General features: G+C 37.9%; 2 protein-coding genes, 1 long non-coding RNA gene and 1 pseudogene across 4 annotated transcripts; 3 read left to right on the top strand and 1 right to left on the bottom strand.

Annotated features, from left to right (window-relative positions):
- Positions 1–56,732: 56,732 nt before the first annotated feature.
- Positions 56,733–66,954, bottom strand: LOC132515723 (uncharacterized). Its single transcript, XR_009539174.1, has 2 exons — positions 66,816–66,954; positions 56,733–57,002 (listed from the first exon to the last, which is right to left on the bottom strand). It is a non-coding gene; the product is annotated as an uncharacterized LOC132515723 (long non-coding RNA).
- A 170-nt stretch (positions 66,955–67,124) lies between these two features.
- EXO1 (exonuclease 1) lies at positions 67,125–106,797 on the top strand. Of its 2 annotated transcripts, XM_060142076.1 has the most exons (14): positions 67,125–67,294; positions 67,607–67,815; positions 69,012–69,185; positions 74,289–74,408; positions 77,152–77,275; positions 78,246–78,383; positions 79,334–79,546; positions 81,414–81,601; positions 82,279–82,375; positions 88,969–89,194; positions 92,181–92,427; positions 96,355–96,913; positions 104,642–104,835; positions 106,544–106,797. In XM_060142076.1, exons 3-14 carry the CDS (start codon positions 69,025–69,027, stop codon positions 106,680–106,682), a joined length of 2,406 nt encoding a protein of 801 aa, XP_059998059.1. In that variant the 5' UTR covers positions 67,125–67,294; positions 67,607–67,815; positions 69,012–69,024; the 3' UTR covers positions 106,683–106,797. The 2 variants fall into 2 exon arrangements, with proteins under 2 accessions (XP_059998059.1, XP_059998060.1); XM_060142077.1 differs by lacking the exon at positions 79,334–79,546.
- Positions 106,798–117,016: 10,219 nt separating this feature from the next.
- On the top strand, positions 117,017–128,620 carry MAP1LC3C (microtubule associated protein 1 light chain 3 gamma). Its single transcript, XM_060142075.1, has 5 exons — positions 117,017–117,151; positions 117,969–118,044; positions 118,151–118,206; positions 127,526–127,632; positions 128,401–128,620. Exons 1-5 carry the CDS (start codon positions 117,119–117,121, stop codon positions 128,618–128,620), a joined length of 492 nt encoding a protein of 163 aa, XP_059998058.1. The 5' UTR covers positions 117,017–117,118.
- A 654-nt stretch (positions 128,621–129,274) lies between these two features.
- LOC132515720 (signal recognition particle 14 kDa protein-like) lies at positions 129,275–129,616 on the top strand (annotated as a pseudogene).
- The last annotated feature ends 14,563 nt before the right edge of the window (positions 129,617–144,179 follow it).

Here is a 144,179-nt window from a genome sequence, read left to right as displayed (position 1 = left end):
CATATGTGACAAAGCAACAATTAACATCATACTCAATGGTGAAAAGCTGAAAGCTTTTTCTGTAAAATCAGGAACAAGACAAGGATGCCCACTCTCACCATTTTTATTCAACATAGTATTGGAAATCATATCCACAACAGTTAAGCAAAGAAAAAATAAAAGGCTAAATTTTTCTAAATTGGATAGGAAGAAGTAAAACTCACTGTTTGCACATGACATGATACTAGATTAAAGAAAAAAATACTCCAAAGACTCCACCAAAAACTGGTTAGAACTAATAAATAAATTTGGTAAATATGCAATATACATATTCCATATACAGATCTGTGGCATTTCTCTTAAGAATAAATTTAACTAAAGAGGTAAAAGATCTGTACTCTAAAAACTATCAGACACTAATGAAAGAAATTGAAAATGACACAAACAAATGCATAGATATACCATGCTCATGGATTGGAAAAATCAATACTGCTAAAATGTCCATGGGAGTTCCCTAGTGGTCCAGTAGTTAGGACTCAGTGCTTTCACTGCCATGGCCTGGTTCAATCCCTGGTCCTGCAAGCCATGTAGCATGGCAAAAAAATAAAAATAAAAGTAAAAATAAAATGGAATAAATGTCCATACTCCCCAAAGCAATTAACAGATTCACTGTAATCCCTATCAAAATACCAATAGATTTTCTCACAGAAGTTGAATCCTAAATTTGTATGGATCCACAAAAGACCCCAAATAGCTAAAACAATCTTAAGGAAGAAGAACAATTTATTCATCCATAAAAAAGAATGAAATTTTCCTCTTTGCAGCAACATGGATGGACTGTGAAGGTATTATGCTAAGTGAAATATGTCAGACAGAGAAAAACAAATTCTGTATTATTTCATTCATATGTTGAACGTAAAACACAAGACAAATGAAAAAATATAACAAAACAAAAAGAGACTCATAGATACAGAGAACAGCAGGTTATTGCCAGAAGGGAGAGTGGTTAGAGTGGGGGTGAATTAGGTGAAGGGGATTAAGAAGTACAAACTTCTAGTTATAAAAAAATAAGTCATTGGTATGTAATGTACACATAGGAATATAGTCAACAATATTGTAATAACTTTGTATGGTGACAGATGGTAACTACATGTGTGGTGATCATTTCATAATGTATAAAAATTTTGAATCACTATGTTGTATATCTGAAACTAACATAATATTGTATGTTAATTATAATTCAGATTTAAAAAGAGACCTTTCCTACCAAATTATCAAACTGTATTCACTCTTTTTTTTAAGGGTTTTCTTTTTTATATAAACTTAAATGTAGTATATCTGTAATTTATTTCATTGTGTAGTGTTGGGTAAAGATATAACCAATAGTTGTCTTAACTTTGTAAATTGACTGTAATTTCCTTACTGATTTAAAATGCAATATTTATCACATTATAAATTCTGACATATGGAAAAATAAAGGGTTTTATGATAGTTTATCCTGGTATGTAGATGAACACAAAGAAATCACAAAGGTCCTTATAAGAAGGAGGCAAGAGAATCAAAGTTGATAAAAAGAGATTTGACAAGAGAAGCAGACGTTGGTGTAATATGCTTTGAAGATGGAAGAAGGTGTCACAAGTCAAAGAATGCAGGCTGCTTCTGAAACTAGAAAAGGCAAGAAAACAGATTTTCCCTGGAGCTTCTAGAAGGAGCACAGACCTGTAATATTCGTTTCAGATATTTGGCCTCCAGAACTGTAAGATAATAAATTTGTGTTATTTTAAACCATTAAGATTGTCATAATTTGTTACAGCAGCAGAAAAAAACTAATAAGAAGAGAGGGGTTACAGTTAATTCCAATCTCCTGAGTGAGGCCCAGGCATCATTTTTGTTGTTGTTGTTAATCTCCCTAGGTGATCACTCCTCACTTGCAACCAGAGTTTAAAAGTAGTAAACTAGGATGGTGAAGGAGATGGTAAAATGTTTTGAGACCAGAGGAATTGCCTGTCATGACTAAGTGGCTCTACCTAATAGAGAAAATACAAGATTATGGAATAAGGGATATAATACATTGATACAGGACAAAATGAGAAAGAAATATTAACGAGAGCAGTTTCAGACTATGAATGTTTCAGGAAAGTGTCCAAAGAGTCTACTAATTCCCAATGAAGCCAAGCTTGGATATATGACATTTGTTATTATTATTCATTTATACATCATGTGTTTTGTTTGTTCTGTTCTTTTGTTGGTTTGTTTTTAGTCAAATTAGATTGTAAAGTTTTTAAATGTAGGAAAATTTTATACTATTCATAATCTAATTGAAATGGATTCTTGGATTCATTTATTGTGGAAGATATAATCTTGGCCATAAAATTCTGGCTATCTTATCATATAATATCCTGAAATCCCATCTGCTCTTGAGCCCAGTTTTGAAGCCAAGTCCACCCAACCTTCTGTGTGTGGCTAGGATATTTTGGGCAATATCTTAGCACATTTTAAATTAGATTTATTCCAGGCTAGCAGATTTTACTCTCACCAAGCTGGGAACATCTGACAAAAATTACCAATGTGATAATAATCACCAATGGGAAATTTTACATAGACAAATATAAGTCTAAAATATACAGGCCAAAGCATATCCTTTCAATATAAGCAAAGTGTCAAAAAAGATTATATACCTCAGCCAGCATATCTGATGTAAAATGAGGATATTTTCCCCAGGGCACTTTTTTTTTCAGATATCTGATCAAATGTCACCTTATAAGAGTTATTTTCTGATCATCCCCATTTGAAATAGCACCTCCCCTACCTGTCTCCCCAGTTCTATGTCTTGTTTCTCTACCCTCCTTACCTGTTTTGTATAGTACTTAATACCAGTTCATAATATTAATTTGCTTTTTTTGTTGTTGTTATCTGTTACTCTTCCCTAGAAGGTAAGCTTTCTGAGAGTAAGGACTGTGAGTAGATATCTTGCTGTGTCCCCAAGTTCTAGAATAAGAATTTGTTGCAACTTTATATACATGATGAGTAGGGAAAGCACTGGGTTTGGAAATGAGGAGATCACTGTTAAGAGCCCAGTCTGTTCCGGCTCACAAGCTGTATGACATTGTTACCAAGTCCAAGCTCATACTGAGAAATGAGTTGTTGGGGCAAGGAATAGCAACTTTATTCAGAAAGCCAGCAGACTGAGAAGATGGTGGACTAGTGTCCCAAAGAACCATCTTACCCAAGTTAGAATTCAGGCTTCTTTTATACTAAAAGGGGAGGGGGTGTGGCTGGTTGTTGCAAACCTCTTGGTGCCAGGATCCTTTGTTCTTGCAGCTGTCCATGTAGGTCTGGTCACAATGTTCCAATAAACCTCCAACACGACAAATGTTATTCTCTGTTCTGTATCTTTTAATCTCTATATGAATGGAGAAGTGCTATACCTTTAAAGGTCAGAGCCTTGAGAATGGGCTATCCTGTATATTTCAGGCTATGGGCAATATTGTTTTACAAAAGGTGCAGAGCCAGCATGACTAAGCACAGGCAACAGAGCACAATGGTTAGAGCACATTGAATAGATTCAATATGAAGTCGTTTGTTCTCTGTTATAATTCCCTACTGTCAATGTCCATTCCACAATCCATTCCCATGGGAAAAGGGATGATGACTGCTCTGCTTAATGTTAAGTGGCCATAACACTTTGCAATGCGTTATGGCCACTTATGAGGGCTTTATGAACTCCATCTAACAGTGACGAGATTTCAGAAGCATGTTTTATGTCCTTATTATTTGAAGTAAGGAGTCCTCTTTCTTTCCAGATTGCCCAAAGTGCATGTACCATGGAGAATGAATACCAGGAGTCTGTATGTATATTTACTCACTTTCCTTCAGCAAGAAAGAGAGCTCTTGTCAGAACAACGGTTTCTGCCTTTTGAGCTGAGCTCCTTGGAGGCAAAACTGTCACCTCAATAATGCTTTCTAGGGTTATTACCACGTACCCAGCACATTGCCTATCTTGGTCCATGAAACTGCTCCTACCAGTGAACAGTTCCAAATCCAACTCAGCCAAGGGTTAGTCAGTTAGGTCTGGTCTGCTAGAGTACACTAGCTCATGATGTGTAGGGAACTGTGCTCTGGGAATTGTGCAGATTCGGGTGGGGGCAACAGAGTACAGTGGTTAGAGCATATTGAATAGTTTCAATATGGAGTCAGGTTTGTTCTTCTCTCTTACAACATCAGATAACTTAATCTTCCTGATCCTTGATCTTCTTATCTGGAAAATAGAACTTTTGCCTGTCCTGCATGCCTCAGTGTGTTAAAAAACAATTGAGTGATGTGCTGATATCATGTATTGTTTTACTGTGCATGGCATGGTGTAGCTGCCCTGTAAGATCTGACCTGTCTCATGGCTTTTGTCCTATAACCATCTCATTCCAATTGATGAAAATGAAAAAGAAATAATTTGTCCCTCACTGACATTTACACCACGTTGGTAGTGGGCAAAGACTGGATATTCATAAACACAGAGACAATGTGAGTTACTAATGACAATCTTTTAATTCAACCACATAGCCACCACCAGTAAGGAGGTCTCCAGAACTCCCAGCCCCTTCAGTTCCTCTTGTTTAGGCTAAACAAAAACTGAATATGCCTACCAGTCACTGCTTCAATGTTCCATATTATTAGCAGCCAAATAGATTAGCAAATATTAGTAACACATAAAAAATGTAAAATATTAGAATTTGATACTTATGGCTAGCTCCATATTATATAGAACATCCTTACAAATTACCTCCTCAAAGCTGCTTTCTTTTAGGAAAGTATAAATTATTCTAGTACCAGGAGGACTAAAACAAAGCTATCATTTTGTACATGGGCTCAATACCATCCACACTAGAACTTATCTCACCAAAGGGCTAAATTAATTTACAAAAATACATAGAATGTAAAAAGTTAAAATAAATTACTTGAACAATCTAGGCCAGAGCACTACTTGTACAAGAATATAATATGTGTTGATGCTCTAAGACCATTGCTAAGGGAAGAATACAAATTTGGTTCTAAACTATCTAAGCCATCAGAGAAAAGAGAAAACAACATCCTGTATAGGAATTATGGTATTAACAAGATCAAAGCAGATCAGTTCTCTGATAGAACAGCCTTTCCTAACCCTGAGGCCTGACAGTTTTCCCTTGAGTCTTTGTAAAATGCCCTGTGTGATCTAGAGATGATGCTACTATCTCTGTATCCCTGTAATAAGTATAACAGTCATTTCTGTTTGGCTGTTTATTACAGTGTCTCTTGATTTAGGTCCAACAAAGCCAAAGTACAATTCTGTAAAAGCAATTCAATGAGTTACCAAAATAAACTAGTTGAAAAATGTAGTTTTCAAACAGAATGATGTGATACAAGGGACAAAACCTGTATTGAATTGCCCTTCACATAATGGAATTGTTCTGTTAAGGAATGAAATGAGAAATATCAAGTATAATAGTAAATAACAGAGAAGAACAAACCTGACTCAATATTCTGTTAGCTCTAATCTTTGTGCTCTGTTGCCTGTGCTTAGTCCTGCTGGCTCTGCACCTTTCATAGCCCACTCGCAAGGCTCTGCCTCCCATTCTCAGGGTTATTTGAGATGCTGTCTTTTGGTCTCGAAGTCCTAAGTGTCTGCTGAATAAAACAGACACCATTTTGGTCAGTCACCCCGTTTTCCTGGGTCTCTCCCATACACACGTATTACTAAATTTTTGTTTGATTTTTCTCCCCTTAATCTATCTCATGTCACTTAAATCTTTATACAAGCAAGGAAACCTGGAAGTGTTGAGGAAAATTTCTTCCTCCCTGACAAGTGTATCAACTGAAAAAAAAAGCACAACCTAAAAGTTGAGAATTATGTTTTATTCAGCAGACTTTCTGAGGATTTCAAGCCTGGGAGGCAGCCTCTCAGATAGCTCTGAGGGACTACTCCAAGAGGTAAGGGTGGAGCCAGAATATATAGGGGGTTTTGCAACAGAACAGGGAGTTGAAACATCAAAAATATTTCTGTTAATTAAGGAAAACCAGACATCTCAAGTTAATGAATTTAGTGCTTTTCTATATGTGGGAAGATGCAAGAGTCTGGGCTCACTGAAATCATTCCTTTGATATGCACCTTAGCTATCTAGGGCCAGTATCGTATTCTTCCCATCCTGAGTGCTCTCAGGGTGCAACTTTGGGGGTGGCAGCAGTGGATGAGGGCTTGGCAGTGGACAGCCCCTTTGTCTCCATCCTGAGTTCCCTCAGGGCTCAACGTCTGGGCTGGCTGTAGTGGCTTGGTTGCTACAACATCCTTCGTTTACTGATATGGCAGGCAACATTTTTCATTCACAAGTGCTTCCTTCCAAAATGGGACTCCTGGAAACTCTACAGTGTAGAGAATAACCTTAGATCCTTTAACATAAATAGGCATCCAGGATAAATAGAAAAGGAGTAAGAATTCAAAACCTTTTCTTTTTTTATTACCAAAATTATGGTAAGTTCAGGGAGTGGGAAATTTGTCTCCAAACTTCTTGATTCCTTGTGACTGGACTAATAATAAAATTGACACAAGACAGATTAGTAGAAAAAAATAAACAAATTTTCAATGTGTGCACCTAGGTCTCATAGAAATAGAATCTAAAAAGTGGCCAAAGCAAGCAGCTTTTATACTTTTTACACAAAGAAACAATACATTTCTGAGGAATGGACAGGACAAATAAACTTGGGCTTTGGGTGTCCAATTAGTAAAGAATCTAAACAGTTTGGGCTTGGGGTGGTAAATTAAAGGAGCACAAGTTTTGTTTATATAGGCTTCTCAGCCCCCAATTCCCTATCTCTGGAAATAAAGGTGTCATACCTGTATAAACCACCCTTGCTACTTTAAAATTTACTACCCCAAGCCCAGACTCTCTTTAGATTCTTCACTAACTGAGCATCCAAACCTAAGTTTCTTTGTCCTGCCAATTCCTCACAAATGTATTGTTTCTTTGTCTAAAAAGTATAAAAGCTATCTGCTTTGGGCACTTCTTAGGTTCCGTTTCTATGAGACCTCCGTGACATGATTAAAACTTGTTTCTTTTACTTGTGTCAATCTGTCTTGTGTCAATTTTATCATTAGTCCAGCCACAAGGACTCAAGATGGGTAGAGGGGGGAGTTTTCTCTTCCCCAACAGTAGGAAGTGTTATCTAACTTCTGAGTTGTTCTCAATTGAAATTTCAAAACTGTATTTTGTTTGGTACTGAAGAGAGAATAAGTCAAACTTGCCTTCAAACACTCATAATACCAGATATTGATCTGACCCTTTTCCAATCCCTCTTCCCCTCCCTCACTTTGCCCTTCTATCTTCTTAAAGGATTACCATATCTTTCTAGAGTATCCTTCTAGAGTCTAGAACCATGCAATTGCGGATTTCAAATATCATTTTCTTCTACCTTCCTTTAAAGGCTTTCCTCATTTCCCCACACCTAACTTCTACTAAAACCAACCTCCTTTATTACTCTTCTTTCTCTTCTCCTCTCCCACACCTCATACTCTGCCAAATGAGTAATTTAATTTTTCTTCTGGACCCAGAAAAAATACCTTTACTATTCCACCCTTTATATTCTTTCAGCTGCCTTAAAAATTAGTAAATTCACCTTCCTGAGCATTGAAAATTAATAAATACCCTGCTGAATGTATACAACATGAGAAAATCTGAGTCCATTTTGATAAATATTAGAAATATGAAATTAATAACAACATCAACGGCATTAACTCTAACACTACAGAATTTAATTCAATTTGCCCTTGACTTGGAGGGATTATTATGATAATCCCCCTGATATTATGCTACTACTTACAAATCAGTATTTTCCCATAGTCTGACTTTACTTAGTAGTTAATTTCCTCAATGTTTAAAATGTTTTCATGATTTGCATATTATTCCAGCACATAGGAAGCAGTTGATAATATTTGTTATTTAATTTGAATTTCTGATTGCCATAACTATTTCTATTCCAACACGCCATATGCTCTTCCTATTCATACTCATTAGCAAAGCTGAATCATGAACCATTCCAGCATGACAAATCAATCATATATAAAGCATCATTTAAACTGGATAATATAAACATTTCATTTTGGGTAAAACAAACATTTACTTTTTTTTTCTCTGAGCTTTCAATTTACACAACTATAAAACTGAAAATTTGCCTGAATTTCTAAAAATTTGCCACTAAAAATGGAAAGTTAAATTAACATGGTTCTTTTAGTTAGTTCCAAATCTAGATATCGCTATGGGTTTTACTCAGGTGAAATATAGACCAGTGATTTCCAAAAGCTAGCCCATTAGCTACATTAAAATCAGCTGAGAATGGTTTATTTTTAATATAATGCAGATTCGCAGGCTCACCCACCCAACAGTGCTGACTCAGCTATATCTAGGGTGAGGTCAAGGCATCCTTATCATTTTCACTCTAAGAGCTTAATCAATGTTTATCAACTGACTCAGAAATACCTGTTCAATCATATCCAATTCAGTCTTATTCTGTATGTGACTAAGAAAATATCTCTATGGTAGTTTTATACTTTTAAGAAACAAGGTTGTAAAGAAATATTTCATCTATGTAATTTCTTAGTGCTACCCTTAAAGCCTTAAGAGCTTTCAAACTTACTAAAGTGGTGCCATACAGACTGAGTCAAATCTGCAGGGAATAATTCCAACCATGTGCAAAGGGTTGAGAAGGAGAGAGAATGGAGTGGGTGCTTGCCGCCTGCAAGCCTTATAGTTGCCCAGCTTCAAGACCAAAGAAAGAGCCTGGAGATAGTACCAGAGACTTCAGTGGTTTATTGGACAGGGGGAAGCTTACATAAAGTGTCCTGGAGTGACACCCCACTGTGTGTGGCAGATGAGACATGGCAGCAGTCTTCACTACTCAGGGGAGAAGGAAGCTACCATCTATAGGGGGAATTGACATCAGGTGGGCTCATCAGTACCGGGGAATAGCTAAGCCTTATAATTAACAGGATTGGATAGTCATGTGAGTGAAGCAGGGGCTGGTCAAGCAGGGGATGTACAGAGAGCAAGAAAAGAGCCATCTTGTGTGGCCTGACCATACAGTGGCAAAGCAGGAGTAGATGCTTCTGCAATGCAGCCATATGATCAGTACATTTGAGCACTGGGACTGAACTGATAGGGATCTGAGTTAGAATGTTCTACTGTGTTCTGAAGGGCTTTGGTATTACGTCATCTGAGTCAAAGCTAAGATTATATAACTCTTTACACTGGCATGAGATACTAAGACTAACTCTTGCCAAGAACTGGGGAGTGTTCCTTAGTGACATGCTTAGAATATTCAACAAAATAGCCCATATTTTTATCTCAGGAATTTGGGTTATCTGTATGGATCACAGAAAATTGAGCCATAAAGGTGGATTTTATTATTGTGCTTCCAGAGTTGTTGCTAAATGATTCAATTGAATCTTTAAAGGCATATCTGCAGTCCTAGTCATTTATTCAACAAGAATTTACTAAGTCTCTACTTTTGGACAGAAACTATGCTAAAAATGGAAGAAATTATTATAAGCATTTCGGATAAGCTCTTTGATAGCTAATCAGTCACAGAAGGAACACAAATAATAATGCATAAATAATTATAATAAATCAAGTGACTAAGTACAAAGCAACTGACTGAGAGCTGGGGAGGGTACTGAGCAAGGCGATGGGGAGAGAGGGGAGAGAAGTTAATGAGTTGAAATTTTAGTGACTTGATACACACACTGGGAGATACCCAATACATACTTTAAAATGAAGGTCTGGAACAGGGGACACATATTTAGGGAGTTGAGGCTATAGCAACAAATAAGACTTCACACAGAAAATAAATTGAATATAAAGAGAAAAGAGAAGTAGGAAAAAGAAAAAGAGTGAAAACTCTATGGAATCTCTTCCATTGAAGGCACAGGTGAAACAAGAAGAGGTAGTGAAAGAACCTGGGATGAGTACGGGCAGGAGGGGAGGGTCAGCAGGAGGAGAACCAGGAAAGAAGACAGCTTACAGGGAAAAGGAAGGAGAGGGTTTCAAGAAGGAAGGACTGATCAATACTGCACATTTCCAAAGGTCAAATAATTTAAGAGCAGAAAGGTATACTGTAAGTTCTGAGAACTAAGAAGAGTTTGGAGACCTTAAAAGGTGGAGTCGGTGGGGATAGAAGGAAGCTCCAGTGATTCAGGAGTGAGCTGGAGGTAGGGAAACAGAGACAGGAAGTAAGGGCAACTACTTCAGGCTGTTTTACCATAAAGAGAAAGACAGAAATGGAATTGTGAGTGAGGGGCAGACAAGGTGGAGAGAGTGGGTTCTCTTTTTATTCTTCCTTTTGTTTTGGAATGGGATAGAGATGGTAGCCATCATTCACCTTATCAAAGGAATTGTTGAACAGAGATTCCCAGAAATGGCACAGTGGGGAGACTAAATTCAAATACAGCTTTGGGAGAGGAAGCAGCAGACAGAATAGAGATCACGGAGTCAGAGAGACCTGGTTTCAAATCCTGACTGGCTCTTTTACTATCTGTATGACTGAGCAAATTATTCAAGCTTTGCAAGAGTTGCTCTATATCCTCAGACAAGAATCTTCCTCTTGACAAGCTTGTGTGGAAGGATAAAAGAATTAAAGTACATAGAGTGCCTAGCATAGTACCAACAACTTACAGATGTTTACCTCCCTTTTCCTTTGTCCTATGCAAAAATCAAAAAGGATTTATGTGATCATTCATTGACTAACCTTGAAATAAATATGTATATGGCAATTGAAATTTAAATAAGTACCTACCCCAAACCAATAAATTTATTCAAACCAATAATTTTAGATTTGAAAACATAATAATGGAAGACATCAATGTTACATTTATGGAAAACATACACAAAATAAACATAACAGGTATCTGTAAATATGATGAACAAATGAAATAAGGCAACCATAACTTCTACATGGCATGTTAGTTAGTATGCAGAGAAAGCCAGTAAAAAACACTTTGTTAATGCTTATCCTGGCCAAGGAAGCAGACTGCTGACAGCCACAAATCATATCCAATAGAGAAGAGGTTATTCATTAGGCCCTATTTTACCTGGGATGAAATATTCCTTACTGATATATCCCAGTCTCTGCTTGACAGATTATTGTCCAACAAGTGGTGCTGTAGAGGTAGTCCTGCACAGACTATGGATTCGATTATATGATCTGTAAAGAAATCTCTAAGCCTAAGGCTCTACAACATGGAAGGCTTTGGGGTCTGATTTTATACCTCAGTCAGTCTCCCTTACCCAAAAAGGAAGGATGCTGACAGACATCTTGTGACAATTGAGAATGTTCTTTTTGTCAAAAAATCACCTGTTGAAATGATTATTCAGATTCCCTGCCAGATTATGCAGGCCAAGACAAGAGGGTCTCAGTCAGGTTACATGTGAGTGGTGATTGCAGTGAGCATGTTCTCATCAAACAAATCATTCCCACTTATAAAGCTGTGGAGTATTATTCCAGGTTGTTAGCCTTCTAGTATCTAATCAATCAATCATTTCTGAATCCAGATATAGGTTGAGAAAGCAACCTTCTATTTAGTGGCATTTGAGGGATACTCTCCTGGATCTTCCAATGAAAACATTGTTCCTGGATGCCTAAATGTTGAAACTGACATGTACCCTTAACCTCGGACTTTCATCCCTTTTCTGTGAAAACATCTTGGAGATGAGTTTGTCAGATTATCTTATACTTCAAAAGGCTGAAAAGAAAGGAGAAAACACAGTAAAGTTAAGTAAGAGAGGAAAGTGTGAATGTGTGTCAAGGAAAGAGCTGGACAAAACACAGAATGATCTGAACAGAACAATTACACGCCATCAGGAGTGAGCTTAAGGAAAAACAAGACTAAAATATTCAGATCAGATTGAAATTAGCCAAGCTGTTGTGATAAGTAGTGGTAGAGAAAATCTGAAAACCCACACATGATTTTTATTTGGCTTTGAAATATGTATTATGATACTTTTGTAGCAGAAATATCTTCCAAATTATGTTATAGGTTAATATTGAAGAGGTTTTTTATCCACCAAACATATAACAGCCAGATAGTTGAGGGAAAATAGCTAGAAGTATGCCAGACAACAGTGGAAATTTTAGCAAGGATTCAAAATATCTCAGGGATAATGTATGACACAAATATTGCATACTCAAGCTACAGTTAAGTGGACTGTATTTGTGTGGCTTGTATTTGCATGTGAGCAGGATGACTGCATCATTTTTGTAATAGATGCTTGTAATATTTTTTGTATGTGTTTTTGTACTCTCTCCTTCCATTAATCTAAAAATGTTTTAAAGGAAGAGACCATGTCCAGTATTTTCTTTCTATGTCCTTTAAATACCTAGTGTAAATATTATTATATTATGGGTGCCCCAAAATGTTAATCTAACTATTTATGGGCTGCTTACATTCATATTTTTCTTAGAGACACCAGTTTGTTTGTTTGTTTTAAACTGAAGTATAGTTGATTTACAATGCTGTGAGACACCAGTTTTTTAATTGATGTATAAGTATTTAGGTAAGGGAGAGAATGACATTAATTTGCTTAACAAATATGTAAAAATCGAGAGATATTGAGGAAAATAAGACATGATCTCTGTCCTTGAGATCATCACCTAGGAGAAGAAACACAGATGGACTCAGATATGGGTGCCAAAGTGCTAGAAGTGCTAAGATGGAAGTCAGTACAGGTACTTCCAGGACACAGGAAAATTTCCAAGTCTGACAAATTAACACCTCTTTTTGTCAGTTACATGCATCATATTAGTTGGGCACAGAAAGGAAGACTTTTTTTAAGGTAAATGAAAGCCATTTTCCAACTTTTATAGTTAATGCACATCACATTAAAAGACAACAACCATATAAGTTTTGGGAAGATTTAGAAATATAGATAGATAGAGTTGAAAGAGACCAAAAAAAAGGATTCCTACATATACAATCAGTTCCCACTTTTACATTATTAAATAAGAGATGATTGTATGTGGCATCTAAGTCAAAATAAGTTTTGATTTAGTTATACACCATCTGTACTATTTACAATTTTTATTATGGCAACATATTTTAAGAAGACATTTAATATTAAAAGAAAATTATATCCTACTTAATTTTTTTTTCCTACAAAAAAGTCCAAACACTGAAAGAAAGGACAGAGGAAAAGTGGCTAAATAAAATTTTTTAATGAATAGAATTAAGCTAAAAACTCCCTACCATTTCCTTAAAATGTCTTACGATGTTGGAACAAATTGGACAAGTTAAATGTATTGCTCATTTGTAAGCAGCTTTTGGCAGGAGAGAGCACTTTGCAGTAAAGAAAAAGCTCTCTGCAGGAGGCCCCTTTTGTCTTGTCACTTTAGCAAGGCTATATTGTAACTTACCTTAAACCAGGAACCTCCATGCTCTACTCATCTCCGGTGAAGCACACTTTTAAATCTTTTGATAACACAATACCTTGCCTAACCTGTTGGTTCTTTTCTTAGATCAAAGAAGTAGAAGTGAAGAATAAGTAATTAACAGATGACCAGATCACTTCCCTAGCTTCTCCTTCAATAATGTCACGAACAAACTGTGTGAACAGATAGCATCGAAAGAAAGATCACAAGAAGTTGACAAGCCTGAGTGCAGTGGGAGATGGCTACAAGTTTGATCCCCATCTCAATGATTAACTGAAGTTACTTCCCTTTTTTCCTTGAAAAACTTTCTTAGCTGAGCAGAATCTGGGGAGTTGGTTTTGGGAGACATGAGTCCACCTTCTTCCAAGACTGTCAGCTTTTCTGGTTAAAGCAACTTTCCCTTCTACCAGTATTTCCCTCTTGAGTGTTGGCTTTTGAGCAGCAAGCGGCTGAACCTGAGTTAGGTAGCACATACATACACATAATTTATTCGTGGTGTAGTGACTCAGATGTGGTGTTTGGCTAGTAAATTTAACTTCTGCATTTCTGTTCACTGTCTGGAAACATTATTTTTCTGCCATACTGACTAAGTCAGTCTTGGAAAGAAAGAGATGAACATATTGGGAAGAAAACAAAAATAAAAGGTTTCTGCTACATAGAACAAAGAACTTTTTATTAGAACAGTGTTATAGATAGGTGGCCATGTATGGAGAAAAGTATATGCTAAAACAGTAGTTAAGACAAGGGATTTCATTAATTTTACTATTTATGCACTTCTGAAGATGATAGCAGATTGGTAAGAAATACTGCATGCAGGTTTTTGCAAAACTGGATCAGAAGTCAAACCAATAAAAAATATATATGCTTCAAATTTGCCTGTACCACGTGACAATCACATAATGTCCATAAAATATTCTAATAAATAGAATCTTTTTTCTTCTCTTCAAATTTCCAGGCCAATACCAAAAATATGTTCTAGATCTGGGGTTTCAGGACTGTCTCTGGTTTGTTGGGATAGAGAAAAATTTCCTCTGTCCTTCTAGGTTTTTCTAGATGGCTTAAGAATTAAATTGACATGAGACAGATTAACAGGAGAAAATAAAACAAAAGTTTAATAACATGCATACATGGGAGAGATAGATCCAGGAGAACTGAGTAACTTGCCAAAATGGCTAAAGCCCTCACCTTAAATACCATCTCCAGCGGAAGAAAAAAGAGGATTTTGAGAGTGGAAGAGTCAGTTATAGGAGGGTATCAGGAAAATCACAGTAAACAAAGGTGGTTGTGATGCAAATTTAAGTTATTCCCTTCTCCACGGATAAGAGGTTCTAGAGATTTAGTCATCTTCCTCTCCCAGGTACAGAGAGGTAGACGTCCTTACAAATGGAGATTTCCCTTACAAATGAAAATGTTTCTTACAAAAGGGTAAATCCTACTTGGTTTTCAGAGCCCTTCCATGTTTTCTGCTTCTCAGAAAATATCCAGCTTAAAACAACTAAAATGCCAGAGACCTATTTTAGGGTGACAAATTCTGCTCTGCTGCAGGTTCTTTTAGAGGAGACTAACCATCTGGATTTACTCCAGTCTGAATATCCCACCAGCCACCCCCAGTCATCTTGAGTGGCACTGAGTCTCCAAAGAAACTCCTTGAACTCTCACTCTTCACAATTCAGAGCTAAATCAGATTTATCTTTGAAGTAAAGAACACAGGTTCTAAAAACAATCTCCCCTAGTTCAAATCTTGGCTCCACACAAATATGGTTTAGGGCAAGTTCTTTAAGTTTTCTGTGTGCAAGTCCACTCATATACAAAATAAAAATTACAACAGTACTGTAGGGGGGCAGAATTTTTCATCCTAAAATATGTCTTTTTGGTATATTAATTATTGCAAACTGGTTATTTTCTAAGAAACAGCAGACATGGGAAAAACTCTGAAAACCAAGTAAGAGTTACACTTTTGTAAGAAACATTTACATTTGTAAGGATGTCTCCCTGGATGTACCAAGAAGAGGATGGCCAAACCTCTAGGAACTCTTATCAATGGAGAAGGCAATGACTTAAATATGCATAACAACCATACTCTTGTTTACTGTGATTTTCCTGGTAGCCTCCTATAACTGACTCTCCCCACCCTCAATATCCTCTTTTGTCTTCAGCTGGGGATGGTAGTTAAGTTGAGGGCTTCAGCCGTTTTGGGGAATTACTCAATTCTCCTGGGTCTCTCCCGTGTATATGTGTTATTAAACTTTTGTTTGATTTTCTCCTGTTAATCTATCTCATGACTATTCCTTATACCAGCCAGAAGAACCTAGAAGCATAGAGAAAAATTTCTGCCTCTCCAATAGTACCCACTTCATAGTGATGTTAAAAAAAGAAACAATGAACCCAAAATGGAGTCACTTGTGCTAAAACCAGGACTTACTACCTAACTTAACAGCATTTACAACATCCCCCAGGAATATTATCCTAATCAGTCAATGTGGAATTTTTGGTTAGCACCAATGAGGTAATCCTTTACATCCCCCAAAGAAAGGTAAGATAATCTGCCACATAGTCCCCTTTCATACCCTATAGGTAGGTTACCTAAGCATGAAATAATTTTTTTTAAATGACTTTCTTGCTTGCCTTTAAAAATTTCTCCCTTTCTCATTTTGGATCTCTCCTCTATTTGCTAGAAAGGATACTATCCAATTCACGAATCATTCTGTTACTGAACAGAGCCTGGGTCTGCTCACCCGATGCATAGCAAAGCCTATCTACTCACTCTGGACTGTGGTGAAGGAAAGTACAGCATTGTTACTGAACTCAGCTTCAGCTGGTCACTGCTCGAAAGCCAATACTTGAGACAGGTGTTGATTGGAAAGGAAAGGCTGCTTTATTCAGGAGGCTAGCAACCTGGGGAGAAGGTGGACTTGTGTCCAAGAACCAACTCTGAAGATTCTGCTGGACCATGAAAGTTTTTAAAGGGAGAAAGGGGAAGCTAATTACAGTTAATTGGTTGGAGTGGGGATCAGAGTCTTATTTTCCACTGTGTGCAGACTTTCTTCTGATTGGTTGGTGGTGAGGTAACAGGGCGTTGTTCCAGGACTCTTTTGCTCAGCCTGAAGTTACCATGGTCCACCTAGGTGGGAGCCTTAGTTCCCTCAGAAAAATTCAAAGGTATTGTTATGTATATTCCTTGAGGAGGAACCAGGACCCTGCTTTATCACTGCACTATTGTTTCATGATTGCTCCTCCTTTGTTTCGGCATTCCCTCACTTTTCTGATTAGTATTTTTTGAATCTGCCCTTTGGAACTCAGGGAAGGTCTAGGATGATGAAGTCTTTTTCCTACAAACAAGAAATGGGGGACACAGAAAGGGTTTGTACCTAGGAGGGCCCCACAAGGTCCTGCTTATATTCAGCATATAATGCAGGGTGCCAAACGAGAAGACTAAGCAGCTCATGCTCAAAAGTCCCGATTCTCTGTTGGTTTCAGGCAAGTGTTTTCACAGACAGTGTTAGGGGAGAGGGTTGTTGCATGCATGATCAGCTTGTGGACAATTTTCTGATTGGCAGGGTGGTGTTTCAGGAATCTCAATTGTCAATATTCTGACTCCAACCAGTCAATGTCTACATGTTTGGGGTCAGTAGTTTTTGCCTGGTGATGGAACTTAGCAGGACCTTGCAGGGTACTACCAGGTACAAAAGCCTTGCTGGGTCTTCTGTTCCTTGATTGTAGGAGAAAGGCTTCAGCCTCCTAGTCTTCCTTGAGTTCCAAAGGGTGGACTCAGGCAGTTACTAATTATGTTACCGAGTCCAAGCTCGCTCTGCTCACCACACGACAGGCCAATAAGTTGGAGACGCGGTGTTGAGGCAAGTAATATGACTTTATTCAGAAAGCTGGCAGACCAAGAAGATGGCAGACTAATGTCTCCAAAAACCCTCTTATAGGGGTTTGGATGCCAGTTTCTTTTATAGAACAGAGAGGGGGAGGAGATAAGGAAGTAAAGTACAAGGCCATAAGTTTTGCAAATGTCCCCTGAAATGGCCACCGTCAGGGAGGGGATGTGTTAATTTTGCCTTTCTGGCAGCCATCCACAGGTGGTCAGGGTCAGGATGCTTCCATGAACAAAGGCACTTTGGTTTCACATTCAGGCAGAGGGGCAGGTTTCCCTGAGGCAGGCCATTATGTATGGACAGTATCCTTTTAGTGAACAAAAGCAGCAGAAAGCAAAGGTTAAAGTAAAAGAAACAGATCCAACAGATTTGGCTCTTCCCTGTTACAATTCCCCACTGTCAATGTCCATTCCACAATCTTGTGGAAAAAGGGGTGATGACCATTTTAACTGCTTTGTCAGATGGATCTTTCTGGGAGTGTCCGCCATCAGTGTCAGTCTTCCAAATGTTGTTATTTTTGTTCCTCTCTGGAAAGTGTCTCCTTTATACCTGTAGACTTTAAAAATATTCACAACCTAAAAATTGAGAGTTATGATTTATTCGGTGGGAATTTTGAGGGCTTCAAGCCTGGGAGGCAGCATCTCAAGTTAAGGAATTTAGCGTTCTATATAAGGGAAGATGCAAGAGTCTGGGCTCACTGAAATCTTTCCTTTAATATACACCTCAGCTATCTGGGGCCTATATCCCATATTTTCATATCCTGAGATTTCTCAGGGCTTACCATAAGGAGTGACTGTAGTCTGATGGCTGCTAGATGGCAGGTATTCTTCTCCTTCCCGAGTTTCCTCAGGGTTCACCACCTCACGTTTGAGGGCTGCAATTGCTGATGCCTGATATGGCAGGAAATATTCCATTTCCCAGAACCTCTCCTCTTGGTCAGGAATTTGACCAATATTTGGGAGACATTTCATGATCAAATTTTGTCCCATGGCTCTGGGAGGCTCATCCCAGATCAGGCTAAAATTCTTGATATGCCACTCCAGATGCTAATTTTTGGAGTAAGCCCTACTTATAGTTAAAGATTCTCTGGATCCTCTATCTAATTATGATCCAGGAGACATTTCCCCTTGTTGCTTCTTCCCATACCTAGAATCACAATATTACAATTATTTTATGTTATAAATGTGATCTATTTTCTCAAGATGTTTAGCCATAGAAGTTTTGTTGGAGGCCTGGTTACACATTGGGTATTGTAAGGGACAACAATATTACAAAATAGGATATAAGTAATGTAGCTGGTAACATTGACAAAGATATAGCGCAGCAGGGAGACACAAAGCACAAGCAATTTGGAAACAAAGAACAAATTAAAACAATGATTAGTATAACTAGTTATAATCCAGTTGCAATAATGATTGAACAAAGGTACCATAATTGATTTAATGAGCCATCTGCAGTCTCACTGTACTAGCCATGAATACTTAGACATGCATGGCTTAATCTCTGAGACAAGCATATGCTATTGGCAGGATCAACCAGGAAGAGAGAAAAAGATAAATGTTTTAATTCTGTTTACAAAGGTATAATTTACCAAATTACTGTAAGTTGTAATTAGTTTAATGGGATAGTTTTCCTCACTCCTGGAAAACACAGATTTAAACCAGTACTTTTTCAGATAGAAACCATAAAAATTATATAACCATATTCACCAGTTCACTCAGTCTAACTTTCTCTTTGTTAATAACTTTATGAAGCTGACAGGTTTTCCCATTAGAATTTTTCAATTTCTTACCCAGTTCAGCATTATGGTCTGAAAGCCAGAATCTTGTTTCTCCAAAGGTCTTTTCTATAAATCTTCTTGAAGAGGAAGCATTTTTGCAAAGGCATCAGAGTGAAGCCGTAACTGTCTATAATGATGAAAGACTTAAGAAGGCACGTTTAGATCTGATTACAATGCAATTGACAAAGTAACTCGGTTACTGCTGTGACATGCAACACTTTCAGATAATAACTAGAATTATGACTGATAACATTTTACCAGGACATATCAAATTTTAGGAACTCCATATAATCTCTAGAATACCTGTATCATTTGCCATACAATATAGCCTAAGAAGATTTATTATTTATTTGACAAAACTTCCCATGTAATTCAACATACCAAGTAAACATAATTAGTTAATATCTCTCTTTGGGGTGTTTCAGGGGCCCTTTGAAGCATCCCAAATTTAGCTAGAGGTCAAAGGAACTTCATTATAATTTGATTTGGGAAGTTTTGTCAAAAAAATATCAAAAAGGGTTTAAAATAGTCAGATTGGATCACAGGTCACTGTGAAACAATAGTTATTCACTTAGCCAAAGTAACAATAAAAGATTTCAAAGGCAAATACAGAACAGATCACTTAAGATGTAAAGAAACTTAAAATCTATTATCAAAGCCAGTTCAACATCTTAAGAAACATTGTCTTCTTAACAGAGAGAAAAGCCAAATCCAAGTTTTGCACCAGTTTACTTTTAAAATTCATTTACTCAATTAAACTTATTTTAAACTTAGTCAGTCCTGACCATGCACAAAACTCTTTTCTCACGGTCCACTTTCCACAAAGCTTCCATCACTTAACTTATTTTAGCACAAAAATTCTAATTTTCGAGTTGTTGAGTAACTAATGTTTCCCCAAAACCATATTATTGGGGTTTGGATGCCAGTTTCTTTTATAGAACAGAGAAGGGGAGGAGAAGAGGAAGTAAAGTAAAAAGGCCATAAGTTTTCCAAATGTTCTCTGGAATGGCCAGCCTCAGGGAGGGGATGTGTTAATTTCTTCTTTCTTGCAGCCATCCACAGGTGGTCAGGGTCAGGATCCTTCCTTGAACAAAGGCATTTTGGTTTAACATTCAGGCAGAGGGGCATGTTTCCCTGAGGCAGGCCATTATGAATAGACAGTATCCTTTTAGTGAACAAAAGCAGCAGAAAGCAAAATTTAAAGTAAAAGAAACAGATTCAACATGTCATCAGATTTGGCTCTTCTCTGTTACAATTAGGGAAGTGAGGAAATACAGAAGCAAAGGAAAAGCAGTTATGATATAGAGATAAAGTTATGATAATGTAGAGATAAAACAAAGTCCTAGTTCCTCCTCAAGTGATATACATAACAATCTGATGCATATCTTTGAGTTGTTCTGCAGGAACTAAGGCCCCTACCCAGGTGGAAGATGGTAACTATGTGCTGAGACCCCAGACTGGTCAGAACCAGAAAGTTGATGATTGAGATTCCTGGAACACCACCCTGATATCTCACCACCAACCAATCAGAAGAAAGTCATAAACTGTGTAGCCATGACCCTAAATGTTGCCTTTAAAAACTGTTCCCTGAAAACCATCAGGGAGTTTTGAGCATGAGCCACTTTTTCTCCTTGCTAGGCCCTTCCAATAAACTTTTCTCCCTCCAAACTCCAATGTTTCAGTTTCTTTGGCCTCACTGTTTATCAGACACACAAATTTTGGTTCAGTAACAGTGGGGATCTGATTTCTGTAACAACAACCTAAGAATGTATGTCAGACATTGTTATCTGTTTTCCTCAAGGAAAACTAGGGTCTTATAACCCCATCCCAGTTTGACTTATTGCTAAAAGTAATCATCTCCTTCTTTGCTTGACTGATTCTTTGTTTTCTTTTCTGCCCCTTCTTAAATGATTAACTGCTTGAGCCTATTCTTTGGAACTCAGGGAGAACTAGGAGACTAAAGGTTTTTTCACAAACAAAAGGTGGGGCACACAGATGGGCTTGTGCCTGGGAGGCCCCACAGTGTCTTGCTTTGTTTCAATTCAATAAAGCCAATTAGACATTTAAAACTTACTCAGTTAAAATTTTGTTATTTAAAGTAATCATGAAAATTAAATAGGTCATGTAAAACTACTTAGCAAAATATTTATTATCCATATATATTTATTATACACATAATTTATTTAATGTATACTTTGTGTATATAGATAGATGTATAAGTAAATACATAAATATATGTATTATTAACCGAAATTTTAGAAATGGAGATCTGATTGAATAAAAAGGTGTTTATTTGAGTTTTGTTAGGATTGCAGGAGACACAGATTCAAGAAACACAGGAGACACAGATTTAAGAAACACTTGAATTGTGTTCCGCCATACTACAAAATGGAGGAGACATAAAGGCAATAAAACTGCAAGGTTACATGAGTTATTATCAAGATTTATAATTGGAGCTGGCAAGAAGTAAGGGTACTTGTTAAGTAAGGATTTTGGGGGCTCTGAATTGTTGCATATTTACAAGGTAAGACCTTGAGACTAACCATTAAGTTGCAGCTGGCAGGTGTTGTTTTGAATATGGCTGGTGGTATCTTTGGGTCCAGTACAGTTCAAAGAATGTTCACGTTCTCAATGCAGGGATGTGCCTGAGACTAGATCCTCAATGGCTGCCTGACTCCATTTTGTATGCCTGAAGTGTGATTACTCCATTATAATTTTAATTTGTCATCAGTATGTATGTATGCATTTATATTTTTTTAGCTTCCTTTCACCTAAGCATTCACCCCACTTTTTTCTTATCTTGCAAATGTTATATTCAAAACATTTTCTGACATTCCCCCCATACTTGTATTACTGATCTTGTTTGTGTGTCCAATGTTTAGTGAGGTAAAACAAACAAAAACATCAGTTTGGAGCAGAGAAAATTTACTGCAGGGCCAAGCAAGGAGAATGGGTAGTTCATGCTCTAAAAAAACTTCAAATTGCCCAATCATTTTCAGGGATAATTTTTAATAGGCAAAATTTGGGGTGACGGCTGCAGGGTGTATGACTTTCTTCTGATTGGTTGGTGGTAATAGGGCCAATGCTCCAGGAATCTTGTGCTCAGCCTGAAATTACCATTCTCCACCTGGGTGGGGGCCTTAGTTCCTGCAGAAGAATTCAAAGATATTGTTATGTATATCCCTTGAGGAGGAACCAGGATCCTGCTTTAATCACTTCACTATCTTTTCTTGATTGCTCCTCCTTTGTTTCTGCATTCCCTTACTTCCCTGATTAGCAACTGTTTGAATCTTCTCTTTGGTATTCAGGAAGGAACAAGAAATGGGGGACCCAGAAAGGATTTGTACCTGGGAGCCCCACAGGGTCTTGCTTGGTTTTACTTGCTCTCCATTCTACTATGCTGTTTGCCAAATAAACACAAGTAACCTAACCAGGAGAGAGGAAAACCAAACTTCACATTTTACAACTGTCAATTTTTTATCCATGTCAGTTCTTACATTTTCCCTATTGCTTACAATAATAAAAAGAAAAAGGAAAATAGCTTGGGCAACTGATAACGTGCTTTTTCCATCACCAATTAGGATTCTGAGACTCTAGATCCTCTGGTAGGAGCAGCTTCACATGTGTTTTCAGAAAATAGAAACAAACCCACACAACTTTCTGCCTGGAGAGAAAATCCTTTCTCCAATGAATACTGATTTAGTCCAAAGGCAAATGTAACTCAAATCCAAAATAGTATAGAATGGAAAGTTCCTTAGAAAAGTATCTAAACATGGTATTAAGGAAAGGGGGAATAGTTACACACAGAAAGCTTATTCTTAAGTGTATTCTAACACCTTCCTAGGAAATAATCACTACTTCTGTGTCAGAGATGAAGAAATAAGAATAATCACCACTAACATAAATGAGATAGGTAGAAATGGAACTGAACCTCATTCATCCTAATTTTGTGTTCAATCCATCTAATCTCCACTGCAAACTTTTGCTATGTCATCAAAGACCACAGTAGGGCTGGAGATCCCTAGCAGAGCAGGATCTACAACGTGATGTTTTAAGTAGGGGGTAGGCCTGTTGGCCATTTTGTCTGCCTATAGGCCTAGCCTCAAGGATAGGGGGGGTGAAACAGAAGGGAAGAGGGCAGGGCACAACATTTAAAAGAATGACATAGACCAAGGACACAACATAAACTAATTAGAACAAAATAGGTTCAAGATGGTGGATGAGTCGACTTCCACCAGACCTTAAGTCTCATACGCTCACTGTAACACATCAGCAAGCTAAATGACACACCCACAGGTGCCATGACAGTTCCAAGGCTGACCATAAAGATCAAAAAGTGGGTGGTGACCCAATTCCTGGAAATCTCCACCCTTTCCCCAAAATAGCTGGAATACTCCTCCTACTCATTAGCCTATGGAATTACCCACCACTATAAAAACTGACAACCCCATACCCTGGTGCTGCTCTCACCTTCTGAGATGGCCCAAAATCTGTCTGTGGAGTGTGTTTCTCTCTAAATAAATCCACTTCTTACATATCACTTTGTCTCTCACTGAATTTTTTCTGCGATGAGACATCAAGAACCTGAGCTTCATTAATTCCTGAGACCAATTGTGTGATCAGTTAAAAGACCGTGGGTTCATGTCCAATCTGGGTTACAGGGTTTCAGGAGGACTGAATGTCTTGGAGCTAATTGTTGGCTCCAGGGCACTTGGGAAATAAGAACCCTTCCACCTCCCCAGCATCATGTGCTACATCTGGAAGCCACTCACCCAGATGGAAGAGGATACAGGGCATTCCAGAAATAGTCTGGGGGGTCTGTGTGGAATGGTTTTGGATGCTGCAGACCCAGTGTTACTCAAATGTCTTCCAGCTTAGCTCCAGGAAGTTGTGTTCCCTGAGTTCTTCCTTAGGGTTGTTGGGTAAAGGAGGCTGCATGGATCCTAGAAAGCAAGTTGTGATATTGTGATAAATAATAAGAAATACGTATTTGGTCTTCATCCCCATTCCTGGCAGAGCTTCTAAAACCCAAGAATTTCCTAAGTTAAGTAGAGCTATTAAAGTGTCTTTTGTTATGTTAATGAGGCAACTTCTGAAATGTCCTTAGGTCATCTGAGGGAACAACCATGTGATTAGAGTGTTAGAACTGTTAGGGCACCATTGGCTGAAACCAACTGCCCTGGCCAGGAAGGATAATAGCTGCTTGTGTGAGTTATCTCACAATAGGAGGTCTCAATAAGAAACACAGAAGTGACAAGCTACCACCAGCCAGAAGAAATCGGGAGGGGCCAAAAGTAGGAAAGAGATGCCAGTCCATAATAGGTCCTGCCAACTTCCCAGAAACCCTCATGGTGGAAACCATCTTGACTGAGAGATGCACACACCACCAGGAAGGGCCTTGAATCAGATGAAATACGACCACAAGCAGCATGATTGGACAGTGACAACTTGGAAAGCCAACCCCATTATCATGAAACCTGAGACTGCAAGCCATGTGGCAGAGCAGTTCTCCTAGGTTCCCTTACCCAGCTGCTCTCCACCTGGGCACTCCTTCCCAATAAAGTATTTTGCTTTGTCAGCACATGTGTCTCCTTGGACAATTCATTTCCAAGTGTTAGACAAGAGCCCACGCTTGGGTCCTGGTAAGGGTTGCCCTTCCAGTAACAGAGCTTTTAGTCCCAACCCCAACCTTCAGGGAGGAGAGAGGGGCTGGAGATTTAGTTTAATTGCCAATGATCAATGATTTCACCAACCATACTTATGTAATGAAGCCTCCAAAAAGACCCAAAAGGCTGAGTTTCAGAGAGCTTCTGGGTTGGTGAACATATGGAGATTTGGGGATAGTGGTATGCTTGGAGATGACTTGGAAGCTCCATATCCCTTCCCCATACCTTGCCCTATACATCTCTTCTACCGGGCTGTTCCTGAATTATATTCTTTTATAATAAACTAGTAATCTAGTAAGTAAAATGTTTCTGAGTTCTGTGAGCCATTCTAGTGAATTTATGGAGCAAAAGGAGGGGGTCATGGGAAACTCTTATGTATAGCCAGTTGACAGAAGCATATGTAACAACCTGAATTTGTGACTGGCATCTGACCTGGGGGCAGTCTTATAGGACTGAGCCCTTAACCTGAGGGATCTGATGCTATTTCCAGGTAGAGAGTGTCACAACTGAGTTCAATTGTAGGACACCCAGCCGGTTTTGAAGAATTGCTTGGCGTTGTTGGAAAATCCACACACTAGAATTGGAATCAGAATCAGAATTGTACAAGTCAAGAGAATAAGTTGCTGACCTAAAAGTGCTGTAGAAAACTGGGATAATAACCCCTCCCACAAAAAAAAATAATAGTGGCCCAATGGCAGAGTTTAACACAAATGAGAAGAGGATACTTAGTATCTTCTTCCCATCAATTATTATGACTGCAACATGAAAATGTGGACTTGCTAATTCTGCCTGGAAGAGTGCCATCAAAGGATACTTTAAGGAACCAGGTGAATTAGAAGCAATGCCACAACATGAGAGAAAGCAGCCACATATTTGCATGTCTTTTTCTCCTCCTTAATGGGGCTGGCAGTGAACTAGTGCTGCCGGGGTGGGATTTGAAGGGTTAGAACTAGGTTGTGGCCTGCCTGAGGAAGCAAAAGTCAGGAAAGCTTAGAAGGGCAAGTTCAAGCTAGGGTCTCTTCCCTTAGAGTGAGAACCCAGCTCAGTGGAGACAAACACCAGCAAGAAGCTTGAACTTCGAACTTCCAGTAGAGCCAGAGTTCAAAGATGAGGTGAGAGAGCAGGAGCAAGGTAGGACCAAGCAAGGAGAGTGCAGGATAATTGCCAGGAAGTAGCCAAGCTTCCTTTCCAAGCAAACAAGCCACCCAAGGCTCCCATGCCCAGTGAAGTTTCAAGACTAGCTCAGCCACAGGGTATAGAGCCAACAGATATCCAGGAATCAAAGATAGTTCAAATTAAACATCAAATTCACAAAGCCTGTTAATATGATATCTGGGGTTTGCTTCAAAATAATAGGAGGGGGATCCATAGTGTATATATTTTTTTAAAAAACTGGCCCTTTAACTCCCAACAGTACAGTATAAAAAAAAATTTTTTTTTCATTCAGGATACTTCATTCTGAATAAAGATGACAGTGACCAAAAATTGAATGTGATATTCATGAGAAGTACCAGCCCATATTGTTTGTGGGGAAGGAAACTTCTCATCCTATAATTCAAAATTTCCTTGCAATTTACATCTAAATAAGAGTGGGGGATCATTCAAGAAAGAGGAATGTATTAGAGGAGCTGCCTTTATGTAGAGTTTGAGAGCAAAATCAAATGACATTTTTTGTCTCCTAATATTAAAATTTTTAAGTAAAGGATAATTCTATCCTTAGAGCCTAAGGTCTTACTTTTACAGCTTTTGTTACCACTATTTTATTTAATATTATATAAATGTTTATATGTAGCAGCCGTCTGGAAGAGACAGAGCAGTGTTTCTATGCTTATTGTATTGATGAAGAAACTAAGGCCCCACAGGGTGGAAGAACTTGTCCAAGACCTAACAGCAAGTCTTCTGATTCGAAATTCAGGCCTTTTCACTATGACAGGCTACTCAGCCCCAGTTTATGGGTTTCTTCATATGTCAGCGTGGTTTTACACACTCGTACATTGCCCTGTCTAGTGTTTCCAGCCTTGACCCAATAAATGATTGAAATATAGTTTTGCAAAATTCTGATATGCCAGAATATCATGCTATTTTTAAAGAACCAAGTATTTCCTAGTATTTGTCTTGATTTGGTACCATTATTTTAGTATTTCAAAAGTCTAAACTCTGAATTATGTACCTTGTGAGATATATCCAGAGTTATATATTGCGTTTAAATTTCATATTAAATAGAGGTTACCTGACAAGAAAGCATTCTGACTACATCACTTCCCTTTTTTTTTTTTTTTTTTTTTTTTTTTTTTTGCTGTACGCGGGCCTCTCACTGTTGTGGCCTCTCCCGTTGCGGAGCACAGGCTCCGGATGCGCAGGCTCAGCAGCCATGACTCACGGGCCCAGCCGCTACGCAGCATGTGGGATCTTCCCGGACCGGGGCACGACCCCGTGTCCCCTGCCTTGGCAGGTGGACTCTCAACCACTGCACCACCAGGGAAGCCCTCACTTCCCTTTTAAAACCTGTTCAGAGTGTCCTTTAGTTGTATTAATTCCTATTTTCTAAATTACTGGTGAGGCAGCACAGTTCTTTCCTTTTAACACAGCTTTTTATTTTCCCCAGAGGCAGTTTGGGTCCCATCAATTTCCAGAAGTTCCTGATGGAATTTGAATGGGAGTGAGAGTTGGGATGAAAGTCAGGAAGAGACCCTAAGGAAAATGAGGTAGGATAGCAGGAAAAGGGAGGAGAGGGGATGAGATGACCTTTCTAAAAAGAGGACCAAATTCATTTTCTTAGAAACAGACAGTTCTCCCATGGATAATTTATTCTAACATTTTCCCCGGCTTACCCTTTCTAAAGTGATTTAGGCTGTAAGGGCACAAGAACAACAGTTCTTGGCTCAGCTCTCTCTTGGGTTCAATATTTTCTCAGGACAAAGTGCAGAATATGATGGCACCATACAATACTTTTTCATGAAATGCTGTTAGTAATACCACTAATATTAGTGCCAGTATTTCAGGATTATGAAAAATAAATAAGACCAGTATTGCCATTTTCCTCCAATGTTGCAGTTTACTAAATCTGAGTGCTTGAATTTACCAAGCCAACTACTGTGATTCCACTCATGGCTTACTCTTGTGCCCGGCCACTCACCTATGCTGTCAAATCCAAACACTGATTGGTCTAACCTTAGCTCCCAATTCTTCACAGCTCTCTGCTGATTCCAACTGCCACAGAGCGGACATTTCTAAACTAGAAAATACTCCTACTCTGGGTGAAACTTGGATTCTGGTATTACTATACTCATTCTCAATTCTGGCTACTGTAACTTAAAGGGAGGTAAGAATAATGCAATGAATTGAAGATGGAAGACTGGGAGGACATGGGAGTTCGCATCTCCACACAACTAGGGCACTTACCGGGCACTTACCAGGCACTGGTGGGAGACCACAGACACACAAGGGGATGGGAGGAACCTCCAGCAGCAAGACAGGATGTGGTGGGGAGTGAGGGGGAAGGAGAAGTGGAGGCAGGACAGGAGTGGTACCCCTGAGGGGCAGCTGGAGGAGGGGAAGGGATCCCATGCTGGGAGGGGCAAAAGGGGAGACCGTTGGGAGGGCAGAGGATCAGAAGGGAGAATGGCCAGCATTTCCCCTGCCCACTTGGGCCTCGGGGAGCCTGCTGAGATCCCAGGCCTGATCCTCCACTCACTGAGGCCCCCTCCAGCTATGTGGATCCTGAGGCAGTGGGAGGGAGGGAAAGGGGAGGAAAAGTAAAGGCTGGACTGATGGGACTGGCACCCCTGAGGGGTGGCTGGGGAAGGGGAGGAGTTCTTTCACCTGGTGGGGCCCACCACGCTTAGCGGTCCAGCAACAATGGGGGAGACCCTTGGGGGAGCAGAGGAACAGAAGCAAGCATGACCAGGACTTTCCCTTCCCCTGCCCTCAGAGGCCCCCTCTGGCAGGCAGTGCAGACCCTAAGCCCCACCTCTAGAGCCCCACCCAGGGCCCTACCTCTACACACCACACTCCGAGACCCACTTTGAGACCCTCTCTAACTGTGCTAGGCCTAAACCCTGCCCACACACCCTCACCAAGGGCCATACCTCCAAACTCTGGAACACCATGCTCTGAGGCTCCCCTCAGGCCATGCTGCCATTCCCCCACCTGCTGCACAGGTCCTAAGTTTAGGCCCCGCCCCCACCCTAAACCACGTCCCCACCTAAGCCCCACTCCCCACAGCCAAGGACTTTTCTGGCTTTTTACTTTTTTTTTCCCTTCTTTTGGGGTGTGGTTTAATTTTACCTTGTTGTTGCTGATTCATTTATATTTTTATTTTTTCTGATAAATCATTTATTTTTCTAATTTTATATTATTCTTTATACCTTGTTATTGCTCTGCCCCTTTTGTCTTTTTTTTCTTTCTTTTTTCTGTTGTGGTTCTGTTTTACCTTGTTGTAGTTGTTTCAATTATATTTTTATTTTCCTTAATATATTTTGTATCTTTCTAATTTTACATTATTTTGCATTCTTTGTTATTGTAGTGTTCCTTTTTTTTTCATTTGCCGTGTTGCTTGGCTTGCAGGATCTTGGTTCCCAGGCCAGGGCTCAGGCCTGAGCTCCTGTGGTGGGAGCACAGAGTCCAAACTGCTGGACTAATGGAGAAACTCAGACCCCAGTGAATATTAATCAGAGTAAGGCCTCCTGGAGGTCCTCATCTTGGCACCAAGACCTGGCTCTACCCAACTGCCTTCAACCAGTGCTGGACGCCTCAGGCCAAACAAACAGTAGGAAAGGAATACAGCCCGTCCATCAAAAAAAAAAAAAGTAAGACAACAAAAAAATATGTTACAGGCTAAGGAGCAATGTAAAACCTACAAGACCAAATAAATGAAGAGGAAATAGGCAAGCTACATGAAAAAGAATTCAGAGTAATGATAGTAAAGATGATCCAAAATCTCAGAAACAGAAAGGAGAAAATACAAGAAATGTTTAACAAGTACCTTAGAAGAACTAAAGAGTAAACAAACAGAGATGAACAACAAAATAACTGAAATTAAAAATTCTCCAGAAGGAATCAATAGCAGAATAACTGAGGCAGAAGAATGGATAAGTGAGCAGGAAGATAAAATGGTGGAGATAACTGTCATGGAGCAGAATAAAGAAAAAAGAATGAAAAGAATTGAGGACAGTCTCAGAGACTTCTGGGACAACATTTAACACACTAACATTCGAAGTATAGGGGTCCCAGAAGAAGAAAAAGAGAAAGGGTCTAGAAATATTTGAAGAGATTATAGTCAAAAACTTCTCTAAAATGGGAAAGGAAATAGGCACCCAAGTCCAGGAAGTGCAGAGAGTCCCATACAGGATGAACTCTAGGAGAAACACACCAAGACATATATTAATCAAATGAACAAATAATAAATTCAAAGAAAAAATATTAAAAGCAGCAAGGGAAAAGCAATAAATAACATACCAGGGAATCCCCATAAGGTTAACAGCTGACTTCTCAGCAGAAACTCTGCAAGCCAGAAGGGAGTGGCAGGACATATTTAAAGTGATGAAGGAGAAAAACCTACAGCCAAGATTACTCTACCCAGCAAGGATCTCATTCAGATTTGACCAAGAAATCAAAAGTTTTACAGATAAGCAAAAGCTACGAGAATTTAGCACCACCAAACCAGCTTTACAACAAATGCTAAAGGAACTTCTCTAAGTGGGAAACATAAAAGAAGAAAAAGACCCACAAAAACAAACCCAAATCAATTATGAAAATGGTAATAGGAACATACATATTGATAAATGGATTGTAAACGGATTGAATGCTCCAACCAAAAGACACAGACTGGCTGAATGGAAACAAAAACAAGACCCGTATATAAGCTATGTATGAGAAATGCACTTCAGACCTAGGGACACATACAGACTGAAAGTGAGGGGATGGAAAAAGATATCCCATGCACATGGAAATCACAAGAAAGCTGGAGTAGCAATACTGATATCACATAAAAAAGACTTTAAAATAAAGACTGTTACAAGAGATAAGGAAGGACACTACATAATGATTAAGGGATCAATCCAAGAAAAAAACATAAAAATTATAAATATTTATGCATCCAACATAGGAGCACCTCAACACATAAGGCAAATGCTAATAGCCATAAAAGAGGAAACAGACAGTAACACAATAATAGTAGGGGACTTTTAACACCCTATTTACACCAATAGACAGATCATCCAGACAGAAAATAAATAAGGAAACACAAGCTTTAAATGACACAATAGACCAGATAGTCTTAGTTGATATTTATAGGACATTCCACCCCAAAGCAGAATATACTTTCTTCTGAAGTGCACACAGAACATTCTCCAGAACAGATCACATCTTGGGTCACAAATCATGGAAAATTTAAGAAAAATGAAATCGTATCAACCATCTTTTCTGACCACAATGCTATGAGATTAGAAATCAATTACAGGAAAAACACTGTAAAAAACACAAACACATGGAGGCTAAACAGTGTGCTGCTAAATAACCAAGAAATCACTGAAGAAATCAAAGACAAAATAAAAAAATACCTAGAAACAAATGACAATGAAAAAACAATGATCCAAAACCTATGGGACAGAGCAAAAGCAGTTCTAAGAGGGAAGTTTATACCAATTCAAGCTCACCTCAAGAAATAAGAAAAATCTCAAATAAACAGTCTAACCTTACACCTAAAGCAACTAGAAAAAGAAGAACAAAGAAAACCCAAAGTTAGTAGAAGGAAAGTAATCATAAGGATCAGTGCAGAAATAAATGAAATGTAAATGAAGAAAACCATAGCAAAGATCAATAAAACTAAAAGTTGGTTCTTTGAGAAGATAAACAAAATTGATAAACCTTTAGCCAGACTCATCAAGAAAAAAAGGGAGAGGATGCCAATCAATAAAATTAGAAATGAAAAATGAGAGATTACAATGAACACCACAGAAATACAAAGGATCGTAAGAGACTACTACAAGCAACTATACACCAATAAAATGGACAACCTTGAAGAATTGGACAAATTCTTGGAGAGGTACAAGTTTCCAAGATTGAACCAGGAAGAATTAGAAAATATAAGCAGACCAATCACAAGTAATGAAATTGAAACTGTAATGAAAAATCTTCTAACAAACAAAACTCCAGGACCAGATGGCTTCACAGGTGAATTCTATAAAACATTTAGAGAAGAGTTAATACCTATCCTTCTCAAACAGTTCCAAAAAATTGCAGAGGAAGGAAACACCCAAACTCATTCTATGAGGCCACCATCACCCTGATACCAAAACCAGACAAAGATACTACAAAAAAAGAAAATCACAGACCAATATCATTGACGAACATAGACACAAAAATCCTCAACAAAATACTAGCAAACTGAATCCAACAACACATTAAAAAGATCATACACCATAATCAAGTGGGATTTATCCCAGGAATGCAAGGATTCTTCAATATATGCCAATCAATCAATGTGATATACCAGAATAACAAATTAAAGAATAAAAACCATATGATCATCTCAATAGATACAGAAAAAACTTTTGACAAAATTCAACACCTATTTATGATAAATACTCTCCAGAAAGTGGGCATAGAGGGACTCTATCTCAACATAATAAAGGCCATATATGACAAACCCACAGTAAACCTAATTCCCAATCGTGAAAAACTGAAAGCATTTCCTCTAAGATCAGGAAAAAGACAAGGATGTCCACTCTCGCCACTAGTATTCAACATAGTATTGGAAGTCCTAGCCACAGCAATCAGAGAAGAAGAAGAAATAAAAGGAATACAAATTGGAAAAGAAGTAAAACTGTCACTGTTTGCAGATGACATGATACTATACATAGAAAATCCTAAAGATGCCACCAGAAAACTACTAGAACTAATCAATGAATTTGGTAAGGTCGCAGGATATAAAATTAATGTACAGAAATCTCTTGCATTCCTATACACTAACAACGAAAGATCAGAAAGAGAAATTAAGGAAGCAATACCATTTACCATCACAATTAAAAGAATAAAATACCTAGGAATAAACCTACCTAAGGAGGCAAAAGATCTATACTCAGAAAACTATAAAACACTGATGAGAGAAATCAAAAATGACACAAACAGATGGAGAGATATACCATGTTCCTGGATTGGAAGAATCAATATTATGAAAATGACTATACTACCCAAAGGTATCTACAGATTCCATGCAATAACTATCAAATCACCAATGACATTTTTCACAGAATTAGAACAAAAAATTACACAATTTGTATGGAAACACAGAAGACCCTGAATAGCCAAATCTTAAGAAAGAAAAATGGAAGTGAAAGAATCAGGCTCTCTGACTTCAGATTACTCTACAAAGCCACAGGAATCAAAGCAGTATGGTACTGGCACAAAAACAAAAATACAGATCAATGGTACAGGATAGAAAGCCCAGAGATAAACCCATGCACCTATGGTCACCTAATCTATGACAAAGGAGGCAAGAATATACAATGGAGACGAGACAGACTCTTTGATAAATGGTGCTGGGAAAACTGGACAACTACATGTAAAAGAATAAAATTAGAACACTACCTAACACCATATACAAAAATAAACTCAAAATGGATTAAAGTTCTAAATGTAAGAGTGGACACTATAAAATTCTTAGAGGGAAGCATAGAGAAAACACTCTTTGACATAAATCACAGCAAGATCTTTTATGAGGCAACTCTTAGAGTAATAAAACTAAAAACAAAAATGAAACTTAAATGGGACCTAATGAAACTTAAAAGCTTTTGCACAGCAAAGGACACCATAAACAAGATGAAAAGACAACCCACAGAATGGGAGAAAATATTTGCAAAGGAAGCAACAAAGGATTAATCTGCAAAATATACAAACAGCTCATGCAGCTCAATATCAAAAAAATAAACAACCCAATCAAAAAACGGGCAGAAGACCTAAATAGACATTTTAGCAAAGATGTACAGATGGCCAAATGGCACATGAAAAGATGCTCAACACCGCTAATTATTAGAGAAATGCAAACCAAAACTACAATGATGTATCACCTCACATTGGACAGAATGGCCATCATCAGAAAATCTACAAACAATAAATGCTGGAGAGGGTGCGGAGAAAAGGGAATTCTCTTGCCTTGTTGGTGGGAATGTAAATTGATACAGCCACTGTGGAGAACAGTATGGAGGTTCCTTAAAAAACTAACAATAGAACTACAGTATGACCCACTACTGGACATATACCCTGAGAAAATCGTAATTCAAAAAGTCACATGTACCCCCATGTTTAGTGCAGCACTACTTACAATAGCCAGAACATGGAAACAAACTAAATGTCCATCAACAGATGAATGGATAAAGAAGATGTGGTATATATATATATATATATATATATATATATATATATATATATATATATATATAATGGAAGATTATTCAGCCATAAAAAAAATGAAATTGGGTCATTTGTAGAGATGTGGATGGACCAAGAATCTGTCATACAGACTGGAGTAAGTCAGAAAGAGAAAAACAAATATAGTATATTAACACATATATGTGGAATCTAGAAAAATGGTACAGATGAACTTTTTTGCAGGGCAGGAACAGAAAGGCGGACGTAGAGAACGGACATGTCGACACGGGGGGGGAAGGGGAAGGTGGGATGAATTGGGAGATTAGGTTTGACATAAATACACTACCATATGTAAAATAGATAGCTAGTGGGAACCTGCTGTATAGCAAAGGGAGCTCAGCCTGGTGCTCTGTGATGGCCTAGTTGGGTGGGATGGGAGGGGGAAGTCCAAGAGGGAGGGGATGTGTGTATGCATATGGCTGATTCACTTCGCTGTGTGGCAGAGTCTAACACAACATTGTAAAGCAATTATACTCCTATATATATATAATGCAATGAATTTCTGCTAGAACCACCCAAATCTCCATCAATAAGGGATTGGTTAATTAAATTATAGTACATCCACACTGTAATTTTAAGTCATTAAACGAGTGAGTTACATTTACATGCACCAACATCAAAGGTCAAGATGGATTGTTAAAATGAAAGGGGCAAGTCTGAACATAAAAGCTGTTCACATAACTAAATATATAAGCCCGTTTATGTAACTAAAACTCCATAAGCAGTATCTGCCTGCATTTCTTCTATCTAGTTGGTGATCTCTGTCTATATAAAAAGAGATCATCTGGAGAATTTATTGGACTGCCTAGAAGAAATGCTTAAATGCACATAAAATTTACTTAGCACACAAACAGATTTAGTATCCAATTTTTAAAAGTGTAAAAATAAATTTGGAAGCAAAATATGAATTGAATCCAAAATAATTTTTTGGTAGGGAAGAAGTGGGCCATCTGCCAATGCAGCAATGCCAATCTAAAGTAAGCCAGCTATGCTAGGAAGTGCCTCTACCGAGCAAAGCAAATCAGTCCATAAGAAGGTGACTCATCTCTTGAGTGATGATATGATCAATGATTCCCATCCTGATAATAGCAGAAGGGGTGTCATCTTTTGCTAACAGTCAGTCCCTTACTGTGTCATGTTCAGTTGAATCCAGTGGTACTCTAATACCCTTTTCCTCCCGCTTCTTTTATTGACTCAGTGAGAATTCTTTCATCTCTGGCTTAGGAAAAATAAGAAGCAGGTCAGTTGGATCACTATCCACCAGTTGCAAGTTTTGCTGGCAGAAAAGGGACAGAGGTCCTCTCTTTTCATTAGCTGCTGCTGCAGTGGACTCAAAGAACTTGCCACATAATTTGACCATGTCAGTTGCAATTTTAAGAAGAATTTACCTTAAAGTTCAATGTAGGTGGCCTAATATAAAAGACTGAACAAATGTTATGTTCATCATGTTCCTGTTCATTATATATATTTAGCTATTAACTAGATTTTCTAATTTTCATAATGATTGCCAAGAGGCTCATTTTTATTTTTTCTGGCAAAATCTCTATCTCTCTCACTTTCTCTGTCATCTTCCCTCATTATTTTAAAATATGCCTAAACTTTATTCTGTATCCCAGATGTTTATTATAAGTTATGCAACTTTACTTTTTTAGTATATTCTTATTTTGCTTCTTAAAAATGAAGACAAAAAGTTTTGAATGGTGTTACTCTCACATAATATGTCTGTATACTTGAAACACCCTAAGAGAATTGACTCAAAAGCCATTATAAACAAGAAGAAAATTCAGTAAGTTGTCTAGGTACAAAATAAATGCAAAAAATCTATAGCTTTCCAATATACAAACTACAATTAAGTAACAGATACAATGGAAGAAAAAATATATACAACAGAAATTACAATATTAATTGCTTAGGAATACATGTAATAACAAACATTCAAGATGTGTATTAAACAATTTAAGCCCTCTATTAAAATTTTTAATTAAAAAAATTAAATCAAGGGATAAAAATAAAACACTTAAATAGAATAGTATTTATTTTTGGCTGAGAAGCCAAAGTATTATAATGATGAAAATCCCCCCTAAGATAATATATAAACTTTGATGAATAAAAATAACAAATGTTTTAAAGCAAACTTCTAATGTTAACAGGGAGAAAATAAAGATCTTTATATATTTCAGCGACTTCCAGATATATTTCTTAGCTTTACAGTGGTATAACTGATATATTAAAAATTCCACACATTTAATGTATATATCTTGATGTATACAACTGTGATACCAACACCACAACCAACGTACTAAACATATCCATCACTTCCAAAATTTTCTTTTTGTTCTTTTGTAGGATGTTGGCTTGTTGAGTTCTTTTTTGGGGGTAAGAACACTTAACATGAGATCTATCTCAACATATTTTAAAGTGCACAATACTATATTGTTTTTTCAGATATAAGGCTATTACACACTTAATAGACTACAGTATTGTGTAAACATAACTTTTGAACGCACTGGGAAACCAAAAAATTCATGTGACTTGCTTTATTGTGATATCAATTTTACTGAGATCATCTGAAACAAACCTGCATTATCTCTGAGGTACACCGGTATTTGTGTCTTCTTTAATTTTTTATCAGTGTTTTATAGTTTTCAGTATACAAATCTTTCACCTCCTTTGTTTAAGTTTATTCCTAAATATTTTGTTATTTTTGATGCTATTTTAAATGAAATTGTCCTCTTAATTTCCTTTCAGTTTGTTCTTAGTGTATTAAATGCAACTGATTTTTTAAAATTAATTAATTAATTAATTAATTTTTGGCTGCATTAGGTCTTCATTGCTGCCCGTGGGCTTTTCTCTACTTGTGGTGGGCGGGGCCTACTCTTTGTTGTGGTGCATGGGCTTCTTTTTTTGATTTTTTTTTTTTAACATCTTTATTGGAGTATAATTGCTTTACAATGGTATGTTAGCTTCAGCTTCACAACAAAATGAATCAGTTATATACATACATATATTCCCATATCTCTTCCCGCTTGCGTCTCCCTCCCTCCCACCCTCCCTATCCCACCCCTCCAGGCGGTCACAAAGCACCGAGCTGATCTCCCTGTGCTATGCGGCTGCTTCCCACTAGCTATTTACCTTACGTTTGGTAGTGTATATATGTCCATGCCTCTTTATCGCTTTGTCACCGTTTACCCTTCCCCCTCCCCATAACCTCAAGTCCATTCTCTAGTAAGTCTGTGTCTTTATTCCTGTTTCACCCCTAGGTTTTTCATGACATTTTTTTTTAAATTCCATATATATGTGTTAGCATACGGTATTTGTCTCTCTCTTTCTGACTTACTTCACTCTGTATGACAGACTCTAGGTCTATCCACCTCATTACAAATAGCTCAATTTCGTCTCTTTTTATGGCTGAGTAATATTCCATTGTATATATGTGCCACATCTTCTTTATCCATTCATCCGATGATGGACACTTAGGTTGTTTCCATCTCCGGGCTATTGTAAATAGAGCTGCAATGAACATTTTGGTACATGACTCTTTTTGAATTATGGTTTTCTCAGGGTATATGGCCAGTAGTGGGATTGCTGGGTCATATGGTAGTTCTATTTGTAGCTTTTTAAGGAATCTCCATACTGTTCTCCACAGTGGCTGTATCAATTTACATTCCCACCAACAGTGTAAGAGGGTTCCCTTTTCTCCACACCCTCTCCAGCATTTATTGTTTCTAGATTTTTTGATGATGGCCATTCTGACTGGTGTGAGATGATATCTCCTTGTAGTTTTGATTTGCATTTCTCTCATGATTAGTGATGTTGAGCATTCTTTCATGTGTTTGTTGGCACTCTGTATATCTTCTTTGGAGAAATGTCTATTTAGGTCTTCTGCCCATTTTAGGATTGGGTTGTTTGTTTTTTTGTTATTAACCTGCATGAGCTGCTTATAAATTTCGGAGATCAATCCTTTGTCAGTTGCTTCATTTGCAAATATTTTCTCCCATTCTGAGGGTTGTCTTTTGGTCTTGTTTATGGTTTCCTTTGCTGCGCAAAAGCTTTTAAGTTTCATTAGGTCCCATTTGTTTACTCTTGTTTTTATTTCCATTACTCTAGGAGGTGGGTCAAAAAGGACCTTGCTGTGATTTATGTCATAGAGTGTTCTACCTATGGTTTCCTCTAAGAGTGCATGGGCTTCTTATTGAGGTGGCTTCTCTTGCTGTGGAGCATAGGCTCTAGGTATGCAGGCTTCAACAGTTGTGGTGCATGGGCTCAGTGGCTGTGGCTCGTGGGATGAGTAGTGGTGGTTCATGGGCTCTAGAGTGCAAGCTCAGTAGTTGTGGAACACGGGCTTATTTGCTCAGCGGCATGTGGGATCTTCCTGGGCCAGGGCTTGAACCTGTGTCTCCTACACTGGCAGGCAAATTCTTAACCACTGTGACACTAGGGAAGCCCCAATGCAACTGATTTTTGTATGTTGATTTTATATTCTGTAACCTTGTTGAATTTATTTTATTAGTTCTAAAACGTTTTTTCTTGTGTGTGGAGTCTTTGGGTTATCTATGTATAAGATGATGTCATCTGCAAATAGAGACAATTTTACTTCTTTCATTCAGATTTGGGATGTCTTTTCTTTTTCTTGACTAATTGCTTTGACTAGGACTTCCAGTATTATGTTGAATAGAAGTGGTGACTGTGGGCATCCTTAATTTTAAAACATGTTATAAGGCAGCAGTAATCAAAATAGACTGCTACATGCACATAAAGAGATATAAATATCAATCAGTAGAAGAGTCTAGAAATAGGTATATATCTGGGGAATAGTTTTAAGAAACAGACTCTTCAAATCAATGGGGAAAGATGAATTGTCAATAAATAGGTCAGAAACTATTGGGGAGCCATCTGGGAGAAAATATTCTAGGTATCAGCCTCATTTCCTACATCAAAATGAATTTTAACTGCGTTGAAGATTTAAGAGTTAAGAAGTATAATAAAAGTACTGGAAAAAAAATACAGAAGAATTTAAAAATAGTCTGACTGGAGAAGACATTTTAAAGCCCAAAAGCCATATGGAGAAGATTGATAGTTTTGGTACTTAAAAATTTTAAATTTCTGCTAATAAACTCAGGATAATAATTATCAACACATAAAACAAGGGGCTAATTTCCATATTACATAAAGATCTACAAATCATTTTAAAAAGGTCTTACAACCAACATAGGAAAATGGGAAAATGGGCAAGAAAAGCCATAATCAGTTCACTGAAAATATTACAAATGGTTTTAAAATAGCAAGATTTTGAAATTTTTACCCATAATAGGAGAAATGCAATAAGATTTCTTTTTTCACCCAACAGATCGGAAAAGAATAAAAAATTTGATAAAAAGCAATCTTAGAGACAGTAAGGTGGGCAAGGCAATCCTGTAGTGGGAATATAAATTGATACTCTCCATCTAAAGCACAATTTTGGCAGTATCTGTAGACATTAAGATATTCACATCTTTTATCAATTCCTCTTCTAGATTTCTATGTCTAAATTATATTCCTACAGAAAAAAAGACTATATGTATTCAGAAAATCACTGAATTATCATTTTTGATAGCCAATGACTGAAAACAACCTAAATATCTTTCAATAGAAGACAGAAGACTTAGACAAATCAACTCTGGTACATTCATCCAGTGGAATACTTTCTAATGTGAAAAAGAATAAGGCATATTCCATTCTGTTCTAAATGACCTGAAATGAAGTCCAAATAATGTTATCTTAAGTAGTTATTGTTATTGTTGGTAGTAGTGGTGGTGGTGGTGTTTTAAAGCAAGGTGTGGAACAATTCACATGGCATAATACCATTTCTGCAAAAAAAGAAATATCCATACGTATTGATGACAAGAAACTGGCAATAACAGTTACCTCTGGATGGTGAAACTGGGAGACATGGGGATGGGGACAGGAGAATAGTATGCTTTTAAAAGTAAATCCGAGACTTCCGGGAAGATGGCAGAAGAGTAAGACGCGGAGATCACCTTCCTCCCCACAGATACACCAGAAATACATCTACGCGTGGAACAACTCCTATGGAGCACCTACTGAATGCTGGCAGAAGACCTCAGACCTCCCAAAAGGCAAGGAACCCCCCACGTACCTGGTTAGGGCAAAAGAAAAAACTAAACAGAGACAAAAGGATAGGGACGGGTCCTGCACCAGCGGGAGAGAGCTGTGAAGGAGGAAAAGTGTCCACACACTAGGAAGCCCCTTCGCGGGTGGAGACTTCGGGAGGCGGAGTGGGGGAGCTTGGGAGCCGCGGAGGAGAGCGCAGCAACAGGGCTGCGGAGGGCAAAGCGGACAGATTCCAGCGCAGAGGATCGGGCCGACCGGCACTCACCAGCCGAGAGGCTTGTCTGCTCGCCCGCCGGGGCGGGCGGGACTGGGAGCTGAGGCTCCGGCTTTTGTCGGAGCGCCGGGAGAGGACTGAGGTTGGCGGCGTGAACACAGCCTGCAGGGCGTTAGTGCACCGCGGCTAGCCGGGAGAGAGTCCGGGGAAGGGTCTGGACCTGCCGAAGAGGCAAGAGACTTTTACGTCCCTCTTTGTTTCCTGGTGCACGAGGAGAGGGGATTAAGAATGCTGCTTGAGAGAGCTCCAGGGACGGGCGCGAGCCGCGGCTAAAAGTGCGGAGCCCAGAGACAGACATGAGACGCTAAGGCCGCTGCTGCCGCCACCAGGAGGCCTGCGTGCGAACACAGGTCACTAGCCACACGCCCTTCCGGGGAGCCTGTGCAGCCCGCCACTGCCAGGGTCCCGGGATCCAGGGACAACTCCCCCGGGAGAACGCATGGCGCGCCTCAGGCTGCAACGTCATGCCGGCCTCTGCTGCCACAGGCCCGCCCCACACTCCGTGACCCTCCCTACCCCCCCGGCCTGAGTGAGCCAGAGCCTCCGAATCAGCGGCTCCTTTAACCCCGTCCTGTCTGAGCAAAGAACAGACCTACACGCACAGGCGGGGCCAAATCCAAAGCTGAGCCCCTGGGAACTGTGAGAACAAAGAAGAGAAAGGGAAATCTCTCCCAGCAGCCTCAGGAGCAGCGGATTAAAGCTCCACAATCAACTTGATATACCCTGCATCTGTGGAATACCTGAATAGACAACGAATCATCCCAAATTAAGGAGCCCTGTGGATGAAAGGCTCTTAGTGCTGCAGCCAGGAGTCAGTGCTGTGCCTCTGAGGTGGGAGAGCCAACTTCAGGACACTGGTCCACAAGAGGCCTCCCAGCTGCACATAATATCAAACAGCAAAAATCTCCGAGAGATCTCCATCTCAACGCCAGCACCCAGCTTCACTCAACGACCAGCAAGCTACAGTGCTGGACATCCTATGCCAAACAACTAGCAAGACAGGAACACAACCCCACCCATTAGCAGAGAGGCTGCCCAAAATCATAATAAGTCTACAGACACCCCAAAACACACCACCAGACGTGGACCTGCCCACCAGAAAGACAAGATCTACCCTCATCCACCAGAACACAGGCACTAGTACCCTCCACCAGGAAGCCTACACAACCCACTGAACAAACCTTAGCCAGTGGGGACAGACATCAAAAACAACGGGAACTAGGAACATGCAGCCTGCGAAAAGGAGACCCCAAACACAGTAAGTTAAGCAAAATGAGAAGACAGAAAAACACAGCAGATGAAGGAGCAAGGTAAAAACCCACCAGACCTAAAAAATGAAGAGGAAATAGGCAGTCTACCTGAAAAAGAATTCAGAATAATGATAGTAAGGTTGATCCGAAATCTTGGAGATAGAATGGACAATAGAATGGACAAAATGCAAGAATCAGTTAACAAGGACCTAGAAGAACTAAAGATGAAACAAGCAACGATGAACAACACAATAAATGAAATTAAAAGTACTCTAGATGGGATCAATAGCAGAATAACTGAGGCAGAAGAACGGATAAGTGACCTGGAAGATAAAATAGTGGAAATAACTACTGCAGAGCAGAATAAAGAAAAAAGAATGAAAAGAACTGAGGACAGTCTCAGAGACTTCTGGGACAACATTAAACGCACCAACATTCGAATTATAGGGGTTCCAGAAGAAGAAGAGAAAAAGAAAGGGACTGAGAAAATATTTGAAGAGATTATAGTTGAAAACTTCCCTAATATGGGAAAGGAAATAGTTAATCAAGTCCAGGAAGCACAGAGAGTCCCATACAGGATAAATCCAAGGAGAAATACGCCAAGACACATATTAATCAAACTGTCAAAAATTAAATACAAAGAAAACATATTAAAAGCAGCAAGGGAAAAACAACAAATAACACACAAGGGAATCCCCATAAGGTTAACAGCTGATCTTTCAGCAGAAACTCTGCAAGCCAGAAGGGAGTGGCAGGACATATTGAAAGTGTTGAAGGAGAAAAACCTGCAACCAAGATTACTCTACCCAGCAAGGATCTCATTCAGATTTGATGGAGAAATTAAAACCTTTACAGACAAGCAAAAGCTGAGAGAGTTCAGCACCACCAAACGAGCTCTACAACAACTGCTAAAGGAACTTCTCTAGGCAAGAAATACAAAAGAAGGAAAAGACCTACAATAACAAACCCAAAACAATTAAGAAAATGGGAATAGGAACACACATATCGATAATTACCTTAAATGTAAATGGACTAAATGCTCCCACCAAAAGACACAGATTGGCTGAATGGATACAAAAACAAGACCCATATATATGCTGTCTACAAGAGACCCACTTCAGACCTAGAGACACATACAGACTGAAAGTAAGGGGATGGAAAAAGGCATTTCATGCAAATGGAAACCAAAAGAAAGCTGGAGTAGCAATTCTCATATCAGACAAAATAGACTTTAAAACAAAGACTATTAGAAGAGACAAAGAAGGACACTACATAATGATCAAGGGATCGATCCAAGAGGAAGATATAACAACTGTAAATATTTATGCACCCAACATAGGTGCACCTCAATACATAAGGCAAATACTGACAACCATAAAAGGGGAAATCGACAGTAACACATTCATAGTAGGGGACTTTAACACCCCACTTTCACCCATGGACAGATCATCCAAAATGAAAATAAATAAGGAAACACAAGCTTTAAATGATACATTAAACGAGATGGAGTTAATTGATATTTATAGGACATTCCATCCAAAAACAACAGAATACACATTTTTCTCAAGTGCTCATGGAACATTCTCCAGGATAGATCATATCTTGGGTCACAAATCAAGCCTTGGTAAATTTAAGAAAATTGAAATTGTATCAAGTATCTTTTCCGACCACAACGCTATGAGACTCGATATCAATTACAGGAGAAGATCTGTAAAAAATACAAACACATGGAGGCTAAACAATACACTACTTAATAACGAAGTGATCACTGAAGAAATCAAAGAGGAAATCAAAAAATACCTAGAAACAAATGACAATGGAGACACGACGACTCAAAATCTATGGGATGCAGCAAAAGCAGTTCTAAGAGGGAAGTTTATAGCAATACAATCTTACCTTAAGAAACAGGAAACATCTCGAATAAACAACCTAACCTTGCACCTAAAGCAATTAGAGAAAGAAGAACAAAAAAACCCCAAAGTTAGCAGGAGGAAAGAAATCATAAAAATCAGATCAGAAATAAATGAAAAAGAAATGAAGGAAACGATAGCAAAGATCAATAAAACTAAAAGCTGGTTCTTTGAAAGGATAAACAAAATTGATAAACCATTAGCCAGACTCATCAAGAAAAAAAGGGAGAAGACTCAAATCAATAGAATTAGAAATGAAAAAGGAGAAGTAACAACTGACACTGCAGAAATACAAAAGATCATGAGAGATTACTACAAGCAACTCTATGCCAATAAAATGGACAACCTGGAAGAAATGGACAAATTCTTAGAAAGGCACAACCTGCCAAGACTGAATCAGGAAGAAATAGAAAATATGAACAGACCAATCACAAGCACTGAAATTGAAACTGTGATTAAAAATCTTCCAACAAACAAAAGCCCAGGACCAGATGCCTTCACAGGCGAATTCTATCAAACATTTAGAGAAGAGCTATCACCTATCCTTCTCAGACTCTTCCAAAATATAGCAGAGGGAAGAACACTCCCCAACTCATTCTACGAGGCCACCATCACCCTGATACCAAAACCAGACAAGGATGTCACAAAGAAAGAAAACTACAGGCCAATATCACTGATGAACATAGATGCAAAAATCCTCAGCAAAATACTAGCAAACAGAATCCAACAGCACATTAAACGGATCATACACCATGATCAAGTGGGGTTTATTCCAGGAATGCAAGGATTCTTCAATATACGCAAATCAATCAACGTGATACACCATATTAACAAATTGAAGGAGAAAAACCATATGATCATCTCAATAGATGCAGAGAAAGCTTTTGACAAAATTCAACACCCATTTATGATAAAAACCCTGCAGAAAGTAGGCATAGAGGGAATTTTCCTCAACATAATAAAGGCCATATATGACAAACCCACAGCCAACATCATCCTCAATGGTGAAAAACTGAAAGCATTTCCACTAAGATCAGGAACAAGACAAGGTTGCCCACTCTCACCACTCTTATTCAACATAGTTTGGAAGTTTTAGCCACAGCAATCAGAGAAGAAAAGGAAATAAAAGGAATCCAAATCGGAAAAGAGAAGTAAAGCTGTCAGTGTTTGCAGATGACATGATACTATACATAGAGAATCCTAAAGATGCTACCTGAAAACTACTAGAGCTAATCAATGAATTTCGTAAAGTAGCAGGATACAAAATTAATGCACAGAAATATCTGGCATTCCTATACACTAAGGATGAAAAATCTGAAAGTGAAATCAAGAAAACACTCCCATTTACCATTGCAACAAAAAGAATAAAATACCTAGGAATAAACCTACCTAAGGAGACAAAAGACCTGTATGCAGAAAATTATAAGACACTGATGAAAGAAATTAAAGATGATACAAATAGATGGAGAGATATACCATGTTCTTGGATTGGAAGAATCAACATTGTGAAAATGACTATAGTACTCAAAGCAATCTACAGATTCAGTGAAATCTGGCATTTTTCACAGAACTAGAACAAAAAATTTCACAGTGTGTATGGAAATGCAAAAGACCCCGAGTAGCCAAGGCAGTCTTGAGAACGAAAAACAGAGCTGGAGGAATCAGACTCCCTGACTTCAGACTATACTACAAAGCTACAGTAATCAAGACAGTATGGTACTGGCACAAAAGCAGAAATATAGATCAATGGAACAGTATAGAAAGCCCAGAGATAAACCCATGCACATATGGTCACCTTATCTTTGATAAAGGAGGCAAGAATATACAACGGAGAAAAGACAGCCTCTTCAATGAGTGGTGCTGGGAAAACTGGACAGGTACATGTCAAAGTATGAAATTAGAACACTCCCTAACACCATACACAAAATCAAACTCTAAATGGATTAAAGACCTAAATATAAGGCCAGACACTATCAAACTCTTAGAGGAAAACATAGGCAGAACACTCTATGACATAAATCACAGCAAGGTCCTTTTTGACCCACCTCCTAGAGAAATGGAAATAAAAACAAAAGTAAACAAATGGGACCTAATGAAACTTAAAAGCTTTTGCGCAGCAAAGGAAACCATAAACAAGACCAAAAGACAACCCTCAGAATGGGAGAAAATATTTGCAAATGAAGCAACTGACAAAGGATTAATCTCCAAAATTTATAAGCAGCTCATGCAGCTTAATAACAAAAAAACAAACAACCCAATCCTAAAATGGGCAGAAGACCTAAATAGACATTTCTCCAAAGAAGATATACAGAGTGCCAACAAACACATGAAAGAATGCTCAACATCACTAATCATGAGAGAAATGCAAATCAAAACTACAAGGAGATATCATCTCACACCAGTCAGAATGGCCATCATCAAAAAATCTAGAAACAATAAATGCTGGAGAGGGTGTGGAGAAAAGGGAACCCTCTTACACTGTTGGTGGGAATGTAAATTGATACAGCCACTGTGGAGAACAGTATGGAGATTCCTTAAAAAGCTACAAATAGAACTACCATATGACCCAGCAATCCCACTACTGGGCATATACCCTGAGAAAACCATAATTCAAAAAGAGTCATGTACCAAAATGTTCATTGCAGCTCTATTTACAATAGCCCGGAGATGGAAACAACCTAAGTGTCCATCATCGGATGAATGGATAAAGAAGATGTGGCACATATATACAATGGAATATTACTCAGCCATAAAAAGAGACGAAATTGAGCTATTTGTAATGAGGTGGATAGACCTATAGTCTGTCATACAGAGTGAAGTAAATCAGAAAGAGAGAGACAAATACCGTATGCTAACACATATATATGGAATTTAAGAAAAAAAAATGTCATGAAAAACCTACGGGTGAAACAGGAATAAAGACACAGACTTACTAGAGAATGGACTTGAGGCTATGGGGAGGGGGAAGGGTAAACGGTGACAAAGCGATAAAGAGGCATGGACATATATACACTACCAAACGTAAGGTAAATAGCTAGTGGGAAGCAGCCGCATAGCACAGGGAGATCAGCTCGGTGCTTTGTGACCGCCTGGAGGGGTGGGATAGGGAGTGTGGGAGGGAGGGAGACGCAAGTGGGAAGAGATATGGGAACATATGTATATATATAACTGATTCATTTTGTTGTGAAGCTGAAACTAACATACCATTGTAAAGCAATTATACTCCAATAAAGATGTTTAAAAGAGAAAAGGATATACAGAAAATTACAAATCAACAGAAAGACAGAAAACCTATCAGAAAAATGGGCAAGAGATTCAAACAGGCACTTCCCAAGAGTATAGCCAAATGGCCAACAAACAAATGAAAATGTGTGTAACCTTGTATAAAGAGTTATCAGAGAAATGCAAAGTACACCCACAGTGGGATACCACCACACATCTGCCAGAATGACTAAAATTCAGGACAGATAAATCAAGTGCAGATTAGGAAAAAAAAAAAAAAGTAAATCCTTTTGTAGTATTTGCATTTTCTGCCTTGTACATATTACTTTAGAAAGTAATTACATAAAATAAACTTTAGAAAGTAACTTGTTTACTTGTAAATATGTTCTTATTGCTATATATACTTAGTTTTTATTGGTACTAAATCAAAAGCAAGCAGAACCATATCAACAGAAAAGTACTGTATAATGTAAATTATTTTTAAAGATTCTTAGTCAATTAAAAAATGTTTATTCTGTCTTACATTCAGATATAAATCCTTCATGCATTTCTTTTAATTGATATAAAAATAACTTCTTTTTGTAGCATGAGCTCTCATATTTGATATGTTCCAGCCATCTCATTCATGAAGGGCACCTAGAAGCCAAGTCCCTAACTGCCATATCCATCCTTGTAATAATAGTACCTTATGTTTTATAGTGTTTTGTACATGGGTTATTGTTACTAACCAAAACTTGGGTCAGCTCGCCCATGCACAGTAAAGCCAATCTAGTGACATTGGGTTGTGGTGAAGGAAAGTGCCGCATTTATTATAAGGTGCCATACAAGGAGTCCAGGAGAGCTGGTGCTCAAAAAGTCCAAACTTCATGATGGGTTTCAGCAAAGCATTTTTAAAGGCAAGGTGAGGGACGGGAGTCCCAGGGTATGGGATCAGCTCTTGCACATTCTCTGATTGGTTGATGGTGAGGTAACAGGGCAGTGTCACAGGGGTTAACATTATCAAGCCTTAGGCTCTAGTAGGCCTGGGGTCTATGTGCTCATGGTGATCAAGTAGCTAAACTCTTCCATTTGGTGGAGGTTTCAGCATCTATAAAACAAGTCAGGAAATGTGTATCAGATACTATTATCTAGGTACTTCAGAGAGGAGCTAAAGCAGAGGATATGGGAGAGGGGTCTGTCCCAGGAAGGCCTCATAGGGTCCTGCTCAGTTAAATTATCATTTGATCTTGATTGTTGGTTCCAGGTCCAAACGCAAGCAGTTATCTATATGTAAAGAACAGTTTTTAGCTGTCCTTTTGTGTTTTCATAGGTTAGAACTGCAGTCTTGCTAGTGACCCTCCCTCACCACGTTTTCCTTCCTTCCTTCCTTAGCTTTCTCTTCTTCCTTCATACCCTTTGTGGATTTGTCTGCTTTTGTGTGATAAACATAATTTTAAGAATGCTAATGGGACTCAGAGAGGAGGTACATTTCAATGACTGCTTCAGGGCCAGCATTGTCCTTCAGCATGGTCCTTTCTTACAGATCATCTCATTTTAATTAAAACTGGTATGTGTGTGTGTGTGTGTGTGTGTGTGTGTGTGTGTGTGTGTGTGTGTGTGTGTGTGTACTGTTTTCTACTCAGTCATCTGTGTAGGAGCCCTACACAATATGGGAGGCAGGTTAGCCCCATCTCCTGGCCTTTCAGAGAAAAGGGAGAAAAAGTCATTGAAGTTGCTTTTACCCCACCTCTTACTTACTAATGCTTAATGTAGATTTTGAGTAGAAGCTAGACCATTTTTATTTTTATTTTAAAACCAAAACTTTCTTGTCAATTAAAAAAAATTAAACTACTTTATTTGTATTTTTTGCTTTCATTTTTTCAGTAAAAAACAACTTTGAATCCTTTATTTTTAAATTTATTTATTTTTAAATTTATTTATTTTATTTGTGGCTGTGTTGGGTCTTCATTGTTGCGTGCCGGCTTTCTCTAGTTGCGGCAAGTGGGGGCTACTCTTCTTTGTGGTGCACGGACTTCTCATTGCGGTGGCTTCTCTCATTGCAGAGCATGGGATTTAGGCATGTGGGCTTCAGTAGTTGTGGCTCATGGGCTCTAGAGTGCAGGCTCAGTCGTTGTGGTACACGGGCTTAGTTGCTCCATGGCATGTGGGATCTTCCTGGACCAGGGCTCAAACCCGTGTCACTTGCATTGGCAGGAGGATTCTTAACCACTGCTCCACCAGGGAAGCCCTGAATCCTTTTATTATAATTTGTTGTCTTAAAAATAGTCCTTTCATTTTGTCCAGACTCTTCTATATAATTTCTAGTCATTTAATTTAAATGAAATTACTTATTTTCTGCCAGTTTGCTTCCTTTCAGAGAGGAAAGATATGAATTTTAGGAAGGGACATCAATTTCTTTCAGGTAAGTGTTGGCCTCTAGTGGATCAAAAGTGACAACACACTTTTAGAATAATTGTCTGACATTCTACAGAGAACGATTTTAGGAAAGCAACAAAGTAGATAGATTGAAAGTACAGAAGAAAGCAAAGAAAAAAACCTACTTTGCCAAATATCATAAATAAATGCACTGATGAAATCATATAAAAATATTAGCATTAACTACCTAATAAATTTAAAACTTAGAAATGTATAAAATATCATAAACAAAAGTAAAATAAACTGGAGAAAACTTCAAACATGGCCTACAAATAGAGCAAAATGTACAAGAGATTTGGAAATGTATCAGAAAAAGACAGGAAACACATAGAAAAATGGGTGAAGGCTATCAATATACACAAGAGAAAACCTAAAAAGCAATGTTCAAATTCATTAGCAGTCAGAGAAATGCAAATTAAAACAATAATTTATCACTCTTACTTGTTAGAGTGGACCGTAAGTGTAGAAAGAATGTAGGGAATTCAGAACTCTCATGCACTGCTGGTGGGAATTCATACTGGAAATACCATCTGAAAAGCAATTGGCAGGTTAGTCAAATTTGCTATGACCTAGCAATCCTACTCCTGTGTGTGTGTGTTGTGTATGTTTGTGTATGTGTGTGTGTGTCTATATCTCTTTATATATTCCCCCCAAATTCTCACAAGCTTGAAAGAAGTATAGTATGCAGAGGTATGTTTATTGTGGCCATTGTTTACAGTGGCACAGTGGAGATGAAATCTGGGAGACATCAGAGTGACCCTCATTGGAGAAGTACCTGGGGAAAATATGGTGAAGGCACCCACCATGGAATAGTTTTCAGCAATAAGAAATAAAGTACAAGATATACACAGAGCAATACAGATGGATTTTTAAAATTGTACTAAGTAAAACTAAGCAACAGAATTAAATGTTATATGTAATACCATTTGATTTATGAAAATACATGCTTACAATAGTACACATTTTATAATAATTTACATAAATGAAAGGATATTCATTGAATATACTAGGAAACTTGCCTATGTGTTTCCTAGTAGGAGGGAGGGGGAGTAAAATGGGAATCAGTCAGTCAAGATAAAAGGGAGTAAGCCTAGTAATGTACATGAAAAGAGAAGTATCATTAGCTCAACTCTTTTCAGCTGAGGCCCAATATCAAAAAAGAAAACTTTAACAACCTTATAGAAAAAATAGGCAAAGGATATAAAGAGTGAACATACAAAATAAACGCAAATAAGGAAAAAACATATGAGAAACAATGTTCAACTTCTTAGTACCCAAAGAAATAAAATGTAAAAGAAAAGTGTGATAACATCTTTCATCTGTCATATAGTCAAAAAAATTTAATGAAAATATTCTACGTTATTGGGGGAATATTGAAAGAGGTATTCATAAAGAGCTGGTAGTTTAAATTGCTAATGCTTTCCTGAAGGGCAACCTAGCAGTATATATGAAGAACATTAAAGATAAAGATAATCAAACCCTTTAATTCTGCAATTCCTCTTCAAGGAATTTATCTTAAGTAGATCACTGGATAAGAGAATAAAGTTATAAATATGTCCACTATTTACAATAAAAGATAACATCTAAGCATCCAGCAATAGGTAAAGAGGTAAATCATTGATACATTCATAATGAAGGAATATATAATATGATGTGTTCAAAGAATTTTTACTGTACAGGAACATGCTCATGAAATAATGATATCTGAGAAACATATAAAATTATAGAATACACTTATATACAGTGCCAGAAAATACATCAAATGTTAACAGCAGTTATCTCTAAATAGTAGTACTACAGTATTACTGAGGATTTTTCTTTGATACACATTTCTGTATTTTCCTAAGGTTACTATAAAATATATATATTTCCAATATAGTTAGAAAATATGCATTGATTTAGGAGGCATGAGGGCATCTTGACTTGTGATGAACAGGTAATCTGAGGAAGGACATGCCATCTGGTCTAAGAAATGCCACCTAAGGATGACAGAGAAATTGCCAGGAGCAATCTTATGCTTGCTGATCTTAAGGATCCAGACCTTTACAAAGAAACAGTGAAAGAAAAGGTGGGCTTGTGGTCCACCAGGATTCTGACTGCTACATTCAGATCCTTAGAGGAGCTCTGATGTGCAGAGTAAGACAGAAGCAATAGATGATCTGTGTTCCATGCACGTTCAACATCAAAATGTCACTCAATCTGAGAATTTTTGATGAATAGAGTGAGTGCCCTTTTCAAACATAAGGTGCTTTATAGCACTAGTTTCCACCCAAAAGGGATCTCTAGGTGGTTCTGATAATTTCTAGGAAGCTATATAGCAGCGTTGCACTAGTATCAGTTACAGATAAACCTGTAAATCCAAAATGTCAGAAAAGTAATTATATCATTTGAAGAGCTACTGAAGATAGGTTTATAAAGATAAAATGGCTTGAGATTAGGGTAATTCTATCTGGCTTATACAAACCCAGGTATGCTTTTGCCAAAAATATTTACAAATTTTACACTGCCTTCCAGGAATTTTGATGCAGAAAACCTAAGTCCATGCCTAATGGAGACAGACTCACAATGGAATATGGTAGGTTCACCATGACTGAGACACTTCTTGAGACAAGCTTCAGTAGCTGATGATCTCCAGTGAGCAGAAATAGGCCAGCCTAGAGACCAGCTGGAGGTGGTTTGTATAGAAAAGGAATCCGACTCCTAAATAACTCTGAGAGTCAATGAACTCAAATTTTAATTTTGGAAAGGTAATTGAGACTATCAGCCGTGGTAATGGGCAAGGGTCCTATCAATGACACTGAATATCAAGAAAGTACAACTGGGTAGTGAGCACCTCAGAGATGGAAAAGAGTGATTCCAGAAAGTAGGGGAGGGAAGAGCAAGGATGCTCGGAGGGCAGTGATGTGGAAACAAGCTAGCTACTTTGCCATTGTAAAATGTGATCATCACAAATCAGGAGACTAGAAATGAAAATAGATATCTTATTACAAACTGAGACCCAAACTTTTACAAAAGTCTATAGTTTTCTAAAGTCATTACATACCTTATTTCTGAAAACTAACCAAGCAGAGCAGTAGTGAACTATAATTATGACCTGGTAAAATTTTTTTGAAAACTAAATGCAACAGATTTTGGAAAACAAGTTTCTATTAATATGAGGAGATGATTCATAATGAAATAGCTAAAAAGAACAGAAGGAAGTTGTTCAAAATTCAGCGGAAAAGACAGTGCAAACTTCAGAGCTATAAGGCCCCTTGAAATCAGGTGGAAATGAGCAAGATGGAACTCCTGGATACAATGACTGACTCTGAAAATGCACATGGAGCTAAAGACTCAGAGCCTGTGAAACAACACCACGTCCTAATGACATTTAGCTTTTTCAAGTGATACCCACATCACTCTTTCAATCACTCATTCCATAAATATTTCATATTTTCCATGTACCAGGTTCTTTGCAATATTTAATATCTTTGCTTCCTGGTGCTCTGATGTAATTTGTCACAAGTGCAAGAAAGGTTTTTTAAAAGAGTGTGAAAAGAATTTTTCTCAGCTTCTATCCCATATTGGATCCCTCCTTTCTGCCAAGGCAGATTTAATTATTTCATAGTACAATGTTTCTATTTCTGTTGTGGTTCACTTTTATTTCAGGGCAAGCTGGTCTCTTAAGTATATTAGGCTCAAGGACAGTATTCATCCCTGTATTTGTAGCCCTTAGGAGAATGTCCTATACACTGTAAGCACTTTATAACTATTTGGTAACATTCAGCACTGCCAGTAGGTCTATCATTCTCTGGGCCTCAGTTTCCTGATTAGTGAAATGGGTAGAGTGATTAAGGACATGTAATGCGACAGTGCTTAGCACAGGCAGGTACTCTGTGGTAACGCAGGCCTTCTAGAGCATTCAGCCCCCCTCTTGGTAACAACACTTATTTTTTATTGGATGGAGGTCATCAAGAGAATGTGACTGCTGGTTGACCTGAGAGCTGGACCCTGGCAATCTAAGTCTCCTTACCCCCACCCATCCCTGGAATCTATGTTCAGTCTACTACTGTCATACTAACTGCTGTTTCAAGGACACAGCCTGGAGACAGTCATGTGCTGCTGAGACCATCTGTACTGCATACATTACTGAACGCTGTTAAGGCCTCTCAGTAGACTAATATTCTGCAGGCAGAAGTGGAGGCCACCCAAGACAAGCCTGCTATGTAAATCCTCTTGTTTATTAAACCTGCCTCCTACCAATCTGGAGTGGTCTGCCTCTTTGGTGTTTTCTTGCCCTCCATGTATAGGGGTCAGTTTTGAATTTCACCTGGGGAACTCCCGAGGTTGTGAACAAACACCTTTGGGAAGTCCCAACTTTACTACTCTTGGGTCATGAGATTTCAATGGTGCTGAGTCTACCTGCCCCTTCCTCCCCAACTCTGATTTTTAAGCTTGAGTTTAACCAAAGCCAGATCAATTAGAGCCAATGAACATTTGATTTGGGTTATTTGCTGAGACAATTGGGAAAAGGCTCCCTTGTTCCATGGGGGTTGCTAAGTGACTTAGATATCAAACTCTGAGCTGCCAAGACTGCCCACATGCAGAGCCTGCCCATAAACACTCTTAAGATTTCCTAAAATGCTATTAATTATAACAGACCATTTTTTTATGTTCCACTAAGAATGAAGAAATGTAAAAAGAAAATATAAGTTGCATGCTGACTTCAGAGATGTGAAAATGAGAGGAAAAATGTGCACTTTAGAATTGATGAAATATAGTAAAAGCAGCACAGAGGAAAAAGAGATGAAGAATTATATAAAATCTTAATGATATCATTATATTCCTTAGATCCGCCCATATCTAAATCCTTAAGCTACTCCTGAACTACTGAGGTACAAGAAGGTGCTTATTTTGGTAAGGCTGCTGTAACAAAGTACCATAAATCAAGTGGCTTAAACAATAAAATAATTATTGTTTCACAGTTCTGGAGGATAGAAATCCAAAATCAAGGTGTCAGCACATTGGCTCCTTCTGAGGACTAGGAGAGAAGAATCTGTTCCAGATCTCTCTGCTTGCCTTGTAGATGGCCATTTCCTCCCTGTGTCTCTTCACATTGTTTTCCCTCTGTTCATGTGTCCAAATTCCCCTTTTCATAAGGACAACAGTCACATTAGATTAGGTCATACCCTAATGATCTCATTTTAAAGTAATTACGTCTATAATAATCTTATCTCCAAATAAGGTCACATTCTGAAGTACTGGGAGTTAGAGCTTCAACGTATCATTTTTTGGGGGGGTTGGGGGGAGACCAAATTCAACCCATAACAGAAGGGATAACTTCATTATAAGAGCTAATGTGAGTTGAGTTTCTGTCATTTACAACCAAAAGACGTCTGCTCAGTAAATTTCAATTTCCTTCCCTTAGGTAACCAAATATTCTAAGTCCCAGTAAGTTTCCAGAAATGGGTAATAATATGCATAGGCACAATTTTTATTTAACCAATTCAGTTATTTCTGAATAATTATTTATTCACTTATTTTTATTTTGGTTGTGCCACGTGGCACATGGGATCTTAGTTCCCTGACCAGGGATTGAACCTGTGCCCCCTGCAGTGGAAGCGCAGAGTCTTAACCTCTGGACCACCAGGGAAGTCCCACACCAGGTAACTGAAGACCTAATGAGGGAAACTCCCTGGCTGTCCAGTGGTTAGGACTCCATGCTTCCACTGCAGGGAGCAAGGATTCAATCCCTGGTCAGGGAACTAAGATCCCAAAAGCTGCACGGTGCAGCCAAAAAAAAAAAAAAGAAATGTGTGAAACCTCTTGGCAAACTATAGATCACTCCATACAATTAAGTATTGTGGGCTTTTTTTCACTTAACCAATATTAAGACATTGTATTTGCTTTACATTACCTCATTTAATCTTCACAATTCTACGAAGCAGTTTGGTTAGATGTATTATTTGTCCCAGTTTTCAGTGTTGAAAACTGAAAAATAAAGAAACTAAGAAATTTTTCCAAAGTCAGCTAACGAACAGCTAATACTGTGTAGTCTAGATTTTAATCCAAGTAATATATGTCCAGAGTTTAAACTCTTTACCAAGTAAGGTAGTATATAAGGAATAACAGAAGATATCTATACACATATAGATACATACATACATACACACACACACACACACACACACACACACACACACATAAAAGGACAATGGAAAAATTGGCCACAGATGTCTGGTAAAAACGTTTTTTAGATTTTAAATGCTGAAATTAAAGCATTTATTTCTCTTTTGGTTCTGAAAATAGAACAGCTGGCTAAGTGCTCAATAAGTAGACAAAAATTCATTACTCTTTCATTCTGAGAGCAGCTGCTTCATGTAAAATTTGACTCTCACCACACAAGGACCACTCTTTGCCTTATAATCAGTGTGACTCCTTTGTTCAAGCTGAGCCTTTCCATCTTGAATGTCACCTCATTAAGCAATATGTTACTGTTTTTCTCATTTCATTGATGTATTGATGTCTGTTTCACTGCTCCAGTTTACATTTTACTGAATTTTTCAATAGAAGGATCCCTTCTAGCTATCTGGTGAATAAATATCCTCCATCAGCTTACCTTGGAACTATTATTTTGATATCCTGTTACAAGTCACACCTTCCCACTAAAGTCAAAAAAGCAATAACCATTTCATGCCTATAGTATGACTGATCCCAAGCTCACCAGGAAAGTGGACGGCTTTCTCTTGACGTTTTTGCTTTTTGTATTTTTTTTCCCCAAACCAAAAAGTTGAAGTGTTGAGACAAGTGAATAATCCTGGGCCATGAAAAAGTTATGGTTACACTGAGAATCATTAAGAGATTTGATTGCTGCTCCAATAGCAGGAAGAGGAGCTTCCTCAGTCTGAGCCACTGGGTCCCAAGATGTATGATTTATTAAAGATCTCATATAAGAAGGAAGAGTTAGCCTGGCTGGGTCCCACACATTTACTTAGCACTCACCTGGGAATGTATAATAGCTCTGAGGGCCAAGGTCAGAAAAAAAGATCTGTGGATCCAGAAATTTCCAGTTGGAATTGTGTCTACAGTCTTCCTGATTCCACAGCCCCATTATAGCCTGCTCCCAGCTGAAACTGTTTACTGCACCTCCTCTCCTTCATTTCCACTCTTCACTGGGTAATGCCAGTTCATGTAGCTATGTGTCATTGTGAAGAATATACACTTTTGGAGTAAGGCAGACCTAGATTTGAATCACATTTGATTCACATCATATAGTATTTATGATAAGCTTATTTACTTCTCTGTGCTTCAGTTTTCTCTTTTGTAAATGGGACAATAATAGTGACCTTTCAGAGCTATTCTGAGGATTAAATAAGGTACAACATGCAAAACACAGAACTTTTTAAAAAATTATTTAATTTATTTATTTATGGCTGCATTGGGTCTTTGTTGCTGCGCACAGGCTTTCTCTAGTTGTGGTGAGCAGGGGCTACTCATTGTTGCGGTGCAAGGGCTTCTCATTGCAGTGGCTTCTCATGTTGCGGAGCATGGGCTCTAGACATGTGGGCTTCAGTAGTTGTGGCTCACGGGTTCAGTAGTTTTGGTGCACGGGCTTAGTTACTCCGCAGCATATGAGACCTTCCTGGACCAGGGCTCGAACCTATGTCCCCTGCATTGGGAGGCAGATTCTTAACCACTGTGCCACCAGGGAATTCCCAAAACACAGTACATTTTAAATAAAAGTTCCTTTCCTTTCTTCTTCGCAAATCATCTCAAAAATGAAACTAAAATAATTCTGAAGGGGATCAGTAAATTGATAACTTTGAAAACGTTAAACTGATATCTCTCTATTTCTCTATGGATAAGTACATATAGTAGCCATTGAAAGGTAATGATTAAAAGCACATAGTCTATAGCTAAACTACCTTGAGTTCAGATCACTTTGTAGTTCACTTGTCTCATCTGTAAAATGGGGATAATAAATTTACCAACCTCATAGTATTGTTATGAGTGTTAAACACGTCAAGCAGGTAAAATATACAACAAACCTGAAACATACTAAGTGTTTGCTAATTGTTATAATTCAGGACTCTTATAGTAAAACTTATAATTTATACAGATTAAGATAGAGATTTCCTATTTATTTTAATATTTCAATCCCTTAAAAGAGAGCTCTGCCAAATACCTATGCCAGTTTCTCTAAAATGTGTATTTTGGGACCAACTATATTATTTTTTAGAGGTGTCATTTTGTGTAAATGCACTACATAGGTTTTTGCAAAGGAAAAAAAAAGGCTGTTTAAAAATCATTTTTCCTTCACAGTAGGCAATAAAAACCTACATCTATTCCTTTTGCATCTGATGTCCTAGATTATTCAAATAATACTCATGTTGATAACCTTTTCATTCTTTGACAGTCAAGTAACTTTGCAAATATCTTTATTACCCAAAGTTCTAAAAATATCAGTGTCTACTTTCAGATACAGGCTAGTAGATAATTTCTTTTTAAAAAATATTTATTTATTTATTTGGTTGTGCCAGGCGGGCTCACTAGTTGTGGCTTGTGGGCTCCTTAGTTGCAGCACATGGGCTCCTTAGTTGTGGCATGTGAACTCTTAGTTGTGGCATGCATGTTGGATCTAGTTCCCTAACCAGCGATCAAACCTGGGAGTTTGCACTGGGAGTGGGGAGTCCTAACCACTGTGCCACCAGGGAAGTCCCTAGTAGGTAATTTCAATATTCATTCATTCAACCAGAATTTACTGAGAATCTACTCTGTGCCAGGTAGTGTTATAGAATACAGATGCTACCGAACTCAGATTTGGCTGCTTGCTACTCGAAAATCAATGTCCAAGAGGCAAGTGTTAGTAGAATGGAAAGTTGCTTTTAATCAGAAAAGCTGGCATATGGGGAGGAGGCAGACCCCCAAAACCAACTCTGAAGATTCTGCTTGGCCATGAAAGTTTTTAAAGGGAAAAGGGAAAGTAATCTCAGTTAATAGACAGACATAGGGAGTCATACTTGTAGCCATCTCCTACTGTGTGGAAGCTTGTTGACTCGTGATCTTTCTATAAATGCTACCTCATTCACACAGTTTGTTCGCAAGATTACTGAAGGGGAAGGTAGGGGAGTGATCTGGTCATCTGTTAGTTATTTATTCTTCATTTTTACTTCTTTGATCTATGGAAAAAACCAACAGGTTAAGCAACATATTGTGTGATCAAAAGATCTGAAAGGTGTGCTTAGGCTGGACATGAGTAGAGCATGGGGGTGCCTGGCTTAAGATTAGTTACAATATAGCTTTGCTAAAGTGGCAAGAAAAAAGAGGTCTCCTGCTGAGGGCGATTTCGTGCAAAGAGCTGCTTACACAGACAAAACTCTCTGCCCTTGTAGAGCTCTCATTATAGTGGGAAGGGAGAGGGTCAGTGAACAAATAGATTACTAAAATACATAATATTCCAAATTATGGAAGGTAACATGGAGAAAAAAATAGTCAGAGAAAGGAAAATTGGGTGACCCAGGGTAGGCAGAGGAATTACAATTTAATGGTTAGCGAATGCCTCACTGAGAGGGAACCTTTTCAGCAAAGGCCTGAGAGAAGTGGAGCAGGTCATGTGGATATCTAGTGGAAGAACATTCTAGGAAGAAGGAACAGCACGTGCAAAGGCCTACAGGTGGGTGTGTATCTGGAATGTTCAAGGAATGACAAGGAAACTAGTGTGGCTAAGTAGAATAAGCAGCAGCAAGAACATCAGGAATTGAAGACACAAGAATGTCCATAGAAGCATTACTAATAATATCCCAAACCTGGAGACAACTCAGATATCTATTAGTAGTAGAATGGATAAATTACATTTATATAATGGAATTGCACATAGAAACAGAAAAGAAAAAAGACTATAGGTTCTTTCAGTAATATGGATGAATCTCAAACACAGTATTAGGCAAAAAAAGGCCAAAGCTAAAGAAGAAAAACTGCATGATTTCACTTACATAAACTTTACAAAAAAGGCAAAATTAGTTCATACAGTTAGAAGAAAGATTACAGTTGCCTTTGAGGAGAACAGAGATATTTGTTATTGGAAAGGGGATACAAAGGGTCTTTTGGGAGGGTTGAGTGGAGGTAATACGTATGTTCATTTTGTGGTAATTTGCTTAGCATTTGCGAACCTTTCTGTACCTATGTTATACAAAAAATTAAAAAAAGAAAAATATACAGTAATGAATGGAAGAATATGATATAGCAAGTACACACAATTCTTTCAAGAAATTTTACAATGGGAGCTGAGAAATGGGACAATAGCCAAAGGGTAATTTTGAAGAAGAGAGAAATGACTGTTTTGGAAACTCCCATATTTGCCATAAATAAGAAACACCTGTCCTATTATTTACTCAGTAGGTTTTCTTTACATTGACTCATATTTAATGTAAATTTATTTAAAAAGCAAATCTCATATTAACATCATAAGAATCACTTGACACAATAAAAGTAACTGTAAAAATACAATGAAAAAGCCATTCAGTTAAAATAATCTAAAAATGTAAAAACAATTAAGTGTAAATAAATCTAATTGAGCTAAAAAATAAGTTCCTCAGTCAGAAAACTAGAGCTGTTAATAATCACTCAGACAAAACAAGCATTCTGTTCTATGTCTATATAACCATCACCACCTCTGCTCACTTTTCCATAACTATCTCTTATACTTTAAGAACCCCATTTCAAATATTCATATTGAGTTCAACAAAGAAAAAAATTAAAACACAGTCCTCACAACTCTAGGAGAAAAGGATGCTGACCTGCCCAGCACTTGAGGTCATTCCCAGTTCTGTGTCTCCCTGACTTAGAGGGAAGTTGGGCTCTGAAAAAAAGCCTTCCCTTGCTGACTGAAAAGAACCTCCATTCCCACATCTCTTCTTGTAAAGTGCTGACATGTGTGCATAAGTATGGGAGTTGGGGAGATGCTGCTCAGCTGTGGCTGTAGCAACCTTGCCTGAAACAAGGTAAAGTTAGGAGGGCATCCCAGAGAGGCTGCAAGTGATCACATCACTGAGTTCTAGGGCCCTAAATCACCTCCCTGTTCCACATCTTAGAATACACTGCTTCATAACAATGGAGGCAATATTTTCCAAATTAAATATCAGCGTACATGATCTTTCAGGAAGATAGAATATTTAAAAAACCAGAGCTGCCCAGCCAGGCACCCTGCATCCTGGCCAGGGGCCGCCCCACCCACCAGTGCACACAGCAGCAGCTATGGCCGTGCCACAAGAGGAGGGTTCACACAGCTTACACAGAGGACAACCCTTGAGCGCCTGGCTCTGGTAGCCAAGTGAGATTGCACTTCTGAGCCCCACAGGACATCTCCTAAATAAATCCACTACTTGAAGACTGGAAGAGATGGATAGTTGACCTAATGCAGAGAAACAAACACAGCAAATTAGACAAAATGAGACAGAGGAATATGTTCCAATAGAAAGAACAAGACAAAATCTCAGAAAAAGAGCTAAAAGAAGTGGAGATAAACAATCTACTTAATAAAGAGTTAAAAGTAATGGTCATAAAGATGCTTACTGAACTCAGGAGAAGAATGAATGAACACAATGAGAACTTCAACAAAGAGACAGAAAATATAAGAAAGAACCAAACAGAAATTATAAATGAACTGAAAAATACACTAGAGGGGTTCAACAGCAGACTGGATGAAGTAGAAGAATGAATCAGAGAACTGAAAGACAAAGCAATGGAACTCACCCAGACAGAATAGCAAAATGTAAAAAGAACTTTTTAAAAATGAGGACATTTTAAGGGACCTTTGGGATAACATCAAGCAGAACGACACATTATAGGGTTCTAGAAGAAAAGAAAGAGAAAAGGCCAGAAAAATTAATTAATTGAAGAAATAGTAACGGAAAACTTCCCTAATTTGGGGAAGAAAACAGATATCCAGGTACAGGAAATATAAACCCAAAAAGATAACACCAAGACACATTATAATTAAAATGGTAAAAGTTAAAGACAAAGAATCCTAAAAGCAGTAAGAGAAAAACAACTTGTTGCATAAAAGGGAAACCCCATAGGGCTATCAGCAGATTTTCAGTAGAAACTTTACAGGCTGGAAGGGAGAAGCATGACAAAGTCAAAATGCTGAAGGAGAAATAACTTCCAACCAAGAATTCCCTACCCAGCAAGTTATCACTCAGAATTGAAAGAGAGATCAGGAGTTTCCCAGATAAGTGAAAGCCAAAGAAAACCATCAAAAAACAAGAAAAGACAGAAAGAGTAGAAAGGAACAGGGAGAAACTACAAAAACAACGAGAAAACAATGAAATGGCAATAAGTACATATCTATCAATGATTACCACATTAACAAAATTAAGGATGAAAACCATATGATCATTTCAATAGATGCAAACAAATTTGATAAAACTCAACATCCACTTACGATAAAAACTCTCAACAGGGCTTCCCTGGTGGCGCAGTGGTTGAGAATCCGCCTGCCGATGCAGGGGACACGGGTTTGTGCCCCGGTCCGGGAAGATCCCACATGCCGTGGAGCAGCTGGGTCCGTGACCCATGGCTGCTGAGCCTGTGCGTCCGGAGCCTGTGCTCCGCAACGGGAGAGGCCACAACAGTGAGAGGCCCGCGTACCACAAAAAAAAAAAAAAAAAAAAAAAAAAAACTCTCAACAAAGGGGGTATAGAGGGAATGTACCTCAACATAATAAAGGCCATAAGTGACAAACCCACAGCTAACATCACACTCAGCTGTAACAAGCTGAAAACTTTTCCTCTAAGATGAAGAACAAGACAAGGATGCCCACTCTTGCCACTTTTATTCAACATAGTATTAGAAGTCCTCATCACAATTAGACAAGAAAAAGAAAAGGCATCCAAATCATAAATGAAGAAGCAAAACTGTCCTTTTTGCAGATGACATGATACTACATATAGAAAATCCTAAATATTCCACCAAAAAACTGTTAGAATAAATAAATTCAGTTAAGTTTCAGTTTATAAAATCAACATACAGATCTGTAACATTTCTATACACTGATAACAAACTATCAAAAAGAGAAACAAAAAATAATAATCCCATTTACAATTACATCAAAAACAATAAAATACCTAGGAATAAATTTAACCAGGGAAGTGAAAGACCTACACACTGGAAACCATAAGGCACTAATGAAAGAAATTAAAGAAAACACAAAAAAATGGAAAGATATTCCATGTTCATGGAAGAAAAAATATTGTTAAAATGTCCCTGTCCCAAAGCAGCATAGACTCAATGCAAACTACCAAAATTCCAATGGCGTATTTCACAGAACTAGAGCAAATAATTCTAAAATTTGTATGGAACCACAATAGATCCCCATCAGGCAAAATAATCTTGAGATAGAAGAACAAAGCTAGAGGTATCACACGTCCTGATTTCAAACTATACTACAAAGCTATAGATATCAAAACAGATTGGTACTGGCACAAAAACAAACACACAGCTCGATGGAACAAAACTGAGAGCTCAGGGCTTCCCTGGTGGCGCAGTGGCTGAGAGTCCGCCTGCCGATGCAGGGGACATGGGTTCGTGCCCCAGTCCAGGAAGATGCTACATGCCACAGAGCGGCTGGACCCGTGAGCCATGGCCACTGAGCCAGCGCGTCTGGAGCCTGTGCTCCGCAACGGGAGAGGCCACAACAGTGAGAGGCCCGCGTACCGCAAACAAAAAAAACAAGAAAAACTGAGAGCTCAGAAATAAACCCATACATATATGGACAATTAATTTACAACAAAGGTACAAAGAACATACAAAGGAGAAAGGATAGTCTCGTCAATAAATGGTGCTGGGAAAACTGGACAGCCACGTGCAAAGAATGAAACTAGACCACTACCTTATACCATATACATAAATTAACTCAAAATGGATTAAAGATTAGAATGTAAGACCTGAAACCATAAAATTTCCAGAAGAAAACATAGGCAGTAACCTCATTGACATCTATCTTCGTGGGTTTTTTTTAGATCTGACTTCAAAGGCAAGTGACACAAAAGCAAAAATAAACAAATGGTTCTACATCAAACTAAAAAGCTTCTGCACAATGAAAGAAACCAGCATCAAAACGAAAAGGTAACCTACAGTATGGGAAGAAATCTGCAAATCATGTAGCTGTTAAGGGGTTAACATCCAAAATATATAAAAAACTCATGCAGGGCTTCCCTGGTGGCACAGTGGTTGAGAGTCCACCTGCTGATGCAGGAGACACGGGTTCATGCCCCGGTCCGGGAAGATCCCACATGCCACGGAGCGGCTGGGCCCGTGAGCCATGGCCGCTGAGCCTGCACGTCCGGAGCCTGTGCTCCACAACGGGAGAGGCCACAACAGTGAGAGGCCCGCGTACCGCAGAACAAAACAAAACTCATGCAACTCAACATCAAAAAAACCAAAAAACAAACCCAAACAACCCAATACAAAAATGGGCAGAGGATCTGAATAGACATTTTCCCAAAGAAGACATAAAATGGCCAACAAGCATATGAAAAGATGTCCAACCACACTAATTATTATGGAAATGCAAATCAAAACCAATGATATATCACCTCACATCCGTTAGAATGGCTATTAGCAAAGAGATAAGAAATAAATGTTGGAGAGGATATGGAGAAAAAGGAACCCTTGTACACTATTGGTGCGGCTACTATGGAAAACAGTATGGAGATTCCTCAAAAACTTAAAGTTGGAACTACCATATGACCCAGCAATTCCACTTCTGGGTATTTATTCAAAGAACCTGAAAACATTACTTTGAAAATTATATACACCCCTATGTTCATTACTGCATTATTTACAAGAGTCAGGATATGAAAACAACGTGTCTACTGATGGGTGAATGGATAAAGATGTGATACGTATACAGCTGTCCAGGTACATTTGAATTTCAGATAAACATGGAATTTTCTTTCACAATATGTCTCAAATATTGCACTAGACATACTTATACTAAAAATGTATCTGTTGTTTATCTGAAATTCATCTGTAACTGGGCCTGTATTATTATTTGGTAAATCTGGGGGACAAAGTCAAATAAAATAGTATGAGAAGGGTCAGGGCAGAGGTCATCACAGGATGTTTGGGCACATGTCAGGGAAGAGTTCATAGAGCTGGTAAGACTGAATCTTAAGCTGATAATTTGTGGTGTGTACCACTCATTTCAGAATTTAATAACATCATCATGAGTTATGATTTAATTTTTTGATGAATATATGTTTTGTTTACAGAATTAGATCCTACGTTGCTTGAAGACAGCAACCAGTTCTTTGCATTCCCCATACCACCTAGTACTGACAGGCACACCAAAGGCGTGTAGTAAGTAACTGCATGAATGGATTCAAATGGTTTTATCTTTGCAAAGAGTAAAAATATTCTGTTTATGAAATCATTGTTAACTGGTATTTTCTTTTTTAGTTTTTAAACACTGCAGCCAAGAATCCAGTCTGGTACCTTTGGAGTCAAATTAGTAATAAAGATAAGGGTTGTCTGTAGGGCAGCAACCTAGGTTAGTTTCATGATGCTGTGGGCACATTTTTGGTATCTGGGCTCCTTCCTAAGACCCTCATGTGTGGCATACTCTTGCTTGGATCAGACATATTGAAGCAGTACTTACAGTAGGCAGTCAGTCCAAACTGACTACTGACAAACACATCCCACTCACACTTAAGTTCCTCTTCAACCTACAGTTTGGAACTGTCCCCCACCTTCCACTACAGTGAGCTCCAAGCTGGTCCAGAGTGAGGTCTACCGCTATTCAGCTGTTAGAATCACAAGGGAAGATAATTTTTCTGACCTCCTCTCCTAGCATCAGCTCTTCAGACCAGAACTAGGGAGGCAGCCTTGCTCCCACTAAGCACACTTCCCCAAGTGGCACCTTTCCAACAATTTATAAGGTAATATGTTGACATGATAGATGTTAGATTGATCATGAAAAGACATTAAAAAGAAACCTGAGAGAAACATACAGAGTAGGCAGTCAAAAAGGGAGCATTTTTGTTTTTGCGGTACGCGGGCCTCTCACTGCCGTGGCCTCTCCCGCCGCGGAGCACAGGCTCCGGACGTACAGGCCCAGCGGCCATGGCGCACGGGCCCAGCCGCTCCTCGGCATGCGGGATCCTCCCGGACCGGGGCACGAACCCATGTCCCCTGCATCGGTAAGACAGACTCCCAACCACTGTGCCACCAGGGAAGCCCCCAAGGGAGCATTTTTTAAAATGCGCTCACTTCTTCCCCTTTAATTCCTTAAATTGAGTCTGAATTATCATTCGTGCCCATCTCTGGGCCCAGAGTATACTCTGTGGTCTGACCTAAGGTTCTTCCCAATTTCTTTTTACCACAATATTTCTAAGAAGACAGTAACCAGGTCTAGAGCATTATGAGGACTTGAAGCTTCCGCCACAAAAGTCAAAAACGTCTTTAAAGTCTGTGCACCATAGGCCCATTTTCATGACTGGTTATAGTTTCCCCAGGCCAAAGGTAAACAAAGCTGGACACTAGGTAAAGTAGTCAGGACAGATTTTAGTCAATAATATATTGCAGGGCTTCCCTGGTGGCGCAGTGGTTGAGAGTCCGCCTGCCGATGCAGGGGACACAGGTTCGTGCCCCGGTCCGGGAAGATCCCACATGCCGCGGAGCAGCTAGGCCCATGAGCCATGGCCGCTGAGCCTGCGCTCCGCAACGGGAGAAGCCACAGCAGTAAGAGGCCAGCGTACAGCAAAAAAAAAAAAATTAAAAAAAAATAACATATTGCAACAGGGAAAAGTGTCAAGCATGAAATGAACTCACCCTGGATTTGTACATAAGCTACTGTGCAGTTACAAGAGGAAATGGGGGTGTAAGTGAGTGGTGGCTCAGTAGAGGCTGGGAGTGAAAAACAAAAAAGAATCGGGAAGGAGAACTGGAGACTCACCTGGGATTGCTAACCAGAATTTATGGCAGTTAGGCTCCTCCCCTCCTAGAAACATGGGGTAGAGATCCTACCTTCGGATGTTGACCGGTACAAATGCTAAATTCTTTTGGCAGCCTTGAGCTTTCTCAGGCAGGCACTTCAAATGGAGCTGGGGTCACTCGAGGGATGTGGATTTGATGTTAAGAGACCATGTTAGTGTTTGTTCAAGTCTTTACATGCCAAGGTTGAGGCTTTGAGAAGAGGGCAGAGAAGACTGGCCAGCCCGGTTAAGGAAAGACTCTCTGTCACTTAACAGTTAAATTATTTAGTAAGCGCTCCCTCCCCTTCCCAAAGTCTACAGGAAGGGTCCAGGGAATAAATATCTCAAACTGCACTTTCTGTGTCCCTGGAGCCCACGTGCAGCTGCCTGTCACGAGCCAGGGTTAGCAGCACAACACAAGGACTAGGGACAATTCCAGCAGGGACCCTTAAGTTTAGAAACCTCAACACAAACACGCTGCGCACCTCTCAGAGCTTCAGCGCTCAGACCTGAGGCCGCAGTCGGGAGAGATCCTCGACTCCGAGCAGCCCGCGAGAGGAACTCAATGCGCATCCCGGGCGCCGTGCCCTGTTGGCCAGCAGAGCCAGCTCCGCTCACCCCTCCAGAAGGCTGCCCCGGGAACCAAGCGCTTGCAGCTGCAGCGTTCCGAATCCACTCGGCGATGCCCGGGCACAGGCCGGAAGCGGGAGGCCGTGGGAGGCGGAGCCGGCATCGAAATGGGGAGTGACGTCACTTCCTCTGGGCGGGGTCGCGGGCCATCCCGCGCAAATTGAAAGGTCCGGATGCCGGTGCACAGCTGCGTCCCTGCGCCCCTGCCCCTTGAGTTCCCCGCAGCCGCCTAGCGTGCTCCGGCCCAGGCGAGTGGGGGCCGTGGGGATAGGTTTCTGAGCCCTCACAGGGCTGCCCTCCGACGGACGGCGCGGGACCTAGCCGGGAAGCGAGCGGAGCGGGCTGTTCAGGGCACGCGGTGGGTCCCCGCTGGTTCCTGCCCCTGCCCTCGGGATCCGGGGTCTGCGGGGCTGAAGGGGAGGGTCTCACGTGTTCCCGGACCCTGCAGTGGCCCCGAGGGCGGCGCGGGGCTGGGGGGCACCCCTGAAATGAATTTGTAGTGCGGCGGTGTATGGGCCGGGGGAGCGCGCTCGGCCTGGCCAGGGCTGCGGTTCGGCGAACCGAGGGAGGGTCCTCTCGTTTTCCTGCGCAAGCTATCAGGTCAGTTTTACATGCAACTTCCCAGCTTCCAAATGTTTGACAAGTACATTGTTTTCTTAACGTTGTGCAGGCCAAAGGAACGTGTTTCCTGGAAAGGGCTTGTGGGCCTCCCTGCCAATCCCTGTGAAACGGGATGGAGCGGTGACATTGTGCTGTCACTACTACTTGGTGCTGCGGGCGGTCTCCTGAGGATGCTTTGTGCCTAAGGCCCCCCATCGTTCTCACTGTGCTGAAGAGGAAACATTTATTCGAGAATATTTACCTAACTTAGAAAAAAATGTAAGTTTCACGAAATGTATATACTATGTCAGTTTTCCTCAGAGAAAGAAAACTCTTTTCAGGAATGTCTGAGAGGTAGGAGACTAATTGTTTTTCCTAAACTGTGGCTAGAGGACCTCCTGTGTCCAAATTACCTGCCATATTTAAAATTTAGAATTCCCGCCTCACTCCAGGACTAGCGAATCATAGTCCCTAGGAGTGGAGTTGAGAATGTGCCAAGAATTGAAAATTGAGAACTGCTGAACTAGAGTATCACAGCTTTGATACAGGGTTTCAACAGGGTAAGTCTGACTTCTGATCCTGTACTTTTCTTCCTTTCCTCCCAAACGTAATGCCTTATGGGAGAGATTTATTTTACGAAATGCTGAGCAGCTACTCAGTGTCTCCTGCTTTTACTTTTTTATCAGGGGAGTTGGGGGAAGGGGCAATAGTTGCTTGGGAAAGGACTGGCAGCTACAGGTTTCCGTATAGAAAGGGCTTGGGGGCTGCAACCTAGACGGAAGAGGGTGGGAAGCTAAAACATTTTTCTTGAAACTATTTGCACAGCAGGCGTGGTTTCACATTATTTGGGGATAGCTTTCAGAGAGTCCAGTGGAGTTGCCTCTGGACGCCACCCACCACTGCTTATAAACAACGTTCATTGTTTGGAATAAAGCGTTCTGATGGCAGTAAATTTCATTCCTAGAAAAGTACAGCTTTAGTTCTATAATTGTGTTTGATTATTTTATTTTTCAGATAAAATGTTCTACAAACTGTTTTGCATGTTATTTCTTATAATGCCTGTGTAGAGGCAATGTGGTATCATAGCATACATAGTTTTATAGATTTTAACAATGCCTTTTTGGAGAGAAGACAGTCTCATACTTTTTTAGTACTTTCTGCTTGCTTTATACTGTGTTAAGGGCTTGGAGCAAACGTTATGATTCCAAGTGGGAAGGCACTTTAGAAAGAATAAACATTAAGGAACTATGAAGTGGCATTAGAGATAGTATTAGTGACTGGGGTAAATATTTTAGACTATGGAAATTGTTTAACAGGGAGGAGCCCACTTAAAATATTAAAGAGCATGATTCTCAAATATCTGAACGATAATCGTTGCTATATCAGTTTCCAAGCTCTTTTTCTTTATTTTTCCAACACTTTTGGGTAAATATATTTTGCTTTAAATTTTGCCTTTCTCTTTTCATATCATGTAGTTAACTTGGCACTATGGGGATACAAGGATTACTGCAATTTATCAAAGAAGCTTCTGAACCTATCCACATGAGGAAGTATAAAGGGCAGGTAGTAGCTGTGGATACATACTGCTGGCTTCACAAAGGAGCTGTTGCTTGTGCTGAAAAACTAGCCAAAGGTGAACCTACCGATAAGTAAGTTTGGACCTTATATTAATTCATTGCCAATTAAGAATGAGACTTATAATGCCTTTTTTTCAGAAAGGGATCATTTTTATTCAATGCCAGGTTTATCAAGACGTGAGAGTATGTGCTTTAGAATATTGCCAAATCAGGGAACATTTCCTTATATGTTATAGTCCTAGTTTTCATTCTTTATACTAAGCCAGAGTATTAGGACACTAATGGACAAAGACTGTCTTCTTTATTCTTTATCTAAGATAAACTTTTTAACAATATTCTAAAAATTCACGGTGATTTCAGACTCCTACTTTCTTGGGTACAGACAACACATTGCTAAGCCCTATTAGCAAAACAAGGCAGTTGCTTCTAAGGGACAAGGTGTTCTGACTCCCTTTTACTTCACTTGGGGCCAAAACTGGTGACCCTGTTGACATCCAGTCATAACTCTGTGACCTCATTTTAGCAGGACGAATGTCCTCTTTATTTTTTAAATAGAAACACTAGAAACACTAGAAAAACAAGCAAGCATAGTTTTTGGACAGAGATTTCCCACAGGAATTTGGATACTATTATGTGTTTTCTTTTTTGCAATATATTATTTATCTCCTAGAGGAAAGGCTCACAGATCTTAGTCTGATTTACTTAAGCACAATAGACAGTAATAACCCTTTTTGTTTACAGAAGATGGAGGGAGGGGGTGGGGATGGAGAGTAACAGAGAAGTCATTATTGAAAGGTGAATGTATGTTTTGGGCTTTCAGGCCTATGGAGTTAATTTGACCAAAAGTGACGTGTTACAGTTTGTGTGGATCTGAAGGAGTCTGGGCACTTCTGCCACTCCAACTGTTATAATCTTTTTTTTTTTTTTTTTTTGCATTACGCGGGCCTCTCACTGTTGTGGCCTCTCCCATTGCGGAGCACAGGCTCCGGACACGCAGGCTCAGCGGCCATGGCTCACGGGCCCAGCCGCTCCGCGGCATGTGGGATCCTCCCAGACTGGGGCACGAACGCGTGTCCCCTGCATCGGCAGGCAGACTCTCAACCACTGCGCCACCAGGGAAGCCCATGTTATGATCATTTTTTGAAAGTGATTTCTTTTCCACCACTAAATTTGAGCAGTTGCGATTACAGTTGAAGACTGCAAGTTTTTCAGTGCTACCTTCAGTGTTTCTTTGAATTGTCTTCACTGGGGGGAAACTTTATCTCTAGTTTTTTGGTAATTTTTAAGGATTCTGAGATTTTTGACTAACTGGAAGAGTTGTCCAGAGTACAGGGAGTATCCTTTGTTGTCAGAGATGAACTCCACAGGACTGACCATGTTGTAGGTGTTTAGTAAATGTTTACCGAACTAGAAAGTTTCAGGACTTTCAGCAAAGTATTTGTGTAATTTTTTTCCCACTGCAACTAATAAGTCACATTTGATAGTTTACTTTCCTTTTCTTTTTCACCTTTGGATGGGGATATTAACCAGAAAAGGTCAGAAAATTTGGATAAGCCTATGATAAACCTTTATGACCGTAATAAAGAATGATGTCACTCTATATGTGCTTACCTGGAAAGATGTCTAAAATATATAAAGTGAGGGACCAGGTGTCTGATGTTTATATTCCCTCTAGTAATTTTTTTTTGCCACACTGCACGGCATGCAGGATCTTAGTTCCCTGACCAGGGATCGAACCCATGCTCCCTGCAGTGGAAGCACACAGTCCCAACCAGTGGACCGCCAGGGGAGTCCCTCTGTCTAGTTTTTAATAAAAAAGTAAATTTCCTTTAAAATTTATTACAATTTTATGTTTGCTTTCTTCTATTTTTACTTGATACTTAATCAGTAGGTCACAATCATTGTTCTGTAGACAATGAAGGTCTATTGTCACTGGTTTACAATAAAAGGAAAAAAAGAACAATGTAGTGAATTTTCCATTAAGATGAATATATTTGATTTAGAAGATTATCTTTTAGGATTGTGTCTTTTCATATTTTTCAGTTAAAATTGATGGAAGTTGTACGTGTAGCTATTGTTTTTAAATTTTATTGACGTCTAGTTGATTTACAATGTTGTGTTTAATTTCTACTGTACAGCAAAGTAATTCAGTTATACATATATATAAATTCTTTTTCCTTATGGTTTATCCCAGTATATTGAGTATAGTTCCCTGTGCTATACAGTAGGACCTTGTTGTTTATCCATCCTATATATAATAGTTTGCATCTGCTAATCCCAAACTCCCAATCCTTGCCTCCCCAACCCCTCCTCCCCTTTGGCAGTAACAAGTCTGTGCTCTATATTTGTGAGTCTGTTTTTGTTTCATAGATGTGTTCGTTCGTGTTGTATTTTAGATTCCACGTGTAAGTGATATCATATGGTATTTGTCTTTCTCTTTCTGACTTACTTCACTTAGTATGATAATCTCTAGATCCATCCATGTTGCTGCAAATGGCATCGTTTCATTGCTTTTATATGTATACCACATCTTCTTTATCCATTCATTTTTCAATGGACATTTAGGTTGTTTCCATGTCTTGGCTGTTGTAAATAGTGCTGCTGTGAAAATAGGGGTGCATGTATCTTTTCAAATTACAGTTTTGTCTGGGTATAAAACTTTTTTTATACTCCTGGGACAGGAGTGGGATTGTTGGATCATAATGGCAACTCTATTTTTAGCTTTTTAAGGAACCTCCCTCCATACTGTTTTCTATAGTGGCTGCACCAATTTATATTCCCACCAACAGTGTAAGAGGATTCCCTTTTCTCCACACCTTCCCCAGCATTTATTATTTGTAGACTTTTTAATGATGGCCATTCTGTGGTATGAGGTGGTACCTCACTGTCTCACTGTTGTTTTGATTTGCATTTCGCTAATAATTAGTGATGATGAGCATCTTTTCATGTGCCTATTAGGCATCTGTATGTCTTCTTTGGAGAAATGTCTATGTAGGTCTTCTGCACATTTTTTGATTGGGTTGTTTGGGGTTTTTTGTAATTGAACTGTAGGAGCTGTTTGTATATTTTGGAAATTAAGCCCTTTTCAGTCACATCATTTGCAAATATTTTCTCCCAGTCCATAGATTGTCTTTTTGTTTTGTTTATTGTTTCCTTTTCTGTGCAAAAGCTTGTAAGTTTGATTAGGTCCCATTTATTTATTTTTGCTTTTATTTCTATTGCCTTGGGAGCCTGACCTAAGAAAGCATTGGTATGATTTATGTCAGAGAATGTTTTGTTTATGTTCTCTTCCAGGAGTTTTATGGTGTCTTGTCTTATATTAGTCTTTAAGCCATTTTGAGTTTATTTTTGTGTATGGTGTGAGGCTGTGTTCTAGCTTCATTGATTTACATGCAGCTGTCCAACTTTCCCAACATCACTTGCTGAAGAGACTGTCTTTTCCCCATTGTATATTCTTGCCTCCTTTGTTGAAGATTAATTGTCCATAAGTGTGTGGGTTTATTTTTGGGATCTCTATTTGGTTCCATTAATCTGTATGTCTGTTTTTGTGCCAATACCATGCTGTTTTGATTACTATAGCTTTGTAGTATTGTCTGAAGTCTGGGCGGGTTATGCCTCCTGTTTTGTTCTTTTTTCTCAGGATTGCTTTGGCAATTCTGGGTCTTCTATGGTTCCATATATATTTTAGGATTATTTGTTCTAGTTCTATGAAAATGTCTTGGGTATTTTGATGGGTGTTGCATTAAATCTGTAGATTGCTTTGGGTCATATGGCCATTTTAACAATATTAATTCTTCCAATCCAAGAGCATGGGATATCTTTTCATTTCTTCAATTTCCTTTGTTAATGTTTTGTAGTTCCCAGCATATAAGTCTTTCACCTCCTTGGTGAGGTTTATTCCTAAGTATTTTAAAAGGGATTGTTTGTTTATATTCCCTTTCTGCTATTTCATTGTTAGTGTAAAGAAATGCAACAGATTTCTGTATGTTAATCTTGTATCCCGCTACCTTGCTGAATTCATTTATCAGTTCTAGTAGTTTTTATGTGACAACTTTACGGTTTTCTACGTATGGTATCATGTCTTCCTTACCAATCTGAATACCTTTTATTTCTTTTCTATTGTCTGCTGTGGAAAAGACTTCTAATACTATGTTGAAGAGAAGTGGTGAGAGCGGACATCGTTGTCTTGTTCCAGATTTTAGCAGGAAGGCTTTGAGCTTTCACCATTGAGTATTATATTGGCTGTGGGTTTGTCATAAATAGTTTTTATTATGTTGAGATATGTTCCCTCTATACCCACTTTCGTAAGGGTTTTTATCATGAATGGATGTTGAATTTTGTCAAATGTTTTTTCTGTATCTATTGAGATGATCATCACATGGTTTTTGTCTTTTGTTGATGTGATGATTTGCATATGTTGAGCCATCCATGTGACCCTGGAATGAATCTACATGGAGCTATTGTTAACTGTCTTGCCAGAATAAAAATTGAAATGCAATACCTGATTCTTGTTTGCATCCTGGACTAGGGAAAAAAATTGGAGCAGTGCTGTGCTGGAGTCAATTTTTATGAGCTGGCTATACACCATCTCCTCCCAGTTCAGCATTTAGTGAGCCCATATTGGTAGTTTATCCACCACTGTAGAATATTCATGTCAGGGATTGACAAATGCTACATATTAGGTACCACTTTCTCTAGAACTTGTTAAACATTTAGCAGGTCACCACTGGTTATAACAATACTGGGACAATCAGACAAATTTTAATGTAGACTGTATATTAGATGGTATTTTGTGGCTGTTAAGTTTCTTGGATATGATAATGGTGTTGTTGGAGAAATCAGGTATTTTTTCTACTATTCTTTCAACTTTTCAATAGATTTGAAATTTCTCAAAGCAAAAAAAAAAAAGAAAATGGGGTAAAAAGGCTAGATATAGAATCACACAATGTCAGAACTGAAAGGGATGTCAAAGCCTTTTAATCTACACATGAGGAAAGCAAATATCCCATAGCCCATTAGGATCCAAGTCTAAATTAGAGTTTACATTTCCTGTGAAAACATTTGCTTAAAAAAAACAGAAACCTCTTTTCATAATATGTCTCATTTGGTTTTAAAAATAGCAAAAGTATTACCTAAAGATGCAAAGCATTTAATTATTTTTCTTCATTTTCATAGGTATGTAGGATTTTGTATGAAATTTGTAAATATGTTACTATCTCATGGGATCAAGCCTATCCTGGTATTTGATGGATGTACTTTACCTTCTAAAAAGGAAGTGGAGAGGTCTAGAAGAGAGTAAGTTAATTCTTTAACTTTTTAAGATCTGAGATTGTGGTCTGTATAATACGAATTTCTTTTTATTTTAGTTTGTTGAGGCTTATTTTAATCTCTAGTACATGAACAGATTTCCTTAGATGTTCCATGTGTGCTAGAAAGGAATATGTGTTCTTCAGTTATTGAGTGGATGGTTTTATGTCTGTCCAGTAAATCAAGCTTATTGGTTGTAATGTTCAAATCTTCCATATCCTTATTGGGTTTTTTAATGTTTTTTTTCTTTGTTTTTTATGTGTGTCTACTTAATTCATCAATTACTGAGAAAAGTACATTAAAATTTCACTATGATAGCGGAATTATCAGTTACCTTGTAGTTCTGTCCGATTTTTTTTGCTTTGTTTATTTTGAAGCTATTTTATTGGTTGCATTCAAGTTTAGAATTTGTTATATTTTTGTGGCAAATTGAAGCAATATGCAGTGACTCTTTTAGTCTCTATGCTTTTTTGTTCTAAAGTCTATCCTGTCTGATGTTTGTATAGCAGTAACAATTTTCTTTTGTATGTTCCTAATGTCTTTTTCTGTTTATTTTCAGTTTTACTATGTCATTGGTTTTAAGTTTGTCTTCTATAAAGAACACATCACTGTAATTTTTTTATCCATTCTGTCAATCTTTGTCTTTTTTTTTTTTGCGGTATGTGGGCCTCTCACTGTTGTGGCCTCTCCCGTTGCGGAGCACAGGCTCCGGACACGCAGGCTCAGCGGCCATGGCTCACGGGCCTAGCCGCTCCGCGGCATGTGGGATCCTCCTGGACTGGGGCACGAACCCGTGTCCCCTGCATTGGCAGGCAGACTCTCAACCACTGCGCCACCAGGGAAGCCCAATCTTTGTCATTTTTAAAACTGGAGAGTTTTATTCTTTTTACATTGATCATTAATTACTAATCTATAGCTCCTACCTTGCTTAACTTCTGGGTTGATTGTTTTTTCCACCTTATTGTTGTCTCTTGTTTCTAGTTGAAAAGTGATGTACTCTATTTCTCTTCTTTCAGTAGTTATAATTGAAATTTTGTCATTCATATTTAACTCAACAGAATCTAGTATTTTTATAACAGACCTTAGAAAGAATTTCTGTATTTTTTTTTTAAAGAATTTCTGTATTTTATTGAAGCACCTATTCTGCCACTTTTCATCTGTTCTTGTTTTTACCCTGTGTTAGTTTTTAGGTCCAGGAGTCATTGTGCTGTACAGGAAAGAGCACTGGGCTTAGTTGTTAAAGGTAGTATGAGTTAGCCCCAAACAGAAGTAAACCTCACTGAGTGATCATTTTGTGAGAGTGCTGCTTGCCTACTTTTGCCATCTCTGGGCTTAGAATCAAATTAGAGAGGGCTCTTCAGGTCTAGGTTTTTCAATCTAGCTGTATTTAGTGGGCTCTGATCCTTAAAGTCAGAACTTTATAAAGTTTATAAAAGGATTAACTGAGACTGTCTGCACCCACATTCTAGTAGGAATAATACACAGTTTATTAAAAATACTTTTAATAAAAAGTTAGTTTCAGGTTACTTCTTAAAGGATTGGTGACACCCCTAAACCAGTGTGGCTAAGAGACTAGTCCATGCCATATCCCACCTGGGTGTCCCCCATCCTGTTCTTAATTCTAATTACAGAGTTATTTCCTCTTGCTAACTTCAAGAAAGGCTAAAAAATGTTTCAGCTGTCTGTCTCTGACCTGAGTGCTCTTTCTGACTTATCTCTGTAGGATCAGCTTTCTTTTTGCCACTGTAGTGGTGGGAAGGGCATTTAAAATCCTTTTCTACAAAGTCTCCTCATCTCTGGAGCTCAGTTTAAAAGTGAACTAGGAAATTTTTGTGTATGTGTATATGCACGTTTACTTAAAAGGTAAACTTCATGAGTTCATACTGATACTTCAATTCAAATTCAAGACTACAGGGTTTTTTTTTTACTTAACTTTTTCTGTATGGTGTCCGTTGCTCCTTTCTTTCCTACTAAGAATCCTCGTTTTCAAGGATACAAGGATAATAAAGTTAGAATATCTTATAATATAACTCATTTATTTTACCCCACATTATATTCAACAATAGATTCAGAATAAAATACGAATACTACCACTACCAATATGATTGTTGAAAACTGTTACAGTTTCTTTTTCTTTCCTTTGCATGTGCACTCTCTCCCCCCATTTCAAACATAGTGGTACTACTTTGTCAGGGCACATAACTACTGCTCTCTCCCTAAACAGGGAGAGAGCAGTAGTTATTTAGTCTTGCGTCTACAAATCACGATATAGCTAATGGCTATTAATAGTCCTTATATCAATGTCTCTCATGTTTTTTTGGTTTTTCCATGGTTTGTCCTCTAGTATTGATAGATTCCACAGAGAAACTCACAGGAAACAGTATACTTCAGGTTCTTAGTATGTTGATAAAGTTGCACCCTTTACACTGGAAAGTTAGTTTTAATGGTGTAAAAGCCTTGACTTACATTTTCTTAAGTGTCTTCATTACTCCATTTTCTTTTGACATGAAGCATTGCTATGGGAAAGTCTGATGATAAGCTTGTGTGTACAGGCACTATAAATCCTTGTTCTTTTTGTCTAGAAGCCCCAAAGATCTGGGTTAATGTTCTCAAGGATTGGATGTGCACTTTCAAATGAGTCAAACATTTTTTATTCTAGGAAAAATTCTTGAATTATAGTTTTATTGTCATTTTTTGATTCCTTCTCTCACCTTATTTTTTTATCTTGCAGAAGAAGACAAGCCAATCTTCTTAAGGGAAAGCAGCTTCTCCGTGAGGGGAAGGTCTCAGAAGCCAGAGAATGTTTCACCCGTTCTATCAATATCACACACGCTATGGCCCACAACGTAATTAAGGTGAGCAAAATAAGAAATTAAGCCAAAGTAACAAATTACTGGGTTCATTTAGCTAGTTATAAGTTGTTTGTTGAGTTGTTTGTTAAGGAAGTAAAGGGAGGAAAATTATTCTAGGCCTAACCTTCAGGAAAGCTGGGTGTCAGAGGAAGAAGGAACAGTATCTGTAGGTAGAAGAGAGGAGTCCAACAGTTTCCAAGGGAGAAATCCTAAGGAATAAGTGAAGCTCTCCCTTTTTAGATGTGTCACTTACATAGATAGATGTGCTCCACAGAGATGCAAGGAATAAATTCCTGGAGGTTCAATCCCACCCCACTCATAGTCTTCGACAGTTACTGTAACCTTCACTCATGAATGACTGTCAGATCTGTTGAAGTAGCCTGGCCAACTCAGGATCTCTACAGACTTCTAGTCTACTTGATCTGCTTCTTAGAAGCTTATTTCCTTATTACCTATTACCATAAATCTTAGTGTCAGCATGCCCCAAATCACAGCCCACACTTCCCCTTTTCAGGTCTGTGTTCAAACTGCTTGGTAAACAAATGGGAAAATAGTGATTAAATTCTGTTGTTTCATCAGTACAGTGTCAGACTCGTGTCCTGTGATAAGAGAACCTGGGGAAACGCATGACTTGTGTTCTTTTTAGAGCATAATCATTCTTAAGATGGTAGCTTTCTATAATTTGAAATAATTAAGCTTTATAGCTTGTATTTGCCCCCAAATGTACAGCAATATTTCTTTTTTCATAATTTATATATTGATTTTTAAAAAAGATTTCTTAGTGGCTGTATGATTAGTTCAATATGTATAGGACTAAAAGTAGAAAAACTTACTTCAAAGGAAATGATTTTCAAAAATAATATTAGCAAGTATTCAATACATGTTGAGGCTGGTAATAAAATGGGTTTGATATAGGAAGTTGTTCAGTGCTTTGCAGATGCTGTTCTTTAGATTGACCAATCCTTTCCCATAGGCTGCTCGGTCTCAGGGAGTAGATTGTCTTGTGGCTCCATATGAAGCAGATGCACAGTTGGCCTATCTTAACAAGGCTGGTATTGTACAAGCTGTAATTACAGAAGACTCTGATCTCCTCGCTTTTGGCTGTAAAAAGGTACCTAACTACAACTACTCCATACTATTTTTCTGTGTGGATGGAAATAGTGTAAATCAGGAGCTGAAGTTTTTTATCCTATTTAATACCTGCAACTAATATTTACTTACAGTTGTTAATAATTGTTTTATTAAAATGAAAAGAAAGGTTTTGCTGCTTGACATTTGTGTAATCTGGACGATTTTTCAGAGTAAGCCCTTACAGTTAGAGGGTTTTGTTTTCTCCAAATTCTTTAGTGGAATGTGGTCTTATTTTTTAATAATGGTAACTTATATGCTTTATATTTTTCAATTAGGTTAGGTAAATAAGCTAACTTATCTACTAATGAGATGTTATGCAGTTATTTAGAATTATGTATAAAACTATTTAATGGAAAATTTTATTATGATATATTAAGATACAAAACTATAGGGTGATTTCATTTTTGTTAATATCTATGTTATTTATATTATCTATTTATTTCATAGATGAAGAAGGATCTGTGAAAAGGTTAATGCTGGGTAACAGTGATAGATGAGGCATTTGGGGCAACTTCTGTTTTCTTCTTCCTGAGTTTCTGTGTTTTCCAAATTTTCTACAGTGGACATGTATTACTTTAAGACTAAGCAAAAGGGTTACTTTAATATGTAAAAGCGGAAGGTAAGGAGAAAATGCTTTTTGTATGAATTGCTATTTGACATGATAACCCTGTAATAGGTTATCATGTCAGAAAGGGCCTTCTTTATACCAGAGTCAAGACAATTGAGTTCTGGCATATGACCTTGTCTAGCCATAGCGTATGCTTCAATTTAACTTATTTGCAAATATCACAGTAATTAACTGGCCTACCTGTCTGTCTTCTCAGTTATGATAAAGAACAAGAAAGACCTCTCAGAAATACTGCAATGTCTTAGATGATGAAAAATAAAAATGGCTCTTTCAGGTGTTAACAGTTTCCATTCCTCTTGAAGGTTATTTTAAAAATGGACCAGTTTGGAAATGGACTAGAAGTTGATCAGGCTCGGCTAGGAATGTGCAAACAGCTTGGGGATGTGTTCACAGAAGAGAAGTTCCGTTATATGTGCATTCTTTCAGGCTGTGACTATCTCTCATCGCTGCGTGGGATTGGATTAGCCAAGGCCTGCAAAGTACTAAGACTAGCCAATAATCCAGATATTTTAAAGGTAAGAGTGATTTACCAAGTGTCATATTCAGTTTCTGAAGCAGTTCTTAAATAATAGATGAACTGCTCAGAATATGGATCTTAAATATTCTATTATATCCATATCCAATATGGTGTCATTGAAAGGAGAAAATGACTAAAACACTAGAACTTTGGTTTTGGCAACGGATGAACCATGTTTTCAGCAACCGACAAAAAACAAGTAGTAATTTTTTTAAATGAAGACTAATATAAAGAAACTTAAGGATAAGATATTCTAGGGTAGAATTAATGTTAAAATGTAGTCTTTTGATTTCTGTCCTGTTACTCTGTAGTAGTAGTTCTCAAACTTTTTGGTCTCAGGATCCCTTTACACTCTTAAAATCTCTTTGTGGCAATTATTTTTATTTATATGGGTTATAGCTATTGATATTTACTGAGTCAGAAATTGAAACAGAAGGAACTTCCCTGGTAGCACAGTGGTTAAGAATCTGCCTGACAATGCAGAGGACACAGGTTCAATCCCTGGTCCAGGAAGATCCCACATGCTGCAGAGCAACCAAGCCCGTGCACCACAACTACTGAGCCCATGCGCCACAACTACTGAAGCCTGTGCACCCTAGAGCCTGCGTGCCGCAACTATTGAAGCCCGCCTGCTCCAGGACCTGCGTGCCGCAACTGCTGGGCCGACGTGCCACAACTACGGAAGCCCGCGTGCCTAGAGCCCATGCTCTGCAACAAGAGAAACCACCACAATGAGAAGCCTGTGCACTGCAATGAAGAGTAGCCCCCGCTCGCTGCGACTAGAGAGAAAAGCCTGCACACAGCAATGAAGACCCAATGCAGCCAAAAAAAAAAGAAATTGAAACAGAAAAATCAAAATGTTTATTAATTCACTTAAAATTAACAATAATTAATTCATTACATTTTAACATACGTATCATTTTTATGAAAAGTAGTTATCTTCTAAAACAAGTGAAAGTTATGAGAGGAATTGCACATTTATGTAAATCTCTTTAATGTGGCTTAATAGAGTACAACTGGATTCTTGTATTACTTCCTCATATAATTTGATGTGGTATCATGTGTCATGTATTTTCTAGAAAACTTTGAGACCCCATACATTGCTGCTCTATAATTTCTCTGATGTCTTTACCTTAAAAAATTAAACATACATTAAAGAAGCTTATTCCTACCCCACCCCCCCCTTGAGTAGTTCTCTTAAGCCCTTAGAGTTTGCAGAGCAGAATTTCCATTTTCTGTCTCCAAGGGTACAAGATGTGAGTCCTCAGGACTAAGGGTGGTGTACTAGAATAGACAGATCTCAAGGTTGGGAGATGGTGGCAGATTTCGGAATAGAGCAACATGTACTAATTAGCTTGTGACTTCAGTTCTCTGCATCTTCTCTTCTTTGTCTCTGAGTTTGATATAAAAGATTTAAAGCCCCTTCCAGCTTTAATCATCCATGACTCTAACAGGAATTAGAATGTTGACTTCATTTTTAAAATATGATCTATGAATATTTGGGTTTTTTTTAATTCTTAGGTTTTGTGTGTTGTTTGTTTTTTGCTTTCTAGATGAAATGGACTTTGAGGGTGAAGAATGTATCTTAAAGTTATACCTAGGAATGTAAATTTGATGTGTAACTGAATTTTTCATTCTTTGGATTAATAATAGAAAACCCAAAGAAAATACGGTTATAGAGACTTAGAATTTTAAGTCATGACATGGTTGTGTTTACTGGTAGAGGTTTTTAATGTAGATACAAGCAATTGGTTTTTCTATCCCTCCTCATCCTTCTCTAATGTAAAGTGATGGGTGTTGGGAATAATGCATTCCCTCTTCTTTATCTGCAGATAACTCATAAATATTTTTACATTCATTATTAGGTTATCAAGAAAATTGGACATTATCTCAAGATGAATATAACAGTACCAGAAGATTACATCAAAGGCTTTATTCGGGCCAATAATACCTTCCTCTATCAGCTAGTTTTTGATCCCATCAAAAGGAAACTCATCCCTTTGAATGCCTATGAAGATGACATTGATCCTGAAACACTAAGCTATGCTGGGCGGTATCCTTTCTGAAACAGAAGGGTAGAACTTTGCACTTCTTCCGTATTTTTGTGGTGATTTTTTAGTGAGACATTCAGTAAAAAGTTTGCAAATTGTTTTTTGCTTTTTTTATAGTGAAATCTTTATTTTGTTAAATTTAATTACAATGCTAGGGAAAATTTAGAGTAACTTTTTGTTTAAAAACCTGAGGCTCATCCATTATAACTTGCTAACTACTTAGACTGACTTGACAGAAACATGTACAGTCAGTCACTTAAGGTACATACTCCAGAGGTGGCACTTAAGAGAACCCCTCATGGCAAGCAAGCTCAATTAACCAGGAAGAATGCTCTGAACATATGAGTATGCCAGTTGAGGATGCTCTTCCCACAGCCACCGGCCACGTACATCCAGGGTGATGTAGAGCCGTGAGTCACATAGGCAGTCGCCAAGACTTTCCTCTCTGTCTCCCTTGACAGGGAATAAGTGATGCCTTGGGACTTTGCTTCAGAAAATAGCCAACTCCTGCTGTGACTAGTAAACTATGCCTGTGGTTTCAGTAAAGCTGAATGTGGAAAGTAAGTAGGGTCCATTGAAGTCATAAACCTGTGACAATAGAACACACTTTTCTGTCTTATTACAGTATCATTTGTTTGGTTGTTAATAAAAGCATTTTTCCTTAATCTTACCAACCTAGATATGTTGATGATTCTATAGCTCTTCAAATAGCACTTGGAAATAAAGATATAAATACTTTCGAACAGATTGATGACTACAATCCAGACACTGCCGTGGTAACATATTAAAGACTTCTTTCTAAAAGAGCACATTTTAATTATGTCTCGGGAACTGTGACTAGAGGCAAATCTTCATTTAGTAAACATCTTTTAAGCATTTCTATATCCAGGCATTATGCAGGGTGTAGATTGAAAACAACTCGATGTTAGAGAAAATATGTATATTGGTTAATTTCCTTAAATTAAAAAGTGACCACAAAATGTATTATCAAACCTTTACACTTGAACATTTCATTTGAATATACCAAATGTTTGATGACCTTTTTTCATCTCACCCCCATTCAGCCTCTGGCAAGACCAAACCTAGAAATACCTCCCTTGGGGAGTAAAAACTGATTTTTCGCTCATTCACAATTTAGCAAATACTTACTGAGCACCCCTGCTATGTGTCTCTGAGCCCTATCCTGTTTTCTTCTACTTTTTCCCAATTGTATGTATGTATCTCTTATGATACACTCTCCCACCATTCTCTCTTTTCTGTTCATATTTCCATTCAGACTCTGTTCTCATTTATGTTCAGATTTATTCCTTAAGTAAGTTCTTATGACTCTAATTATCTCATTTATGCAGAGAACTCACACACCCAATCTCTAGTCTGTATACCAATCACATAATTCTAAAAGTCTCCTGAATCTACATAAATGCTTTCCTATAATCTATCCACAGTCAAAAGCAAACTCTATTTCTTATCAGCTTTCCTTAATAACATTTTTTCTTTTCAGCACTTGTTACTCCATAAATTATGTCTCTATTACTTATTTTCTGATTCTTCCCGGTAGTGTAATCTTCATAAAGGCAGAGTTTTGTGATATTCACTGCCATATTATATTTACCATGTTTTTTGTTGAATGAATGAATGTCAGTTACATGATCTCTTTCATTCAGACTAGAAGACTTGGAATTTAATTTTTTTAAGTGAAGTATTGTTGACTTACAATATTATACAGTTGACCCTTGAACAATGTGGCTTTGAACTGCACACATCCACTTACAAAAGGGTATTTTTCAATAGCAAATACTACAGTACTACACGGTCGTTGACTGGCTGAATCCGCAGATGCAGGAGAACTGCGGATATGGAGGGCTGACTATAAATTATACTCAGATTAACTATTATTCGAGGGTCAACTGTATTAGTTTCAGGTGTACAACATAGTAATTTGATATTTTTGTAGATTATACTCCATACAATGTTATTATAAAATATTGACTGTATTCACTGTGCTGTACATTACATCCTTGTAACTTATTTATTTTATATCTAGTAGTTTGTACCTCTTAATCTCCTTCACCTATTTTGCTCCTCCCCCACCCCTGGCTTCTTTTTCATTGCTAAGTCCTTCTGCTTCTTTTTTGTCTTTCTGGTTAATAGTTTCTCCTTTCTCATAGTTATCCAGATCTTTACCCTTACTCACCATTCAGTTCTTTACTAAGCATTTGTTAAGTACTATAACAAGCATAGTTAGGTTAGCTAGTGTTCTGGAATATAAAGAAAAACAGTGTAATCCTTGCTTGTGAGGTACTCATTGTCTAAGGGAGAGACACATGGTTATATATATAGAAATATGGTAAGTGCTATAATAGATGTATTTGAGGCTCCCTGGAAACAAAGGGCATGCACTTAACTCCACCTAAGGAGAGAATACTTTTTTTTTGGCTGTGTCGGGTCTTAGTTGCAGCACCTGGGATCTTTGTTGTGGCATGCGGGATCTTTTGTTGTGATGCGTGGGCTTCACTCTGCTTGTGGTATGCGGGCTCAATAGTTGCGGCATGAGGGCTTAGTTGCTCTGCGGCATGTGGGATCTTAGTTCCTTGACCAGGGATCAAACCTGCATCCCCTGCGTTGGAAGGCAGATTCTTAATCACTGGATCACAAGGGAAGTCCCTAGGAGAGAATACTTTTTAATAATCATAAACATTTCTTGAGCATTTGCTGTGTTCTAAGTGCCATTCTAAGCAACTTAGACATAGTAATTCATTTACTCCTTAACAAGCCTCTGAGGTCAGTACCATTATTTCCGTTTTACAGATGAGGAAACAATTAGAGCGAGGTTAGGGGACTTGCCAGCTCACAAATTTAATCAATAGGGGAGCTCTGATTCCAAGCCAAGCCCTCTACTGTCTCCTTATAGAGGAACTGGTGTGTATCCTGGCTTTACAAAGATGAGTGGGGGTTTTCAAGATGTGTGAGTGGTTCCACGCTGAAGAAAACAGCATGTGTGAAAGAGGATAACATGTTAAAGGTACTCTAAGTAGTTCATTCTGGCTGTACCTTAGTGTTTACCAGGTAAAGGAAACAGAGCACCTTGAGAAAGAAAAAGAGGTGAGCCTAGAGAAGATGGCCACTGACAAACTGGTGACCGGTTGAGCATTGAAAAGAATCGTTACTGTCAGCTGAAATTAAGCTTGTTAAGAGAGCACAAATTCATGATGATACTAAAAAAGAATTTTATGTTCATCAACTCAAATTATATAAACCTTACACTCAGGTTGCTAGTTCCTTTTTTCTGTTTTCTCTTGTTCTGTATCTGGAACGTCTATTAATTAGATATTGGATTTTTCTGGTCTTCAAATTCTGGAACTTTTCTATCTTACTCATGTCTTTGTCTTTTGCTGTTTCTGGGGAAAACTTTTTTATTTTGTCTTTCAACTTTGCACTATCCAGTATGTAGCCACTGGCCACATGTGTCTATTTAAATGAACATTAAATTAAATTTTAGTTCTTCAGTTGCATTGGCCACTTTTAAAGTCCTTAGTGGCTACCATGTTGGACAGCACAGAACTTTTCTATCATTGCAGAAAATTCTGTTGAATTTTTACTTTTTACTATCATTTTCATATCTAAGAACCCTTTCTTTTTTTTTTTTTTTTTTTTTTGCGGTACGCGGGCCTCTCACTGTTGTGGCCTCTCCCATTGCGGAGCACAGGCTCCAGACGCACAGGCTCAGCGGCCATGGCTCGCGGGGTCAGCCGCTCCGCGGCATGTGGGATCCTCCCAGACTGGGGCACAAACCCGTGTCCCCTGCATCGGCAGGCCGACTCTCAACCACTGCGCCACCAGGGAAGCCCCAAGAACCCTTTCTTTAATTGTGATTTTTTAAAGATTTTGTTTTATTTCATGGATGTAATCTCCTCTTTTCCCCCACCCCTCTCAGAATATTAATTATAATCTCCTGTACATTTTCTTCTGCTCTCTGCATTATCTCTGTTTGCTTTGGATTTTTTTTTTTTCCTATGTGTTTTGACTTTTCTCTTTCATGGTGGAGACTTTTTTTTCAAACACCTAGAGCTTCTTGTCAATTTGTTCCTGTTTGGGAGAGGCACTGAGAAGCTTAAGAAGCTTTGTGTGAATGAGTGGGGCTTATAGTCTTGGGTTTTACTCTTTGTTGAACTGGTTGGAAACAAGCTGCCTTTGTTTTGTGAATTCCCAAACATCAGCATGTTTTCTCTGTACAGTTCTTTTTTCCAAAAAGGGATCCTCCAATTTCTACTTAACTATGTAAATGTGGCTGTTTGCATTTTGAGAGTAAGAGAGGGAAATGAACTGGGGTGGACCAGGAAGGGGTAGGGCTGTTCCCCACTATTCATTATTTAGCCTTTCATTTGATCGCTGTCTTTAGACAAATGGATGTTTTCATCTTCTGAAGTACCTACTGTTTTTATGTTATTGTTTCTGGGTTTCAAAGGTCCAGTCACTCTGAAGCAGATGGGTGTGAATTGACTGTATGGACAGATTGAACATGAGCGCCCAGGAGTCAAATAAACCTTTTTTTTAGCCCTCCCCCTACTTGTGGCCTCCATGGTACCTGATCCCTTAAATTTCTGAGTCTTCAGGTTTCTGTATGCGGAATTTGTGGGTTGTTTTTTTTTTTTGGCTGCATTGCGTCTTCATTGCTGTGCATGGGCTTTCTCTAGTTGCAGTGAGCAGGGCTACTCTTCGTTGCGGTGTGCGGCCTTCTCATTGCGGTGGCTTCTCTTGTGGAGCACGGGCTCTAGGCATGTAGGCTTCAGTAGTTGTGGCATGTGGGCTCAGTAGTTGTGGCTCGCGGGCTCTAGAGTGCAGGCACAGTAGTTGTGGTGCATGGGCTTAGTTGCTCTGCGGCATGTGGGATCTTCCCAGACCAGGGCTCAAACCCATCTCCCCTGCATTGGCAGGCGGATTCTTAACCACTGTGCCACCAGGGAAGTCCGGAATTGGTTTTTTACTGATATTCTTTTCTGCAGATGCTTGAAGACACTTTGATCTTTCTTGGGCTAAGTTCTTTATTTTTTTCTTTATTGAGGTATAGTTGATTTACAATATTATATTTAATATTGTATTATTAATAATATTATATTATTACAATATTATATTTCAGGTGTACAACATAGTGATTCACAATTTTTAAAAGTTATAATTTATTTATAGTTATAAAATATTGGCTATATTCCGTGTATTGTAAAATGTATACTTGCAGCTTTCTTACACCTAGTAGTTTGTACCTCTTAATCCCCTATCCCTATCTTGCCCCTCCCTCCTTGGGCTAGGTTCTTTAAATTCTTCTCTCTATACTCTTGTCTTCACTGTGGTTTGGAAGTTACAGATATCTCCTAAATTTTCTGTAGATGGTATTTGTGTTTCTTTCTTCTTATTGCTTTGGGGATGATTTTTTTCTTATTGACTTATTGACATATTAGTTTCAGGTGTACAACATAGTGATTCAATATTTATATACATTAAGAAATTATCATGATCAGTCTATTTACCATCTGTCACCATACAGAGTTACAATATTATTATTATTATTATTATTGCCATGCTGTGCAGCATGAGGGATCTTGGTTCCCTGACCAGGGATTGAACCCGTGCCCCCTGCGTTGGGAGCGTGGAGTCTTAACCACTGGACCACCAGGGAAGTCACATAGTATTATTTACTATACTGGTCAGCCCTCCATATCCATGGGTTCTGCATCCAAGGATTCAATCGAATTGGGTCTGTGGTTGGTTGAATCCGCAGATGCCCGCAGATATGGAGGGCTGACCATACTATTCCATTTTATATAAGGGACTTGAGCATCGTGGATTTTGGTATCTGAGGGGCTCCTGGAACCAATCCCCTGCAGCCACTGAGGGATGACTGTATTCCCTGTGCTGTACATTATAGTTCTGTGGCTTATTTACCTTATAATTGGAAGTTTGTAGGAAAAGGGAACTGAAAAGTCTTTATTTTGCTATCTTCTTTACACATTTGAATTACTGATATTATAGCTTCATCAGAATGATCCTCAAGTTTTTCCTTTGAGAAACTCAAAAATAATTGGTTGTAATGAAAATGTTCAGATACAATTGGGAATGTTATGGCTCACTAAGATGGCCATCCTTCAGAAGTCCAAATCCTTATCAGATTATTTTTTTCATAGAGAAATTTCTTTCAGAACCACTAATTGTACATCAAACTAATTCTTATTATTTATCTAAGATTTATTCTTCCCAGTCAAGTTTTCTACTTGCCTATTTCTCTTTTTTTTTTTAAATAAAACCATCAGTGGGATCTAATGCCATGAGCTATACTGCTTAAACTATCTTTATTATACCTATTCTCTCAATTATTCTAAATTACCTTCCTTGTTAATTCTCAGAGTATATTATGAATAATGTTACCTCGTTTTTATTTATTTATTTTTATTTTTAATCCTTTCTTTAAGTGAAAGATTAGATTCCAGATTCAGGTGGGACTTTTGTCAGGTGGAATTCACACCCTAGTACCAACATTTTTTGTACCAGTGTTAATTTTTCCCTGTGCCTCTCCTACTCTATTAGAATATCATTGACATCCTATTAGCAGATCATTTTCATCTAAAATATATTTAGAAAAAATAATAAAATAGTTATTAATTGTGAATAACTTGTTTTAGCATTAAAAATGATTATTTACCAATCCTTACTGTCAATAAGTTCTTTCTTGGAGAAAGTTTTGTGCATGACTCAATGTAGACCAAAGTAGCTTTCTGTTTAATACATAGGTATTGTCTACTAATACATACCTATTTAATACATAGGTATTGTCCACTAAAGAAGCTATTTTTTTGTAAATTAGATTGTTTTGGTTTGAACTCATCCAAGTTCTAGAGATGGGATAGTTGATTAAATACATAATTTTATGGTTTTAATTTTCAGGTCCTTTGTAAAGGGTATGTCAGTGATTATTTAGAGGCTTATTGCTAGATGATTATTAAACTAATTAGTATTGCATATTGAACTAATACTCAAATTTTAAAAGTACGTTTTTCCTGGTAACGTTTCTTCAAGTGTAGTTTTATTTCTTGCACTGTTCATCTTAGGAAGATTCATTTTTTTATTTCTTAGAAATGAGCTAATGAGTTTGCTTGACCCTCATTGGGAGAGAAACAGACCTAGGAATACAAGACACATTTAATGGAAAAGTATAGGACCAGCAAAGTAGAAAATGTTATTATTAGAGGACAGATATTTCATCAAAAGCTGTTCAAAGGGGTAATTTAATTATTTACTTATAATTTATGTTGATACAGAGGGAAATGATTTAACTGTTTTTCTTCTTAAAGTAACCTTTTTCCTTTTACTATTTTAGCCTGCCCAATCAAGAAGTCATAGTTGGACTGACAAAACATGTCAAAAGTCATCTAATATTAATAGTATTTGGAATAGGAACTATTGCCCTAGACTTGAGCTGGACATTGTTTCAGTTGCTACAAAGGTGAAGGAAAATCCAAGTACTGTGGGCATTGAACTAGTGATTAGTACTAAAGGATTAAATCTTCCAAGGAAGTCATCCATTGCAAAAAGACCAAGAAGTGGTATGTATTTTGTTTTTGTGAAACACTAGTGAGAATTGGTCACAGTTTAGAAGCTTTATAGTTTTAGTTCTTACATTTAGGCCTTTGATCCATTTTGAATTAATTTTTTATATGGTGTGAGGTAAGGATCAAGGTTCACTTTTTTTTGTATATGGCAATCCAATTGTTCCAACACCATTTGTTAAAAAGATTATCCTTTTTCCATTCAATTGCCTTGGCACATTTGTTGACAATCAGTTGACCACATATGTGCAGGTCTGTACCATTGGTCTCTTTTCCTGTCTTTATGCCAGACACACTGTCTTGATTTCTGTAGCTTTTATAGTCAATCTTGAAATCTGGTAGTGTAAATCCAGTAGTGTAAGTCCCTAAGTTTGTTCTTCTTTTGAAAAGTTGTTTTGGCTATTCTGTGTTCTTCACATTTCCATACAAATTTTAGAATCAACTTGTCAATTTCTTAAAAAAAAAAAAAAAGCCTGCTGAGATTTTGATTGGGATTTAGTTGAATCCATAGATAAGTTTGGGTAGAACTGACATCTTAATATCAAGTTTTCTGATCCATTTGTTTAAGTCTTCTTTAGTTTAAGTCTTCAGCGATGCTTTGTAGTTTTCAGTGTACAGGTCTTGCACATATGTTGTCAAATTTATCTGTATATTTCAGATTTTTGATGCTGTTGTAAATGGTATTTTTAATTTCAATTTCTGGTTCATTGCTAGTATATAGAAATACACTTGATTTTTGTATATTAATCTTGTGTTTTGCAACCTTACTAAAATCACTTATTAGTTCTAGTATCTCTTTTTAGACTCTCTAGGATTCTCTATGTAGGCAATCCTATCACCTGCAAATAAAGATAGTCTTGCTTCTCCTTTTCCAGTCTGGATACCTTTTATTTCTTTTTCTTGCCTACTGGAACCTCCATTACGGTGTTGAACAAAAGTGCTGAGAATGGAATACTAGGTATTGGGAAAAGGTTTTTTCTTTCCACCATAGAATATGCTTAGAAATGGAAAGAATCCATTTCTTCTCTCTTCCTTCTTTCCCTCAGACATTACATGAATGAATACCTGACAACAAAACCAAAACAAAGCCCTTGCAAACTTTTAGTTCATGCCCTTATCTTTTAAATTTAGGTATAGATTATTCATGTTTGGCCAAAATGTCCTGATTCCTTATGAACCTAAATCTTTTTCATGATAATATCTCTGAACCTTTGTTTCCTCTTCTGAAATGGGAACAATATTGCCTTATCTCACAAATTTTTGTATATGTGATATAACATGAAAAAGCCCTGGTACATAGCAGGTACACTGTACATATTAGTTCCTTCCCTTCTTCTACCATCAAGGTAGGCTTATTCATTTTATGTAGAGAGCTCATCAGTAAATTACCTATGTCAGACTAAGTCTGCTTCGTTATAACTACCATTTATCAATGGATTTTGTCCACAGGCACACACACAAACACAAAAACAAAACAAAAAACAGTAAATGTTTTCCCTCTTTAATGTGACAGCCCTTCATATATTTAGAGACAGCTATTGTGACCCTCCTAAATTTCTTTTGCAAGCTAAAAGTTCCTTATCCAGGTTATGCTTTGGATACAATACAAATTTTTTAATAATTTGTAACTACTACAGTGAGTGGTTGTTGAGATGTGGTCTGCTTACCATAGATCATATTTAGAATTGTGGCACTATTTCAGTCCTTCATCCAGAAGCTGCTTTTACTACTGCAAACTAAGATAACATGAGCTTTTAGTAGTATTCTTGTCATTTTGCAGGCATTTACTGAGTTTATAATCCACCAGTTGCTGTTAAGCCAGGTAGTTATATTTTTAAACTTAAATATGGGTTACATTATCCTTACTGAGGTAATCTTAATTCATTATAATCCATTGTTCTGCCTATTATTTTTTTTTCTTTTTTGAACCTTTATATTGTCTTCTAACATGGGTATTATGTCACCTGGAAATTTGAGAAGTATGGTTCAAGTATGTCTTAAAGTTTCGCTTAAAATATGTATACTAAGTCTATGAATTTCTCCACATAGCTAGTCTAACAACCTTATAAAAAGAAAATGAGATTAGTGTGGTGTGGCTTCTTGGTGAAGCCTTGCTGGGGATCTTACGATGTTTATTTTTTTCCTCTTCTGTAAGAGCTCCCAATTCCCTGCATAATAAACAGATTTTTACAAGTTTACTGACCTATGGGTTTTTTTTACTCTATACATTTTTGAATTTGAGGTATCACCTGGTCTGTAGTATTTTGGCACCCTCAACTGTTTTACCAACTTCTTAGAGTCATGAGCATTTACTCCCATGTGAGTGGAAGCTATTCAGACTGAGAATTAGTTGGACTAATTTAAAGTACCTTAATGCTATCTCTATGTCCTTGCCCATTTCAGCTGTAACATCTTACATTATTTAGTCTTATGATTTATTCTTATACCAATAAAATGCGTTCATTACACAGCAGTCTTCTAGAGCCCCATAGCTATGTAATGAAGATAATAGCTAGAGCACAAATTACAGGACAATCAAATACACCTCAAAAACCGTAACTCAGTGATGGTGTGTATATATAGCTCCTTGAAACATTTTTTTTTAATGTTGAAACAATATTTTTAACCAAACATTAGTTTAATCATACATTTAATTCATTTTTTTTTTACATTCAGAATTAGACCCTTATTGTATAATGAATGTAGAGCCTTACAGAATTGATTGTACCCTGAAATTTTGGTTTAGGTAATTTCACATAAAATAGTACAAATAATTGACATTAAATCATAGCCAATTTTTGAAATCGTAAAACACAGCCAAGGGAATTTTTTTAAGTCATTCTTTTATTTCCTTTTCTGATGCATAGTTTAAAAAAAAATAAGACTTCATCTTTAGGACAATAGGACATGGACTGTGAAACTAAGACCAAATGTCTAACTATGCATGAAATAAAGATTTACAGATAATTTTGTTTTTACTTAGAAGAGCTATCAGAAGATGATCTATTTGGTCAGTATTCTACTTCCTTTACAAAGAAGATCAAGAAAAATAGTTGTGAAGGTGATAAATTATTGAACTCTTCTGAACGGTTTATGCCTGACCTGGTAGATGGAAATACTATTAAAAAAAGCTTAAGCATACCACCTAGGACAAGAAACAAATTTGCAACATTTTTACAGAGAAAAAATGAAGAAAGTGGTGCAGTTGTGGTTCCAGGAACCAGAAGCAGGTATAGTTATATCTAAAGAATGTTGTGTGTCTGTTGTATTATATACTCTGTTGGTATTTATTTTAATTGTCTTGAATAACATTGAATCTAATGGGATAGGTGTAAGACCTGGCTTAATCCAATTACAGTTTTTTATCATGTATTGCTTTAGTTCCACTGTCCCTTGAACTTCTGTTACTTTTGTAATCTCTCCATGGAGAACCAAAATAAGAATTGTAGACCTTACTACATTTTGCATTAGAAAAACTCTGTTACTTTGGGGGTTCCTCCTCCCCCCACTTTGTTTCTATTTTTTTAGTTTCTTTAAGAGCTAAATATAATTTTGCGAAGTATTTTTAGAAATCTATTTAAATGCAGATGACTATGGATTTCTCATATTAATTGATAATCTGATACCATACTAGATGCTGGGTTACAAAAATGAGAGACATAGTTTTTGCTCTTGAGAAACATGCAGTTTTTCGTAGTTGGAGAAGTAGGTCAGTAACAAAATCTTTCCATACAGTGTGGTAAGTACAATGACAAAATCATGCATGAGGTGTTTTGAGGGCATCTAATGCTGAGGCAATGGTTGGAAATGGTGGGAGGGAAGGGATGAGTGTTAGGTGCTGTTACCTAGGTTTAAATGATGAGTGGGTGAAGCAAAGAAGGGAGCCAAATACTTTCCCAGCAGACTCATGCAGCTTGGACAGAGACATGGAGGTGAGCAACAGCACGGAGCATGGGGTTAACTATTTGCTGTTGATCACTGCTATTATTACTTCTGCCACAATGTAAGTTGGGAAAAGGATGAAAAGGGAGCAGAAATGTCGATGATGAGGGAGCAGAAATAAGCAAGCCAGTTCATGAAAGGCTTGTAAGCCAATCTAAGGAACTTGAGTCTTTAGGGGTGATGGGAAACATTTAGAAGGTTTTAATCAGGGGAGGAGTATGATTTGATTCCTGGTTTAGATAGACCACTCTGAACACACTATGAAGAATGGATTCTAGAGGTCCAAAGCTGAGCAGAAAGATTAGTTAGGCTGTTGCCATAGTCCCTGCTAGTGAAGATGAGAATTTGAAGAGTCAGTATAACTTAGGGGTTAGGAATTTGGACTCTGGGGTTAGACCACCTGGATTTGAATCCTGTCCTGTTTACTCATGAGATGTTTGACTTGAGCAAGTTAATTTCTGGGTGCTTCTGTTTTTTCAAGGCTAACAAGTATAACAATCTTAGGATCGTTGATAGAATTAAATTATTACCATAAGTAAAGTGCGTAAAATATTGCCCAACAGATGATAAACATACAATAAATAGTTCTTATTTTATTGACTTCGGATAGTGGTACCACAACTAGAAACAGGAAATTTAAGTGTTAGAAGTTATTTAGGCATGATTTAGTAACTTTAAGAAAGAGAAACTTTATCAGCCCCTGTATTTCTCTAGAAGACTTAGAATGAATATTTTTTATTTTTCAAGTTTAATAAACTGGGTTGCAGCCAGATTTGTCTAACCATGATGATAGGAGAAGGACATGAAGGAATGAACCACTGATAATCCCTAAGCCTCCTTTAGGGGATGTTTCAAACCCTTCTCCCATCAAGTCTTTCCAAGGAAACATTCACAGTACAATGAAATGATCATTTTGATTCTTCCTTTGTTAGTCACCCTCATTAAAAGTGCTTGTTAACAGTGGAATAATGAAGAAGTAGGCCTCAAAAGATGGAAAATAGGGTTCTAGATGATTTATGCTGATTTATACATTCTAGAAAGTTGACTTCTGTCATTCAGAGAAATTTTTGGAACTCGTGTTTTATTTTTCCATTTGGGTGAAAATAGGATTTCATTTCTCTGCCTCTTAGTGCTTCTTTTTCTTTCCATTTAGGTGAGACTAGAATTTCCTTTTTCTGCCTCTTTGGAGACAGCTAATGAGAATAATGTTTGTGTGTCTCTACAGGTCTTGGCTATTAAGTCATTGTGGAAGCTTAATGAAATCTCTGTTTGAAGCTGTAAATAGCTGCTTTATATAGCTTAGTTAGTTGTTTCGCTAAGAAATTGTTCAGAGGACGCATTAAGAAATGCTTGGAGAAATATTTTTTTCTGCATCAACTTCCTGTGAAATAATAATTGGGAGTAAATCTTTGATGTATAATTTTCTGATCTAGATTATAGAGCAATATCTAATAATAATTAGATATTGTTAAATTAGTTTTCTTAGCTGATTTTCAAAGTTCTTTTATGTGTTATTCCTCACAACAGTATTATGAGATATTCAGGTTGGCGTTATTTTCTCTATTTTGGGCTAAGAAATTGAGGCTCTTAGAGGTTAAGAAACTTTCCCAGGGTTGTATAGTATTAGTGATAGGAAAGATTCCTAGTCATAGTTGGCATGGTACCTTGAAAGGAGCACACGATCTTATAGGCCTGGACTTGAATTCTCACTCTATCATTTAATTAGTTGAGTGATCTTTCATATGCCATTTAACTTCCCTGAGCCTCTTTTTTTAACTATAAAATATGGATGATCATATGCATAAGACTGTTTTAAGACTAGCAGAAGTTATATATATCAGACACCTGGCACAGTGCCCAGTCACTAATATATATGCCAGTGGTCATTCCCACCCCATTCTTTTTAATATAACATAACAGGAGGTATTAAATATGCAAAAGATTGTCTCCAATCTGTTTGCTTTTTGGAAGTCTGTTTTAAGTCTTATCTTTATTATATAGATACTTATCCTAGAATAATGCCTATTTATTTTCTCAGATCTAGAAATATAATTATCAGTTAAGTCACACCATAGGCTGTTTGGAAAGAAACAGCTGTGAACTAGGAGGGGTTCTAGGTTTTAATTCTGTTCTTTAGTTGATTAATTTTATAACCTTGGGCTCTGTTACTCAAACTTCTCTTACCTACGAAATAATACATAGAAAAATGTTTGGATATCATAGGGGTTATTGTTTGCTTAAAAGGGAGCTGATGTTTCTTACTCAGTGAAAAACCAAGTAAGACTTTTCCTTTTACATGCTGCTTCCTTCCTGCCCTGTACCCACACACATCAGCTAAGGGTTTGATGTAAAGATAAGAGAGGATATTTACTCTCCAGCATTTAGTAAATATTCTATTTAATCATCTTGGATTTGAACTAATGCTTATTAATGAGGTAAATTCTCTTTAAGTTTCATATTTAGCTGATCATACACTCTAGGAGTTTATTTTTAAACCTAAAAACACTCCTTGAATACATCCTTCCCAGTAATGATACTGATCTTTGTTTCATTTATATTGGGGTTTTTTTGCGGTACGCAGGCCTCTCACTGCTGTGGCCTCTCCCGTTGCGGAGCACAGGCTCAGTGGCCATGGCTCACGGGCCTAGCCGCTCCGCGGCATGTGGGATCTTCCCGGACCAGGGCATGAACCCGTCTCCCCTGCATTGGCAGGCGGACTCTCAACCACTGCGCTACCAGGGAAGCCCTATATTGGAGTTTTTAAAAGTGATTTTTTTAAAGCTGCTACCCTGAATAAGTAATACCTCTTTAGTAATACAGAATTGAATAATTGATTTGAAAGTCTTAAACTCAATATTTAAATTAGTGTAGAAGTTTACAGGGTATATAAAAAGCTTGGTAGATTAGTATACTACTACAAGTTCCCAGATGGCTTGCTACTACTAGGAGGTAAGCTAAGTTGAGGGGAAAATGGCTAATTTATTTTGCTTTTACAAAATAAGAGGCCATAGTTATAAAGTGTCCTTTCTGTTGCATATTTCTATATCTGTTCAAATATTTGAGTATCAGCCATGTGTAAAATCTATTTTGCCTTTATGAAGTTAATATATTTATGAGATTTTTTTAAAAGAACCATTTTTCCATTATGAATCTTGTCACCTTTGTGAGAAAACTCTAAAATACTTCTGCATTCTTTCTGTTGTTTTTTCTGTTAGGTTTTTTTCCAATTCTCTGGGTTCTGCTGACTGTATATCAAAGAAAGCAAGCAGCCAGTCTCTAGATGAAACTGCTGTCACAGATAAAGAAGCCAGTGTAAATGAGTCAGATTGTCTAGATGGCAAGAAGTTGTTAGATATCAGTGTAGCACATAATTCAAGTGAGCATATTCCAGATGATGTGACTGTGATTGCTGAAGAGTCTCAGTCTTTTAAGACCAGCAGATTCACGAGGACCATCTCACCACCTACCTCGGGTACACTAAGAAGTTGTTTCAGTTGGTCTGGAAGTCTTGGAGAGTTTTCAAGAACACCAAGCCCCTCTCCAAGCACAGCATTGCAACAGTTCCTTAGAAAGAGTGATTCTCCCATCTCTCTGCCTGAGAATAATGAGCCGTCTGATGTATCTCAGTTAAAGAGTGATGAGTCAAGTGATGAATCTCATCCCTTACATGAAGTGGATTGGTCTTCACAGTCTCAGGAAAGCATGGACTTATCACCACACAATTTAAATGCATCAAAACTTTCTCAGCCTTCTAGTAAGGATTTAGATTCAGAGGTAAGTCACATTATGAAGCGTTTGTTTTCAAATTCATATGTAAGAGAAAATAGGGTGTTTATCAGACAATTGAGGAAATTTTGCCTAATTATGGAAATAATTGATTGTTTTAATTTTTCATTCTAGATCTTACTGTGTAGAAAGTTCATGTTTTATTCATCTGAAGGGCTTCTCTGTATTTTAGACTCTTATACATTTAATCTAACTATATTTCTTGAATCACTGTGTTCCATTGATAGGTGTCTCAAGTTGTGGAACACTTAAGACCTAAGCAGAATGATAAGCTTCATGAAAAGTTATTATAAATTTAATATTTAAATCCTTAATATACTCTTGAATTCAGACAACATTTGAAACCTTATAATGAAATGGCCCTGTTAATGGGATGGTGTTCATCGTAAGTTTTAGTACTTCAGAAATACATTTTTTATTTACTCTTACTATTCTTTTTGCAGTTCCCATTTATGACAAAACAAAATAGTAATACAAGTGATTTTATGTTATTCTGTGTAAATTAATAAAAGCATCCTAGCCATTTTTTTGATTTGTAAAATATCTTTATCCTTACTTAAGTAAAATCAAAGCTCCAGATAAGTACTGCTCATAAGACCCAGTGACATCATATTTTAAAATGACATGATGTCATAATAACATTCTTTAATCTGAGTTATCTTAAATTTATCAATTTAACATACTTCATTTTATGTTCACAACTACAGTTACCAAGTTGTAAGAACAATTACAGCCTTGGTAATATTTGACAGAACTTTGAGGTCTGATAATCCTGAATATTAAACATCTAATAAATCAGTATATCTTGTGTTTATAAAAAGGAAAGTATTTTATTCAAGTTCCTAAAGGAAACTTGAGTTGTATTGGACTCAAAGACAAAAGCCTAGTTACAATATGGAAGCAAATTGTTTTCATTTGGAGAAAGCGGAAATCAATTAATATATTCAAATCCAAAATCCATTCCATGTAGTGTTTTTTAAGTAAGTATGCCAAACCAAGCCCTTGAGGCTTTTGCTTTTCTTTTCCCATTCACTCACTTTGCCTTCAGTTTATCCATACTGTTCTAGAAGACTGTTTCTTTTAACATGAGCCTCCATTTTTGTTTGTTTGTTTGTTTGTTTGTTTTTTGCGGTATGCGGGCCTCTCACTGTTGTGGCCTCTCCCGTTGCAGAGCACAGGCTCCGGACGCGCAGGCTCAGCGGCCATGGCTCATGGGCCCAGCCGCTCCGCGGCATGTGGGATCTTCCCGCACCGGGGCACGAACCCGTGTCCCCTGCATTGGCAGGCGGACTCTCAACCACTGCGCCACCAGGGAAGCCCTGAGCCTCCAGTTTAATGTCATCTTTTTCATTTTCCACATCTTACTGCATTTTTCTCATGGTACCATTTGGGTACCATCACAGTTGCTATTTCTTGAACATCTTTCTTTAAAAATCACTGTCTATTTGTGAGGATACTTTCAGGTCTGCTGAGCTCCTTTCGGGTGTTCTTGTTCCTTTTCCAGCAGACATCTTCCTGCTTTACTAACTTTGTAAAGCTTTTAGCATGTTTTACTGAGAAACCTTACCAGCTCACAGCCTATGGGCTCATGATGCTGACAGAACTCTCCACACTTCTGTCTTCGGGGCTAGCCATTTTTGTGATTATCAATTATAGAAACATAAATTCTCTCCCCTCAAAAACAAACAGACTAAGAATCATTCATTAAGTCATCTCTTGCCACCAGATGTGGTAAATTCCTCTTTGGATAAATGAATTAATTGTCAAACAATTGGGACAATAGCAGGTAACATAAAAACTGTGTAATCTTTCTTTATTCAGAAAATGTTTTAGAGAGCCACAGTGCGACTGGGGCTTCATTTTGAATATCAGGTTTTACTGTATGGTTCTGAAGAAAATGCATTGGAGACTCTTCCACTGGTGGTTCACTGTGAAAAGCAACAACCATGTATTCTATGTATACTGAGTTCATTAATGGTATTGGAGATTAATTAATCTTAGGATCTTACTCTTGATCTTTATTTTAAGAAATGATATAGCCCAGAGTCATCACTACCATAAGCAAGAAATGTTAGAGTTTCTGTAAGTTACAATCCAAATTAATGGAGTATTTTTCACTTTTGGATTGTTTTAAATATATAATACTATGTAGAATCCTAAGATAAATATTTAAAAAAAAAAAACCTCTTGAAAAATGCAGAAATGTAAAGCCTTCTGAATTTGCATTCATTGTCCTTTTTTATTTGACTTTTGTGGGAATCCAGATAATTCTGTCTATAGAAAAGTCTTACATGATGGGATTGGGGTGTAGAGAGTAGGTCTTAAAAGTCTTTGCTGAAGGTAACTGTGCATTTGATACAGTGCTACTCTACTTCTTGAAAGTATATGCCTTTTTTCTCTTTAATGTTGAACATGTTACACAATGAAAAAGAGATGTAGAACTATACTGGTTCAACCTTTTGTAGCTAGTAATTTATGAAAACTATTAGCCAAGTTTACAAATGATGTTACAGCAGGAGACTTTTTTTTTTAACAAGAGAACACTTTTATTTATTTACTTTCCAAAAAGTTTAAATCCTTGAAGGGGTACAGCATCACGTGGATTCTGTGTCCAATGGCTTTAGCAGGAAGATTGCTTCAGAATTTGTCATGAACCCCATGCCATTGTTTCCATGAGCATGAGTTATTTTTCCCTAGATTACTCTGGTTTTGTTGAGTTTGCCACCATGAGTTACAGTGTTGTTCTTTGCTTTGTACACATAAGCATACCTCTTGCATAGATAGAAGTCAGTTTCATCTCAAGCATAAACACCTTCAATTTTAAGAAGAGACCTGTGTGCTTCCTCTGGTTCTGGAGACTCTGCTTATAGGTTTTTTTTTCTTTCTTTCTTTTTTACTTTGGGGCAATGTGGGATGCATGAAAATTTCAAGTATAGTCTTCCATTGCCTGAAGCAGTTGTAGATTCTGGATAATATCACAATATACCAGACACTGGGTTGGCTTTAACATTATGTGACACAGCTTGTGCCTTGCTCACAGTTTGGAAGGGGATACACAGAACATCCAGTACAAAGATGACCTTGAACATGGATTTTGTTATAGGATCCAGGTCCCCAACATTGCAAACTTGGCAGGAGGAATTGAGATCTATCATGTCAGTATGGTTTAATCATGGCAGGAAAGACTCAGTGAAAATTACTCTTATATGTTTGGACCTGAAGTGATTAAGAAATGAATCACTGCAGCCATCTGTCCATTAAAAAGGAGGGCAGCAAATGCTTGGCATGTCTTTTTTTTTTTTCTTTCTCCCAAGACAGTGATCTCCATGTTGTGGGGTTTTTTTTGTTTTGTTGAGGTTTTACAATATTGTATTAGTTTCTACTGTACAGCGAAGTGGAGTTCCCTGTGCTATACAGCAGGTTCTTATTAGTTATCTATTTTATACGTATTAGTGTATATATGTCAATCCCAGTCTCCCAATTCATCCCACCACCATCCCCCATGCTTATAGTTTTTTTTTTTTTGCTTATAGCTTTTTAATTTATATTTTACATAGTTTACTTCTTCAGCTGGTTTTCTTTAGTGAAACTAGCAAACACCATTCTTTCCACATTAGATTAATTTTCTTTTATTCTATTTCATGCTTTTTATACTTTTATTCTTCTGATAAATTACATTTTATTTACACTGATTTTCTCAATTTACTTGTTTTATGTTTTGTTGAATATTGGTCAGTTGTCATAAAAATTTGATAGTAAAAATCTAAGTTTGCTTTATTTTTTCATCTCGGGGATCTAGGAATCTGATTGCAATTTTAAGTCACTTGATAATCAAGGTAATCAGAAATCCAAGCTATACTTATTTCATTTTTCGAAAAAAGGCACGCTTCTAAGGAACAAGGTAAAACACTTACTTAAATTACTTTTAAATTTCAGAAGCAGCTCATGCTTATTACCAGGCAATAAGAAATATAAGCAAAATTAAAAATCAAAATGCCTATATTCTTATTTACACAAAATGTCTACCTTCAAACCATCCAGAACCATATTTGTGCATGATTTGTAGGTGTTTAAATTGTGAAACCTGCTATTTTTCTCTTACAGTATAAAGAACTTTTTCTATGTACTTACATAACATTACTTATAATGAATAAAATATGCCATTGTATGGGTTTAGCTAATGTTTGTCCTTTACCCTAAAAATTTTTGCTGTAGCAAAGAGTACTACAACGAAGATTTTGTTGGTAAATATTTGAGTACTGTACACATTTTTGATTTTTTCGTAGGGGTGAATTCTATGGAGTGGTATTACTGGTCCAAAGGCATACATGGTTTAAAGCTTTGATGTATATTGCAAAAAGGCATTCTAGAAATTGGGTACCTGATGAGCCAAGCTTTTTTTTTTTATCAAACTCTGTAAATATATGTGTGACTGCATAGTGAAAGCTTGTAAGTTAAAGCCTATTTTATATATTAAGTGTTCTTGCCTGTAAATATCAAAATACTAATTCCTGACTTAAAAATGGGCAAGGGACATGCACAGAAATCACAAAAGAAAAAGCACAAATGGCTGATTAACATATAAAAAGCACATTCAACCTTATTAGTAATCAATGCAAATCAAAGTAATAAAATATAATTTCTTACCTCTCATTTTTCCAAAAAAGTTTTTAATTTACTCATTTTATAAGAGTATAGTGAGATGAATAATCACATGTTTAGGAGAGTAAGAATTGTTGTGCCATTTCTGGAAAGCAATTTGAAAGAGTTGAAATAATTTAACCCAGTAAGTGCATTCTAAAACTTGAGCCTAAGGAGATAATGAGAGTTTAAATACAAGAGCACTTATTCTTGCATTGGTTGCAATAATGAAAAATTGGGGGAAAAAATCTAAATATCTAGAAATAAGAGAGTGAAATACATTAAATACGTTGTTGGTTTTAGCTCTTGGCTGGTAGATATATAGGTGAATTTTTTTTCTTTGTTTTCTCATGTTCTTCTATAGTGAACCTATATTATTTTTCTTATATTTATACAAGAAAACTATATTCATATAGTTAACATATTATTTTCTTACGCATATTTTTAAAAGCATAAAACCTTTACAAAAATTTTAAATAAATGGCCTGGCATATCTATTTGAAAGAAAGTCCCCATCTCATACTATATAAATATAAAACTGAAAGATAACAAGGATATGAATGTAAAATATGTAAATATAAGATTCTTTTAAAAATCTTTAAGTGAGAAAGGCTTTTTCAAACACATACTGTCTTGGAAAGATGTCCATATTATTTTTGAATGAAAAGGGAAACCATGCTATTAAACAATATTAAACACAATAAATAGCATGGTGTTTTTGTTTGCTTAAATGCTGGAAAATACACACACGTGTGTATGTTTGTACAATCATAGTAAAATGTCTGGAAAGATACCAAAATTATTCACAATGATAGGATTAGAGATTTAGAAAGTACTTTCTCAAAAGGAGTTATATTAAAGATGATGGTTTAATGTCCTCAAAAGAAGGACATTAAACCATCATCTTTTTATTATTTTTATTCTTTCTGTCAGATTTTCATTGTCAGTGTTTTAACTGTCACTTCTGTTTTGGTGACAACTCCCCGGATGAACCTTCCTTCTTGCTCCCTAATATCCAAATTCAGTATCTAAAATCAAACTCATATTTTTTTAACCTCTAACCAGTACTTCTCAGAGCATTTTTATCAGTTACATAAAATTATAATATTTGTTCTACGTCACTTAGTTTCAAAATCTTACGGTTGTCCTCTTTCCTTATAACCTCCAGTTGGATCCTTCTTTTTCAGGGGTTAAAGAAAAACAACCAAATAACTATACCTATCTAAATCCTGTTTCTTTCTTTGTCTTATTTCTTGCTCTCCCTTTTCCCATCACCAACATCCTAATTCAAGATTTCATCTTTCATGTGTGAGTCCTTCCATTCTTTATACACCCTCTACTAGATTCATTAATTTTTTTTTAACATCTTTATTGGGGTATAATTGCTTTACAATGGTGTGTTAGTTTCTGCTTTGTAACAAAGTGAATCAGTTATACATATACATATGTTCCCATATCTCTTCCCTCTTGCGTCTCCCTCCCTCCCACCCTCCCCATCCCACCCCTCCATGCTGTCACAAAGCACCGAGCCAATATCCCTGTGCCTTGCGGCTGCTTCCCACTAGCTATCTATCTTACTACGTTTGTTAGTGTGTACATGTCCATGACTCTCCCTCGCCCCGTCACTGCTCACCCTTCCCCCTCCCCATAACCCCAAGTCCGTTCTCTAGGAGGTCTGCATCTTTATTCCTGTCTTACCCCTAGGTTCTTCATGACATTTTTTTTTCTTAAATTCCATATATATGTGTTATCATACGGTATTTGTCTTTCTCTTTCTGACTTACTTCACTGTGTATGACAGACTCTAGGTCTATCCACCTCATTACAAATAGCTCAATTTCGTTTCTTTTTATGGCTGAGTAATATTCCATTGTATATATGTGCCACATCTTCTTTATCCATTCATCCGATGATGGGCACTTAGGTTGTTTCCATCTCCGGGCTATTGTAAATAGAGCTGCAATGAACATTTTGGTACATGACTCTTTTTGAATTTCGGTTTTCTCAGGGTATATGCCCAGTAGTGGGATTGCTGGGTCATATGGTAGTTCTAAGATTCATTAATTTTAAAGCCTTGTTTTATATTACTACACTCCTACTATCCAAAAAAAAAAGCAACAAAATTTTAATGGCTCCATATTTCACACAGCATAAAAATCAAGTCAGACAAAGACAGATATCATATAATATCACTTATTTGTGGAATCTAAAAAAAAAAAATGATATAAATGAACTTATTTACAAATCAGAGATAGACTCACAGACATAGAAAACAAACTTATGGTTACCAAAGGGGATAGCGGGGGCAGGGGTGGGGAGATAAACTAGGAATTGGGGATTAACATACCTACTACTATATATAAAATGAATAAACAACAAGGACCTATTGTATAGCACAGGGAACTATGCTCAGTATCTTGTAATAACCTATAATGGAAAAGAATCTGAAAAATAATATATATATGATATATATGTATATATAACTGAGTCACTTTGCTATACACTTGAAACTAACACAATGTTGTAAATTATACCTCAATTAAAAAAATCAGTGGATTCAACTTAAATGTCAGTAGAGATCTGTTTAAGTAAATTATGGCACATTTATACAATGGAAAAAAAACAGGCAACCTATTCAAAACAAAATTCAGTTCTACATGTGAAATGGAAAAATCTCCAAGATACATTGTTAAGTAAAATCAAGATATATTAGGCAAGAAAAACAAAGTACATGACATTTTGTAGTATGCTGCCAGTTGTGTGTCGGGTGTATGTGTGTGTGTATGTGAATGAATTCAGTGGTTGTACAGGAAACTGGTAGCAGTGACTGCCTAAAGGCAGTGAGGGAGTAAGGGAGACTCACTTTTCTGTCTGTTCTTTTATACTCTTGATTTAGTGCCAGGTACATGTATTACCTGGTGAAAATATTATGATAATTTTTGTAGACGTTTATAAGCACACTTTTGCACATCGATTTTAGGTTATTTTTTGTTCCAGTGTATAAATAATAGTTTGAAATTAAATAAAGGTAGTTGCTTTAACAGAATAGTATTAAAACAGGCATTTAATCTTCAGGTTCCTGGGCTGTATAAATCTAGTTCTGTGGACAGTCTTTCTACAACCAAGATCAAACCTTTAGTACCTGCCAGAGTCAGTGGGCTGAGCAAGAAGCCATCAAGCATCCATAAGAGAAATCATCATAATGCCGAGAACAAGCCAGGATTGCAGATAAAAATCAATGAACTCTGGAAAAATTTTGGATTTAAAAAGTGAGTTATCTTGTAACTTATTCTAAAATGATAAATATTTTTTTCTGTAATTTCAATCCCTGTCTCCTCTTTCTATTTTCATATGAATCAACTTCTTTTTCTCTTACCCTAAGAAAATTATTTTCCTCTAGTCCCTTTAACTGACTCTTTGTAGGAATATTTAACTTCAGTTTCTGTACCTTCTTTTAGTGAAAACGTGGCAAACTAAAAACCTCAGTTCTCAATCTGGCTTTGGGGACTCTCTGTCGTTAAGCAAATTACTTTTCCAGGCCTTAAGTGTCTTATTTTTCTTTCCTTCTGAATGTTGTTGTAGACATGGGAAGGTAACGCTCTATGGTACTTCTGGATTTAAAGCAGTTTGTTTCCCTAAATTATCACATCTAAAATGGGAAGAATCAATGAGTTTATATGATGAATTAACCAGATTTCTAATGTATGTAGCAAACACTGTTTTAAGAGAATTGACCCTCTATATATCTACATTTTTTGAACCAAATTGCATCTGTTAGACAACAAAATTAGCCACAAAGTAGCATAGATTTATAATTACTTTATTTTCTGGTTCTTATTAATGCAAATGTACTAAGAATAAACACAAAGAGAAAGGGAGGGAGGGAAGCGGGGAGGTGACTTACATGGGATGATAAGATTAAACCTTACCTAATAGAAATGTTATCACAATCAGATGAGATAGTATGAGTGGAAACACTTTGTAATAAGTGCTGGACAATTATGTTTTTACTTTACATTGTGTTAAGTCTAGATTAAACCATATAGCAGCAGTTCTCAAACTTTTTTTTTTAATATTTATTTATTTATTTTGGCTGTGCCAGGTCTTAGTTGTGGCACACGGCATCTTTTTTAGTTGCAGCATGCAGGCTTCTTAGTTGCAACATGCGGGCTTCTTAGTTGCAGCATACGAACTCTTAGTTGCGGCATGCATGCGGGATCTAGTTCCCTGAACAGGGATCAAACAGGGATCAAAGCTTTACTCAGTTCTGCTTTTGGATTATCCGTACAAATGTCAGCACGGTAAGAAAGGCAGATAAAGTCTAAATATTATTATGAAAATAGTTTTGATCTTACAAACCCCCTGAAAGTGTCTTGGGAATTTTTAGGCATCTGTGGATCATACTTTGAGAACTGCTACTAAAGTGAAATTAAGGGTGCAACAGTATTCTTAAATGCCTTTTAGAAAAATAAGACTTAATTACTCCTGTTGGAATTTTGTTGACAGGACATAGAATCAGTTTTGTTATCTTCATGATAGGATTAATTTTTATAGACATAGAACTTCCTTCCAAAAGTTGGAAGACTGGGAGGAGTAAAAAGATAGGGCTTAAACATTTGTTTATGCTTCACTCATGCTGGTCCTCAGCCAGACTTGAGAAGGGTTCTAGAGAGAAAAGAACTAAAGTTTGTTTACTGGAACCATTCTGCCTTAGCTAGTTATATTTAGTAGTGGCTTGGCACCTACTTTGAAAGGTGATTTAGAAAGCAGTCATGGGTACTAAGAAGCAAAACTTAAATTTTATTGGGCATACTCAGAGGAGAACCTGAATGTATCATATAATAAATTGAGACAAATTATACAGTAGAGGATTTTATCCTCTTTACATACCTCTCTTTTGTCCAGGTAGATTATTTTCGAATAAACACTACCCTAAAAACACCCAATAAATTCATTTTATTATATTATCTTTTGCAGAGATTCTGAAAAGCTTCCTTCTTGTAAGAAGCCAGATCCCCTGTCTCCAGTCAAAGATAACATCCAACTAACTCCAGAAGAAGAGGATATATTTAACAATTCTGACTGTATGCGTGTTCAGAGAGCAATATTCCAATAAACACGGGCAGCTGGGAAGCTATTGCCTGCAAGAGAATCTCTATCAATTTCATGTCCTGTTTGAGAATGAAGCAGTTATCAGTATGAAAGACTTGTTCTTAGATCTATGATATTTATTTTTAAAGAGTACATTTTGTATATTAACTATGTAACTGTTTTTGTTCAGCTTATTATATTTTCATAAGAAGCTAACTAGAGAAATAATTTTGGTTTTGACAGGTTTTTGAAGTTTTAATGTTAATTGAGCAAGTCCCTTGGAACTTACAAAAATCTACTCTAAAGATTTCTGTAATGTTGTCAAGTACAAGGATGGTAAATGGAAAACCACAATTCTGTGGTCATTTTGTACTAGAGGAAATTACTGTGTTTCTTTGAGCTATAGTTTTTTCACCTGCCTTTCCTGTCTGTCTTTCAGGGTTGAATTGGATATACAGTTGCTGAGATGGGAGGGGTAGTTGGAAGGGTTAAAGATCTTGCATAAATGGGCAGTGCTCTGTTTTCCCTGAAGAGTTTGGTTGGGTTACAGATTGACAGTAAAAGAAAATTGGTTTCAGCATCATATGGAAGGCACTACTTCTTATATCATTAATATTCTTAAACTTCAAAATAGCCTATTTCTCTTATATGTCTTTTTTGAAGTGTGGGCTAAAAATTCCCTAACGTATATTTAAAACTAATATCCTAGGTGCAATGTAAAATGCTAAAGCTGCAGGGTCTGTGATGTGTACATACTCTGCAAAGAAATAGATTCTTGGAAAGAAAACCAGCTATGCAAGTGAAGATCTGAAGTAAGGAAGTGAAGTAAGTGACAATCTGACAGGAAGTAAAGGAATTGTAAAAGTGTCTGATATAGAGGATAAAGGAAAGGGATCCAGAGCATTTTAATTTTTAAGTGAGACTTAGTAGAGGAGGTCAGAGTGGAACAAAAAACGTAACATTGTAAGAAACAGCATAAAAATGTTAAAAGGGGAAAAAATTTTTTAAAAAAATCTGGAAAAGATCAAATACAAAGAACAAAAGCAAATTTGAACTTTCTGTGAATGTTTCCTGTTATAGAACAAATTAAGAAAGGGAAGATGGTAGCAGTGCTGTAGTTTGTCAATCTCCGAACCGTCGCATAGCAGCAACTGGATAGCAAAGTCAAAATACTAATGAACAACATTACAACAAATTTAGATGGCATCATATACTTAAATCCTGAAATATAAGTGGGTGAAGACAAGCTACCAAAAGCCACAAGATCACAAAGTGGTACTGGCGTCTATTTGGGAGAAGTAGAGCATGGCAATAGGGCATCTAATGGACCTGAGAACAGAACTTAAATAGAATGATTATTGAAACACATAGCAGGCCAAGTTGCAAACAGCCGTTTGAAACTAGGAGACGCTTTGAGCATTCCAGTGGTGAGTGAGTGCAGGAGACCTACAGTAATGTCTGAAGGAATGAAGCAATGTAGTCCATATGAACTTTTGAAATGATTTGCCATATTTGTCAAGGCTCCACAGAAGAGAAACTGCTGGCTGTAAAACCAAAATTGAGCAGGAGAGTGACAATAGACACAAAGGAAGATAAGGTTAAATACAGTGAAGGGAGGAATTGTTGACCAAGAAGTCTCAGCAGAATGCTGTTTTTGTTTTTGAACACTGAAAACAAAAACAAAAACCACCAACAACAAAACAGCTGAGGTTGAGAAGGTCCCATGACCCATGCCTCCTCAAAGTTAAAGAAAATTATTTTTACTTAAAAAGAAACCACATAGGGCTTCCCTGGTGACACAGTGGTTGAGAGTCCGCCTGCCGATGCAGGGGACATGGGTTCGTGCCCCGGTCCGGGAAGATCCCACATGTCGCGGACTGGCTGGGCCCGTGAGCCATGGCCGCTGAGCCTGCGCATCCGGAGCCTGTGCTCCGCAACGGGAGAGGCCACAACAGTGAGAGGCCCGCGTACCACAAAAAAAAAAAAGAAACCACATAAAAGTTTTTAGATCAATCCCTTACAAAATTGATTTAAAGGAGTCAAGAGCAGAATAACATCTTTACGAATAATGAAAATCTACCAGAAAGGTCCCCAGAGCAGATCAAAACCAGTCTATTTCAAAATGTGCTAGAAGTTATTAAGAAAATAGTGTAGGATATGAAGGAAATTTAGAATTGGAAAAACTCAGAAGAAAAAAAAAAAAGATAAGCTCAGGAAAGGATTAGAAAAAAATTTCGGAAATTAAGGCTAAACTAGAAGGAACACAAGCAAATAAACATACAGATAGATGATGCCTTAAAAGAAATAGGTAAAAATCAAAACAAAATGGAAAAAAAACACTTTAAAAGAGTAGGAAGTGACAGATGTTGAAGATGAGGCAGAAGGTCCAATATAAAGATAATAGGAGTCTCTGAAGAAAAAAAACCCTATTTTCAGAAAACGTTAATTTTTAAAAGATTTGAAACAATATTTTTTAAATGCACTATTATACCCAAGATTATTGATCCCAAACTGCCAACACCAAGACATAAGTGACAACAAGTTACTTTAAAGAAAGGAAAAATCCTCTGGGTAGGCAAGAACAGCAAGTGACATGTAAGAAAAAAAAAAGATGATCATCACACTTTCCACAATTATTCTTTATACATGAAGAAAATGGAGTAACTTGTTAAAGATACTCAAGAGAAAATGTAAGCAAAGGCTTTTATGTTCAACAAAATCAACTTTCAATTATAAAGGGCACAAACTTATCCATCGAACAAGAATTTGGAAAATACTGCTCACTAAGCTCTTCCTGAGGAATCAGAAAATAACTGAAATAGAGAAACAGCACCATAAAGATTGGTGGTGACCATCAAACATAGTGACTTGTACAATTAAAAATTTGGGAGCTAAAGGGCAGAGTATGATATGCAATGGCTGTATGTCCAGATGACACAGGTAGTATAAATACAGAGGAGAGATCATATGCAAAACATTTGGTTTAGCTCGTAGTAGTAGTCTGATATTGTTATTTTAGGACCATTCTGTATATAATGTGGGATAGAATAAATGAATATTTATGGGATATTTTAATTCATCCCCAATTTTCTTGAGAACCAGGATTTTTAATGTCTAGAGAAAGGAGATACAGATAAAATACAGAACAGGTTAATTTTTTTTAATGTAGTTATAAACTTGGGAGTACTGATAGAGACTTATGAATGTATATACACACATACTGTATATATACATGTATATACATATATATATACACACTGAAGAGACCCAGAAAAAAAATCCAGTACCAATGAGCATCCCTATCACTCAACTTGTAGTCTTAAAATACAATTTTTCACCAAAAGAAATGAGAGCTTCTTGGAAAAATAGTCTGGAAAAGAAGTGTAAAAGACAAGCCTGGGATATCTTGTTAAAACAGAGCCTTTACTGACTACTAATGTAATTTCAAAATGATTAAGGAGACACCTGAAGAGGCCCCCACTGTCCAAACATGGGAGAATTTGATCTTGAAAAGATAATTGTTTACTGGAACCCATCATAAGCATTTTTAAAAATTGGTCACCTTCAGAGGATGATAGGATATCAATTCATTATCTTGAATATGGGAAAATAAAAGAAATATCAGGCATTTTCCCTGTCTGTACTGTACCAATGGGTAATAAAACAAGATAAATCTATTTTTACTGTTCTAATAATGAAAAAGATAATATCACCATTTTGCAACCCCCGGTGGATTAATGGATTTAGGCTTTGAGCATCAGCTGCTATTAACATCATAACCAGACATTTTATGTTTCATAATGAAAGAACTCAGCATCCTCTGTAGTCTTGCCAAGGGATTGGAGATGAGTCTGATCATTCCTCTGGATCCAGCTGCCGAAGTGCAGGAAATACAGAGGACAGAGGAACATGTGGGACTGCAACATGAGTGTGCAATTAGCAAAATCCAGTCTGCAAGAAACTACAGGTTAAATGCCCTTGGATTCTCAACAGATAAATTGTAAGGAAGGGGATGGAGAGGAGAATTCCATATTAAAAAAAAGGACAGGGCTTCCCTGGTGGTGCAGTGGTTGAGAGTCCGCTTGTCGATGCAGGAGACACGGGTTCGTGCCCCGGTCCGGGAAAGTCCCACATGCTGCAGAGCGGCTGGGCCCGTGAGCCATGGCCGCTGAGCCTGTGTGTCCGGAGCCTGTGCTCCGCAACGGGACAGGCCACAACAGTGAGAGGCCCGCATATCAAAAAAAAAAAAAAAAAAAAAAAGACACAACTAAACTAGATTATTTAGGGATGCACACTCTGGTGATTAAACAATAGAGAAATATAAAGAAGTGATAACTATAAAATTTAGGGTGGTGGTTACAGGGGGTGGGGTGGTTGGACATTGATATTAAAGCAAAGCACATGGAAGAGATTCTGGGAATTGCTGGCAAAGTTTTAGTTCCTGGGTGGTGTATTTTATGACAGTTTGCTTATAATAACATAACTTACTAGGCTATCCATATCATAAAGTAAAATGTTGGCCTTATAATTTATTAAGCCATTTACTTGTTTTGTGTGGTCTTTCATATTTTCTGTTTTACAGTAATTTTTAATAGTATTAGTATTCCATCAAATTGAAAATGTAATTGATTATAAGATGCATCATTATTTTATGTACCATTGGAAAAAAACTCCATCAACTTTAAGGTACACACTATTCTCAAAAATGTTAAAATGTGTACCTTAGGATATAGGAACGGCAGCAATTCGATGCCACATATCCTGTCCCTCGTGCACAAAATCAAGCAACAATCCTTATTTCCCAAAGTTAACTCTGGGCAATTGGCACCAGACAGCCTCTGATCTTAAAAGACATGAAGCACAGCTGAGGGAAAGGTGAGGTTCAATGCTGAAAAGAAGGGATAAAGTGAAAATAAACTGAGCAGTAGGATTCCCAGTCCCACTTCCCTATGTAGTTCCCATTCTCTCTTTTGGGATTCCAATTGCACATGTTAGACTGCTCAAAATTGTCCCACAGCTATTAGGGCTGTTATGATTACTTTCTACTCTGTTTTTGTATTTCAGTTCGGGTAATTTCTATGAACCCATTTTCTAGTTAACCAACTCTTTCCTTGAGCTTTTTGTTTTTATTTCTAGCATTTCTAACTTACAGTTTCCATTTCTCTACTGACATTCCCCCAATCTGCTAATGCACGTATTATCTGTATTTTACACAAGGCATATTACCTATAGTTATTTTAAATACCTTTTCTGGTATTTCTAATATCTGGGTCATCTCTGAGTCTGGTTCTGTATCTTGTGTCTTGACATTGTTTTCTTTTTCCTTGTTTTGTGTGTGTGTGTGTCTCATATTTTTTGATTGATTTGCATGCCATATGTTGATATAGAACAGTAGTGACTGAAGTAAATGATATGCCTGGAAATGGGCATGCCTCTTCCACTAGGGGTTAGAGTGTGACATTGTAAACTCTCATCAGGAGTTTAACTGGTTTGGGTTTGTTATTGCTATGACAAGTGCACCACTGACTTCAAATTCCTCTAGCGTGGTGCTAGCGTTTTTAGTTTTGTTTGTTTTTCAGTGTTCCTGCTCTATCCTCAGTTTTTAGCCTTCCTCATGCACTTGTGCCTCATAAGGGGTCTATCTCCAACCCCTCACCCCTCTGCAGCAATAGACTGTTGTTGCTTGTTACTTGTTGCTTGTTTAATGACTTGATGCAGGCTGAGGGTAATGTAAAACTATGTCAATTATATTTGACTTTACAATCCATTACAGAAAGTGTTATCCACCTTTGTTTCTCAACCCCCAGCAAGTTCCTGGCAATATGGTCAGCATTCCACATTCTTATTAAATGACTTACGGCTACCAGGCACTGTATATTGTATAGCACCTGAAGTCTCTCTAAACACAATGTCAGTGTTTAACACCTGTTGACTCATGGTTTAGGGGAGGCAGAAGATAACTGAATTCCAGATAGGGATCAGAAGATTTGGTTTATAATTCTGACTTGCCGAAAACTCGAAGTGACCTTGGATAAACCACTGAACCTTTGTTGTGTTCTTTTTTCTCACAGGACAAACATGAAGGGTTGACCTCTAACTCAGAAATTACAACTCCAAAATTCTGTGAACCAAACAGTAAATTCTTTGATTTATGAGTAACTGTTTAAAGACTGTTCCAAAAGCTCCACAAGAGGGCAGCTCCTCCACATTGCTTAAGGTCTGAAGCGAATTCCACATGCTTTTAAGTCTATTTAAAAACTCACCCTCGTATACAATGTTTTACTTTTGTTTCTTTTAATTATACAAGTAGGGCACAAAATATATTGTTATAAAAATTCCAACATTACAGACCAACTTCAAGTCTCTTTTGATTAATACCCCCAATCCTAATCTTCCCTATTGTCCGATTGGTGGGTATTTTTTTCTGAAGCTTTGTTTTCTGTGACTTCCTTTATTTTTAATTTATTTATCTATTTATTTTTATATATCAAGGCCTTTTATTTTTTAAATATCTTTATTGGAGTATAATTGCTTTACAATGTTGTGTTAGTTTCTGCTCTACAACAAAATGTATCAGCTATATGTATACATATATCCCCATATCCCCTCCCTCTTGCGTCTCTCTACCACCCTCCCTATCCCACCCCTCTAGGTGGTCACAAAGCACCGAGCTGATCTCCCTGTGCTATGCAGCAGCTTCCCACTAGCCATCCATTTTACATTTGGTAATGTATATATGTCAATGCTACTCTCTCACTTTGTCTGAGCTTCCCCTTCCCCCTTTGTGTCCTCAAGTCCATTCTTTACATCTGCATCTTTATTCCTGCCCTGCCACTAGGTTCATCAGTGCTGGTTTTTTTAGATTCCATATATGTGTTAGCATACGGTATTTGTTTTTCTCTTTCTGACTGACTTTGCTCTGCATGACAGACTCTAGGTCCATCCACCTCATTACAAATAACTCAGTTTCATTCTTTTTTATGGCTGAGTAATATTCCATTGTATATATGTACCACATCTTCTTTATCCATTCCTCTGTCGATGGACATTTAGGCTGCTTCTGTGTCCTGGCTATTGTAAATAGTGCTGCAATGAACATTGCAGTACATGTATGTTTTTGAATTACGGTTTTCTTAGGGTACATGCCCAGTAGTGGGATTGCTGGGTCTGTGACTTCTTTAAAACATAGTTTCTGAAACTAACTTCTTTTTAATCCACATAGGATTTGAACATCTCTTCCTGTTAATATACATAGATTAGTTTACCACTAATTACTCTCTTTAACTCCATAAAATACATGTCATAATTTACTTATTTCTTAATATTTAGATAATGTTTTCAGTATTTAAACAATGTTGCATCAAATATTTCAATACTGCATTTTGGGGAAAAGTGAAGAAACTCTTGGTTTCATGGTAATTAAGATTTTAAAGCTAATTTATTAAACCAAAAGAAGAATGTTTTAGTAATTTTATTAGCCACAAAGATATATAAAGTCAGTTTACAGAAAAGGGGCTAGAAGAGGGAGAAACACTTGACAGCCTTCCTTGGAAGGTTTACTCCATTTCATGATATAAATCATTCTGGATACCATTCCTATTAGGGTGTTTCACAGGTATATTCTTGTCTTAGATAAGATTAGACCTAGGCAACAAATGGCCCAATTAATGCAGAACAGAGACAAGAAAAGGATGTTCAAGTGTGGCCACTCAGTGAGGGTAGGTTCTGTGTCTTGATTACCCCTATATCTTCTACACTTCGAAGGAAATGTTTGATGGGAATGAGCCAGAGCCATTTATATGTCATGTACACAAGAAAAGTTAAATATACACATGCTTAGTCATATTAATTGGATATGAGTTGTACCTATAGCAAATATTCCCAGAGAAATAGATATATCTTCTTTGGGACCTTTTTAGAATTTGGAACCTGACTGTGCTTGAATGGGGTGTATGAAATGAAGATAGATAAGAGGCAGTTGGGATGAGGGGGATGCTTTCCGTGACCAAAGCTTAGAGAAAGGGATGCACAGAATATGTTTACAGAAAAGTGAAACTAGCTAAACCAGACCATTCTAAAACTGGAGGTTTCTTAGGAGGCCACAGGGCCAATGGCCAGGTGTCTTCAGGAATACATTGCAATAAATAATGAGGTGCAGAAAGCAAGAATTTGCCTAGGATCTTAGAAAAATGGGCTTGCAACTCCCTCCGTGGCTGATTCCATCAAGGCCTGCCACCTTCCCCAATCTGGTTTCCAAATTGTGTTCCAAACCCATATTAGGCTTATTTTCCCCTTTCTACTCTCCTATGTCCAAGGGATGCTTTGATGTCAGAACAGCTTTTTTTCCATAAGACACAAACACCTGCCAAGTTGACTCATGAAAGGAGACCAAGGAATATGACTGGATTTTTGGAGCTGTGGGGCAGGCCTTTAAATCATTTACCCTGACATCCAAAGGACCTGAAGGCAGCCTACTCACCTTTGTTCTGGGATGCCATCTTTTGATTTCTGAAGCGACCATCTATGATGGTGTTTGGGGAGTAAGGAAGAAATAGTCTTCGCATTTGGGGGAATAGAGGGTGCATTCTTCATTTTGATCTGAACTTCAAAGATCTATACAGTGGGGTGACAGGCTGGCCATTTAAGAACTGCTGGGATGAGGAGGCTGCTAGAGAAATGTTTCAGAAAATATTTCCCCTAAGACCACAAGATTTTCTACTCCCAAGTTTTTAATTTAAAATTCCAGAACACATTAGGAGCATGGTTTTTGTGTTGTTCAAATCCCACCAGCTGTGCGATCCAGAGCATGTTATTCTGTTTCTCTGAGCTTCAGTTCTCTTTTTTCAGAAGAAATAATTGAGAAAATATAGGTAGTGTTTAGCAAGCACAGTGTCAAACACAATAAGTGTGCTTCTTCCCTATTCCAATGAAGGATAATGGTGATGATGAAGACATTCGTGATGTTGATAAGCCAAGTCTGTTGTCCAGACTGACCTTGTCTTTTTCATAGACTGTGTTACCCCTCTGATCCTCAGGCTGTTCATCAACCAAATGGTGAAAACATTAATTTATGCTTATTGAGTTGTATGTACAAGCCATTGTTCTAAGTGTTTGCATATATTAACTAATTCATTTGATGCTCACGGTCCCACAAGGTAGATTTTATTTTATTTTACGCACAGGGTAACTGAGGCAGACAAAGAGGTTTATCAATTGGCACAAGGTCATACAGCCAGTAGGTGATAGATCCAGAGTTCAGCCCCAAGTGATATAACTCCCAGAGCACAATTTTCTTGTGGAGTATTAAAATATAAAATTAATAAAGAACATAGGAGTTGCTTGGAATATAATCATTGTGGTGGAAAAAGTAGGGATTATGTTAGACACCTCTCTATAGCTAGGGTCATATGATTAATGTTCATTAATGGAAGGTGAATGAACACTCAATAGGTACCACCTTAAGCACGTTAAGTCCGAGAAGGTGAAGTGTAAGTGTGTCTTTTCCACCTATTTTTCTCATCTGACCTTGTGGAAACAAAGGACTTTGAGATGACAGAATTGCAAGTGTAAAGTAGCATACGCACCTGAATTTCTTCTGGAACAGTGCCAGACGGGGAGCCTCGTACATGTACTGGACTGTAATGTAGGTGAGAATGAACCTTTTTATGTTTAGCTATTAAATTTAGGAGTATATTTCTTACTGCATAGCCTATCCTAACTATAGAACCATTTAATGGTAATGATGATTACTTTTCTCAAATGAAATATGAGTAGCTATGAAAGGAAAATATTATAAAGTTAATATGAAATATGTAGGAGTCTTTCTTCTTGAGCAACGGAAAAGACATTTTGAAAGCCCAGAGATTAAGGGATTGGTTAGATGATATTGGGGGAGATGGGGAGGAAGGGGGAGTTCAAGCAAGGGAACAGAAAATGGTCCCAAGGCAATCATGTCTTTGTGGAAGACTGTCAGACCATAACTGGATTCTAGCACCTCAAGTCATTGCCCCAACTTACTCCACTGGGCCTGTGTAGGGTCAGGGAAGGATGCTGTCCGTGGAGGAGTGGCTCTAGGTTCTGGAGGCCTTCTAAGACACCCTTCTAACTACTGAAGCCAAGTTCCCTCTCCTCCCTCTGGACTAAAGGACTCAGAGTGAGTCCAGCAACTACTGTACTAGTTTCCTAGGCAGGGAAAAGCAAAATTTAAAAAAAAGAGAGAAGTTTTAAAGTAGTTATGTAAAGAGCAGAATAACCTACTTTTCTTTCTGTCCCTCAACAAACCTGGAGAATGTTTGGTCACTTTTCTCTATGTCATCATCATTAGGCTGAAGAATTTTTAATGTCCACTGTCCTGCATGGAATGGAACCAGGGATGACCCGTGAAGATCATGGTACCTTCAGAGACAGTGGAGAAGATCCAAATGGTCCTATTTATTCTCAGAACATAGATGGCTCTGAATAATGCAGAGGGACCACTGTGCTCCTGGATGTGAGGTAAGGAGGTAGTCAGCATCAAATGGGGAAGCTGAATCACTAAAACCATAATTAATGCAGAAAAGAAGCACGATGGTGTGGAACACCCTGGTCTGAGAACAAGGAGAACTGGGTCTGTCTCTGTCCATTTGACCCTAGGCCAGTGAGTCAATTTCCATGGATCTCAGTTTCATCATCTTTTAAATGCAAGATCCTGAGTATGATAAGTGTTCTACACACATTCCTAGACCTACACACATTTACCTAGACCATGTAAAAAATATGACAAAATATGTTGGTAAGCTTCAGAGTATAATATTACTTTGATACACACCTGGATTTTAACTCTGGCTTTATATCTTTTTATCTGGACAAATTACTCAACCGTTCTGGAATACCTATTTCTTACTGTGAAAAATAGCAGCATATTTCAGGGTAAGGTGAATTGATCTTCAACTTACTTCATTACTATACTATTAAAATGTCCTGACACAAGACAGTTTCTATCCATAACTCCTTAGCTCACAGGACCATTTATAGTGACGACCAATGCACTACATTGTAAATCTTAATTTCTTTAGCAAAGACAAATTTTTAAATGTCAGTGAGCGAAGTGACTTTCTTTAACCAGAAGAAGGTGGCTGTTCCATTCCCATTCTCAGAACTGACCTGCTCCTGCCCAGGGAGGGGGAATCTGGAAAAGGGAGGGATGGAGAAGGCTGATGTACACAGCCCTACATAAAAGCCTCCTTTGGGATCCTACAGGCAGTTTGGAAGCAGCTGGAAGAATGAGTTAGGTCCTGGTTGTGAGATTTCTTTTTTTTTAAATCACACACAGACACAGCTGTTGAACAAAATGCAGACTCCACAGAAAAGCCCAAGCCTCAGACCTTTCAAGCAAAGAAAGAGCTCAGGTAAAGTTCTCAGAATAGCTGGGTTTTGGCCCTTGAGACAGGGAGACAAGAAGATACAGGCTTCTGTTCCATGCTGATGTGTTCATTTAATCTTAAATGTTCACAGCAACCAGAAGGGAGGAAGTTGCTGGAATCCTAGTGAAGTTCCCTGGCAAGATCCCGGTAAGACATTGAACTCCTCAGGGGACGCCTGTGATATCCTGTTCTTTGAGAAAGCAAAACCCAGGGAGAGACCTTCAAGTTGGCAGAAGAGTAAGACATGGAGATCACCTTCCTCCCCACAAATACATCAGAAATGCATCCACATGTGGAACAACTCCTACAGAACACCTACTGAACAATGACAGAAGACCTCAGACTTCCCAAAGGCAAGAAACTCCCCACGTACCTGGGTAGGGCAAAAGAAAAAAGAAAAAACAGAGACAAAAGAATAGGGACGGGACCTGCACCAGTGGGAGGGAGCTGTGAAGGAGGAAAGGTTTCCACACACTAGGAAGCCCCTTCACTGGTGGAGATGGGGGGGAAGCTTTGGAGCCATGGAGGAGAGTGCAGCCACAGGGGTGCAGAGGGCAAAGCAGAGATATTCCCGCACAGAGGATCGGTGCCGACCAGCACTCACCAGCCCAAGAGGCTTGTCTGCTCACCCGCCGGGGTGGTCAGGGACTGCAGCTGAGGCTCAGGCTTCAGAAGTCAGATCCCAGGGAGAGGACTGGGGTTGGCGGCGTGAACACAGCCTGAAGGGGGCTAGTGCGCCACAGCTAGCCGGGAGGGAGTCCAGGGAAAAGTCTGGAACTGCCTAAGAAGCAAGAGACCATTGTTTCGGGGTGCGCGGGGAGAGGGGATTCAGAGCACTGCCTAAACGAGCTTCAGAGACAGGCGTGAGCTGCGGCTATCAGCGCGGACCCCAGAGACGGGCATGAAATGCTAAGGCTGCTGCTGCCGCCACCAAGAAGCCTGTGTATGAGCACAGGTCATTTTCCACACCTCCCCTCCCGGGAGCCTGTTCAGCCCGCCACTGCCAGGGTCCCGTGATCCAGGGACAACTTCCCTGGGAGAACAAATGGCGTGCCTCAGGCTATTGCAACGTCATGCAGGCCTCTGCTGCCAGGCTCGCCCCGCATCCGTACCCCTCCCACACCCCCACCTGACTGAGCCAGAGCCCCCAATCAGCAGCTCCTTTAACCCCGTCCTGTCTGAACAAAGAACAGATGCCCTCAGGTGACCTACACCCACAGGCAGGGCCAAATCCAAAGCTGAACCCCAGCAGCTGTGCGAACAAAGAAGAGAAAGGGAAATCTCTCCCAGCAGCCTCAGGAGCAGCAGATTAAATCTCTACAATCAACTTGATGTACCCAGCATCACTGGAATACCTGAATAGACAGCGAATCATCCCAAAATTGAGATGGTGGACTTTGGGAGCAACGATATATATTTTTTCCTTTTCTCTTTTTGTGAGTATGTGTATGCTTCTTTGTGTGGTTTTGTGTGTATAGCTTTGCTTTTACCATTTGTCCTAGGATGCTGTCTGTCTGTTTTTTGGGTTTTTTTAGTATAGTTTTTAGCTCTTCTTATTGTTGGTGGATTTGTTTTTTGGTTTTTAAATACCTTTGTTGGAGTATAATTGCTTTACAATGGTGTGTTAGCTTCTGCTGTATGACAAAGTGAATCAGCTATACATATACATATATCCCCATATCCCTTCCCTTTTGCATCTCCCTTCCTCCCACCCCTCTAGGTGCTCAAAAAGCACCAAGCTGATCTCCCTGTGCTATGTGGCTACTTCCCACTAGCTATCAATTTTACATTTGGTAGGGTATATATGTCCATGCCACTCTCTCACTTTCTCTCAGTTTACCCACCCCCCTCCCTATATCCTCAAGTTCATTCTCTATGTCTGCATCTTTATTCTGGTCCTGTCCCTAGGATCTTCAGAAACTTATTTATTTAGTTTTTAGATTCCATATATATGTGTTACCATACATAATTTGTTTTTCTCTTTCTGGCTTACTTCACTCTGTATGACAGACTCTAGGTCCATCTACCTCACTACAAATAACTCATTTCGTTTCTTTTTATGGCTGAGTAATATTCCATTGTATAATATGTAATATTCCACATATTTATCCATTCATCTGTCAGTGGACACTTAGGTTGCTTCCATGTCCTGGCTATTGTAAATAGAGCTGCAATGAACATTGTGGTACATGACTCTTTAAAATTATGGTTTTCTCAGGGCAAATGCCCAGTAGTGGGATTGCTGGGTCGGATGGTAGTTCTATTTTTAGTTTTTTAAGGAACCTCCCTACTGTTATCCATTGTGGCTGTATCAATTTACATTCCCACCAACAGTGTAAGAGGCTTCCCTTTTTTCCACACCCTCTCCAGCATTTGTTGTTTGTAGATTTTCTGATGATGCCATTCTAACTGGTGTGCGATGATACCTCATTATAATTTTGATTTGCATTTCTCTATTGACTAGTGATGTTGAGCATCCTTTCATGTGCTTTTTGGCAATCTGTATATCTTTTTTGGAGAAATGTCTATTTAGGTCTTCTGCCCATTTTTGGATTGTGTTATTTGTTTTTTTGATATTGAGCTGCATGAGCTGCTTGTAAATTTTGGAGATTAATCCTTTGTCAGTGGCTTCATTTGCAAATATTTTCTCCAATTCTGAGGGTTGTCTTTTCATCTTGTTTATGTTTTCCTTTGCTGTGCAAAAGATTTTAAGTTTCATTAGGTCCCACTTGTTTATTTTTGGTTTTATTTCCATTTTTCTAGGAGGTGGGTCAAAAAGGATCTTGCTATGATTTATGTCATAGAGTAGTCTGCCTATGTTTTCCTCTAAGAGTTTTATAGTATCTGGCCTTACATTCAGGTCTCTAATCCACTTTGAGTTTATTTTTGTGTATGGTGTTAGGGAGTGTTCTAATTTCATTCTTTTACATGTAGCTATCCAATTTTCCGAGCACCACTTATTGCAGAGCCTGTCTTTTCTCCATTGTATATCCTTGCCTCCTTTATCAAAAGTAAGGTGACCATATGTGCACGGGTTTATCTCTAGGCTTCTATCTTGTTCCATTGATCTATATTTCTGTTTTTGTGTCAGTACCATACTGCCTTGATTACTGTAGCTTTGTAGTATAGTCTGAAGTCCAGGAGCATGGTCCTAGAGCTCTGCTTTTCTTTCTCAAGATTGCTTTGGCTATTCAGGATCTTTGGTGTTTCCCTACAAATTGTGAAAGATTTTGTTTGAGTTCTCTGAAGTATGCCATTTGTAGTTTGATAGGAATTGCATTGAATCTATAGATGGTTTTGGGTAGTATAGTCATTTTCACAATGTTGATTCATCCAATCCAAGAACATGGTATATCTCTCCATCTGTCTGTATCATCTTTAATTTCTTTCGTGAGTGTCTTATAGTTTTCTGCATACAAGTCTTTTTTCTCCTTAGGTAGGTTTATTCCTAGGTGTTTTATTCTTTTTGTTGCGGTGGTAAACGGGAGTGTTTCCTTAATTTCTCTTTCACATTTTTCATCATTAGTGTATAAGAATGAAAGAGATTTCGGTGAATTAATTTTGTATCCTACTACTTTACCAAGTTCATTGATTAGCTCTAGTAGTTTTCTGGTAGCATCTCTTTAGGGTTCTCATGTCATCTGCAAACAGTGACAGCTTTACTTCTTCTTTTCCGATTTGGATTCCTTTTATTTCTTTTTATTCTCTGATTACTGTGTCTAAAACTTCCAAAACTATGTTGAATAATAATGGTGAGAATGGACAACGTTGTCTTGACCCTGATCTTAGAGGAAATGCTTTCAGTTTTTTACCATTGAGAATGATGTTGGCTGTGGGTTTGTCATATATGGCCTTTATTATGTTGAGGTAAATTCCCTCTATGCCGACATTCTGGAGGGTTTTTATCATAAATGCGTGTTGAATTTTGTCAAATGCTTTTTCTGCATGCATTGAAATGATCACATGGTTTTTATCCTTCAATTTGTTAATATGGTGTATCACATTGATTGATTTGTATATATTGAAGAATCCTTACATTCCTGGGATACACCCCAGTTGATCATGATGTATGATCCTTTCAGTGTGCTGTTTGATTCTGTTTGCTAGTATTTTGTTGAGTATTTTTGCATCTATGTTCATCAGTGATATTACCCTGTAGTTTTCTTTCTTTGTGTCATCTTTGTCTGGTTTTGGTATCAGGGTAATGGTGGCCTTGTAGAATGAGTTTGGGAATGGTCCTCCCTCTGCTATATTTTGGAAGAGTTTGAGAAGGATAGGTGTTAGCACTTCTTTATGTTTGATCGAATTCACCTGTGAAGTCATCTGGTCATGGGCTTTTGTTTGTTGGAATATTTTTAATCATAGTCTCAATTTTAGTGCTACAGATTGGTCTGTTTATATTTTCTATTTCTTCCTGGTTCAGTCTCAGAAGGTTGTGCTTTTCTAAGAATTTGTCCATTTCTTCCAGGTTGTCCATTGGCATATAGTTGCTGGTAGTAATCTCTCACGATCTTTGGATTTCTGCAGTGTCAGTTGTTATTTCTCCTTTTTCATTTCTAATTCTATTGATTTGAGTCTTCTCCCTTTTATTCTTGATGTGTCTGGCTAGTGGTTTATCAATTTTGTTTATCTTCTCAAAGAACCAGCTTTTGGTGTTATTGATTTTAGCTATTGTTTCCTTCATTTATTTTTCATTTATTTCTGATCTGATCTTTATGATATCTTTCCTTCTGCTAACTTTGTGGGGTTTTTGTTCTTCTTTCTCTAATTGCTTTAGGCGTAAGGTAAGGTTGTTTATTTGAGGTGTTTCTTGTTTCTTGAGGTAGGATTTTATTGGTATAAAATTCCCTCTTAGAACTGCTTTTGCTTCATCCTATGGGTATTGGGTCATTCTGTTTTCATTGTCATTTGTTTCTAGGTATTTTTTGATTTCCTCTTTGATTTCCTCAATGGTCTTTTGGTTATTCAGTAGTGTATTCTTTAACCTCCATGTCTTCGTATTTTTTACAGATTTTTTCCTGTTATTGATATCTAGTCTCATAGCACTCTGGTTGGAAAAGATACTTGATATGGTTTCAATTTTCTTAAATTTACCAAAGGTTGATTTGTGATCAAGAAGATATGATCTATTCTGGAGAATGTTCTATGATCACTGGAGAAGAAAGTGTATCCTCTTGTTTTTGGATGGAATGTCCTGTAGGTATCAATTAAGTCCATCTTGTTTAATGTGTCATTTAAAGCTTGTGTTTCTTTATTTATTTTTATTTTGGATGATCTGTCCATTGGTGAAAGTGGGGTGTTAAAGTCCCCTACTATGATTGGGTTACTGTCGATTTCCCCTTTTATGGCTGTTAGCATTTGCCTTATGTATTGAGGTGCTCCTATGTTGGGTGCATTAATATTTACAATTGTTATATCTTCTTCTTGGATCGATCCCTTGATCATTATGTAGTGTCTTTCTTTGTCTCCTGTAATAGTATTTGTTTTAAAGTCTATTTTGTCTGATATGAGAATTGCTACTCCAGCTTTCTTTTGATTTCCATTTGCATGGAATATCTTCTTCCATCCCCTCACTTTCAGTCTGTATGTGTCCCTAGGTCTAAACTGGGTCTTTTGTAGACAACATATATATGGGTCTTGTTTTTGTATCCATTCAGCCAGTCTATGTCTTTTGGTTGGAGCATTTAATCCATTTACCTTTAAGGTAATTTTTTTTTTTTTTTTTTTTTTTTTTGCAGTACGTGGGCCTGTCACTGCTGTGGCCTCTCCCGTTGCAGAGCACAGGCTCCGGACGCGCAGGCTCAACAGCCATGGTTCACAGGCCCAGCCGCTCTGTGGCATGTGGGATCTTCCTGGACCGGGGCACGAACCCGTGTCCCCTGCATCGGCAGGCAGACTCTCAACCACTGCGCCACCAGGGAAGCCCAAGGTAATTATTGATATGTATTTTCCTATTACCATTTTCTTAATTGTTTTGGGTTTGTTATTGTGGGTCTTTTCCTTCTCTTGTGCTTCCTGCCTAGAGAAGTTCCCTTAGCATTTGTTGTAAAGCTGGTTTGTTGGTGCAGAATTCTCTTAGCTTTTGCTTGTTTGTAAATGTGTTAATTTCTCCATCAAATCTGAATGAGATACTTGCTAGGTAGAGTAATCTTGGTTGTAGGTTTTTCCCTTTCATCACTTTAAATATGTCCTGCCACTCCCTTCTGGCTTGCAGAGTTTTGCTGAAAAATCAGTTGTTAACCTTATGGGGATTCCCTAGTACATTATTTCCTATTTTTCACTTGCTGGTTTTAATAGTTTTTCATTGTATTTAGTTTTTCATAGTTTGATTAATATGTGTCTTGGTGTGTTTCTTCTTGGATTTATCATGTATGGGACTCTCTGCACTTCCTGGACTTGATTGACTCTTTCCTTTCCCATATTAGGGAAGTTTTCAACTATAATTTCTTCAAATATCTTATCAGTCCCTTTCTTTTTCTCTTCTTCTGGGACCCTTATAATTCGAAAGTTGGTGCATTTACTGTTGTTTCTGAGGTCTCTGAGACTGTCCTCAATTCTTTTCATTCTTTTTTCTTTATTCTACTCTACGGTAGTTATTTCCAATATTTTATCTTCCAGGTCACTTATCCATTCTTCTGCCTCCATTATTCTGCTATTGATTCCTTCTAGAGAATTTTTAATTTCATTTATTGTGGTGTTCAACATTGTTTTTTGCTCTTAGTTCTTCTAGGTCCTTGTTAAACGTTTCTTTTATTTTCTCTATTCTATTTCCAAGGTTTTAGATCATCTTTACATCATTATTCTGAGTTCTTTTTCAGTTAGACTGCCTATTTCCTCTTCTTTTGTTTGGTCTGGTGCGTTTTTACCTTGCTCCTTCATCTCCTGTGTGTTTTTCTGTCTTCTCATTTTGCTTAACTTACTGTGTTTGGTGTCTCCTTTTTGCAGGCTGCAGGTTCGTAGTTCCCATTGTTTTTGGTGTCTGCCCCTAGTGGCTAAGGTTGATTCAGTGGATTGTGTAGGCTTCCTGGTGGAGGGGAGTGGTGACTGTTCTGGTAGGTGGGTCTGGGTCCTGTCTTCCTGGTGGGCAGGGCCACATCCACCAGTGTGTTTTGGGGTGTCTGTGAACTTAGGATGATTTTAGGCAACTTCTCTGCTAATGGGTGGGGTTGTATTCATGTCTTGCTAGTTGTTTGGCATAGGGTTTCCAGCATTGTAACTTGCTGGTCATTGAGTGGAGCTGGGGCTTAGCGTTGAGATGGCAGTCTCTGGGTGAGCTTTCGCCATTTGATATTACATGGAGTCGGGAGGTCTCTGCTGGAGCAATGTCCTGAACTTGGCTCTCCCACCTCAGAGGCACAGGCCTGACACCAGGCTGGAGCACGAAGACCCTGTCAGCCACCCAACTCAGAAGAAAAGGGACAAAAAAAGAAAGAAGAAAAAAAAACTAAAATAACATAAAATGAAGTTATTAAAATAAGAAATATAAAAAAATTTTTAAACAGAATGAAAGAAGAGAGCAACCACACCAACAAACAAATCCACCAATGATATCAAGCGCTAAACACTGTATTAAAACAAAAAAAGCGGACAGAAGAACCCTAGGACAAATGGTAAAAGCAAAGCTATACAGACAAAATCACAAGATAAGCACAACTCAATAAACCCACAATTTCCAAATAATCAATGCCAATGTTATAAAATCATGCATGAGTAAAAGATGCATACAAAGTACAATATGGACCAATGGACTGTAATGTTACACAGAGTATAAAAAGTCAATTTATATGGTTTCATATTCTACATTACAACTAACTTTTAAGAAACTACCACTTGTTGAATTTTGGTGTAAAATAAAAGAAGAAAAATTACAATTAAATAAAAATGCTATTATGCTAAAATGCATTTTCCAATTACAAATACATGTGGGGCCAGATTTTCTTCATATAACTCAACCAAAGCAATATTTCATAACAGATCAAACACAGAAGCAGATATAAGAATATTCTTATATCTTATATTATTATAAACACATGAATGGATGCTCAACATCACTAATCATTAGAGAAATGCAAATCAAAACTACAATGAGGTATCACTTCACAGCAGTCAGAATGGCCATCATCAGAAAATCTACAGACAATAAATGCTGGAGAGGGTGTGGAGAAAAGGGAACCGTCTTGCACTGTTGGTGGGAATGTAAATTGATACAGCCACTATGGAGAACAGTATGGAGGTTCCTTAAAAAACTAAAAATAGAACTACCATACGATCCAGCAATCCCACTACTGGGCATATACCCTGAGAAAACCATAATTTTAAAGAGTCATGTACCACAATGTTCATTGCAGCTCTGTTTACAATAGCCAAGACATGGAAGCAACCTAAGTGTCCATTGACAGATGATTGGGTAAAGAAGATGTGGCACCTATATATATATATATATATATATATATACAATGGAATATTACTCAGCCATAAAAAGAAATGAAACTGAGTTATTTGTAGTGAGGTGGATGGACCTAGAGTCTGTCATACAGAGTGAAGTAAGTCAGAAAGAGTATACAAATACCGTATGCTGACACATATATATGGAATCTAAAAAAAAAAGTTTCTGAAGAACCTAGGGGCAAGAAAGGAATAAAGACTCAGATGTAGAAATTGGACTTGAGGACATGGGGAGTGGGAAGGGTAAGCTGGGACGAAGTGAGAGAGTGGCATGGACTTATATATGCTACCAAATGTATAATAGATAGCTGGTCAGAAGCAACCACATAGGACAGGGAGATAAGCTCAGTGCTTTGTGACCACCTAGAAGGGTGGGACAGGGAGGGTGGGAGGGAGATGCAAGAGGGAGGAGATATGGGGATATATGTATATGTATAGCTGATTCACTTTGTTATAGAGCAGAAACTAACACACCATTGTAAAGCAATTATACTTCAAGAAAGATGTTTTAAAGAAAAAGATGTGTTACATATACACAATGGAATATTACACAACCATAAAAAGGAATGAAATTGGGTCATTTATAGAGACTTGGATGTATCTAGAGACTGTCATACAGAGTGAAGTAAGTCAGAAAGAGAAAAGCAAGTATCGTATATTAACGCATATATATGGAACCAGAAAAATGGTACAGATGAATTGGTTTGCAGGGCAGAAATAGAAACACAGATGTAGAAAACAAACGTATGGACACCAATGGGGGAAAGTGGCGGGGGCGGGGGTTGATGGTGGTGTGATGAATTGGGAGATTGGGATTGACATGTATACACTAATATATATAAAATAGATAACTAATAAGAACCTGCTGTATAAAAAAATAAATTAAATAGAATTCAAATCACAAAAAAAGAACCCAGCCAATGACTTCCTTCTCTCTATTCCAAGTTCCTAAGACATAGAGAACTGAGGTGTATTCTTTGGCAGTTTCTTCAGAAGAGATGAAGGTCGAAACTCTTGACAGGTGACAGTGGAGCGCTATCCCAGGGAGAAGCTCTTGCCCTCACTGGACAAGACCAAGTTCCTGGTCACACAGGAGCTGACCATGACCCAGTTCCTCAGTGTCATCCGGTAGGTAACGAAGTGCTCATGGGGGTATGTGCTGTGTGGCCCTGGGCTTTTTGGAACAATGAGAGATGGGATATGGCAGAGAGACAAGGAGAAGGATTTGTGCTTCACCTTTTCTCTTCAACTCTGCCTTTAAAAAGGATGATCTCATGATCAACCAATTTTAAAAAGATGTCCATTACCTTGCTACAACACTAAAATAAGTGAGAGCTCCCAATTTTGATGTACCAGCTATATTTTCTTTTGCTTCAACATTTTAGTGGTACTGTGTTTTAATTTCTGTCTTCAAATTTCTCTAAGAATTTTTCAAAGGAATCTTTGGAAAATGGTCCAAAGCTCTCTGTTTTCAAGATTTTAAAAGCCCAGTGACAGCATTTTACCTCTAAATATTTTCCCCTTTGTGGCAGGGCTTTGGATTATCCAGTGTTGGTTAACCACGTTCTGAAACTATTTCCTCTCCCACCCACAACATAAATTTAGCCCCTCCTAGCTGAGACTGGGGGTGTACTGGCTGTGCCTCTAATGTATGGTCTGAGGGTGGTTAGACAGCGCTAGCCATTACCAACAGATTCAGCTTGCTCTGCTATCAAAACAGTCTAAAGTTTGAGGATGACTGGGCTAGAGTGGGGAGGTGGGGGCATCTTGGTTCGATACGGCCAGACACTAGCCAGACAGAGGTAAGAAAGGCTATGGATCAGGGGTCATTCCCTTCCAGGTTAACTTTTTCCCTTCCTGCCCCCCCCCACACACACACCCTCTTCCGCAACCCAGGAGCCGCATGGTCCTTGGGGCCACTGAATCCTTTTACTTGCTGGTGAACAACAAGAACTTCGGAAGTATGAATGTGACCATGGCAGAGATCTACAGGGACTACAAGGATGAGGATGGCTTCGTGTACATGACCTATGCCTCCCAGATATTTGGCTGCTTGGGGTCAGCAGCCCCCAAGGATGGGAGCAACCTTGGGGGCAGGCCCTGCTATCCTCTATAATACGTATCCTCTAACCAATGCATTCACCAATGCAGGAGACACGGACCTCTTTCTATGTGTGCAGTGATGGTCCAGGGGGCAAGGACGCCCTGCAGTGATCAGCACCAACCGTGACAGTGAGGCAATGCCTTCCCTGTTTGCTTTTTGTGCTCATGCTCTTTGGTGGCTCTTGAGAATTTTGTAAACAGTAAGTCTTTTCTAAGTGGTTAACTTGTGCAATGAGCTGGGGAGGTATTTTAAGCATCTCCTCTGGGGGAAGCCAGGCTAGGGTCCCTTGAGGGATTTGATCTCCCTGTTGTGGGCAGGAGTCACGTGTATGCTCGGGCATGGAGAACCTGAGATGTGTGGATAGTCTCCGTGGAGCTCAATGCAACCAGTGTGAACTGCCTCATGGTGGGGATGGTGGGGGGATGGGCACAGAGGGGAAGTGGTCTTATCTGTGTCATTAAAGAGATTATTGTTATTTCCACAGCATTCACTTGACTCGGTTATTTCCCCTTATATTCTTTTAGTCTGTCTATGCCACACAGATTTATGCCAAAATTGTTACTGCTCAGTTTCAAATAATTTAAATGATTAGTTTTCCTTGCAATAGAATTTTTTAAATAATGAATTGTGTTTAAATCCTTATTATGGGGCTTGGGGCTTATACTGACAGAGTGGAGCCAGCAGCGCCAGGATGGTGCTTCTGGAGAGAGAGCAGTTCCTGACGGAGCTGACCAGGCTCTACCAGAAGCGCCGGTTGTCGGGCAGCGTGTGCATCACCTGAAGAAGTATGATGGTCGAACTAAACCCATTCCAAGGAAGGGTTCTGTGGAGGGCTTTGAGCCCTCAGAAAACAAGTGTCTGTTAAGAGCTACTGATGGGAAAAAGATCAGCACTGTGGTGAGCTCCAAAGAAGTGAATACGTTTCAGATGGCTTGTTCAAACATATTGAGAGATAACATGGATGGGCTGAAAAAGAGCCAGAGTAAGAAGAGCAAAGCAGCGCAGTGAAGGGCACCAGGTTTCCCGCTTTCACCAGCTAACCACTGAATTGCTATTTTTCCTTTGGTTTTTACTTTTGGCCACAAAGCTGGGTTTCTGATTCCCCTACAGTAACTGTTTTCATGTGAGATTAGGGTCATTTTTGGATGGAGGAAGGGCTGTAGTGTTTACAGGGTAGTAACAAGAAGCCAGTTTAATTTAGGTCTGGCTAAGTGGTCTGTGTTGTATGGTTGTATGTTTCTGGATAATAGTTTACAGTCTCTGTAGCCGTCTGTGAAGAGCACTGTATCATTAAACCAGTATTTATCAGCACTGACCATCTTTTATTCCTTTTCCCACCCCATAAAATGTTTCTGGCAATAGCTCCTCATTTTGGAATGATGTGATTATGAACAGGCTTTAAGCCCTGTCTTATGGGTTACTGGAATTGAAACCTGACAGTTTTACAAAAAGTTGTGTTATTTCATGGGTATTTTTCCCAGCTTGCTGTATAATTTTATCATCATAGTTTCTCTAGCAAATTTGAATGAGTTCTCATAGCCAAATGAGAGTTTGCTTAACCAAACTAAGGGTAAGCCTATTACAAAATCATCAAGAATAAAAATTCCAAGTTAATGATGTTAAAAAAAAAATCCTTATTATGGGCCAGGCATTGTTCAATGCACTCTACATGTATTAAGTCCTCATAATCATTTTATCTGTTAAGTATTATTACTCCCATTTTAAGGATGAGGAAATTGGGTCAGAGAAAGGTCAAGAAACTCACCTAACAACTAGCAAGCAACAAAACCAGGTTTTGAAATCAGGCAGACTGGCGTAGACTGGCTTATCCCCTCTACCAGTCTTCCTTTCTTCACTTGGTGAGGACCTAGTAGTGCTTGAATTGAAGCTGAGTTACACTTGCTTACTACCCCACATGGGAGACAGAGTTGTGAACACAGAACTGCAGAGGAGCTTGGTCACATAAAAATAGTTAACGGGGAGCGTGGGGGAGCCCGAAGGAGGGAGAGCTTCCAGGGGAGTGCAGTCTGAACTGGGTTTGGAGAAGGAAAAAGTAATTTCATCAAAAAGGATAATTTTTTTTTTTTAACAGCAAAATGGGTTTATTCCTGAGCAGCAAAGAATTGTAGTTTGGGACGTGCAACTATGGCAAACCACATGCAAGTCTGGTAAAACAAAGGAGAGGGAAGTCTTTTATAGAGGAGAAGGGGAAGTTAGGAGGGGTTGTTATGAACAAATATTGTCTGAGTTGTGACCGTCTTCCATTGGCTGAGCTGTTGCGAGAAGAAAATCTTGCTGGTGATAGTAGTGTCACTTCCTGCAGGAGATGCCAGATACCATCTCTTTCTGTTGGGATCTGTATTGACATTGAGTGAGAGCTCCCCCTCTGGCCTCTTCACTCCATTTTAGTGAAGTTTCCCTTTATTAATTTGGTTTTTTTTTTGTTTTTTATTCACTTATGGTGAGTAAACATTGATTAAGCATCTCTTGTGTGCCAGGCGCTTCAAAGAGCTGGAGCTACAGCAGCAAACAAGACAAATAAGGGCTCAGCCTCATGCAGCTCTCTCCAGTGAGGGAAGAAAGAAAACACAGAGAAGCATTATAAGTGGTATGAAGGCCAGGAGACAGGGTCCTGGGACAGAGATGAGGAGATACCTTACCTTGGTGGTCAGGGAGACCTCGCTGAGGAGTGACAATTGAAATGAGTCCACAGGAGAAAGAGCCAGCCCTGCATAGATCTGGGGGAGAGCTTGTACACTTTGCAGGAAAGTGAGCTGTGATGTTTTGATTTCCAGTATTTTTACTGATGCTTCTTCCCTACATGTTTTGTCTTTTCTGTTTGGAGCAGGATGTTTTCAGTGGCTCTATTTACAATGGGCACATAATAAAGGTTCACCAAATAATTTATTGGTAGCTACTTTCTTTTAGTCCTTTCTCTAGACCCTGGAGTCTCTAATGAGTCTTGCTTTCATTTATACCCAGTCTTCAGTTATTTCATTTGACCATTTCTTTACCACCCCCACAGAATAATCTGGGCCAATTTCTCTTGAACAATGAACACTGTAACATTAAACCAAATTAAACTGAACTATTATTTTAGATGATTACATTATATTCAATTAAACTAAAAATAACAATGAAAAGTATCCATTAGCCACCAGAATGGAGGTAGAAATGACTAGAGGGGTGGGAATACAGAGGGTAGAAGTAGGAAGATTCAAGACAAGATTCCTCAGGAACTATTTCTTCTGTACTCAGCCTGTTTTTGATGTTCCCTCCCGTCAATTTCTTCTGTTTTATTTTCCATTCAGGCCTTTACCACCAAGAAGAAAAAGGACACAAAACACAACTTTGTTGTTCACTATTGCTGCATGACAAACCACTTTAAGTTTCAGTGACATAAAACAAGGCTTTATTATTTCCATGGAGAAATCATGGAAATTCCCATGATTCTGTGGATTGGTTGGAGGTTCCTCTGCTGTTTTCACCTGGGCTCACTCACTCAGCTGGAGGATCCGAAGCTGGAAGTTCTGAGAAGAGCTGCCCTCCGCTGTCACCAGGCCCAGCCTTTGGTTCTGGCTATTTGCTGGTGGCTTGGACCACTCACTTTGCCTCTTATCCTCAGAAAGCTAGGTCAGCTCCTCAAATGGGGGCTTCAGGGCTGCATTCCAAGGGGGCAAAGGGGAAAATGCAAGTCCTCTTGTAGCTCTGGCTCTGGACACCTGCCTAGAGTCATTTCTGCCACATTCTTTGGTAACGCCCAGATTAAGGCGGCGGGGGAAAGAGCACCTCTTGACGGAAAATACTTCAATTCAGAATCTGTGGCCATATTTCATCAACCACATACTTTTGAAAAGCACACCTAGCCTACTCCTCCACCAACCACATCCTATGTTTTCTGTGATTTATTTTTCACCAATAAATGCATGTTTCTTCACTGTTCACCCTTTCTTCTCTGCCTGCCTTTGGCCCTCTGCCTCCCTGGGCCAGTGGTGATTGTGGCTGGCTCTAGCCTTCCAGCTTCACTCTGTCTTCTGTTGGACTCGAGGGAGAATGGCCTTGTGGCTCTCCACCTTTACTGTAGCCACTTGGTCAGTATGGGTATTTGGGCTGAAATAATTACCTCTTTCCTTATGAAGTGCGCAGAGGTTTGGTCCTTGCTCTTGTGATCTATACCCCAATATGGTATACCATAACCCAGAAAGTCTCTCTGCTTTAGAGTAAGTATCTGCCAAATATAGTGCTTAACTAAGCTGCATAGATAGATAGGTAGGTAGATAGATAGATAGATAGATAGAGATATTAGCTAATATGTGTGTACAAATATGTACACACATATTAGCCAATGTATATTATATATACATATATATACATATATAAATGGTGCCTTGTAAAAGCTTGATGCTGTCATGTCAGTGCTAGAGAGTGACATGTGATAGGTGCATAGTAAAATACATATATTAAACTTTATTTCATAAAACAGGTATCTATTGTATGCTCACAATGGGTCAGCACATTACAGTGCAGTGTGATGAGGGGATACGGTGCTCTAGATAAGTACCTATAGCATCCAGTCAAATTTGGAGTCCAGGAATAATTCCTGGAGGATGTGATGTTGAAGCAAATATATGGTGAGAAAGAATTAGACCAAGAAGAGAAGGAGAGATATTCTAGGTACAGAAAACAGGATGGAATATTTGAAGAACTAAAATCATTCCAGTGTGGCTGGAACTTTGAGAGTGAGTGGAACACGTAAGGAACAGTGCCATATGAAGCTAGATACGAGGTGAGGGCCTTGAGGGACAGTTAAGAAGAGTGAATTTTATCCTGAGAAGACTGGAAGGGATGGTATATGCTTCTAAGGTCTGGAGTGCCATGGTTCAGGTTCCATGTTAGAAAGCTCACTCGGCCTAAGAAAGAAAGTTATTGGAAGTTTTTAATATCCTTTATATAAAGGTTAATGTCCTGAATTTACTAAAGGTACTAATCCCATCTAGGTAAATGAAAGATTTTAAGGAAGAGAGTGACAAAGTTAGACTTGTATCCTAGAGGTATGATGTTCCAGAAGAAGCTTCTAAGAGGGCATAAAGAGATGAGAAGCTGGGGGGATGGAGAAGGTTTGGAATGGAGATGAGAGTGCTGCTGACATCAGGGAGCTCTGTGTGCTTCATTGGAAGGCAGTACATTAGTCAGACTCCAAAAATGGACGAGTTCATGGAGTCACTGGACTCTGGCACCACCCCAAACATAGTAGTTCCGTCGTTCGCCACAGCTCAGGCCTGAGAGGGAGGCAAGGTGCCAACTAGCTACTGGGTGGTATCTCTCACAGACCATGCCCCCAAATTGGGGATAATACCTGCAGAATGTCCCAATAGCTTTATCCTGAATAAGGTTTGTTTTAGGGAAAACCAAAGATCACCAGGGACATTTTTTTATATCCTCTCAGTCCAAAAATACCTGGCTCGTCCACTGTGTGAGGAGGACACCAGTGACCTTTTAGAGTGGCCGGACACTCCTCTGTGTCACAGAGTATGAGAGTCAGAACTGCAAACACTGTTTGGAGATCAGGGAGTGGAAGAGTGAGAATGAGAGGGAGAGACTGAAGATGTAGCTGAAGGGCCTGGAGCCTGAGGAAGCCAAGCTGGTCCAGGAAGTGGCACATGGAGAAGAACCGAGAAAGAACAGCAGAAAATCATGAAGCAGAGCAGAAAACAGGAACCCCTCTAGATATTACAAGCACAGATGTTTTACACAAGACATTGTTTTATAGGATGTTGAAAAGCAGGAAGAGAAAAACAGAGAAGGAGGGGTAACTAGAGGACAAATTTTGCTGCCTGATGCAGAATTCATTCATATCCATATGTGTATCACTTCTTTTAATCATTTAATTTATTGATGTTTGCTGGTGATGAACTCTCTTTTTTCTTGATCTGAAAATGTGTTTATTTTATCTTCATTCTTTATACATGTTTCTATTCAGCATAGAATTTTAGGTTTGCAATTATTTTCTTCCAGTGAATTAATGAAGTCCTTCCATATTCTTTTGGTTTCTATTTTTTGCTAATGAAGTTAACTATCAATCTGACTTTGGCTACTTTGAAGGTAATCTCTCTCTCTCTCTCTGGGTGTATGTTTTTAAAATATTCTCTTTCTCTTTGATTATCTGCAGTTTTACTGTGATGTGTTTAGTTATGGTTTTCTTTTTGTTTATCTTCCTTGGAGTTCATTAAGCTTCTTGAATCTGTAGATTGATACGGTTCACCTTTCTGGAGAACTCTCAAACATAATCCTTTCAAATACAGCCTCTGCCAATGCTCTCTCTCCTTCTGGAACCTTCTTACTCTGCCCTGAAGTCTCTTATCCTCTCTTCCTTAGTTTCTATATTTCTCTCTCGCTCATTCTATATAAAATCTTCTGACCTATCTTCCAGGTCTATCATTTTCTCTTCTGTGTTCAATCTACTCTAAAAACCACTTTACTGAAATGTTAATTTGGGTTATTTTATTTTTTCATGTGTAGAAGCTTTATTTGGTTCTTTCACAAATCTATTATTCCACTTGTTACAGTTTCCTGTTCCCTGAAGATATTTTTAAGCTTGTCAAAATTTTTATGCATAATTATCATTAAAAATCTCTTTCTAGCATTTGAGGTCTTTGGGGGCTAGTTTATGCTGGTTTTTCTATTAGTTCATTGCACTTTATTTCCTTGTTGTGCTAATTTATCTTTGATTTTGTGCTACATTTTTCCCTTGAAAGTTTATTTGTAAAATTTACCAGAGGCTAAGGATAAGAATTCTTTCCTCCAGAGAGGCTTTGCATTTGCAAATGCCAAGCACCTGTATACCAAGAATCTGTAACCATTTAAAAGTAAATATATTTTAGTGCCTGATAGTGTTAACTTGAGCTGCAAGTGTTCATAAGGTCAGCATTCATTTTCCAAACTCAAGTTCTCTTTCCCCATTCCACCCCAAACTCCTCCCACTTGAAGGGAAATAAGAAAAGGGAAGCAAAAAAAAAATAAGGAAAGCAGGTATACTCTGGTTCAGTCTGCCCTTTTGAGTCTCAGCTCAATTTCTCCACTGTTTCCAGCCAGATCTGCAAATACCCCAGGCAAGAGTGAACTGTGGCCTGCCACCTCCTTCTTGTTTCTTGACTTCTTAATTTTGAGCTTTCTTTTCAATAACTTTTAAGAAGTTATCTCTTCAATAATTTTGAAAAAGTTATCGCTTCAATAACTTTTAAGTTTTTTTCATACTATATCATTTTAAGTTGTCTTCAGTAGAAATATGGCCCAAATAACATAGGCTGCCATCATGGAAAATGGAAATTCCCCTAATTATCTTTCTACTCTTTTTCTCACTTCTACTAAGTCTGTGCAGAGTCCAATATTAGTCTTTGGCCAAGAATTGTTGGGGTTTCCTCAACTGTAACACAGGGTTAATCATCTCTTCCTAACCCACAGAGTAAGTATGAAAGTCAGATAAGATTCTGTAGGTAAAAGTTCCTGTGAACTATTGGGTCATCTAAAGGGAACTAGAAAGGTATGTGAGCAGAGTGATTTGACTGTCTTTGTGTTCCTCCCAGTTCTAAATTCCAAGAGTCTATATTTCTGCATGAATATTTCTCATCTCTGTCCATTGTTTATATAGATCTTCACAACATTCTCTGCCCATTTATAATATCCAGTACCCTATTTTTTTCTATGTGAATCTACCCATCTTTCAAGATTCGTACAAGTACATCTTCTACACCAGTGGTCCTCATGATGGCTATTAAAATGCATATGTGTGAACCCCACCCAGGCCAGTGTAATCAGAATCTCTGGGGGTGAGGCCCAGATGAGTCACAGTACAGGTTGAGTATCACTGTCTACATATAGCCTTTCCTGACACACTGAAACCCAGTAATCCAGTAATCTCTCCTTCTTAATCCTTTCTCTTATTGACTGTATCATTCATTGGGACAGAGCCCACACTGCCTTGTATGTTAATTATCTTGTTAAATTTGTAAATAATCTGGATTTCTAAACAGAATACAATTCTTTTATGAATGGTTTAGCTCTGCTTCCCGTAATGCATATAAAGCTGTCCCTTGCAAATAATAAGAAACCTAAAATTATTTTCATAAGATATTGTTATGGGGAATATGAGTAGGAGAATGACCCATTTTTCCCAGGTAATATGCTGATGTCACAGCTTCTAAAATAAAAAACAAAATCCTACTCCAAACATTAAAACGTTAGAGGATTGGTTAAATAAATATGTGTTCACCCTATGATGGATACATTGCAGTTATTAAAAATGCTGGAGAAGACTATTTAATGGCATGATAAAATTATTTTGATACATTAGATGAGGAAAAGTAAATTACAAACAGTACACAATTTTTAAAATTTAGGAAAGTATTTATGGATGAGTGGTATTCTTGAATATTTTGTATTTAAAAAATAAAATGAAAGCAGCTTTGTTTTCTTAGAATGTGTGTGTGTGTGAGCAGATTTGAGCAAAGCTAAGTAAAAAGTGCTTATCACTGCATTTTAAACATCTCTCTTTTCTCACACTTCACATCCTAGATCACCGTAATCATGGGAAATGATCTGTCCAGCACAAGCAGAAGCACTATCCCTCAATGTTTTGCTGTTGCCCTGCTGCTGACTTCTGCTATTTCCCTCCATCTAATGCAAAGATAAGTGGCCTGGCTCTGAACATGGCCTCATTGTTTCCAGTGTAAATATGATTGGTTACCTGGCTAAATCCTGCTTACTAAATATTTGGACTTACTAAGTTCTAGAAACAGGAAAATAAAATATAAAAGGAAACTATAATATGGCTCAGCTTTTTATAACCTTGGGTGGTGTCAACTATGCATGAAACATGGAAAAGAGTATGATGGAAATAGTAGATCACTTTTTTGGAAAGAATAGATCACTTCTTTCTACTTGGAGAATAAAATAGTTTTACAAAGGAAAAAAATCAAACTGTGTGTGCCATATGATCTGAAGGTGGTTAAGAAAACTAAGCCTGAAAGGGAATACATCAGTGTCACCAGCCATCAAGACTCTCATCCATTGCTGGCTGGAATGTTATTTGGTACAAACTCCATTGAAAACAATTTGGCAATACCTATCAAAATTATAAATTCACATACCTTTTGATGCAACAATTCCATTTGTAAGGGTATTTTGTGGTATGCTCACAGATTTGCAATATGTGTAAGTTTACTAATGCAGCATAGTGTGGAAAATAAATTAAAACATCCATCAGGGAGAACTTGTTAAATAATTGACAATATTTGGCTCAGTATTATGCAACTGTAAGATAGAAAGGGAAAACTCCTTAGGAATTCATATGGAATAATCTCGAAGGTATATTTTACATGAAAAAAACCTAGATACATATGTATTAAGTGGTTTGTATTTTCTATGCTACTCTTTGCTTTAAATAAAAGTGGTGAGAAGGAATATGCATACTTTGGGTTGTATTTTATTATATACATATAATTTTGATGGACTTCAGGGAGAAAAAATGAGTGAAGACAGGAAATTTTTTTAAGACTATTTTTTTAAAGAAGTTTTAGATTTACAACAAAATTGAAAGTATAAAGATTTCCCATGTACTCACTCATCCAACAGGTACTTTTTTTTTTTTTAAACCATGGATGAATTGCATTGGCACATTTTAATTACCAAAAGTCCATAGTTTACCTTGGGGTTCACTCTTGGTATTGTACATTCTTTTTTTTCTTTTTTTTCCCAGTTTTATTGAGAAATAACTGACATACATCACTATATAAGTTTAAGGCATACAGCAAGATGGTTTGATTTATATATATTGTGAAATGATTACCACAATAATTTCAGCTAAAATCCATTTTCTCACATAGATACAAGTGTTGTACATTCTATGGGTTTGAACAAATGTATAAAGAATATATTCATTATAATGTCATACAAAGTATTTTCATTGCCCTAAAAAGGAATATTTTGTTGTCTACTCTTTTGTACCTCTTGAATCTGAACCATGTAAATGAATTATCTAATTGAAAAAAATTTAATTAGTAATTAAAAATACGACCAACATGCTAGAGTATAAGCTTCATGGAGATAGGGACTGTGTCTATCTTGTATACAGTTCTATTCACAGCTCCCAGCACAGTGCCTGGCATAGAGTAGCCACTTAATAGTCAAATGAATATGAATGATTAATATTTAGTGGTGGGATTCCTGGAAATATTTTGTAATTTGTAAATATTCCGTGATATACAGGTAATTATTTTAAAAATCAGAAATAGAATTTTTAAGTGGAAAGTAAAGACTCAGAGTATAATCCTTAAACCCAGGCAAGTGGGACCCCTGCCCTGCATTATAGGACCCACACCTCAAGAAGCCCTGTACTTTGAAGTGTCCTTCTTAATTTCTGACTCCCCTCTGTTGGCTGGGACCAGCTGGAGCTGGCAGTGCCATTGCAACAAGGTGCCACAGATGCAGACCAGATTCCAAGGTGCTCTCCAACCCTCAACTGCTCTCCCCTTGGGGTTGACCAGATGCCCCAAGGAACTCCAGGATTTGTGTATATGAGTCATCCCAGACTGGCCCAGGGTTGGGCTCTGGTTCCAGGAGGATGACATGAGAACAGATAGTTTGCATTGGCTGGTATTGTGGAATACAATACCAGCCAATGGTATTGTATTTTGCTTTTGAGTGACTCTTATGCAAGTGACTGTATTTTGCTTTTGAGTGACTCTTATGCAAGTCTGACAGGGTAAAGTGTAAGTTCAGGGCTTGACTATTAAGAATTCACCCCTGAGGGACTTCCCTGGTGGTCCAGAGTCTAAGATTCTGCACTCCCAATGCAGGGGGCCTGGGTTCGATCCCTGGTGAGGAAACTAGATTGCACATGCCACAACTAAGAGTTCAAATGCTGCAACTAAAGATCTTTCATGCCACAACTAAAGATCTCACATGCCACAACTAAAGGTCCTGCATGCTGCAACTAAGACCTGGCACAGCCAAATAAATAAATAAATAAGTTAAATAATTAATTTTTAAAGAGAATGTTAAAAAAAAAAAAAAAGAATTCACCCCTGAGCCTTGAGCTTGGTTCCTGTGCAGCCCAGGCACTTGTTCTCACCTATCCATTTTCTGACATTTTTTTGCCAAGTTGTTTACATAGACAAAACCACACAAAAAATATTTGCTAGTGCTCGCACACCTCAAGGATGACCCTGATCTAATGTAATAATTTGTGTTGTTTGAGAATTTTAAGTGAAAGCAAATGAAAATACTTAACATTCTGACAGATCAAAGGAAATATTTTATTCCAGAATATAATTAAATAAATAGAATAGAATAATGTTGCTAGGTGGGAAAAGAGACATAGGTCATTTTGATCAGAGCCCATACCTACAAAATCCAGAGTCAGAGGAGCCCAAAAAGCTATATAGCAGGGTATTTTTATAGCTAAAGTCAATAGTTTTACAGTGATTTTTTAGAATACAAGTATAGTTGATTTACATTGTTGTGTTAGTTTTCTGGTGTATAGCAAACTGATTCAGATATATATATATATATATATATATATATATGTTCATTTTCAGATTCTTTTCCATTATAGTGTATTACAAGATATTGAATATGGTTCCCAGTGCTATACAGTAAGATCTTGTTTATCTATTTTATATATAGTAGTGTGTATCTCCTAATCTGAAACTGCTAATTGATCCCTCCACCACTTCCCATTTGGTAACCATAAGTTTATTTTCTATGCCTGTGAGTCTGTTTCTGTTTTGTAAATAAGTTCACTTGTATCATATTTTTAGATTCCACATGTAAGTGCTATCACGATATTTGTCATTCTCTGTCTGATTTACTTCACTTAACATGATAATCTCTAGGTCCATCCATGTTGCTGCAAATATTATTTCATTTTTATGGCTGAGTAATATTCCATTGTGTGTGTGTGTGTGTGTGTGTGTGTGTATTGCTGCATTGCTGGATGATATGGTAACTCTATTTTTAGTTTTTAAGGAACCTCCAAACTGTTCTCCATAGTGGCTGTATCAATTTACTTTCCCATCAACAGTGTAGGAGGGTTCTCTTTTCTTCTCCACACCCTCTCTAGCATTTATTATTTGTAGACGTTTTGATGATGGCCATTCTGACCAGTGTGAAGTGATACCTCATTGTAGTTTTGATTTGCATTTCTCTAATAATTAGCATTGTCGAGCATCTTTTCATGTGCCTGTTGGCCATCTGTATGTCTTCTTTGAAGAATTGTCTATTTAGGTCTTCTACCCAGTTTTTGATTGGGTTGTTTGTTTTTTTGATATTGAGCTGTATGAGCTGTTTGTATACTTTGGAAATTAAGCCCTTGTCTGTCACATCGTATGCAAATATTTTCTCCCAGTCCGTAGGTTGTCTTTTCATTTTGTTTATGATTTCCTTTGTTGTGCAAAAACTTATAAGTGTGATTAGGTCCCATTTGTTCTCTTTTGCTTTTATTTCTTTTGCTCTGGGAGACTGACCCAAGAAAACATTGCTATGACTTATGTCAGAGAATGTCTTGCCTATGTTCTCTTTTAAGAGTTTTACAGTATCATGTCTTATATTTAAGTCTTTAAGCCATTTTGAGTTTATTTTTGTATATGGTGTGAGAGAGTGTTCTAACTTCATTGAGTTCCATGCGGCTGTCCAGCTTTCCCAACACCAATTGCTGAAGAGACTGTGTTTTCTCCATTGTATATTCTTGCCTCCTTTGTCAAAGACTAATTGACCAATTAATTAATTGTGTGAGGGTTTATTTCTGTGCTCTCTATTCTGTTTCATTGATCCATACAACTGTTTTTGTGCCAATACAATGCTATTTTGATTACTGTAGCTTTGTAGTATTATCTGAAGTCTGGGAAGGTTATGCCTCCAACTTTGTTCTTTTTCCTCAGGATTGCTTTGGCAATTCTGGGTCTCTTATGGTTCCATATAAACTTTAGGATTCTCTGAAAAATGTCTTGGATAATTTGATAAGGATTGCCTTAAATCTGTAGATTACTTTGGGTAGTATGGCCATAAAAACTATATTAATTCTTCCAATCCAAGAGCATGGTATATCTTTCCATTTCTTTGAATCATCTTCAATTTCCTTTATTACAGTTTATTAGGTCTTAGCATATAAGTCTTTCACCAACCTGGTCAGGTTTATTCCTAAGTATTTTATTTTTTTGATGCAATTTTAAAAGGAATTGATTTTTTTTACTTTCTGTTTCTGATATTTCATTGTTAGTGTAAAGAAATGGAACAGACTTCTGTATATTAATCTTGCACCCTGCTACTTTGCTGAATTCATTTATCAGTTCTAATAGTTTTTGTGTAGCGTCTTTAGGATTTTCTATATATGGTATCATGTCATCTGCCTGTAATGACAATTTTACCTCTTCCTTTCCAATTTGGATACATTTTCTTTCTTTTTCTTGTCTGATTTCTGTGGCTAGAATTTCTAATACCACGTTGAATAGAAGAGGTGAGAGTGGGCATCCTTGTCTTGTTCCAGATTTTAGTGGGAAAGCTTTCAGCTTTTCACCATTGAGTATTATGTTGGCTGTGGATTTGTCATAAATAGTTTTTATTATGCTGAGATATGTTCCCTCTATATCTACTTTGGTGAGAGTTTTTATCATTAATCAATGTTGAATTTTATCAAATGTTTTTTCTGCATTTATTGAGATGATCATGTGGTTTTTGTCTTTTCTTTTATTGATGTATCACACTGATTGATTTGTATATGTCAAATCATCCTTGTGACCCTGGGATGAATCCAAGTTGATCATGGTGTATGATCTTTTCTATGCGTTGTCGGATTTGGTTTGCTAATATTTTATTGAGGATTTTGCATCTATGTTCATCAAAGATATTTGCCTGTAATTTTCTTTTTTGGTAGTGTCTTTGTTTGGTTTTGGTATCAGAGTGGAGGCTTCATAGAATGACAGTGGGAATGTTCCCTCCTCTTCAATCTTTTGGAAGAGTTTGAGAAGGATGGGTATAAATTCTTCTTTGTATGTTTGGTAGAATTCCCCAGTAAAGCCATCCGGTCCTGGACTTTTGTTTGCACAGAATTTTAAAATTACAGGTTCTGTTTTACTTCTAGTGGTAAGTCTGTTCAAATTGTCTCTTTCTTCTTGATTCAGTTTTGGTGGGCTGATGTTTCCAGAAACTTGTCCATTTCTTCTAGGCTGTCCAATGTTTTGGCATATAATTGTTCATTGTATTCTCTTATGGTTATTTGTAGTTCTGCAGTATCAGTTGTTATTTCTCCTCTTTCATTTCTTATCTTGTTTACTTGGGTCCTCTCTCTTTTCTTCTTATTTAGTCTGGCCAGAGGTTTGTTGATTTTGTTTATCCTTTCAAAAAACCAACTCTTGGTTTTATTGATTTTTTTTTCTATTGTATTTTTAATCTTTACTTTACTTATTTCCTCTCTGATCTTTATTATTTCCTTCCTTGTGCCGACTTTAGGTTTTGTTTGGGTTTTTTTTCTACTTCTTTTAGGTGGTAGCTTAGGTTGTTTATTTGATATTTTTCTCGTTTTTTGAGGAAGACCTGTATCACTATGAACTTCCCTCTTAGTATTACTTTTACTGCATCCCTTAGATTTTGTATGGATGTGTTTTCATTGTCATTTGTCTCAAGGTATTTTAAAATTTTCTGTTTGATTTCAATGTTGACCCATTGGTTTTTTAATAACATGTTGCTTAATCTCCATGTAATCATTTTTTCTTATTTCTCATTCTGTGGTTCATTTCTAGTTTCATGTTGTTGTGATCAGAAAAGATGCTTGAAATAATTTCCATCCTCTTAAATTTCTAGAGGCTTGCTTTGTGCCCTAGTATGTTGTCTATCCTAGAGAATGTTCCATGTGCCGTTGAGAAGAATGTGTATTCTGGGTTTTTTGGGATGTAATGTCCTGAAAATATCAATTAATCTAACTGTTCTATTGTATTTAGGATACATTTAGGATCTATTTTATTTAGGATATGTTTAGGATCTCTGTTGCCTTATTGATTTTCTGTCTGGAAGATCTCTGTTGATGCCAGTGGGGTGTTAAATTCTCCTACTTCCATTGTATTCCCATCAAGACTCTTAGTATTTGGTTTGTGTATTTAGGTGTTCCTACATGGGGTGCATATGTGTTAATAAGCGTAACATGCTCTTCTTTATTAATCCTTTTATTATTATATAGTGTCCTTCTTTATCTTTATGGTCTTTGTTTTGAAGTTTTTTTGTTTGATATGATATTGCTACCCCCACTTTCTCATCATTTCCATTTGCATGAAATATCTTTTTCCATCCCCTCACTTTCAATCTATGTGTGTCCTTTGCCCTAAAGTAGATCTCTTGTAGGCAGCATATTGTAGTCTCTTGTTTTGTTATCCAATCTTCCTCTCTATTCCTTTTGATCAGAGCATTTAGTCCATTGACATTTAATGTAATTATTGATAGATGTGTATTTATTGCTATTTTAAACTTGTTTTCCAGTTGATTTTGTATTTCTTCTTTGCTCCTTCTTTAACTTTTTGTTTTTCCT

Source organism: Lagenorhynchus albirostris, chromosome 2, assembly GCF_949774975.1.
Source record: "Lagenorhynchus albirostris chromosome 2, mLagAlb1.1, whole genome shotgun sequence".
Lineage (NCBI taxonomy): Eukaryota > Metazoa > Chordata > Mammalia > Artiodactyla > Delphinidae > Lagenorhynchus > Lagenorhynchus albirostris.
This window is presented reverse-complemented; position numbering and strand designations above follow the sequence as displayed.

Coding starts and splice junctions, on each gene's coding strand:
- EXO1 (XM_060142076.1), top strand. CDS start 69,025: ATGGGGATACAAGGATTACTGCAATTTATCAAAGAAGCTTCTGAACCT. Junction 81,602..82,278: donor ACACTAAGCTATGCTGGGCG/GTATCCTTTCTG, acceptor TTACCAACCTAG/ATATGTTGATGATTCTATAG. Junction 104,836..106,543: donor AAAAATTTTGGATTTAAAAA/GTGAGTTATCTT, acceptor TATCTTTTGCAG/AGATTCTGAAAAGCTTCCTT.
- MAP1LC3C (XM_060142075.1), top strand. CDS start 117,119: ATGCAGAGGGACCACTGTGCTCCTGGATGTGAG. Junction 118,045..118,150: donor CAAGCAAAGAAAGAGCTCAG/GTAAAGTTCTCA, acceptor AAATGTTCACAG/CAACCAGAAGGGAGGAAGTT. Junction 127,633..128,400: donor CAGTTCCTCAGTGTCATCCG/GTAGGTAACGAA, acceptor TCCGCAACCCAG/GAGCCGCATGGTCCTTGGGG.